The 144,179-nt window shown below is 47.8% G+C and overlaps 1 pseudogene; it reads left to right on the top strand.

The window, feature by feature from the left end:
- The first annotated feature begins 49,141 nt into the window (after positions 1-49,141).
- Positions 49,142-51,464, top strand: LOC146856256 (SPRY domain-containing SOCS box protein 1 pseudogene; annotated as a pseudogene).
- The last annotated feature ends 92,715 nt before the right edge of the window (positions 51,465-144,179 follow it).

Raw genomic sequence — 144,179 nt, 5'->3', positions numbered from 1 at the left:
AATAAAATACATATACCAAAAATACACATGAATGACTTGTAATACACTTCAGGGCCTACTGTATGCACAAACCTAACTCTGTTTTGCAGTCCTAACTAAAACCCATAAATTGTATTGACTCACACAAACTAACCTAAATAGAAACCTCTGACCCTACAATATACCGTAAAACTTAAATTCAAATATATCCTTACTTACGTTGGAGGAATCTCATCTAGGAAAACTGCCCAAAAAGAAGACAGACTAGAAAATACTGTAGACGGAAAAATAAAATGGCTGTAAAGTTGAAGTACAATAAGACTAAAGGCCTTATTACGAGTATGGCAGTCCACAGGACCGCTGTACTCACGGTGGCGGTCCAACCACCGCTACACTGGTTGTCTGCCCGCCATATTATAAGTGTGGTGGTCAGACCTCTACAAGACCGCCGGCTCCACCGAGATCACGGATCCCGCTGCGCCGGCAGTCTGGAAATTGCTAGGAATATGCTAGCAGTGCCGCCGAGCATATTCTGACTTTCATTTCCACCGCCCTTTTCATAGCAGTGAGCACGCCATGAAAAGAGTGGCAGACATGGAAGTATGGGGGAACTAACAGCATGCATCCCCAGGCCCACAAGTGGCAGGGGGCCCCAACAGGGCCCCTGTCACTTGTGGGCCTGTGGGTGTATGCAAGGGGGCGCATGTTGTGCCCCCCTGTAATTGCACCCCCCTGTCCCTGCATGGTATGGAATGCAAGCCACACCCTGCAGGAACTTGCTACAGGCACTGTCACTATGGCAGTCTGCGGTTAAGGCTCTCCTATGAGCCTAACAGCAAGCCGCCTTGATACGGCCACAGCGTCGCCAGCCCGACCGCCATGGATTACACTTGTAATCCAGCAGGCGGGCTCACTACGGGCTTGGCAAGCCGACTGGTGGACCGTCAAACTCGTAATGCGGCCCGAAGACTTTTCTCACAAGACCATTATTAAAGTTTATTATAATTAAAACATGTGTATAAAATGTAAGTTGCCACAATTACTAATAATTTGTAAAATAATTCTACAAATGGTATTTGAAAATGTATCAACAATAACTGATAAATAAAATACACAGTATTAACATATTAAAATATGCTTTGCATGAAAATATATTACAAATATGATAACATGTTTTAAAGTATCTATCTAATGTATATTAATAGTGCATGTATGATTACTACATTAATATTTTTTAAACCAAGGCAAAAAGTTTGAAAAGTATTAAATATAAAAAAAACATTATTAACCAAAGTGTGAAAATACTGGGCTCTAGAAAGGTTAGAATAACTATTTAAATTCCAAACTTGGTCACATTGGTGTAAGTGTTAGACTCTAAAAGCTTCAGAATTACTATTCTCATCCCATACTTGGTCACTTTGAGAAGTGTGGGACACTAAATGGATCACATTTATTATTCCTACTTCAAACTAAAGACCTCATTATGATAACAGTCAGACCTGCTTCCGCTGTCCTTTCGGAGGCAGTCGGACTGCCTCAGTCTCGCCAGAATCGGTGGCTCAACCCCCGGATTACGATGCATGCATCAGGTACTCTGACAGACCACTGATTCGGACAGTCTTCCTCCAACCGTGATCTGATTCCAAGCACCGAGGCCGGGAAAATTCCTCCCCGCTGTATTACGATGCAACCGATGTTACTGCAGCGGTTTGATCTACAGCGGTGCACATATCCCTGAACATGTTGCTGCAGAAAACGTGAATTGTACACACAGGACATATGTGGGGATATGTCTTGTGTTCGTGTACCCATTGCTAGAGTGTGGCGGAATGTGCACAGTCCAGTCAATGGGGATACATACCCCAGGAGGACTTACCTGGGTTCCCGCTCCTACATGGTCGTAGACATCAGGGTTTAGCTGCTAAGGTGTAGGGGGAACCTGGAGAAAGGCGTCCACAGCGTAGACTGTTGGGGAGAAGCAGAATTGGGTGAGTATGCACCCCTAAACCTTTGTTTCCGATGACTTGAGCCAGTCGGTCTGACCACCACAGTTGGGTGGATGGAAAGCCACACCGTAATCGACGGCGGTCGGAGATCCCTGCACTGCCCTATAGTTGCTGTGTCTCTTCAGCCTCCATCTCAGTGGTCGGAGAAAAGCTGTTTGTGTTGGCAGTTTGTCAGCGGTTGGTCGGAGTATACAATGCATGCATTGTAATCTGGCAGTCGGACCGACTGATTCCGACAAGACCGCCGTGGTCGGACCGACTTAATTCCGACAAGACGGCAGCGGACCCGCCACCTCCGAAAGGACTGCGGAAGTCCTTTGGGAAAACTCTAAAGGGTCAGGTTTATTATTGCTACTCCATACTTAAACACAATGTAAAAGTGTAAAACCCTCAACTGTCTTAAATATTATTTTTGATACAATTTAACTTATTACAAAAATGTACTTCATTTTAATATTAGTTTACATATAAATGACATTGAATATGTTTTCACAAATATGGTTAACAATTTCATTCAATTAATTACTTTAACTTATATAAATTAATAAATACACAATGTAAAATCTTTATAAAAAATACTACACATGGTACTCAGAAGAAGAAAACCTCACTTAATATAATTAAAATTGTTATAAATATTACATTTTACAAGCTAAAAAACATAATTAAACATACAATACCTAAAGATTAATAGAAACAAGTATTCATTAACTGAAACAATATTTAAAAAAATATGTATTTAAAAAAGATTAGTGACAAAATGTCAAATTATGCTACTAAATTAAATTATTAATAGCACATATTACAAATGTAATGATTTGGGTAAAATAATAAACATATACATAAAAATATAATATATTAATACATTGAAATCATTTACAAAATAACCTATTTAGTTTAGTAGTTTATAAGGTTCTTTCTTGTTCATTTTATGTGCTATTCCTCTGCAAAACAAACAACTCACCAAAAATCTGAATTAAAAAAACAATATAACAAGCTAAAATGGTAAACAGTTAAAATATAAAACATGGGATAAATACATTTAACTCAAAATATACTGTAACAAGTTAAATATAGACACGCAATGATTTTAAGGTTCATGATATTTGCATTGCAAAGTGATATTCATTCCGCAATATTAAAGCCAATGATATTCTGGACATCACAATATTTTTTCTTAATATTATTGACCAAAGATATTGTTGAGTCAATATTAAGGTGGACTACCATATCTCTATACGGTTATGATTATTAAAACGGATCTATAGATGGTGTTTTATTTGCATTGGCAGAAGACGCAAATCACTCGGCTCAATTGGAGCCGTACTATGAAGTATCAATTTTCCTTTACTTCTTTCTGTGACACATCTCAGCCCCTCTCAGTTATCCAATGGAAATGGTGTTTGCAAGTTATTTTTGAGTTATTGCATTTTAAGATAGTGTGTTATTTTAAATTTGGTAGTTGACCTGCTAAGGTAGCAGAGACCCTGGTTTCTGCCCCCCTAGCAGAGGTCTCCTTAATGTAATGAGAGGCCGAGATCTCGGTCCCTTAAATGCACCTGCCAATGTGCCATCCGGACTCTAGGTTTCAGTCCTTTTTATTGACATCGTAAGGAGAACAGAACAAAAGCAATAAGCCCCGCCTAAAGAATAGCATTTCCAACAAATGTTGGTTTTGATCACATAGACCGTCTCTGTTATCTCTTTCATACAATAAATATGGTCTTACCAACAGTCAAAAGCACAACACTCCCTCATGGGTAAAGAAAAGTGACAGAAACACCTCTAAGGGAGAACAAGGACACAAAGACAAAAAACGGAAGGATGGAAGATTTTCTGCTGAGTCTCACCCCCTTCTCTCTCTCTCCCAGTTTTTACCTTCATACTTTTTTTCTACAAAAGGTATCCAGGCTAAATGTGCATCTTTGCAAGAAAGCAAATGTTTCCCCCTACAAACGGCATCAACAAAAGGTTGACTGTACTAAGATGAGCATCTTCCCAACATTCAGAAAAACCTGTCATATATATATACCAAAGTGATATCATGGTGGCGTTATATAGACGATATTTTCGTCATTTGGAAGGGTACTGAACAGGAGGCGTTGGGATTTGTTAATGATATCAACGATAATGATTTGAATTTGGAATTTTCTGCTGATATTAGCTCCAATGTTGTCAACTTCCTAGATGTAACGATTAATTTCAAGGATGGTAAATTGGAAACCAGTCTTTTTCGTAAAAATACATCAGGAAATACTGTGTTACATGCAGAAAGCTTCCATCCACAACATACAATCAATAGTATTCCTTATGGGGAATTTCTGCGGATCCACAGAGCATGCAGTACCATAGCAGCGCGTGATGAACATCAGTTAAATGCCAAGAATAGGTTATTAGCGCGTGGGTATGATGAAAAAAGCTTAACAGAAGCCATGATAAAAGCTAACCTAAGGAATAGGAGTGACCTATTGATATCTAAAAACACATCAAATCAAGTAATCTTATCGCCTACCGAAACTATTTCAGACAATGAGGTTAATGAAAGTGAAATGAGACTCATTACTACCTACAGCAGACAGGCTAAAACTATTAAGAAAATTATTTGTAAAGAATGGCCCATAGTGTTAACGGATCCTACTTTAAAGGCAGTACTTCCTAAAACTCCCACTCTTACATACAGGCGAGCATTTTCTATGCGGGACGAACTAGTATCCAGTAGTCCAGAAATATCCACTAGTGGTACATGGCTAGCCCCAGTGAAAGGGTTTTTTAAATGCTCCTCCTGTAGAGCGTGTAAATTTGGCATAAACACTAACCAGTACACCACACCTTTCAGTGACAGTCCCAGATATCTCAAGGGACATTACACCTGTCGCACCGATCATGTGGTGTACGTATTACAATGCACATGCGAACTAAAATATGTGGGTAGTACAAAACTGCAAGCTTACAACAGAATTTTACAGCACCTTAGGGCCATAGTAAACTCGGATCCAACTTACCCGGTAGCGAGACATTTTAAAACTTGCCACAACAACAATTTGAGCTGTTTGAGCTATTTTATTATAGACTCGGTACCCAAAATGAAAAGAGGAGGTAACCGGGAAAAAGCTCTGAGGCAACTGGAATGCAAATATATAGTGGAGTTGGACACACGCATTCCAGGAGGTTTGAACAATGGGGAAGATTTACATCATTTTTTATAGTTACCTGTGATAGCAATAATGTGTGTATTTATCATTTTTTAACACTTATGATAATCAGGTCTCATTTCCACCTCGTCAGCACTTGGATACCTTTGTACATCTTTGAATATCCTCGCCTTATATGAGATTATAGAATACTGGTAAAGAAGTCTCATATTTTCCTTAGTTTTCTAATTTTTCTAATTTTTCTACATTTCATAGATTTATATATATTTATGGGTGTTTCAGTGATCCAGCTTCTTCTGTGTTTATATTTACATGCAATTTGATTGCTGTATTTAGCCTGTTTCAGTATTTGTGCCATCTAAGTCAGATACCCAGTTTGATATTTAGACGTTTTAGACATTAATAGGCTGTATATATATTATGTACATACATTTTAGAATTGTTTTTTATGTGATTTCCGGTCCATTGTTTTATGATGTCATATTGATCTCATTTTAATGTTTTGCAAGTTTTGCACATTACTTTGCAGATTTGCACATTTGGCTGTATTTGCACGGATATTAACAATGATTGCTATATTTGCACATAATTTTGCGGACTTTTGCACATCTTTTCTGTATTTGCACAGATAATGACATATGCATTTATTTTCTGCTATGTTTGCACATGATATGCGTCATTTGCACATAATGTATGTGGAGTGTTTCTCGTTTGATTCCCTTCCACCAATTATCATGGCTATATCCTAACGCAGTGCAGGCATTCTACCCGGATTGCGGCTATATGATTAACAGCAGCGTAATTTGTTTGACAATCCGGGTTTGAATCATGCCAATGGTTTATCTATTTTGGACTGGAAATAATCATCAAGTTATTGTATGCTTTAATTTTCAATTTATTTCTTTGAATTGATTGTGAAATCGTTATGTACAGCCATATATGAGTATTTTGTCTATGTCTACACGTAACTGGGGTCACGGCACCTTTAAATAGCCACGTTCAGTATATGCTAATCATGTGATCAAGACCGCTGTGTCGGTCGAAACGCGTCTGAACCTATCCTTTGTTTAAAATAAATCGAGCATGAAAATCTGAACCAGCATTTGAGTGTCCGTGTCTTTTGGGAGTACCGGCTGGTGCTTCGGAAGGAGGATTCGATATATATATATATATATATATATATCTATATATTCACTTAAAAAACCATAGGTTTCACACAGGTTATAGTTAGGTGGATATTTCACTTGTAAAAAACCAATGAAATTCCCCTGTTATAGTTAGTTCAGATAACTATAACTCGCGCGCCCGCAATCTACTGCTCATGACGTCACATATTACATCACTCATGACATGGTCAGTGGCATCACTCATGACATCACTGATGACATCATCCTTGTGATAGGTGGATATTTCACTCGTAAAAAACCGCCACTCTAACTATAACCTGTGTGAAACCTATGGTTTTTTAAGTGAATTTGTACGGTTTTTTAAATGTGCATCTCGCTGATTAAGATGGTGGTCCTTCCCAAATTGTTGTACCTTTTTACCAATATACCATACAGCCCAGGTGCATACTTCTTCCGCGCCCTCAACTCCCAGATGTCACGTCTGGTCTGGGGTGGGAAACAGGCCCGACTGGGGCTGCGGACCCTTATGTTGCCCTATTACCAAGGGGGGTTTGATGTACCTAACTTTCAACGATGGGTCACTTCGCTGCTTATTGGTTCCACCCCCCTCCCTTTATGGCACACCTGGCAGTTGAAGATGGATATACAAGGCCTGCGCAACCTTCTGGATATTTATACACGACAGCCCGAATAGAACTTCGTGACCCCTCCACGGTCGATTGCACTGTAAGTGCCTGGAAACGTTTGGCGGAACATATGGAATTGAAATTCCTATATTCTCCTCGCATGGCTCTGGCGCACGATCCCAGATTGAGTGTTACCCGGGAGGAGATCGGGCGTAAACTGCTTACTAGGCTCGCAATTCACACTTGGGGGGGGGATATATACCACCAGGGGAGTTTTCGCACGGCGACACACTTCTTTGGTGAAAGTACTCCTTCGGTAATGGATACCTTTCTTTACATCCGGCTTCGGCAAAATATCAAAGCGGTCACGCCTAACTTTCCGGATGAGCCGGATATCATGGTGCCTCTACATGCTCTGCTGCAAGAGGGCACTCCGACACATGTGGTCTCCATGTTATACAACCACGCGCAGGCGGCTCCATCCCCCCCCCCCTCTCCGAGCACGAACTGACTGGGACAATGATCTGGGGGAACCACTGTCGGATGCTCAGTGGGAAGAGAGTTGTTCTCATACTAATGCGGTGACAGGAAATGCCCGCCTTCGACTTGTTCACTTTAAATTTCTGCATCGCCTCTACTTTACCCCTGCCAAGTTGCACCGCTTCGGACTCCGGGACAATGATCGATGTCTAAGGTGCAGGAGGCCAGGAGCGGACTTCATGCACCTGGCATGGTCGTGCCAGGCCGTGGCCGGCTATTGGGAGGCGGTGTTTGCGGCTCTCTGAAATGATTGGAGTCAACATTGCACCCTGTCCTAAGATTTCCCTACTGGGCCACTCAAACCCCGCAGTTAAGACACAACGGAAATTTTTTGCGCAGGGACTTCTGCTGGCAAAGCGACACGTTGCGTGCAGGTGGGGCGAGCGCCTAAATTCAAAACTTGGCTGGATACGATGACAACTTGGCAGGAACAACTGCACAGCTATTCGGACCTCTTGCCCCACAAGTCACGTCCCAGGGACCTTTGGGGCCCCCTCACTGCGTATCTCCTGCGGGCACAGGTCCCGGATGCCTCTGCGATTGACGCGAATGATGACGCGGCAATGGATGGACAGTCCACCACGCTAGCACCTGCACCTATTCCACTAGCGACCGAAACTGGTTGATTCCCTCCCCTTCCATACTCCTTTTGCTTCCCATTCATAACATGCATACGTTCCGGGTGCATCCAGCAGGGCTACACACACCCAGTGGGTTTTTTACACCATTCACATGCGGCGCATGTGAGGAAGGCTGCGGTTTATCGTCCTCCTGGGTCCTGGGTGGGGAGGCGTCCACTCCACGACGGCACATACTGCACGGCACTACAGGGAAATAGCATCATGCCACGTTTTATGCATGGGTCATTGCCATATCCTCCCAGCTCATTGGATGTGACATGGCGCAGGGCCTCACTACTCCGGTTATTGACTGCACTCCATAGTGGGATGTATTGCCCTCACAGCCCTGCGCCGCACTACCTTGTACGCCTCATACTGTGTATGGAGGATATCTGCTGGGAGGGCATAGTTCATAATGCACTTTTTGGTTGGTTACTAAAGTTGAAAGAAACCTCAGGTATCTTATGCTTGTATTCATCTTGCTGACACGACTGCTTAATACTGCATACTTTAACAGCTTAAACTCCAATACTACGCGGCCGGCCCTTATGGGTTGTAGGCGACATGCTGTGTAACCCAGTTGATACCTTTCAGCCTGCACTTCTTGATTGTTGCACTGCATATTGTTGCTGCCGGCCTGTTCATTCAGGATGTAGGCGAACAGCTGTGTGATATTTCTTCATGATCAATAAAGGTTTTGAAAAAAAAAAAAAAAAAAAAGTATTGTTTATGTTTTTTAATGTGTGTTAAATTTTTAGTAGTTAATTTTATTTTAATAAATTGTGTTTTTTTAGTTCTGTAGCAGTTTGTGGGTTTATAGGGGAATAGGGTGGGAAGTAATCTAATTATAATAAAATAATGACTATATTTATTAATAATTTTTAAATTGTGATTTTATTTTTGGGGGTAAATTTTAGGTGCAGGACCGTCTCTGCGGAACCTTCCCTACAGGACATTATGGGCGCCATCGAGGGCATCAGGGAAACCATCGCGACGCAATATGAGGCCCTGGCCCGTAAGATCGACACTGTCGCGATCGACGTCACCCTGATTCGGGCCGACCTCTCTAAAACCAACGAGAGGGTCCAGGCCCTTGATACACGGACCTCCACCCTGGGTGCGGAGGTGTCGGATCTGAGGGCCGCGCTTGGGGACATTAGAGTGGTCAACGACCATATGGCCCGGCGGCTTGAGGACTTCGAGGGACGGGCCCGACGCAACAATATCCGCATCATTGGGGTACCGGAGTCCTCCGACAGCCGCCCGGTGGACCTCGTGGTCGAGGAACTTATCCTGCAACAGCTGTCCCCGGTTGGCCTAAGCAAATTCTTCGCTGTGGAGCGAGCCCATCGAGTTCCGGGCGGCCGGCCGCGGCCGGGGGCCCCCCCGAGGCCTATCGTGGCTAAACTGTTCCACTACAGGGACCGCGATGCTATTCTGCAGGCTTCACGGACCCGTGGCCCGGTCCGCTACGAGAACTCGACCGTCAACTTTTATCCGGACTTCACGCAACTGGTCCAGAAACAGCGGATGGGATTCCAAGGGGTGAAGCGCCGTCTCCGCGAGCTAGGCCTGAAGTATTCGATGATCTACCCGGCGAAACTTCGAGTGGAACATGGGGAGCGGACAGCCTTTTTTGACTCTCCTGTGGCCGCAAGTGACTGGCTGGACTCGCTGCCGGACGGGGGTGGCCGGCCCGGGCCCTCTGGGGGCACCGCAGGTGACGGGTCCCCTTAGACTGACCTTTGGTCCTTGCTTCTGCGGTTTTGCACTGTACAGTTGGGTCTTACTTCTTTTGCATACTGTGTCTTACCAGGACCCGTGAGGGGTGCGGGCGGGTTCGGGTCCCTTTCCTCCTCCGGGGTCTTTTTGTAGAATGGGGTTAGTGGGGCGACAGGCACACTGCAAGTTGGGGGGGGTCTTTGGCCCGCAGGGGTGCAGGGTGGGGGGCGTTGGACTTGGGGGGGGGTTGGGGGGGAAGAGGGGTTGTTTTGTTGTGTGTTTTTTGTTTACAGGGCGAGGTATTGATTTTTATCCGTATTTGGGAACAGTGCTGCGGGCTGGGGGCCTCTTGATCTATTGGAGGGGATGGGGGGAGACGGGTTGAGGCTTATGTCGTGGAACGTCAATGGGTTGGGGGACCGTATTAAGCGGGGTGTTGTACTGCAATATTTGCGTCGTTTGACTCCTGATGTGGTGTTTCTCCAGGAGACGCATTTGGTCGGCAATGTCTGCCATGCGATGAACAGGGGGGGATACCGCCTCGTAGCCCATTCTGGTTTCACAACTGGCTCCAGGGGGGTGGGCATTCTCCTGCGAACCTCCCTTCCGGTGGAGATCACGAGGATAGTCTCGGATGACAGAGGGCGCTATGTGTGTTTGATTGGGAGGTGGGAGGGACGGCCCCTTGCCCTGGTTTCAGTCTACGTCCCCCCGGGCCTCCAGAACTCCACCTTTACTGACTTGGGTCGAATGCTGCTTGACCTTCCGGACGGCCTCCTGCTCATGGGCGGGGACTTTAATTCTGTTGTTTCGGGTGAACTGGATCGTCACCCACCGAGGACCCTCCCCGCTGCCCAGTCATGGCTGGGTGGGATGTTGGAGACCTTCGGCTTGGTGGATAGTTGGAGGCTAATGCATCCGACCCAGTGTCAGTTCACCTTTCATTCGGGGGCGCATGGGAGTCTCTCCAGGTTAGACTACTTCCTTATGCCCGCGGCGCAGACTGGTCGGATTCGAGAGGTCAGACACCTGGCGCGTGGTATCTCCGACCATTCTCCGCTGTGGCTTCTCTTTGACACCGGGTCGCGGTCCGCAGGGCGGATAGCTCCCATTAACCCCTGGTACCTGCGGGACCCTGTGACTCGTGACAGCCTGGTTAAGGCCATGGACCAATACTTCAGTGAAAACGAGGGGTCGGTGTCGTCTGCGTTGTCCCTTTGGGAAGCCTTTAAAACTGTGATACGCGGACACGCCCTCGCCCAGATAGTGGTGGCCAAGAAGGTTAGGAGCGAGGCGGTGGTGCAGCTGGAGACTGACATCTCGGGGCTGGAGTCGGTCTTGGAGGCGAATGTTACTCCGGACGGGCTACATGCCCTTAGCCTGAAACAGTTCGAATATAGGTCCCTGGTCACTGACGCGGCCAAAACTATGTACAGGGAGCAGCAGGGCCGATTGTATGACGCGGGGGACAAGGCGGGAAAGTTGATTGCGTGGCTGGACAAAAAGGAGAGAGTGAATCGTGTGGTCCCCGAGTTGCGTGCTGCGGATGGTGTGTGTGTGACTGAGCCGGATGAGATTGTGGAATGCTTCGCTGACCACCTCCGGGCGGTGTACTCCCCGGTGACTGACAGGGACGAGGATGACTCTCGCCTCCTACTGAGAGATATTGCTTTGCCCGGCCTGTCCGTTGAGGACCGGGAGCGGCTGGACGCCCCCTTATCGTCGGATGAAATAGCGACCGCGATTCGTTCCCTTCGCTCGGGCAAGGCTATGGGTCCTAACGGTCTGCCCATTGAACTATACAAATTGCGTCCTGATAAGCTCGCGCCCTTCCTCAGCCGCATGTTCCGCGACTCTCTTGCGGCGGGTTCCCTTCCGGCCGACCAGCGTTTGGCCACTATAGTCGTTATCCCCAAGGAGGGCAAGCCGCGTGACCGCTGTACTTCTTACCGGCCTATTTCACTGCTCAATGCGGAGCCTAAAATCCTGGCGAAAGTCCTGGCCAATCGATTGTTGAGTGTCGTGTGCGACCTTATTCATCCGGACCAATGCGGCTTTATCCCGCACCGCAACACCGCTCTTAACTTGCGGCGTCTGCACGGTGCCCTTGCCAGGGCGGAGTTCCTCTCCGAACCGGCCGTGCTGGTTTCTTTGGATGCCACGATGGCATTTGACACTATTGAGTGGCCATTTCTCTGGGCCGTCTTGGATAAATTCGGCTTTGGAGAGGGATTTATTGGCTGGGTGAGGCTCCTTTACACGGGACCCATGGCTCAAGTTGTGGTGAATGGGCGGGTCTCTCGGCCCTTTGCCCTTGGCAGGGGCACGAGGCAGGGGTGCCCGTTGTCCCCGTTGCTTTTTGCTCTCGCCCTGGAGCCACTCGCTGCCTGGCTCCGTTGGGAGCCCTCGCTTAGAGGGATCCGGTGGGGCCCGGGCTTCGAAGATCGGGTCTCGCTTTATGCGGACGACATTCTCCTGTATCTCACCTCACCGCGGCAGTCACTCAATGTCCTCTTTGACGTTCTGACCTCCTTTGGGAACAATTCGGGTCTCACGATCAATTGGTCTAAATCCTGCGTTTATCCCATCTCTGGTGGTCTTCCTCTCCTGCCGCCTCGGCTCCCGATTCAAATATCTGAGCGGCTTTAAGTACCTGGGGATATACGTTTCGCTGGACCCGGTGGCTCGCTATGAGCAGAATCTCCTGCGTCCACTTCGGCGACTACGGGAGGACACGGCCCGGTGGTGCAGGCTGCCCCTGTCCCCGCTGGGTCGGGCCGCGCTGTTTAAAATGATGTCCCTTCCCAGGTTCCTCTATTCCCTCCAGAACTCCTTCGACGTTATCCCAGTGGCCTACTTTCGGGAGGTGGAGAGCCTGCAGAGGAGACTGGTGTGGAACGGGCGGGCGCGTATTGCTCTTGCCAAGCTCACTCTCCCCTGGTATGACGGGGGCATCGCGCTTCCTGACATTCGCAGGTACTATTGGGCCTCGCAGCTATCTGCCATTAACCACGCCACTTATGCGCCCGGCTTTAATCCGGCGTATGAGATGGACAAGTTCCTGCTTCCCGGCGGGAACTACAACAGGGCACTTTATTCCCGCCTGGCTGGCCGGACCCTTACGGGCCCTACTAAGATAGCTGTGCGGACCTGGAGGGCTGCCACTGCGGCCATGGGCTGGAGTGAGCGATTAACATGTGCTACTCCCTTGTTTGCCTCCGACCGCCTGGGCAGCTTGTGGACCACCAAGGGGTTTGACCAGTGGGACACGATTGGTATCAGCAAAGTGGGAGACCTGTGGCACAAGGGCGCGGTCAAGACTTTCGCGGTGCTCCAGGCCGAATATGAGCTGACCGACAGGGAGTTCTTCCGCTACGCCCAGGTTCGACACGCCCTGCTCTCGGTCTTCGGGGAGGGGACCAAGATCCCTGTTTCTTCGCCCCTCGAGGACCGCATACTTGACGGACATGTCCCTGATAGTACTATTTCTTTAATTTATAAAAAATTGATTAATCACCGGGCGGACCTCCTGGTGCGCCTTCGGGAGGCTTGGACTGGGGATGGGGTCGAACTGGACGACGAAGATTGGCAGTTTGCACTGTCGTCCCCCAAGGAGGCTGCCATTCCGGCTCGTCTCCGGTTGGTACAGCTCAAGATCCTCCACCGGGTGTATGTGACGGGTCCGCGCTTGGTCTCGATGGGATTTTCCGACGACGGGCTCTGTAAGCGAGGCTGTGGGCTCAGCGCCACCTTTCTTCATATCCTTTGGGAGTGCCGCGAGGTGGCGGACTACTGGCGCCGGGTCCACACGGTTATGGGACAGGTCACTGGGGTTGTGCTGCTGCCGGAGGTGCGTCGCTGTGTCCTGAATGTGTGGGAGCCCAATGACTACAGCGCGGCTCAGACTCGGTGGGCGGCCCTAGGGAACATGATTGCCAAGAGGGATATAGCGCAACTTTGGGGCGCTCAACGGCCGCCCACCGTGTCAGTATGGAAGGAGAATATGGACTGGTGTATGTTTAGGGAGAAGACAGTGTATGTGGCCCGTGGCAAGCCGGGGGCATGGGGTAGAATTTGGGGGCAATGGAACGCATATCGCGGAGGCATCTGTACGCCCCCCCTGGTAGACACTGATATCGCCATGTCCCCCTGACCCTTGATGGTTCCTGGCGCTTTTTGTAACAACTACATTTGGATGTTCATCTCCCTTGACCCCCTTCCCCCCCCCCCTCCGTCCCCGGCCTCCCGGTACTCCTCTCTTTAGCGGATTGCTCAATTGTCCTGACTGGAGTCTCCCGGGGGGAGCCTGACCCGCACTGGTTTCCCTCATAACTCGCCTTTTGTTTTTATTGTTTTTCCTTTTGTTTTTGTTATTGTTGGACTGACGCTTGCTGTTCTTCGAGAACTATCTTGAGCCACTGCGGGGCAGTGCCCTGGGAACTGATTGTTGCCTTGATATGTGTATATTTCCTTATGTACCTAGCGGCCGGCCCGGGTGGTTGTAGGCCCATACTTGTAACCGAATTATTGTTCAATAAAAACTTTTTCAAAAAAAAAAAAAAAAAAAAAATTTTAGGTGCAGGTTGTGGGGGTTAAGGGTAGGAAGTAATTTATTTTTCATTAATGAATAATTAGCTGTTAATTAATATTAGTTCATTAATTGACAGTTAATTATGGTAATTGTGTAATTAATTTTAGGTGTGGGTTGTGGGGCTTTTAGGGGTAAAGGGTGGGAAGTAATTATTTTTAATTAATTAATGATTAGTTGATAATTAATATCAATTAACTAATTGATAATTAGTGTAATTGTTTAATTACTTTTGAGTGTGGGTGTTGGGTTTATAGGGGTGAAGGGTGCGGAGTAAATTAATTTTACTTACTTTATAATTAGTTGTTAAATACTATTAGTTATTTAATTGAAAAAGTTTAATAATTGTGTAATTAATGTTTTTACTGTTTAATTTTAAGTGTGGGTTGTGAGGGTTATAGATGTAAAGGGTGGGAAGTTAATTAAGTTATGTGTTTTAATTTGTTTTTAAATTAATCATATTTGTTTAATTGATAATTAATTATGTTAAGTTTGCAAATTTTTGAAATTTTATTTTCGATGTGAGTTGTGTGGTGTTATAGGGTAGGAAGTAAATAGACTGAATGTATGTAATTAATGTTTTTGTTAATCATTTCTAAATAAAAATATGTATTTGTTTCAACATTATTATTTTCTTTTATTTAATATAATATTTGTAGGTATTTGTGATGTGTATTTAACATTATAATATGTTTTTATTTTTAACATATCGATATTTTTAATTTACTTTAAAAAAAAAAAGATTTCGTTTGTTGATATTATTTTGTTTGTTTTTAATTTTTTACTGACTGGAGTGAGAATAGTACATTTTACCCCTCCGCAATCAAACACTTTCTCTATTGATGAACTGACTAAAGGGGAAATAGTACATTTTATCCCTCCGCTATCCAGCACTTTCTCTATTGTTGCAGTTACTGGATTGGGAATAGTCATTTTTACCCCTCCTTTATCCAACACTTTCCCTACTGTTGCACTCATTGAAGTGGGAATAGTAATGTTTACCCCTCTGCTATCAAACACTTTCCCTAATGTTTCAATTACATTGCTTCACTTCTTTTGGAGGCATTTGAGACCAAATTAGCCTGAATAAACTGAAGTGAGGTAAGATTGGAGCTAGTTATTGTGTTCTTTAAGTGTTTAAGGCCTAATGCTAATAGCTATTTGCTATTTAGTATCACTCCCAGATATTTATACTTGTTAACTCTCTCCAGCGTCTGCTTAGCTAAAAACCAGCTGTGCACCCTTCTACACTGGTTTAAGTTCACGATCATGATATTAGATTTGTTCAAATTAATGGTCAGGCCATTTTCATCTGAATATAATTGAGTGGCATCTAATAGGTGTTGTAGTTCCACTGGTGTTCGACTTATGAGCACCAGGTTGTCTTTGTTTAATAACTTTGAAAGAACCATACCTCCCAGTTTTGGTACATGGGAGTTGCGTCTCGGCATTAGATCTGCCATAAATAGATTAAACAAAGTAGGGCTAAAACACAACCTTGCTTTAGTCCTTTGGAGGTGTGGACTTGTCTCAAGAGATGAGTGCCAGTTGCACCCAGGTCATTGTATGTAGTTGAATCAGTAATTTCAAGAGGAGCTGTAGAATCTTCCGTTTGTGCAGTTTGTGCCACAGCTTGCCTTTGTCTATATGGCCAAAGGCTGCTTTGTTATCTATAAAAGAAAAGAGTAGAGGTGGCTTTGTCCCCTTTGCGGCATCGTCAGTAAAGATAGGGCAAGAATCTTTGTGGACGTGCCTGTCAGCTTGCAGAAACAGGTCTGATTTAAAGGAATTGGGGCGTTGTCATTTGCCCATTGAATTGGTTCCTCTAGATCAACCCTTGCAAAGTATTTGGCATCATTATCGATAAGGGACACAAGTATATCATTTCTACGGTTGTTCTTATCACCATGGCTGTGAATGACCGAGACCCTCCAAGACTCCAGGATAGCCTCATCGTTTACAATAGACTTAACGACTGGAGCCAAGCTGACGGCCCAAAAGGCAGTATCTGCCTTGAATAGTGTGGGGTAATACCATTGGGGCCAGGCGCTCCCTCTTGCCTGCCCTTAGTTATCTGTGTCTGAATTAATTCCACAGTAACTATGAGTAGAAGTGCTTGAAGGCCAGAGCAGGGTTCGAGATTAGGGACACCTTTCTCCCTATCCCTGCTAGTGGTTGCCTAGGGTTACTATTTTTTTCTTTTTTATAAATCTTTTTATTAACTTTGCTTATGGTCTCGTACAGAATATCACCAAAATCACAAGGTATAAGAGGTACCACCCCTGCATGGATATACACAAATCAGCATAATGGGACAATACCACACTTACACTTGGCCCCTCTCCCCTCCATTCCTGGACGCCCGATATCTCCGCCACGGCCCCCATACCCTTTTCCATTTTCGCACACAGCCCCTGGACTTATAAATGGCTTCCTCTGCCCTCTGGCACCAATCCAGGTCCCTGCACCATTGATCCCACCGCGGGCGCACCTGCGCTCCCCAACAACTGGCAATATTACGCTTCGCCACACCAGCTGCCAATGCCTGCTATATCTCGTGGTACCTGGACCAGTCCGTGGGTCCTTTGATCATGAGAAGCCATTTGGGCTCCACTGGAACCGGGGAGCCCACTACCGTCGCCATTGTTCGCGCTACCTGCGTCCAAAAGGGTACTATGTTCGGGCATTCCCAGAGGATATGATAGAATGTCCCCTCCCCCTGACATCCCCGCACACATAACGGAGACAGGCTCCTGCCCCACGCAAAAAGATGGGTCCGCGGGTAGTACACCCGGTGCAGGATTTTTAGCTGTACGAGGCGGAACCTATTCCGAATGTCAACTTCGCGGGGGTTTTGGAGGGCGTTCTGCCAATCGTCATCTTCAAGGTTGCCGATATCCCCTTCCCATCTCTCCCGCAGGGACACCAAGGGGTCAGGTATATTGTTTATGAGTTTGCGGTAAATAGTGGATGTTGGCCTACTGAGGATGGGGTCGAGAAGAAGCCTGTCCTCCATGGGGGAATGTTCTGGAATGGAAGTGTCAGAGCGCACATGGGAACGCAAGGCATGCAGAAGGCGAAGGTAGTGAAAACGCTGGGAGTCATGCTCGTTGAAGATATTCAACGGATCTAGGGGCGTCTCTTTTCCACACGTCACCCAGGTATTCTATTCCAATTAACTTCCAGCCCCTAAAGTCCACAAGCCCATTAACTTCAGCCAAGTGAGCCCCCACCCACAGATGGGTCCTGCCTGTCAATTTGCCAGTCCACCCCTGTTGGAACTAACATCCGGGGGTAGCTTGGCTCGAGTGGGAAGGCCTATACCCGATAACATGTTGTGCTTGCATCACATTCATTTCAAGCTTCAGCGCACCACCACCAAGAATGACGTTACACCAAGAAGTTAGAAAAGGTGGAAAAGCTTTATCTTTCCTTATTTCTTGTTTCTTTTGTCTTTCAGATTGAATCAATCAATGTTTGCTTATAACTCATTAGGGTCATAACATTCCATTGTTTTTAGACTGACAGTATATCAGATTCACTAACGCCGTAAGTGAAGTCAGTAATCATAGCGTTACCCACAGCAATCACCTAGCACTTTGTCTAGAGTTCACAGATTAAGCGCTGCACATAACAATGGCTTCGACGCTTCAAATTAAGTCAACCAACATTATTCTGCACATAGCGTTGTCATTGCTGTAAATAAGGTCAATAAATATTATGCTGCACAGGGAATTGACACTGCTGTAAATAAAGTCAATAAATATTATGCTGCACAGGGCATTGACACTGCTGTGAATAAAGTCAATAAATATTATGCTGCACAGGGCATTGACACTGCTGTGAATAATGTCAATAAATCTTAGGTTGCACAGGGCGTTGACACTACATTTGCGGACTGAATGTGTCTTACTTCAGAGCCTGGCTGGGGGCTTCATACTCCACTCGGACCGAAACAAGGTTGGTTGGCTTGCCCCTAACTCCCACCAGACCCTTTTCTCTTCAGTACCTGCCCCGCAGACTCGATGACGGGTGTTTCCCCTGTCCCTTCCCCAGGAGAGGGGTGGCTATGGGCCTCACTCGGATCTCCCGCCCTCCCCTGGGGTTACCTTACTCTTCGGCCAGACATAGGCCCTTGCGTGAGCTCCTTGGCCTCCCGGCGATGTCCGGGCCGAGGGCCTTTCTCCCATGACAGTTCGGCAGGAGGGAGGGTTGAAGTGCCGAGGTCCGCTCCTCACTCGTCCTGGGTTCGCGCCCGCAGTCGCCTAAGCAACGCGACCTGCGAGAGCACAGCCCAATCAGCAACTCGGGCAGCGGCGGGGGCGGCGTCTCACAGCCCGCCCCCCCGTCACGTGATCTGAGTACCAGAACCTCAGGCCTAGCGCGGCCCACAGGAAACCTCGGCGGCGCGCTCTCCTCACAGAGGACTGCGTTTCAAACCACAAAGGCAGCGATGGGGCCCCAGTACTTCTTACAATCCCCTGATGACAGGAGGGTTGGTCCAGCGGACCCCAGGCCACAGCGGTAAGGGTCTCCTTATGGAATCTCCAGCAGGGGTGGCTCAAGTTAAGGGGGTGATCTACAGCTCAGGGGCAATCAACCCGAACAGCCAGTTTTTCCGGATCTGTGGCGCTGGTCACGTTTCTACCTAGTCCAGAACAGCTGTCAATTACCAGGTCTGGGATACTCCAGGGCTCCGACAGCAACAGGGTTATAGAGACTTTGGGCCAGTGATGGAACTTCCTATCCCTATTCCCTTTTGAAGTCCTGAATAGGCAAATAGCCCATAAAGTTGGCTGATTCCCCAAGGACAGAGGCTAGAGGCAGGGTCAGGTCACAAGGAAGGGGGCAGTGTCAACCGGGGGGTAAAAGCAGGCCCTAAGTACAGTCAATTCCCCCCTCTAGCGCACCCACCTCCCCACTCAGGTGCCTGGCTCCTGACTACCTCACCTCACACTTTCTACACAAAATGGCCGCCAACCCTCACCTCTATATATAGCCTGGGCCCTGACTAGCCAGAGTGACCCAGAAGGTTCTGGAACCCCTCATGACAGCCTATGGCCCAGGTTCTGAGGTGACAGTTTAGGCCACCATTTTGTAGAGGAGACCGCATCCACCCTCCATTTTGGAGAAGCACCTTGTGCCTCACCCTCAATTAGTGAGAATGGGCACCCAAGGCCTCTACGTCAACACCAAAAAGTGACTAGTAGACAGAAAAAATTGGAGGGTAAAGGGAAAAAAAAAATGAGGAGGGAACAGCCAAAGGACTGGCAGGTCTAACACGCGTCCCCCCCAGCTGAAAGTGGGGAAAGCTACCCAATCCCTTGGGAGTTCTCCTCACTAAGGCGGAAGTATCTAGAGAGACCGTCCGCATTGGCGTGGTCCACTCCTGGGCGATGTTCCACCCTAAAGTCCATTCCCTGTAGGGAGATGGACCACCTTAACAACTTAGGGTTCTCGCCCCTCATTTGCATCAGCCACCTGAGGGGCCAGTGGTCGGTCTAAACTAGGATGGCCAAACAGGTATGGCCGCAGCTTCTTCAGGGCCCACACCACCGCAAAAGCCTCCCTCTCAATCGCACTCCACCTCTGTTCCCAGGAAAGTAGTCTCCTAGATAGTCTAACTGGTCGCACACTGCTCCACCTACCAAGCGTGTTCCCCCAATGAATGTGGTCCCTGAGGTCAGCGTCGGCGGGTACGCCTATGCCCGAGTCATGAATGCAAGTATGAGTGGCGTGTGCCATCCCTGGACACGTGTTTCGAGGTAGTTGCCTCTCGTCAGCAGGGAGTAGGAAAAAGTGTGTGGGGTTGCTGTGTAAGCTGCTAAAATCGTTATCAGGTAAATACCTCTTGTAGCGCGCAGGTGCGTAACCAAGAGCCCGTCGACTCCACCGGCTCAAGGGAGCCTGAATATAAAGTTAAGGTTTGGCATTATTTTTTTACACTCGTGGCATAGGCGTACTCACCGCTGCCACTACATTATCCAGAGTCCTATGGGGCTATTTGCTAGTATGACGAGCAGTGTGCGACCTACTCCGTATTTATATTTAAAGCTCTTTCGAGCGACTTTGGGCTGACGAGCCTGGGTTCCGCACCTGCGCGCCGTGAGAGGTACTATACCTTTAATATTTTTGGCAGTCTACTTGGCACCCCACATACTTACCTGCTCCCTGCTGACGAGAGGCAATTACCTCGAAACACGTGTCCAGGGATGGCATTATTTTTTACACTTGTGGCATAGGCGTACTCACCGCTGCCACTACATTATCCAGAGTCCTATGGGGCTATTTGCTAGTATGACGAGCAGTGTGCGACCTACTCCGTAGTCTCCTGGATAGGAAAACCACAGGTTGGTCCAGACCCTCTTCATTGAGTTGCGACAGCACTGCCCCGATGCCATGCGCCGACGCATCCGTCTGGACTATGAATTCTTTGGAGAAGTCAGGGGCCCTGAGGACAGGTGCCGCACACATCGCTTGTTTCAAGGTGTCAAAGGCTTGCTGACACACTTCGGTCCAGACTACCCGTCGAGGGTGCTTTTTAGATGTCAGCTCAGTCAAGGGAGCCACGATAGTTCCATACCCTTTGACGAAGTGTCGGTAGTAACCAGTGAGGCCCAGAAGAGCTCGGACCCGGCCAGGATGGTTTCAATCTTGGCCTGGAGGGGTTGCACCTTGCCCCGACCCACCAAGTGACCGAGGTACACTACCGACCCCTGCCCGATCTGGCACTTGCTGGCCTTGATCGTCAGACCCGCCTGTTGCAAAGCCCGAAGGACAGCCTGAAGGGGACACAAATGGTCCTTCCAGTTGCTGCTGAAGACAGCGATGTCATTCAGGTAAGCAACTGAGAAAGCCTCCATCCCGGAGAGGACCTGGTTCACCAGCCGCTGAAAAGTGGCAGGGGCGTTCTTGAGCTCAAAGGGCATCACACAGAACTGGTAGTGACCCTCAGGTGTGGAGAAGGCTGACCTTTCCTTGGCTCCATCTGTCAGGGAGATCTGCCAGTACCCGGATGTAAGGTAAAAAGTACTCAGATATTGGGCAGCTCCCAACCGGTCAATGAGCTCATCCGCCCTCGGGATAGGATGAGCATCGGCTTTTGTCACAGAATTCAGTCCCCTGTAATCACACAGAACCGGAGTTCTGGTGTAGTGCCCGGTGGGGCAGCTTTAGGTACCAGTACCACCGGACTGGACCAGGGACTGCTTGAAGGTTCAATTACTCCCAACTCTAGCATCTTAGTAACTTCACCATGGATGCTAGCTTTCACTTTATCCGACAAGCGATAGGACTTGGACTTCACAGGTGGGCTGTCCCCTGTGTCCACATCATGGGTACACAGATGAGTCCTTCCCGGGACAAGTGAGAACAATGAAGCGTACTGCTCCAGAACCTGGCGGCAGCCTCTCCGCTATTCGGGAGTTAGAGATGGTGAGAGGATCACTCCCTCTAACGACCCATCCTTCTCTTGGGACGCAAACAGATCAGGAAGAGGTTCACTTTCCTCTTACCCATCAGTCACCATCATCAAAGTGACCTCGGGTCTCTCTTGGTGAGGCTTGAGGCGATTGACATGGAGCACCCGATGGGGCTGCCTGGGGGTCTTCAGATCCACCACATAGGTGACCTTACCCTTCTTCTCAATCACCTCAAAGGGGCCTGACCAGCGATCCTGGAGGGCGCTAAGCTCTCCAGGTTCCATAACCCACACCTTCTGGCCAGGCTCAAGCTCCACCGGGTGAACATTTCGGTCATACCATTCCTTCATGACCGTCTGGCTGGCTTCTAGGTTTTCAGAAGCTTGCTTCCACAACCTAGCCATTTGGCTCCGAAAGGCCAGCATGTAGCTCACTACATCCGGGGGAAGTTTTCGGGGAGTCTTTTCCCATCCATCCTTCACCAGGCTAAGGGGTCCACGAACAGGGTGTCCATAAAACAGCTCGAAGGGGCTGAAACCCACTCCCTTCTGTGGTACTTCCCTGTAGGAAAACAGTAAATAAGGAAGGAGGACGTCCCATTTCCTCCGCAGGCTCTCGGGCAGACTCCTGAACATACCCTTCAAGGTTTTGTTAAACCTCTCCACCAGGCCATTGCTCTGGGGGTGATAGGGGGTGGAGAACCGGTAAGTAACTCCACACTCCTTCCACATGGCCAGCATGTATGCCGACATGAAGTTAGTACCTCTGTCCGACACAACTTCCTTGGGGAATCCCATCCGGGTAAAAATTCCCATCAGGGCCCGTGCCACCGCAGGTGCAGTAATGGTCCTCAGAGGGATAGCCTCTGGGTACCGGGTGGCATGATTCACCAGAACCAGGATAAACCGGTGACCAGCAGACGTTGGTGGATCCAATGGCCCCACAATGTCGATGCCCACCCTTTCAAAGGGGGTGCCAACGACAGGCAGTGGTTCCAGGGGAGCCTTCAGCTTCACCCCGGTTTTCCCACTAGCTTGGCAGGTAGCACACGTCCTACAAAAAGTGTCGGACGTAATCCTCATCTGAGGCTAGTAGAAGTGAGGGACAAGCCGAGCAAAGGTCTTGTCTTGTCCCAAGTGTCCTGCCAAGGGTATCTCATGAGCCAATTCCAACAGGAAGGCTCGGTAACGCTGGGGAACCACCAAGGCTCGGGATGATCCATGCACCGGAGCCTTGGGTTCGCTATAGAGGAGACCATCTTCCCAATATATGTGGAAGTTCCCCGAATCATTACCCGCTGCCTGGGCTTCGGCCTCCCGCCGTAAGCCCTCAAGGGTGGGGCACTCCTTCTGGGCCCGACAAAACTCCTCCCTGGTAGGTCCTCCCTCCACTTGCCATTCTGCAGGGGTAGGTAAGCCCTCCAGGGAAGTCACATCCCCCACTGTGGACTCCGGGACCACCTGAATTGCCCCTTCCATCTTACGAGGTGCAGATGCCGGGGCAGGCTTCCCCTGTCCCCGTTTGCCCTTTTTGGCAGCTGGTTGGGCCTTTGTCCCAGGCTCCAACCTCTGTGAACTCCCTCTCTGGGCAGTCACGGACCGCGTGTTGGCACAAGTCCACCCGGGCGTCCCCAACATCTCCATATGAGCCTTGAACTCGACCTCCTTCCATGCCGTATGTTCAAGGTCATTTCCCAACAGACAGTCGACCGGCATGGCAGGGCTTACCGCAACTCGTAGAGGACCCACAACCCCTCCCAACTCAAAGGGAATCTGGGCCACCGGATAGTGACCCTCTCGGTTGTCAGCCATCACAACCGGGTGGACTACGTTGGGAACCACCTGCTCTGGGGACACCAGCTGACTCCTTACCATAGTCATGCTGGCTCCTGTGTCCCTCAGAGCCTCCACCCTCTGGGCATTGATGGTGACCCATTGCCTGTACTTAGTAGTATTCGAGGGCACATGGGTCTTAGGAACTATCTCACAATCTCCAAGGGACACTAATGTTAGCCCTGCCCACTCACCTCCCTTATCTAGGGGCAACTCCTCCCCGAGCACTACGCTCGCCACCCCAGGGGTCTTTCCTCCAATGGGAGGGTGTGGCCTCTTGGGACACTTGGCATCCCCCTTGTAATGCCCAATCTCGCCACACTCATAACAACGGACAACCCTAGGCTGCTGACCACGGTCAGGATAAGGGGGTTTGTGGGGGCCGAACTTAGGAGGGAATCCTATTCCTTTTCCTTGCGAACGCTTTTGGGGGCCTTTAGGGAACTCCTTCTTTTTGTCTCCCCCCTCTTTCTTCTGGGGGCGCCCTGGCCAGTCCCTTGGAAATTCCCCCCAGTCCCTTTTGAGGATACCCGGGTACTTGCCCAGATGTCTGCCTCCTCTGCAAGCTTCCTAGGATTAGTTAGCTTGCTGTCCACCAGGTGTTGTCGCAGCTCCGGAAAACCTCGAGGAGGTGCTCCCTTAAAATCAGGTTATACAACCCCTCGTAGTCTTTCACCTCGCTGCCCTGTACCCAGCCCTCCAAAGCCTTTTTAGCGTAGTCTAGGAAGTCCACCCAATTCTGGGTGGACAGCTTTTGACTACCCCGGAATCTCTGCCTGTATTTCTCAGGGGTCAGCCCAAACTTTCTAATCAAGGCGACCTTCATGGTGGGGTAATTGGTCTGCTCTCGTTGTTCCAGAGCTAAAAGGGCATCCCTCCCCACCGGAGGCATATACCTATATAGACCACCCCCCCACTGAGCTTCGGGGATCTCATGGGCTCGTAAGGAGACCTCATAGGCAGCCAACCACTTAGCAATGTCATCCCCGACACCGTAGCTGGCGACTACGTCCTTCGGTAAATAGGGTCTGTGCTCCCTGGTGATCTCTCCATGTACGCTGCCACCAACGGGACTGCTGGGGGTTCCAAACTGTAGGGCCTTGAGTTCCAATTCCTTCAAATGGAGCTCATGGAGGAACCTCCGCTCTTCCCTCTCTTTCGCCAAGCGGGCTAAATCCATTTTGAATTGCCTCTGCTCCCTCCTGTCAACTCGATCAACTGAAGACAGGCTTCCCCCCGAAGCGCTACTACCAGCTCTTGAAGGGGCACTAGGACCTACATCCATATGGCCGCTCTCAGGGGGGAAAAGTGATTCTGTCCCTTCCGTGGTGTCCGGCCCTGGCCTCTCCTCCTCCCGTTTTCCGCTAGGGTGGGCCATAACCCAGACTCTCAAACTAGTCTGGAGTTCTATTTTCTTCGCTCCCTGCTTGAAAAATACCCCCCTCTCCTGGCAGAATTCCTTTAACTGGGTGACAGTATACTCTTCCAGCCTACCCAGCTCAAACTCCATCCTGCCAGGGGGCCCTAACACTGCGGAGAAGAACTTTACGTTAGGAGAACCTTCCTTATCAAGGAAGTCACACCACAGGACAGAAACAATTTCGAAAAATTCCAATCAGGGAGACAACCTGGAGAAAACTCCAATAGAATCAAATATCAGGTGCAGAGTGCGTGGCGCACGCTGAACTGACAATGAATGGACGCAAGCACAAGCTCAGGATCCCACCGCTGAACACCAACTTGTTGGAACTAACATCCGGGGGTAGCTTGGCTCGAGTGGGAAGGCCTATACCTGATAACATGTTGTGCTTGCATCACATTCATTTCACGCTTCAGCGCACCACCACCAAGAATGACGCTACACCAAGAAGTTAGAAAAGGTGGAAAAGCTTTATCTTTCCTTATTTCTTGTTTCTTTTGTCTTTCAGATTGAATCAATCAATGTTTGCTTATAACTCATTAGGGTCATAACATTCCATTGTTTTTAGACTGACAGTATATCAGATTCACTAACGCCGTGAGTGAAGTCAGTAATCATAGCGTTACCCACAGCAATCACCTAGCACTTTGTATAGAGTTCACCGATTAAGCGCTGCACATAACAATGGCTTCGACGCTTCAAATTAAGTCAACCAACATTATTCTGCACATAGCGTTGTCATTGCTGTAAATAAGGTCAATAAATATTATGCTGCACAGGGCATTGACACTGCTTTAAATAAAGTCAATAAATATTATGCTGCACAGGGCATTGACACTGCTGTGAATAAAGTCAATAAATATTATGCTGCACAGGGCATTGACACTGCTGTGAATAAAGTCAATAAATATTATGCTGCACAGGGCATTGACAGTGCTGTGAATAAAGTCAATAAATCTTAGGCTGCACAGGGCGTTGACACTACATTTGCGGACTGAATGTGTCTTACTTCAGAGCCTGGCTGGGGGCTTCATACTCCACTCGGACCGAAACAAGGTTGGTTAGCTTGCCCCTAACTCCCACCAGGCCCTTTTCTCTTCAGTACCTGCCCCGCAGACTCGATGACGGGTGTTTCCCCTGTCCCTTCCCCAGGGGCGGGCGGCTATGGGCCTCACTCGGATCTCCCGCCCTCTCCTGGGGTTACCTTACTCTTCGGCCAGACATAGGCCCTTGCGTGAGCTCCTTGGCCTCCCGGCGATGTCCGGGCCGAGGGCCTTTCTCCCGTGACAGTTCGGCAGGAGGGAGGGTTGAAGTGCCGAGGTCCGCTCCTCACTCGTCCTGGGTTCGCGCCCGCAGTCGCCTAAGCAACGCGAGCTGCGAGAGCACAGCCCAGTCAGCAACTCGGGCAGCGGCGGCGTCTCACAGACCGCCCCCGCCCCCCCCCCCGTCACGTGATCTGAGTACCAGAACCTCAGGCCTAGCGCGGCCCACAGGAAACCTCAGCGGCGCGCTCTCCTCACAGAGGACCGCGTTTCAAACCACAAAGGCAGCGATGGGGCCCCAGTCCTTCTTACAAGCCCCTGATGACAGGAGGGTTGGTCCAGCGAACCCCAGGCCACAGCGGTAAGGGTCTCCTTATGGAATCTCCAGCAGGGGTGGCTCAAGTTAAGGGGGTGATCTACAGCTCAGGGGCAATCAACCCGAACAGCCAGTTTTCCCGGATCTGTGGCGCTGGTCACGTTTCTACCTAGTCCAGAACAGCTGTCAATTACCAGGTCTGGGATACTCCAGGGCTCCGACAGCAACAGGGTTATAGAGACTTTGGGCCAGTGATGGAACTTCCTATCCCTATTCCCTTTTGAAGTCCTGAATAGGCAAATAGCCCATAAAGTTGGCTTATTCCCCAAGGACAGAGGCTAGAGGCAGGGTCAGGTCACAAGGAAGGGGGCAGTGTCAACCGGGGGGTAAAAGCAGGCCCTAAGTACGGTCAATTCCCCCCTCTAGCGCACCCACCTCCCCACTCAGGTGCCTGGCTCCTGACTACCTCACCTCACACTTTCTACACAAAATGGCCGCCAACCCTCACCTCTATATATAGCCTGGGCCCTGACTAGCCAGAGTGACCCAGAAGGTTCTGGAACCCCTCATGACAGCCTATGGCCCAGGTTCTGAGGTGACAGTTTAGGCCACCATTTTGTAGAGGAGACCGCATCCACCCTCCATTTTGGAGAAGCACCTTGTGCCTCACCCTCAATTAGTGAGAATGGGCACCCAAGGCCTCTACGTCAACACCAAAAAGTGACTAGTAGACAGAATAAATTGGAGGGTAAAGGGAAAAAAAATGGAGGGAACAGCCAAAGGACTGGCAGGTCTAACACGCGTCCCCCCCAGCTGAAAGTGGGGAAAGCTACCCAATCCCTTGGGAGTTCTCCTCACTAAGGCGGAAGTACCTAGAGAGACCGTCAGCATTGGCGTGGTCCACTCCTGGGCGATGTTCCACCCTAAAGTCCATTCCCTGTAGGGAGATGGACCACCTTAACAAATTAGGGTTCTCGCCCCTCATTTGCATCAGCCACCTGAGGGGCCGGTGGTCGGTCTGAACTAGGATGTGCGAGCCAAACAGGTATGGCCGCAGCTTCTTCAGGGCCCACACCACCGCAAAAGCCTCCCTCTCAATCGCACTCCACCTCTGTTCCCGGGGAAGTAGTCTCCTGGATAGGAAAACCACAGGTTGGTCCAGACCCTCTTCATTGAGTTGCGACAGCACTGCCCCGATGCCATGCTCCGACGCATCCGTCTGGACGATGAATTCTTTGGAGAAGTCAGGGGCCCTGAGGACAGGTGCCGCACACATAGCTTGTTTCAAGGTGTCAAAGGCTTGCTGACACACCTCGGTCCAGACTACCCGTCGAGGGTGCTTTTTAGATGTCAGCTCAGTCAAGGGAGCCACGATAGTTCCATACCCTTTGACGAAGCGTCGGTAGTAACCAGTGAGGCCCAGAAGAGCTCGGACCTCCGTCTGAGTCTTAGGGGGCTCCCAGGCCAGGATGGTTTCAATCTTGGCCTGGAGGGGTTGCACCTTGCCCCGACCCACCAAGTGACCGAGGTACACTACCGACCCCTGCCCGATCTGGCACTTGCTGGCCTTGATCGTCAGACCTGCCTGTTGCAAAGCCCGAAGGACAGCCTGAAGGTGACACAAATGGTCCTCCCAGTTGCTGCTGAAGACAGCGATGTCATCCAGGTAAGCAACTGAGAAAGCCTCCATCCCGGAGAGGACCTGGTTCACCAGCCGCTGAAAAGTGGCAGGGGCGTTCTTGAGCCCAAAGGGCATCACACAGAACTGATAGTGACCCTCAGGTGTGGAGAAGGCTGACCTTTCCTTGGCTCCATCTGTCAGGGAGATCTGCCAGTACCCGGATGTAAGGTCAAAAGTACTCAGATATTGGGCAGCTCCCAACCAGTCAATGAGCTCATTCGCCCTCGGGATAGGATGAGCATCGGTTTTTGTCACAGAATTCAGTCCCCTGTAATCCACACAGAACCGGAGTTCTGGTGTAGTGCCCGGTGAGGCAGCTTTAGGTACCAGTACCACCGGACTGGACCAGGGATTGCTTGAAGGTTCAATTACTCCCAACTCTAGCATCTTAGTAACTTCACCACGGATGCTAGCTTTCACTTTATCCGACAAGCGATAGGACTTGGACTTCACAGGTGGGCTGCAGGGGCGGCTGGTGGATTTTGGAAGTGGTGGGCGTAATTTTTTGTACCCTAGTATAATGAGCGAGCGAGTTCGAAGTTGAAAAGGAGGGTGCTGGGGGGGGGGGGGGGGGGGGGGGTTCTGCTCCTGCAAGAAATTTTGAAAAAAATGTATTCAAATTGTGGCTTTTACGCCACATTTTTACTGCAAATGGTTTAAAAAAGGGATCCAAATATAGCATTTTAAAACCCAAGTGTGAAGAAAATATTAGACATATAAAAAATGTGCCCAATGCTTAGACTGATCTGCTTGCAAAATGACCCTCAAGCCAAGCACACCCAACCAACGAAAACAGGCCAGCATGAAAAGCGGAGGCTCTCTTATACTGCTTGATGCCATGTGTGCAGTGTGGCTACTGTAGGACGTTAGGGAAGGCAGGGTGAACAGACCAAAAGTCAGTGGCCAGATCAGTGCCTCGGATAAACTGGTAGGGATGAGATGGTGTCAGACATATGTCAGACCTGCGCCGCTGGCAGGGTCGGTATGGTGTCAGTCATATGTCAGATCAGTGCCTCTGACAGCCCGGGCAGGTTCAGCTCCTTTGTTTACTTCATACAGTCTGTCGGAGTTACTGAGGTTGCAGCCCTCACCTGCTCTCCCAACTCTTGTGTTGGAGGTGGTAGTTATTTTGAATAACCTGCCTGGTCCAAACATTGCTCTTCCCTATACTGACCCTTTAGAGGTTTTGAAACTGGCACTACCCTCATGAGCTAAGGTGGGTAGCCGCCCTTGTGACCCGTGGATGCATCTGGTAAACATGGGGGCGATGCGCTCTTTTCTCTGTACTGTTTTTCTGAATTCCTGGTACTGTAGTCAATGCGTTTTGGGTTATGTCACAATAGTGTGGGATAGGGTAAGCTGCGATGGGTCCGACAGGCCCAGCAGATATGGGTACTGCAAAGAAGGAACCTAAGATCGCCTTCAGGCCGCACATTATTGCAATGCATTTGTGCACATGGTGTGCACAGCAGTGTGCAAGCAAAGCTGTGTACCAGCCAAGGTCAAACTGTGAGCTTACTTGGCACATTCTTAAAATGTTTGAGGGATGGTGTCTTTTCATTTGTTTCGAGTTTTACCTCAAAATGAAATTACTTAAATATTAAAAGAGAATAACTGAAAACTCAATCTAGGGTTTGAAAGGAAATACTTTTAACACACAACATAATACAAATGTCTGTAAATGAACTCTGCAAATATATCAGAATTTGCAAAGCACAAATGAACCAAATTGTTTTGTAATCCTGAAGTTTGCTGTAAACAAATATTTTAATACTATCAATACAAATCCAAACCCCAGGTGATGCCATTTCCACACATGTTTGTTTTGCCAATGCTTGTTTTTCCAATAGACCACAGCAGACACACTAACATGCACTTGCCCTCCCTCCAAATCAGAAACCTTCAATGGCTTTTGTCGCAGGCCAAAATTACCTTAAAGATTCTCTAAGTCACCAATAAAAGGACCAGGACCCAGCTACCGCCTGAAAGAACTTAAAACAGTACCAATCACATCCACTCTGATTAAGCCACTATCCTACAGATCCACAGGAACACAAAGAAAAGCAAAGGAGATACGTGTTTTATGGAGGGTGGTCCACATCTCTGGCTCACCTTTCCTCATTAGATGAAGGGCTACAATGAAAATCCACATATCCCCATTACATCACCAGAGTTCTAGATATAGCATGTAAATCTGATCCCAAGTAAGAAGTCTATCACATGTTGTGAGCGAATAAAAGCAAGCATGCCCTTTTTGTGGGAGGGTTTTAAATAGCACAAACTAGACCCGAAGGTATCAGAGTGCTTTACCTGAACACCAGTTGCGTTACAGATGGACACATTCCTTTTTTTTTTCGTTAGGCAGGGGGAGAATAAGTGACTTACCCAGAATCACGGGATGTTGAGCGTCCCTGTCGAGATTCGAACCTGGTTCCCCAGCTTCAAGGTTGATTACTCTAGCTGTTAGGCCACACCCTCCCCCTGTCCTTCTAGCTTCTACCACACAACTTTTAATGATCAGGTCAACAAAACCAATTCCACATGCTCCCTCGGCCTCCCTCCTGTGGTCTATGCATGGCCCCCAATATCTCCCCAAATCTCTCTGTTCTCACTCCGTCTTTTTGCATTCCACAGCTCTCTTGTGATCTCTTACCATGTTCACTCTCTCATGCAGCCTGTCCCCCCTCCTGCTCTCCTCAGTGGCTGTTCTGCCGTATCTTCCACTTTCTCCTCCTCTTCTTTCTTCTCTTTCACCAATCTCGCGTCCTTTCTCCTCTTGTTATTATCCTGTTATCCCACCTCTCCCTTGCTCGCTCTGTTGCTCTCATGCCTGATCTTCTTTCGCCCCTGCTCCCTCTCCTGCGCTCTTGCTGTGCTGTTTCTGTATCCCTCTTTCTATCATGCACTCTCTGGCTCTTTAATCTCTCTCCTGATTTAGCCGCCTTCCTTCTTCTCTCTCCATATATTCCTTCCTGTCTATATTGTTTTCCGGTTTTCTTCTTTACTTGTCCGCTCTCCCCCTCGTGCACTCCCTCAATTGTTCTCTCTTTTTTCTCCTTCTATCGCGCTGTCCCCTCACTTCTCACCCCAATTGTACCCGTCTCTCTCCTGCGCTCTCTCTCCATTTCCTCCTCTCTTCCTATCTGTCAGGTGCTCTTTTATCGTCTTTTTTCCTCTCCCTCACGCTCTCTTGTTGTTTTTAATCTCCCTGCCCTGCAACTCTCCTTCTCTCTCAGTCACTTCCGCGGCCTCTCTGTTTCGCCTGCTCTCTGCAAAACTCTTGTGTTCTTTCATTACCACATTTATGTCTCTCCTGCTGGTCTCCCGTCTGTATACTCTTCCTCTCCCCTACCTCCTCCCTCTCTCCTGCAGTGCTGGGACCCTGGCAGCCCCTGCTTCCTCCCCGACCCCTCTGCCTTACCGCACGATGCTGGTCTGAGGGCGCCATTTCTCCTGGCCAAAAGAAGTCAAGGCCCAAGATGTTAAGGATTATCGAGACCTACAGCAAATATTCTCCATTAATTGAATATATGCCTATTTCATGCCTGTAGTGTTTTCTGCGCTCCGACTTACATAATGTAAACAAGCTCAATACGCAAATGTGAGGGGGGCTATGCAGCACAGACACACCACAAAAAAGAACCCAAGGACGCATGGCAGGAAAGGCCTCACAAATTAAACATTTCAAATTTCCTGACAGGAAAGGCCTCACACACACACACACACGTCTTAACTAAATTACCTTTATCTCGGGATCTGACAGCAGAGCTAGCACTCAAGAGCAGTTGGTGAATAAAAGCTTTGGAGAGGGCTCGGTCATTTTAAAACAGTCTCTCTCGATCAATATAATGTACTGTAAGTAAATAAATTACTGACGGAGCCGCAGTCTTGACAAACGAGCATGGGCCGGCCAGGAAGCAGCTTCCCGCCAGGAAGCAGCTTCCCGCTCTACTCCGGTTTTAAACGCGGTCTGCACTTGGGCAGACTGGGCCAGCTCCTCTCGCACAGCACTTCTTAAGTGTTACCTCTCGTGCCAGACAAGGCAATTTAACAGCCCGTCTCGCTGCCACGCGCAATCTGTTAATAGGCTGCCTTATTTCCCCCCGGAACTCCCGGAACAGTTCCTGCCTCACCGGCGTTTCCAATGCCCTCGTTAGAACTTCGTCCCTTCCATTTCTCGCAGGCTAACTGTTACTGTACGCAAAAATCCATGTTTGTCAAGTGCGGGCGTGATAGATGCAGAACGTGCAAAAGGAGGCATTTAATAAAACAGGCTATTTACTGTAAGGGCAGAAGAGAAACCAAGGATTTGAAGTGCTGCAAAAGTTAACGTGCTACCCAATTTGCCGCCTCCATGCGCTCACCTCATTGTTTAGAAAGACGTCACCCCATAATTACGGCGCCATTGCACTGGCTGATGCCTCGCTAGAGCTAGCTTCTGTTTTCTTGCTGTACGCGCTCGGATGCAGTTCTCCTAGAAAATAGTGACAAAAAAACCAGTCAGACTCGCTCGCTTTTGCTACTCACCAATTGAACGTTCTCGTGCCAGGTTCCTCCGCATGACTGGATGGCAGACAGCATGGCGTAAGCCTGGAAGGAACTGGAAAATACTGGATTTGAACTCCTCCCCCAGACACCAGCCCACCAATCATTTTAGTTACAAATGAACAACTATTGCTGGGGCTCGTGGAAGAAGGAGGCCACTGACACACCCCCTTCCTACATTGTTTAAGCTGACTGCCCGGCCCCCGGCCATTGAAATGAATGTAATCTTTCGACTCCTCCCTGGGCTACGTGAATAACGCCCAAACTAAAACATTATTCTGGCAGTGAGACAGTGACCAGGCCCACCAGTGTGCCATCACTGCCCTGCTTTCTGGCTGCAGGTCGAAGAAATCTTCACCCAGCCAAGATATGCACAGAGCCAAAGGCCATCCTCCCCCACCCCCTCAAACAAAAATCCAGATTTACATGTTAGTTCACCGAGCAGCCAGCACAATTAATTGCTAGCTGCTCGGTGTTCTATCTCGCATTTTGTTCTCTCCCCCAGGGTGGCAGGGCGACGCCCATCTCGCCCCTATACACCAGCCGCCCCTGGTGGGCTGTCCCCTGTGTCCACATCATGGGTACAAAGATGAGTCCTTCCCGGGATAAGTGAGAACAATGAAGCGTACTGCTCCAGAACCTGGCGGCAGCCTCTCCGCTGTTCGGGAGTTAGAGCTAGTGAGAGGACCACTCCCTCTACCGACCCATCCTTCTCTTGGGACGCAAACAGATCAGGAAGAGGTTCACTTTCCTCTTCCTCTGACCCATCAGTCACCATCATCAAAGTGACCTCGGGTCTCTCTTGGTGAGGCTTGAGGCGATTGACATGGAGCACCCGATGGGGCTGCCTGGGGGTCTTAAGATCCACCACATAGGTGACCTTACCCTTCTTCTCAATCACCTCAAAGGGGCCTGACCAGCGATCCTGGAGGGTGCTAAGCTCTCCAGGTTCCATAACCCACACCTTCTGGCCAGGCTCCAGCTCCACCCGGTGAGCATTTCGGTCATACCATTCCTTCATGACCGTCTGGCTGGATTCTAGGTTTTCAGAAGCTTGCTTCCACAACCTAGCCATTTGGCTCCGAAAGGCCAGCATGTAGCTCACTACATCTGGGGGAAGTTTTCGGGGAGTCTTTTCCTATCCATCCTTCACCAGGCTAAGGGGTCCACGAACAGGGTGTCCATACAACAGCTCGAAGGGGCTGAAACCCACTCCCTTCTGTGGTACTTCCCTGTAGGAAAACAGTAAACAAGGAAGGAGGACGTCCCATTTCCTCCGCAGGCTCTCGGGCAGACTCCTGATCATACCCTTCAAGGTTTTGTTAAACCTCTCCACCAGGCCATTGGTCTGGGGGTGATAGGGGGTGGAGAACCGGTAAGTAACTCCACACTCCTTCCACATGGCCCGCATGTATGCCGACATGAAGTTAGTACCTCTGTCCGACACAACTTCCTTGGGGAATCCCATCCAGGTAAAAATTCCCATCAGGGCCCGTGCCACCACAGGTGCAGTAATGGTCCTCAGAGGAATAGCCTCTGGGTACCGGGTGGCATGATCCACCAGAACCAGGATAAACCGGTGACCGGCAGACGTTGGTGGATCCAATGGCCCCACAATGTCGATGCCCACCCTTTCAAAGGGGGTGCCAACGACAGGCAGTTGTTCCAGGGGAGCCTTCAGCTTCACCCCGGTTTTCCCACTAGCTTGGCAGGTAGCACACGTCCTACAAAAAGTGTCGGACGTAATCCTCTTCTGAGGCCAGTAGAAGTGAGGGACAAGCCGAGCAAAGGTCTTTTCTTGTCCCAAGTGTCCTGCCAAGGGTATCTCATGAGCCAATTCCAACAGGAAGGCTCGGTAACGCTGGGGAACCACCAAGGCTCGGGATGATCCATACACCGGAGCCTTGGGTTCGCTATAGAGGAGACCATCTTCCCAATATATGTGGAAGTTCCCCGAATCGTTACCCGCTGCCTGGGCTTAGGCCTGCCGCCGTAAGCCCTCAAGGGTGGGGCACTCCTTCTGGGCCCGACAAAACTCCTCCCTGGTAGGTCCTCCCTCCGCTTGCCATTCTGCAGGGGTAGGTAAGCCCTCCAGGGAAGTCACATTCCCCTCTGTGGACTCCGGGACCACCTCAATTGCCCCATCCATCTTACGAGGTGCAGATGCCGGGGCAGGCTTCCCCTGTCCCCGTTTACCCTTTTTGGCAGCTGGTTGGGCCTTTGTCCCAGGCTCCAACCCCTGTGAACTCCCTCTCTGGGCAGTCACGGACCGCGTGTTGGCACAAGTCCACCCGGGCGTCCCCAACATCTCCATATGAGCCTTGAACTCGACCTCCTTCCATGCCGTATGTTCAAGGTCATTTCCCAACAGACAGTCGAACGGCATGGCAGGGCTTACCGCAACTTGTAGAGGACCCGCAACCCCTCCCCACTCTGGGCCACCGGATAGTGACCCTCTCGGGTGTCAGCCATCACAACCGGGTGGACTACGTTGGGAACCACCTGCTCTGGGGACACCAGCTGACTCCTTACCATAGTCATGCTGGCTCCTGTGTCACTCAGAGCCTCCACCCTCTGGGCATTGATGGTGACCCATTGCCTGTACTTAGTAGTATTCGAGGGCACATGGGTCTTCGGAACCATCTCACAATCCCCAAGGGACACTAATGTTAGCCCTGCCCACTCACCTCCCTTATCTAGGGGCAACTCCTCCCCGAGCACTACGCTCGCCACCCCAGGGGTCTTTTCTCCAAGGGAGGGTGTGGCCTCTTGGGACACTTTGCATCCCCCTTGTAATGCCCAATCTCGCCACACTCATAACAACGGACAACCCTAGGCTGCTGACCACGGTCAGGATAAGGGGGTTTGTGGGGGGTGACCTTAGGAGGGAATCCTATTCCTGTTCCTTGCAAACTCTTTTGGGGGCCTTTAGGGAACTCCTTTTTGTCTCCCCCCCTCTTTCTTCTGGGGGGCGCCCTGACCAGTCCCTTGGAAATTCCCCCCAGTCCCTTTTGAGGATACCCGGGTACTTGCCCAGATGTCCGCCTCCCCTGCAAGCTTCCTAGGATTAGTTAGCTTGCTGTCCACCAGGTGTTGTCGCAGCTCCGGAAAACTTTGAGGAGGTGCTCCCTTAAAATCAGGTTATACAACCCCTCGTAATCTTTCACCTCGCTGCCCTGTACCCAGCCCTCCAAAGCCTTGTTAGCGTAGTCTAGAAAGTCCACCCAATTCTGGGTGGACAGCTTTTGGCTACCCCGGAATCTCTGCCTGTATTTCTCAGGGATCAGCCCAAACTTTCTAATGACGGCGACCTTCATGGTGGGGTAATGGTGGGGTAATTGGTCTGCTCTCGTTGTTCCAGAGCTAAAAGGGCATCCCTCCCCACCGGAGGCATATACCTATATAGACCACCCCCCCACTGAGCTTCGGGGATCCCATGGGCTCGTAAGGAGACCTCATAGGCAGCCAACCACTTAGCAATGTCATCGCCGACACCGTAGCTGGCGACTACGTCCTTCGGTAAATAGGGTCTGTGCTCCCTGGTGATCTCTCTATGTACGCTGCCACCAACGGGACTGCTGGGGGTTCCAAACTGTAGGGCCTTGAGTTCCAATTCCTTCAAATGGAGCTCATGGAGGAACCTCCGCTCTTCCCTCTCTTTCTCCAAGCGGGCTAAATCAATTTTGAATTGCCTCTCCTCCCTCCTGTCAACTAAATCAACTGAAGACAGGCTTCCCCCCGAAGCGCTACTACCAGCTCTTGAAGGGGCACTAGGACCTACATCCATATGGCCGCTCTCAGGGGGGGAAGAGTGATTCTGTCCCTTCCGTGGTGTCCGGCCCTGGCCTCTTCTCCTCCCGTTTTCCGCTAGGGTGGGCCATAACCCAGGCTCTCAAACTAGTCTGGAGTTCTATTTTCTTCGCTCCCTGCTTGAAAAATACCCCCCTCTCCTGGCAGAATTCCTTTAACTGGGTGACAGTATACTCTTCCAGCCTACCCAGCTCAAACTCCATCCTGCCAGGGGGGCCCTAACACTGCGGAGAAGAACTTTACTTTAGGAGAACCTTCCTTATCAAGGAAGTCACACCACAGGACAGAAACAATTTCGAAAAATTCCAATCAGGGAGACAACCTGGAGAAAACTCCAATAGAATCAAATATCAGGTGCAGAGTGCGTGGCCCACGCTGAACTGACAATGAATGGACACAAGCACAAGCTCAGGATCCCACCGCTGAACACCAACTTGTTGGAACTAACATCCGGGGGTAGCTTGGCTCGAATGGGAAGGCCTATACCTGATAACATGTTGTGCTTGCATCACATTCATTGCACGCTTCAGCGCACCACCACCAAGAATGACGCTACACCATGAAGTTAGAAAAGGTGGAAAAGCTTTATCTTTCCTTATTTCTTGTTTCTTTTGTCTTTCAGATTGAATCAATCAATGTTTGCTTATAACTCATTAGGGTCATAACATTCCATTGTTTTTAGACTGACAGTATATCAGATTCACTAACGCCGTGAGTGAAGTCAGTAATCATAGCGTTACCCACAGCAATCACCTAGCACTTTGTATAGAGTGCACAGATTAAGTGCTGCACATAACAAGGGCTTTGACGCTTCAAATTAAGTCAACCAACATTATTCTGCACATAGCGTTGTCATTGCTGTAAATAAGGTCAATAAATATTATGCTGCACAGGGCATTGACACTGCTTTAAATAAAGTCAATAAATATTATGCTGCACAGGGCATGGACACTGCTGTGAATAAAGTCAATAAATATTATGCTGCACAGGGCATTGACACTGCTGTGAATAAAGTCAATAAATCTTAGGCTGCACAGGGCGTTGACACTACATTTGCGGACTGAATGTGTCTTACTTCTTAGCCTGGCTGGGGGCTTCATACTCCACTCCGACCGAAACAAGGTTTTTTAGCGTGCCCCCAACTCCCACCATACCCTTTTCTCTTCAGTACCTGCCCCGCAGACTCGATGACGGGTGTTTCCCCTGTCCCTTCCCCAGGGGAGGGGCGGCTATGGGCCTCACTCGGATCTCCCGCCCTCTCCTGGGGTTACCTTACTCTTCGGCTAGACATAGGCCCTTGTGTGAGCTCCTTGGCCTCCCGGCGATGTCCGGGCCGAGGGCCTTTCTCCCGTGACAGTTCGGCAGGAGGGAGGGTTGAAGTGCCGAGGTCCGCTCCTCACTCGTCCTGGGTTCGCGCCCGCAGTCGCCTAAGCAACGCGACCTGCGAGAGCACAGCCCAGTCAGCAACTTGGGCAGCGGCGGGGGCGGAGTCTCACAGCCCGCCCCCCCCCCGTCACGTGATCGGAGTACCAGAACCTCAGGCCTAGCGCGGCCCACAGGATACCTCGGCGGTGCGCTCGCCTCACAGAGGACCGCGTTTCAAACCACAAAGGCAGCGATGGGGCCCCAGTCCTTCTTACAAGCCCCTGATGACAGGAGGGTTGGTCCAGCGGACCCCAGGCCACAGCGGTAAGGGTCTCCTTATGGAATCTCCAGCAGGGGTGGCTCAAGGTAAGGGGGTGATCTACAGCTCAGGGGCAATCAACCCGAACAGCCAGTTTTCCCGGATCTGTGGCGCTGGTCACGTTTCTACCTAGTCCAGAACAGCTGTCAATTACCAGGTCTGGGATACTCCAGGGCTCCGACAGCAACAGGGTTATAGAGACTTTGGGCCAGTGATGGAACTTCCTATCCCTATTCCCTTTTGAAGTCCTGAATAGGCAAATAGCCCATAAAGTTGGCTTATTCCCCAAGGACAGAGGCTAGAGGCAGGGTCAGGCCACAAGGAAGGGGGCAGTGTCAACCGGGGGGGAAAAGCAGGCCCCAAGTACGGTCAATTCCCCCTCTAGCGCATCCACCTCCCCACTCAGGTGCCTGGCTCCTGACTACCTCACCTCACACTTTCTACACAAAATGGCCACCAACCCTCACCTCTATATATAGCCTGGGCCCTGACTAGCCAGAGTGACCCAGAAGGTTCTGGAACCCCTCATGACAGCCTATGGCCCAGGTTCTGAGGTGACAGTTTAGGCCACCATTTTGTAGAGGAGACCTCATCTACCCTCCATTTTGGAGAAGCACCTTGTGCCTCACCCTCAATTAGTGAGAATGGGCACCCAGGGCCTCTACGTCAATACCAAAAAGTGACTAGTAGACAGAAAATATTGGAGGGTAAAGGGAAAAAAACTGAGGAGGGAACAGCCAAAGGACTGGCAGGTCTAAGAACCCCAGAAATGTATTCGCTTCCAGCCAGCAGTGGAGGACCACCCCCGTGTGCGAGGGCAGATCCCCTCGCAACCGCAGTGAATAGAGGAGTGACTCTCAAACACCCCCCGGCATAGCATACCTGTCCACCCGATAGGCAGGTTCCAGACCCGGCGCATTGACCCAGTCATTGATTACTTGCAGTTGAGAAGCCCAGTAATACAACTGGACGTCTGGGATGGCCATCCCCCCGTCATACACCCCTCTCATGAGTTTTCGCAGCCCTATCCTTGGGGTTCCCCCCTCCCACAACAGCGCACGTACAGACTGCGATATGCGCTGAAACACCCCGCTCGGAACCTGGTACGGTGCATTCTGCAAAACGTATAGCAGCCACGGCAGAGCTAACATCTTGAACAGCGCAGCACGCCCAACCAGGGAAAGGGGCAAGGACCGCCAGTGGAACACATCAGTTGCCAGCCTCGCCAATTGGGGTTCAAGATTTTTGTTAAAGAACTCTGCCTTATCCCTGGTGACATACACCCCCAAGTATTTGAAGCTGCCCGTCACCAGCGATGCCGCGCAACCCCTCGGGATCCGTGGTGGCGGGCCCGAGAGGGGATAAATGAGGGATTTGGTCCAGTTTATCGTGAAGCCTGAGTAGCTCCCAAACAACTCGAAGAGGTGAAGCGCCTGCTCAATTGAATGATACGGTTGGGCCATATAGAGAACAATATCATCTACGTATAACGATATACGCTCTTCCCATAGGTCGTTGAGCGCCAGGCCCCAGAAGGACCTGTCCCGCCTGATCAAGTGTGCCAGGGGTTCAAGAGCCAGGGCAAAAATAAGCAGGGACAAGGGACAACCCTGCCTGGTTCCCCTGCACAGGGGGAATAGACGAGACATCGCTCCGTTTACCCTGACTCGTGCTAACAGCTGTTCATACAACAGTCGCACCCAACTACAGAAAACCGGGCTGAAACCCAGCCTCTGAAGAACCTTGAATAAATACGGCCACTCGATACTATCGAAGGCCATAGATGAGTCTAGTGCCATTAGGGCCGTTTGAGAATCCCCCACCGCCTCCGTCATATACAGAACCCCATATAGCCTTCGCAAATTGTGGCGAGTGCTCCTATGGGGCATGAATCCGGACTGGTCCACGTAGATCAGGTCCGGCAGGAACGATAGCAACCGTGTTGCCAGGGCTTTGACCAAGACCTTAGCCTCCACATTTAGCAGCGAAATGGGCCGGTAAGAGGAGCACAAGTCAGCCGGTTTCCCGGCCTTATGGATGACCACTATTGTGGCTCCTCGCTGGTCCGGCAGGAGGTTCCCCGCCCCCAGGCCTCGAGGAACATGTGTCGCATGTGGTCGACAATCACGTTGGCCTGACTCTTATATAATTCAACAGGGAGCCCTTTGCGACCCTGCGCTTTCCCTGCCTGGAGAGCGTTGAGGGCTTCACCTAGCTCCACCCCGGTAAGATAGATTTCCAAGCGGTCTGTTTGCTCCTGAGATAATGTGGGAAGCGCGAAGTCACTCAGGAACTCCTCACAATCCAGCTCAGTCCTTGTGCAAACTGGGGAGTAAACCCCTTCATAATAAGACGCAAAGGCCTCCGCAATGGCCACCCCCGTAGTCACCAAGGACCCGGACCCATCTCTCACTTCCGCCACCCAGGATCGCGCCTCATCTCTGCGTTCGAGCCCAGCAAGCAGTTTCATGCTCTTGTCCCCAGCATCATAAATCGGACGTTGTGTGGCAAGGGAGTAGGCACGGGCCTCACCCTCCGCCAGCGACCGAAGCTCTCTCTGTTTGAGAGCAAGAGTGTGGGCTAGGTCCGGCGAGGGAACCCCGCAGGCCCTTCGCTCTAGGTCTTCAATCTCCCATTCTAATTGCCGAATCTGCAGCGCTTCCTCCTTCTGGGCCCCAATCAGCGCTTGAGCCTGGCCCCTCAGGACCCTTTTATACGCCTCCCACAGAGTGAGCTGGGAAGTAACCAAGCCCTGATTCTCAGCAAAATAGTGTTGGGAACATTCCCGTAACTTACTTGTTAGGGAACCATCTTTGAGGCGCCACGGATCAATTCTAGGAAAGGCCGCCTTGCTAGTTACAGCCCCTCTCAGAACCACACCCACCGGGGAATGATCCAAAATTCCCCTGGCCTTAATGCAGGGTTCCGCAAAATCTCCCAGCCAGTCCTTCTGCCTAAAAATGTGATCTAGTCTGGAAAAGGAGCCATGTCTGGCTGAGTAGAATGTGTATTGCCTCTGGGAGGGGTAATGCGCACGCCATACATCACTAAGGCCCATAGCTGTAACAAAACCCTTAAGGCCCATTTCCCCTCTATTGCCCTGCCTCACCCCAGAGCGATCGTGTTCGGTATCCATGACCGCATTGGTGTCCCCACCTAGCACGAGCGTTCCCTGCGGGAGGCCCGCCAAATGCGAGCCCAGCTTCTTAAATGTCAAATCATGCAAGCCAGGTGGGATACAACATGAGCTAAGAGCTGCCACCGATGCCATACACCCAGAGTCCTCCGTCCAGGTGCCGGTGATGACCATAGGCAGGGTGTTGCGGACAAGGATCCCCACTCCCCTGGACCCTTATGTGAACCCTGAGTGAGCTACCATCCTGTATCCAAAACGGTCTAGGGCCCTGCACTTGTTCCCCCTAAGGTGCGTCTCCTGAAGGAGTACAACATCTGGGGAATGGCGCTTCACATGCTGCAGAACAAGCGTCCGTTTAATCTTATTGCCCAAACCATTAACGTTCCACGTCCAGATTCGTATCTGCGCTTGATCACCCATGTCCACACTGTGTCCCATGATACATCGGATCTTTCTGCCTCCCATGCCTGTCCTGATACCCCACCCAGACATTAGAATATGAGACACCATGAGCTAACAATGAACTACCCCAAAACCCGCACCCCCTCACCCCAAACCAGACCTCCCTCCCTGCCTCCCTACTAAGTGGGCCCCTAACCACCCACCCATTGAACTCGCAGAGTGCCTGTCGCCCCATCTGCCCAATATCAACCAAACTTGGAAATGTGAACGTGCAGTCCACAGAAAAAGTCATACTGAATTGCCGGATGGCACACCCCATTTTTGGGCCGTGCAAAGGACCCCACCGCACTCCCCCCGGCCCCTACCTCCCTCCCATCCCTGGACATAAAAAAAAAACCTCCCACCAACATAGGTAAAAACTTATAGACTTCAACCCTGCATCCTTAGCCGAATGACAACCCAATCGCTACAGATCAACCCACCCGATAACTAAGAAAATGGCCAGGTCCTGGCAGTATAGCACCCCCCTACCCTTCCCCAAACCCGCAGCCCTGGCGGCTCGGAGCCACTACAGTCACTTTATAGGAGTCTGCTCGCTTTCCCTGAGTTCCCGTGGTGGCGTGCGTTTAGCGCGAACCTCCTGACCACCGCGACCGGCGAGCCGCTTGACGCGGGCCACTCTGACGGCCCACTGTTCTCCAGCCTTCCATCCAGTCGCTTGCCTCCGCCGGAGAGTCAAAGAAGTATGCCTTCTCACCGTCCATGACTGAGCCTCGCCGGAAATAGCATCATATACTTCATGCCATGGTCATGTAGGGCTCTCTTGACCCCTTCAAAGGATCTCCGCAGCCGCTGGACGTGTAACGTGAAGTCCGGGAAAATCCGAATGGTGGCATTCTCCAGTTTCAGATCTCCGGACACACGCAATGCCTGCAGAATTGCATCCCGATCTCTATAGTTTAGGATGCGAGCAATAATAGTGCGTGGAGGCGCCCCTGTCTTGGGCCTCCCCCCAACGCACAATAAGCCCTTTCCACGGAAAAAAAAAAAATGAGCAGCGTTTCGGCTTAAGGTGGTTAAGGATCAGGTCGTCCACAAAGCAATCCACGGACGGGCCCTCCATTCCCTCTGGTACCCCCACGATGCGGAGGTTATTGCGTCGAGGCCGACCTTCCTGATCCTCCAGGCGAGCCACAATGTTCGTTTGATTTTTGGTGAGTGAGGCGACCTGCTCCTCCAGCCGCTTCATCTTATTCTGCAGGCCTCCAATCCCGCTCTCCGCCGCCGCCACTTTTTCGGACATCTTACGGAAATCTGCTCAGAGCAAATTGACTTCTTCCGTGACCGAGTCCAATTTGGGCTCCATAGTGCCGCGCATGTCCTTAATTGCCAGCATGATGTCTCGGACTGAGGGGTCAGGTCCATCATCTTCCGCGCCGCTGTGCTGACTCGCTCCATGCTGGCCCTCCTCTTTGCCCATTGCCACTGTATATTTATCAATGTGATTGGTTTGAGCCTGCGGCGTCAGCCTGTTGCGGCCCATAACTGGAACCCCACCAGAGCAAGTCAGATGGCACACCGGACACTCGGGCCGCCCGGGTTCTCCCTCCGCCCGGAGTCCGCGACCACCACTTGCCGGGGGACCAGTGCCCGGGTTGCACACGATAACTAGGGTAGGAGGAGACCTCTGAGCCCGCCACCGACCCGGAGATCAGGGAAGAACCAAGTCGCCCACAGCGCCGTCTAGGCTGGCCCCAGGCTCCACCTGCACCGTCAGTTGACAAAAGGGGCCCGACCGGCCCAGTCACCTCCAGAGTCCCCCGGTGCCCCAACAACCACTGCAAGCCAGACTCCACTCTCAGCACAGTCCGCCAGTGGAAGCACTGCTCAGCGCCCAGATCATCAGCGCGTTGGCAGGATGTACTAGAAGGGGCCGTAGGGAGACCCAGGGACGCCCAGTCAATAGTCCACAGCGCACTCTAATGTATGGCAGGGGCGCCCGTCGCAACGCCACTACTCCGTCTGGGTGCACCCTCCGGCGATGCGACGCGCCGAGCAAAACAACTCCAATATATGCTCCAGGCTGTGGACACACACCTCAGGCTGCACAGCCCCAGGAACCAAGGGCGAGGAGGCCACGGTTGGGCTGCCAGTCCGGACCCCCTCCCCAGCCGGTGCCAGTCTCCGCTCCCGCCTTGCTGCAGTCCTCGCCGGCCTCACTCCTGGACGCCTCCGCCTGGTTGACCCTGGCGCCGCTGCACACTTCTGGCCTCAACCACGCCGGCAAACCCTCGTCCCTCAGCCGGCCGCCACCATCAGGACCGCCGGTATCACAGCTCCAGGGGGCTCTCAGCAAGACGCCCCGAATCTCTCTGGCGCTGCAACGCTTACGGCAGATCACCTCGCATCCGCCCACGTACCGCTTACCGGGCACCACCACAGGTCACCATGTCTGCTGCCGGCTGCATGGCGGCGGGCGCCATTTTCTGTCTGTTGCCACCGCAGCCAAGGGGGGGCGCACGATCGCCCTGGCACTGCCCGCCTGCCACTGTCTGCCTCAGCCCTCGATGAGCGCCCACGCTCCCCCGCCACTGGAGTCACAAGCCGCAGTCGTGCTCCACGGCTGCCCAGCAGGAGCTGCGTTACCAGCAACCCCGCTCACTTCGACACAGCGGGTGCCATTTTCTCACCACCAGGCGCTTCGTACAGGATGCAGTACTTTCACCGCCAGGCGTTGGTGAGCCTCTCCAAGCAGCGCGGATTGCAGCCTGTCGGTCCTTGTAGTCTTAGCATGCAGGTAAGGAACCTTTGGTCACGGACAATGCCGTATTTGGGGTGTAATGCGGCGATCTGCCAACGCAGCTCTTTCAGTGTGCGGCCATCTTCCTTGGCTGCAGGCCACGCCCCTCCACCTAGGGTTACTATTGAAGTGGTCATTTAGGTGCTTTCACCGCACGTCCTCTGTTAGATGAGAACTTACTCCACTATGGGAATGGCGCAGATGGAAATTCACCCTTCGCCAAAAACTAGCGCTGTTGCTATTGTTGGCATTGTAGAGAAGCTTAGCACAACGCAATTCTTCGTCCTCCTTCTTTAGTGACCAGATTAGTCATTTTAGGACTGCCTTCTGTTGTCTCAGCTCCTCTTGTAAGATCATGTTTGCAGTGCAGTGGCGCAGGTTTCTTAAGGTTTTATTTATGGCTTTTTTCTAAAAGTCTTGATTTGTCTTTGCTGGGCTTCTGTGCCCTCACATCGCTGCCCTCTTCCTGAGGCAGCCTTCCATTTTTAACTAAGTTGCATGTACTTCACTCTTAGTTTTTGTAAAGCCCTCCCAAACTGACTCAGGGTCCTTGCCTACTTCTTCTTGCTCTTAAAGTAAGATTTTTGCTGATCATATAAGCTTATCAAGCGATCCAATTTCACATTTGATTATTTTATTATTCTGAGTCTACATTGAGCCATTGTCTGCTGCTTGATGAGCGGTTATCAGGCTTGAACTGAATGCTGTCTTGGAGGAGATGGTCACTGTTTTCTCTACCACCTCTTTTAAATGCAGTTATTGTTTGAAATAATGAAAGACTTTCAAAAGTGTAATCAATTGTTGTGCTGGCCGTGGCAGAGTGAATGGTTGCTGCCAAAGGGCGGCCTTCACAGAAACAGCCATTAGGAGCTCTGAGGCCATGGTGTTCACAATCCCATAGTAGTTTTTTTGGGGTTTTAGCTTGTTTCCCCCATAGATTTGTTGCCTGCGGAGGGATGTTCCAGTAAAGAGATTGATTTGCCAGGAACTCATCATTATCAAACCAGAGTAAGTGCATGTTAAAATCTCCCGTGATAATGAAGGCTGATGTAGTCTCCTCCTTCAACAGCCTTGTGACCTCACATATCAGCCAAGTTGACCCCTCCGTTTTATGCTTTGGGTACAGGTATACATTGTAGGAAGCTGGCTCTGTATATACAATACCAAAGTAAGGTATAGTAAACACAGAGTCCAGTGGAACCCCAAAGGGTAGGTAGAGGTCAAAATAGATAATACCTTACTTGTATTTGTGGTAGTGTGAGTGATCAGTAAGGCTTTATCATAGAGTAGTATTAAGCATTTATTGTACACACTCAGGCAAGAAAATAGGTCACACACTCAGAGACTGAACTCAGACCAATTTGTTTGTATACAAATATTATTTAGTTGTATTTTATTTTCCAGAACCAAGCCAGGTCTGGTGCAGGTAAGTAAAAGAAAACTTTGCAGATATAATGCAGTTGAATACAATTCAAATTCAATTGGATGAAATTGGTTTGTTTACAGGTAAGTCAACCGTCGAAATTACTTTACAGTTACTTTTGAGATTACTTTGTACATAACTTTTCAAATTACATTTTAAGTTACTTTTTCTACGTAGTGTGATATGCCTAGGGATCAAACTGGGACATTTCCTAGAGAAAAGGTAAGTAAGTTAGTTTTTGTAAATTTGCAGTTTCTCAAGGTTTCATACAAACGAACTCTACACTTAGCAGATTTTTCACAGAAAAGTCGTCAATGCATTACTATGGGAGAAAACAGTGTTATCGGTAACTATTTAGATTTTGGAGTTGGTAATCTGTGGTTAGAACCAGGCTTCCGCCAGGGTCAAAGATGCACTCTCAAAGCACCCTCAGTGGCACTAGGGCGGCTGGTTGCAGAGTGCTGAGGCCCAGTGTTCTCCAATGGGGATAGGGGGCCTCCGGTTGGTGGTTGCTCACAAGCAGGCCACGAGGTTGTGGGAGCAAAGCTCTTGGTGTTAGGCTCAGGGCAAAGGGGGATCTGATTAAGCACACAAGGTGCACCCACAGCAGCACAGGGGCGGTGGGTACATGGTGCTGTTTTGGCATTGGTGCCCTGTTGGTTTCAATGGGGATTCTCCGGTTGCAACTAACACTGCAGGCTCGGGGACGAAGATCTTATGGAGGCAACTACCAGTTGGAGAGGTAAGTTGGGATGCCTGGGGATGCCAGGACACTGTTGGTTGGCCCACCTAAGGCCATGGGACGTCAGATGCAGGGGTTACTTTTGGCGTTGGGTTTCTCTTTCCGGCTCCGGTCGTGGGGATCCTTCAAGAAGGGGCTGCAGTCGTCAGTTGGAGACTTTAGGCAGGTCAGGATCGCCGGGGAGACCTCCTCGTGGTGTTGGGCCACTCTAACTCGGGCCGCGGGCGTCAGGTGCAGAGCGGTGCAGACTCCTGGTTTGGCCGGAGCCAGAGCCTGTGCGTGAGCAAATCTGGTGCTCACAGGAGACAAAGTCTGGTTTGGGATGGCAAGGCAGGTCCTCCGTGTTCTTGGGAGCTGCTGGCTGCAGGACTCACCAGGATTTTGCTGTAGCAGGTCGAGGTTGGGACAGGCCAGTAGGGCTGGGGCCAAGTCAGTTGGTGTCCTCTTCTTCATCAGCATGGCTCTTCGGTCCTTCTTCTGGTTTCTTCTTGTCTGAGGCGGCAAGGTTCAGGGTCACCCCTAAATACTAAATTTAGGGGTGTTACAGGTAGGTACAGGACGGGACCAATGGGTCGTTCATTCCTTGGGGTAGGTACACCCCCAATTATGCCACCCTCCAGTGGGAGGGGGGGGAATAAGCCTCATTCTGGTAGGCTGGGTCCCCCATCTGCAAGATGGCTGGGACTGAGTTGTGCTTCACCTCGCCTCCCCCACCTGAGGGGTGGGGTTGGCAAAGGTGGGCACACCTCTTCTCCTAACCAGGTTTTCCCCGCCGATTCTCCCACCCATAGTAGGGGGTCAGAACCGGTGGGGGCTAGTTGCTAGGAGCAGCAAATGGCTGGGGTAGCTCATAAAGGCGGCAAGCCTTTGAAGCTTACCCTTCATGGACCCTGCCCTTCCTGGGGTAGGAGGCTTCGCACCTCGTCCCAGGATATGCTTTGTTTCAGGACCCAGAGAGAGGCAGGCTGTCGACACAGGGGTCCAGAAACATGTCTGGTGGAGGCAGCTGGTGAGCAGCCACTCAGCCAGGACACTAGAGTTAGGTTGTTTTTCGAGGGGCATCTCTAAGATGCCCTCTGAGTGCATTTTTTCATTAAATCCTATACTGGCATCAGTGTGGTTTTAATGTGCTGAGACGCTTGATACCATACTTCTTAGTTTTCAAGAAAGCCATTTTGGTGCTGTAGAGTTCGTAATGACAAACTCCCAGACCATGTACTCTTTATGGCAATACTACACTTACAATGTCTAAGACACTGTAGGCATACAGGGCTCATGCACCTGTAACCTCACCACTAATATAGTGCACACAGCTAGAGGGGTGACTTGCCCATGCCAGGGCAGTGGGTTGTAGGCATGGCACACAGGTATGTGTGCCATGTTGACTCTTCACTTTGTTCTGCACCAGATGCTGCAGCCTGCAATGGCAGTATGTGTGTGCATGGGTACATGGCCTCCAAGGGTGGCACAATAAGTGCTGCAGCCCTTAGAAGCCGTCCCTGGTCACAGTGCCCTTGGTACTTATGGTACCTTTTACAAGGGGCTTACATGTGGCTAGAGAGCTGCCAATTGGGTTTTGCAACAGTACAGTTTAGGGAAAGAACGTAGGCACTCTGTATCTGGTTGGCAGGAACCCGGGGCGCACTTAGTCAAAATACATCACCATTAGGCAAAAAAGGGGGGACAACCATGTAAAAAGGGGCCCTTTCCTACGTACATTCATTAGAACTATCACTATGTTTTTATCGTCTTGCTTGATTGTTGTTAGACTTGGCTTTTTCAGTGGGTTTACCCCCAGACTTTTTGCTTTTTGGCCCCCTGGTTTTGATCCTGCTTTTGTTGGTTTTAGGACTCTGGGCACTTTACCACTGCTAATCAGTACTAAAGTGCATATTCTCTCCAGGTAAATTGTGTTTATTGATTGATATTTCCATGTTTGGCTTATTTGATTTACCTTTAAGTCCTTAGTATAGTGCACTGTGTGTGCCCAGGACCTGTAAATCAAATGCTGCTGGTGAGCCTGCACTGGTTGTGCCACCCACACAAGCAGCCCTGAAAAGGATTCTCAGACCTGCCACTGCAGAGTCTGCATGCAGTTGGTAAATGCAATGTCGACCTGACAAGTGCACCCACTTGCCAGGCCCTAATCCTCCCTTTTCTTACAGATAAGTCAACCCTAAGGTAGGCCCAAGGTACCACTTTGGGCAGTGTGCTTAGTATGTTAAAGGCAGGACATGTACTGATAGTTAATTACATTGAGTGACAGTTACAGAGGGTCGCGCGCATCCCGTATGCGCACAACTCGAGTGAAGCGAGACCGGCGGCGTCAGAAGCTGCGACCGGAGTTAGGCTGAGCGGGGCCCGAACAGCCTGCCATGGAGCCCACCCGTGGCCGGCCCCATCGAAGCTGAAGAGGAGATAACTCTGGATTGTACACGTCTTCAACACAGCCCTGCAGAGTTGGATGTGGAACCTGCTGTTTGATTGGACTGCTGTACTGGAGGGGCAGGACTAATCAATCCTGTACACGCCCTTCGAGTTGAAATTAAAACTGAACATGGGCCAGAAGGTCACTGTGGGGATAAAAACTGGACATGCGGGACCCAGGCTACAGGCCGCTGAAGCCAGAGTTGCAAGGCCAGGACTACTGCACCCCTCCCCGTCTGGACCCTCTGCTGGACATGCCATGTGTCTCGCACCAAGTTCAACTTCAGCACTCCTGGAACAATGATAACCGTTCACTCAATGTCTTTGTGAAGGAGGACGACAAACTTATCTTCCACCGGCACACGGTGGCACAGAGTACAGATGCAATCCGTGGCAAGGTGGGCTACACAAGAGGCCTGCACGTCTGGGAGATCTCCTGGGTCATGAGGCAGCGGGGTACACATGCTGTTGGGGTGGCCACAGCAGATGCTCCTCTTCACTCTGTGGGATACACAACGCTGATAGGGAACAATGGGGAGTCCTGGGGCTGGGACCTGGGACGCAATAAACTCTACCATGATGGCAAGAATCAGCAAAGCAGAACATACCCTGCGTTCTTGGAGCCTGATGAGACTTTCATTGTTCCCGACACCTTCCTTGTTGTGCTCGACATGGATGAGAGCACATTCAGTTTCATTGTGGACGGGCAGTACATGGGTGTGGCCTTTCGTGGACTCAAGGGCAAGAAACTTTACCCTGTGGTCAGTGCAGTCTGGGGACACTGTGAAATCAGGATGCGCTACTTGAATGGGCTGGACCCGGAACCCCTGCCTCTGATGGACCTCTGTCGAAGGTCTGTGCGCCTTGCTCTGGGAAAAGACAGACTGAGCGAAATCCATAGCCTTCCACTGCCAGCCTCTCTCAAGGGCTATTTACTATACCAGTGACCATGGGATTAGCATGGCTCTGTGTGCTCACAATGTGGACTTATCTAGCTCTCACAGCCAGAGTTGTGCCCTCAACTCCTGTAACCGAGACTGCTGCTGAGGTCCTCGTACTGCCTGAGAAGTACATCCAACGGAAGGGCTCTAACTTTCTTCTGTCCAGCATGTTCCAAGTATTAGAAGGTTCTTTTGGTGGAAGTAATGTTTCTGCTCATAGTCCCAATTAAGCTTGTGCCACCCTTTTTTAAAGGCGAGTGGATCAAAAGAATGCAGAATATTGATGAAAAACATATGGTAATGACTTGCTTTCGTGGAGTACGGACGGCTGTAGGTACCGGGAACTGTAATGAGGGAGGTTTGTGATCTGATCATGGGAGCTCTGGCATCAACGCCACATACCACCATTTCTAACCTGGTCTTATGCAGATGCTTCAGTTGATTCAATGCTTCTAACCTGACAGCTTTTTCGTTCCTGAGCATAGTAATTTATTCAGAATGAAGGTCTTGTTTCTATGTTCTTTTTGGTTATGTCTTTTGCTCGTTTTATGTTGTCCCAAAACTAAACACTAAGCCTGGGGTGAGGACAGGCATTGCTGTTACCTTTCTCAACTTTGTGTTGCAGAACGTGAAAAGATAGGAGCTGCCGTGGCGGAGAGAATTTGCTCCTCACCTTCACAATTCAAGTGCAATAGTGACTTTAAATCCTATCGGGCTGCTTTTACCCAGAAAATCCACGACCCTGCAGGTGCAGTGTAGGCTAGATGTTTATGACCAGGGATGAAGTCATTGCTGCTTTGCTGATGAGAAGATACGATATAGTGATTCTTGCAGGATGTGAGTTTTTGATACCGCACTTTATATTGGTGAGATGCTGGAGTTAGTGCCTTCACCTGTGAGTAGGGCAGGCGAGATGGGGGAAGAAAGTTTAAACTATTAACCCATTTTTGCTGATCAAGAATTTGTGCTCGCCTCTTTAGGAATGCAGGTGAAGTGGCATTGACTCGTCTATATACTTTTCCTTGCCCAACACAGATGCGTATCCTCCATGCCAAAAGGAAATGGCATTGGCACATTCTCATCCTCCACATCCTTGCTGCACCGAGCTTTTTTTTGGGGGGGGGGCTGTTAATGAAGTACGGTGGCTGAATGCAACCATGCTCTGCAGCCTATTTCTGATACGACCTCAAGCTGTACTCTTGAAAGTGCCCCAGCCTTATAGGTGCACCATTCATTTAGAAGCCTGGCAGCGCTGGGATCTGTATCTCTGCTACATTGCGCTGATTGGTTTGGCCTTGCTGGACTGGGCTCCCTACCAGGTTCTCCCCTCTAATCTTACCCCGTTTTACATTGCACATTTTGTCTGGGACTTTGTCACAAAGGTACTATTGTTGGATGAGTTTATCAAATTGTTTAATATATGTTGAATTGTGAGTTTGTATGTTGTTGCCTGATTCTTGGTACCATTTTTTTAATATGAAGTATATTTTTTAACGCACAATGGTCCCAAGAAACCTGTTATTAGGACATTTTCCCTTCTCCGTTCACTTTTAGGAAGGTTTTATGCTTTGGGGTGTTGGAGGGGCCTTCCTGGTAGCATTGGATGCCTAAGGAGTTGTAACATGGCTATTGAAATTGCTGGACACTCTTGCCTTTTTAATGCAAGCGGTCTTCCGCCATTGCTAAAGTGGGCACAGGTTCTCCAAACTCTTGTCTTCTTCCAGAACTGTGTTTGTTGCTTGTACAGTTTTAAAATGTCTTTCTACCTTATTCCTGTAGATAATGTTAATTTACCTAATAAAGAAATTACAGTGTATTTTGTTTTTCACTATTGAAAGGCTATCTGTCCCATAGAATAGAATGGGAGTTTATTTTTAACATCTTATAAATAAACTTCCCATTGGGACAAGATAGAAAGAAGGAGTTTTGTATGCCTGAACTCAGAATATAAAAATGCATATTTTATTAAAGATCATTTTTATATTGTGTGTTTGAAAATACCACTTTTAGAAAGTGGGTATTTTCTTGCTTAGCCATCCAGTGTGCCTCTGCTAGTTTGTGGACAGACTGTTAGGCTTTGGAGTGAAAGGGGCTGGGGGTGCACATTATCTCACACAGCCACTGGGGGGTGGATGTGTGTCCTGCCTTTCTTGAATGATTCAGGGCTGGGCTAAATAGACCTGGGCTGCATTCAGAGTAGTGGGAGGAGTTTTTACTAGCACCTGAATAGACCTGGTCAACATTTAGAGTGGTGGGAGGAGATTTTCCTTGAACCCGAATAGGCCCTGTCTGCCTTGGACAATGCTGTCTCCACCTGCTGCCAGGAAGCTGCACCAGTGTGTCGTACTTTAGAATTTGGGACCGCGTAGGAGGCAGGGCCCTACCCCGGTCTATCCCGGTATTAGTGAACCGCGAATGGTTAATGCGGTATGTACAAATGCTTTGTGTAACGTTTTAGCTATGAATGCACTGTGTATACGCTATTATACAATCACTACGTGGGTTCCATTTTAGAGCGGTGGCCATCTTATGGTTGCCCTCACATAGGCTACATAGCATGGAGCAAATACGAGCCTTTTAGAGCACATGTGTTTTCCTTGGACTTCTCTGTGACCTGGGCAGCTTGGCTCCGCTGCCCCAGGTCAGTCCGGTCTCACGAGTTCCCCGTCCTCTGGCCACCTGTGATTAGCATCAGGGCTTGACACACCATAAAGCCTTTACATTAAACACGAGCCTCCAGCTAATCTCTTTCTCACCTGACTGTTCCTGCTTTATGGCTTGTTTTCCAAACAGGAGATGCTCATGTTTATTGGGGCCTATCGATATCTGATGTGGGATCTGAGCCTTGCTGGGTAAATAATTGCAGGCTGGCTTAACTGGAATGTGGGATGGTCATCATGACTCTGCCTTTTCGTTTGTAATATATACATGTAATGGCCATATCGTAAACCAAGGAATGTGTGCCTGAAGCAAGGATATTTTGTATTTAAGGAGAAGCCCGTTTCTGTGATTTTTAGCAGTCTCCTGAGAACATACACGCTGTTGTACTTCTAGGACGCCTGTAATTGGTCTGCAGCCAATAAACTGATCTCTGACTTCACCCAGAAGACTGTGTTTCTGTAGGTCTGAAACAGGAAGAACCCCGAAGTCATAGGGTGTGTTCCCCTGCACCGCTGGGCTTAAAATACCCAGTACTTCAGTTGGCGCCCAACTCGGCGCGATTTCAGCGGTACCGGTCCAAGCCAGAGGTTCGTGAGGAGCTTTGTGTGGAAATTCTGGAGGAAGGCCGCCACTTCATCGACCCCCGCATGTCGACGTGGTCCAAAAGTCTTTTCTGCGAGGTTCTCCACGTCCCGACGGCTACGAAGGACTGCTGCCCTGATTAATCGCCCTGTTTTGGACCCTTGACGATTTTTTGGTAGAGCGAAACAATCGAGAGAGTCTTTTGGTGACGCCATTGATCATCAATATTCAGTTAAGTATAAGTGGAGCGTCTCCCAGTTTGAATTTGGTATCCTTCGGGATCATTTTGATTTGGTGCTTGCAAGTCCCAAAGCCAGAGGACTCGTGTATTCACGAGACTATCGTATTCGATAATCCTTTGACGTTTGAAACTAGACTAGTGAGCGAAGATGCCTGGTTCTAGTGTATTTTGTAGATTGTTTTGTTTGGGTTGTGGAAGGGATTTCCAGTTAGAGGATTCATGTCCGGTTCCTCCAATAGGAACTCCAACTTATGAGCTTTATATAAAACATGGCGTGGGCCCCATTGCATATAATGAAGTATGGATCCGATACACCAGAAAGGACGGTGTTTTAAAATGGCCCCAAAATGGTAGTTTCGATACAGATATCTTAGATAATTTGGAAGTGAAATTGTTTAAAAAGAAAGCCCGGCCGGCGATGTTTGATTCTTTCCGCCTATGGCGAAAGGAAGCCATCCAGAAGGAAATTAAGCTAGCAAAAAAGAATAAGAAAGAAAGAGGTATGTCAGTGATGCAAGCAGCTGTGCAATTTAAAGATAATGAGGAGGAACAAATGAATGAGCCATTACATAGACAGCGCAAACTAGGGATTGATAAATGTTACCCTGTTTTGTCACCCCTTGTGCAAGATGAGACAAAAGAGAATGAGAAAGATTCCCTAATGTCCCATTTGCTAAGTTCGCCACCCCCATATGCGCAAAACGCCACCGCACCTCCACAGCTTGTAAATGTGCAGCCTCCAGTAAATATGCCGCAAGCCTTCCCACAGGTGCCAGCTCCTCCTCAGCTGGCTCCTATCCCTGCAGTGCAGCCCTCTCAAGGGCCGCCAGTTTTGTTACCTGCTACCCCAGCGCTTCCTGCGACTTTGCCTAGCACGCCAGCGGCTTCCCCTGGCGCTCCTTCTTACACTACCCAGGTACCTGTATCTGAATCTGTTTTTCTTCCCTCTGTCTATCCCCCCGTTGTCGCTTCAACTTCTCCTTCAGCACGACAACGACTAGCTAATGTAGTGACTACTTTAATGTCGCCTCTCTTTGGGTCATCTAGTGCGACCCCTGGTTTACAACGTAGGCAATTGTGCAGTCAGCTGCCTGATCCTGAAGAGAAAAAGACATTAGATCATATGGCGCGTAGGTGGATTATTTTTTCATCACTCTATGATGTGGAATCGGTTGTTGACGTTTTTTACCAATGGGATGCCCCGAAACAGAGGTATGTGTTCGAGAAAATGTGTGAAATCCTCGGTGAGGAATTGGATGATCATGGTAGAGATCCAAGCCCGCAGGAGTTGTGTCGAGTGAGATTCGATTTTGGAAAAGGTACGATTGTGGGCCCCGAAGTCAATAGAGCAGTTGCGATCTTATTAGCCTTGAGGAATGATGATTGTCAACAGTCGTTGTTTGAACCAGATTTCCCTGTGGGGAGAAAGGGAAAAGCGCGACAATACCCCATGAGAGAAGTCCATCCGGTATGGAAGGAAGCTGTTGCGGCTAATGCCGCTCAAGGTATTGCTGCTGCTCCAGCACATTTTCAGCGTGTTTGGGTACATGTTCCATGGAAGCGTTCTGAGGTGTTAGTGCTTAAACAGACATTGCCTGACCCCCGTAAAAACCCTACCGGTTATTATAAGGAGTTATCACAAACTGCAGAATCATGTGTAATGAATTTGGCTGACATAGATATGTTGTTTGGGAATGTTGTTCCACAGCCACAGCCCTTATGGGGATCCATTCGTAATGCAGATCATGTTGCGGAACTAGGGGACACATGGTCTAATATCATTGCCGCAGACACTAGACAAGTTGGTGGTGCAAAACCTGAGCCCCTCATAGCAGAGCTCCCTGGTAGAATTATTACATACATGAAGACCATAATGCCCCCGATGCGCGTAAATTGGGACAAACTATCTGCATGCAAGCAGAAGAAAGATGAGACAGTGTCCGATTTCTTCACCAGGTTTGAAGACATGTTTATCGACCACAGTGGTCAAGACATGAGCACTGAAGGTGGCCAACGGTTATTTGTTGATAAGTTTGTGCAGAATCTACTTCCTGAGCTATGTAAGAAATTAAAAGACTCAGAAAGTTCTTGGGCTGTTTCCTCTTCAGCGCAAATACTGGCTACTGCACTGTATTATGAGACTAGAGACAAAGATGAGAAGGATAGAACAGATAAGAAAACGAAAGAACTGAAGACAAAGGTCCTTTTGCAGCAGGCCTATCCACCACGTGGAGGACAGAATAATTATAGGCAAACACAAGGTGTCTATCACCAGCCCCAACAGTTTCAGAATAATCAGCAAATGAATGGGTATTATCAACCACGTATCCCTATAGGTCCCAATCAATGTTCATATTGCAAAGAGGAAGGTCATTTCAAGTATAGTTGTCTTAAATTAATGCAGCGTAACAGTAATGCGTATGGCGCAAGAGGTAGAGGTGGTCAGCAAGCTCCTAGAGGTAGGGGGCGTGGAAATGTTCCCAGAACGCGCGTCCTCTTCCACCTCAAAATACCATAAATAGCTTTGATCAGCAAGCCAACGCGACTGGTAATACAGCTCAGTACTACAATAATGATTATTATGCAGAAGATGACAATGTAGAAGATGATTACTAGGACAGCCGTAGACAGAGAGAGGGAGTTGTTTCAGTGCCAGTGGATCAGAGCGGACCTTATGTTAAGGTAACTACAGCAAATGTAACGGAGCCCTTTCTGCTAGACACTGGTGCTGCAAAGAGTTCAATTATGCATTCAAAACTCCCTGGCGCGCCTTTGTCTGGCGAAATGAATGTTTCAGTAGGTTTTTCTGGCGCCCCAGTTAGGAACCCGATTTCTAGTCCTATGTCTCTTTCTGTTGGACCTTGCGAGCTAAAAGCACCTCTCATCCTAACAGGTTGTGGTGAGAATTTGCTAGGATTAGATTTGCTAAAAAGATTGCATGCCACGCTGTGTTGTTCTCCCTCAGGAGTACAACTTACATCAGGTAAGAAAGTGATTTCCCCAATGTATTTGTCTAAAAATGCAATGCCACCTGAATTGTCATCCCTTCCGGATGTCCTTTGGGCTACTGGTCCCAATGATGTGGGTCTCTTGGAAATACCGCCATATGTGGTAACTTTAAAGGCCAATGTCGGATTGCCACGAATTCCCCAGTATAAGATCTCCAATGAAGGTCAGAAAGCGTTGTTAGAAATTGTCAGCGATTTGATTAAAAAGGGTGTGATTGAAGAGACAAGAGGCAACGTTTGCAATAGTCCTGTTTTACCTGTCTTAAAACGAACGGACCCTTCACAGCCACCTGTTTACAGATTTGTGATTGATCTTAGAGAGGTTAATAAGATTGTTGTGCCACAGTTTCCAGTTGTCCCTGATATAACTGCCTTGTTAACTATGATTCCAGCCTCCGCTGCATGGTTCTCAGTGATCGATTTAAAGAATGCTTTCTTTAGCATCCCAATTGCAGAGGAGAGCAGAGACATTTTTGGCTTCAGTTTAGGAGGTCGAAGCTTCCGCTTTAAACGCGCTCCTCAGGGCTACTGTGAAAGCCCATCAATATACAGCCAAGCTTTGAAAGCGCTATCCACATTCAGTACGTTGACGATTTGCTAATCACCGCGGATACTGAAAAGATTTGCAAAGAAGCTACATTGTCATTGTTGCGTCATTTGTCTGCCTTTCATCACAAAGTGTCTCTCTCAAAATTGCAATATTGTCGACAAGAAGTGACCTACTTAGGTCATCTCTTATCGAAAGAGGGAAGGAAACTGACCCCAGAAAGAATTCAAGCCATTGCACAGTTGAGTTTGCCTAGAACACAGAGAGAAGTGCGTGCTTTCTTGGGCATTACTTCATACTGTAGGATTCCTAATTTTTCCTTGTTGGCAAAACCTTTGTTAGCATTAACATGCAAAGACACACCGAATCCTATCCCATGGTCTGAAGAGTGTCAGAAAAGTTTTTGGGAATTGCGTAATGCATTATGTTCAGCTCCTGTGTTGGGTACCCCTGACTACAGCAAGCCTTTTACATTGTATGTTCACGAGAAAGATGGTTGCGCATTAATCAGTGTTAACACAGCCTTTTGGCGACAGACCGCGTCCATGCGCATATTTTTCATCAACCTTGGACCCTGTAGCGAGGGCATTGCCAAGTTGCCAAGTTGTCTGAGAGCCACAGCTGCCGCAGCTATGTCTATTCGACAATCTGCTGGACTAGTAATGGATAATACATTGATTGTTATGGTTCCACATGCTGTGGACACATTGTTAAACAGGACCAAGACACAACACTTAACTAGTGCGCGATTATCTGGTTATGAGCTGACACTGTTAGCAAATCATATACACATAAAGAGATGCAACACGTTGAATCCAGCTACACTATTACCAATTCCAGCAGACCTAGATGAGATTGAGCAACATGATTGTCTTTTCAGAACAGAAGAAGAGACGAAAGGGAGAGTAGATCTTAAAGATACTCCCCTGACTGAGTGTGATGGTACCTTATGGGTGGATGGTTCGTGTTTTAAGCTTCCGAATGGTGATACGACTGCTGCATATGCTATTACTACTTTTCACACGATTGTGGAAACTGCACATGTGCCACAAAATTCGGCTCAAGCAACAGAATTGATTGCCCTTACAAGAGCATGCGTGTTGTCTGAAGGAATGAAAGTGAACATATATACGGATAGCCAGTACGCCTTTGGCGTGGCCCACAGTTTTGGGCGATTATGGAAGGAACGTGGGTTCCTGACTTCGCATGGAGCTAAGATTCAGAATGGCAAGTTGGTGAATGATCTCCTTGAATCACTGACCCTACCGTTGCAAGTTGCGATTATGAAATGCAGTGCGCACAAGAAAATCACTGATGATGTTGGTCGTGGTAATGCGTTTGCTGATGAAGTCGCGAAAGAAACAGCAAAAGATGTAAAGACTCGAATGTATGTTGCAGGCCCTGCCAGATGGGTTGGTGATGTTGGAATGTGTGAAAACACAATAGAGAGTGTAAAGTCCCTTCAAGCTGAAGCCACAGAGAAAGAGTTGAGCAAGTGGAGAGAAAGTATGGGTAAGTTGGATGAGAATGGTTGTTGGATTGATTTGTCAGAACATAGGCGATGGTTGTTACCTGATGCATATGTGCTTCCAGTGGTTACTATGGCACATGGAATGGCACATATCAGTACGAAAGGAATCTGTAAGTTATTGGCTCCAGTATGGCAGAATGCTGGAATTCCTAAGTGTGCAGAGAATGTGGTCAAGAATTGTATGGTATGCTTGAAGTACAACCCTGGTAAGGGAACCCCAACTCCAGCTGGTCATTTTGCGCCTCCATCATATCCATTTGAAGTTTTGCAGCTAGATTTTATCCACATGGAAGGATGCAACCTGAAATATGTATTGGTGGTTGTTTGCGCTTTCTCAAAATGGATAGAGGACTATCCCCTAAAAGATAATACTGCTTTATCCACAGCCAAAGCCCTTGTGAAGGAATTTCTCCCCAGGTTTGGAATGCCAAGAATGGTGTGGAGTGATAATGGAAGTGAGTTTGTGGGTAAAGTGATGAAGAATGTGTGTGAGGGACTAGGTATAAAGCAAAAGTTCCATGCTGCAAATCACCATCAATCAGCTGGATTAGTAGAGCGCTACAACGGCACTCTAAAACTTAAATTGGCCAAAATCCAGGCGAGCACCGGTCTTAAATGGCCTGACGCTCTGCCTTTAGCACTCCTATCCACAAGAATGACCGTGCACTCACGAGTGGGACTTAGTCCTTATGAGGTTGTTTTTGGCCGCCCGGCCAATGTATGGGGTGTGCCAAGGCCTACGAAATTCAGTGAAATCGAGCATCCAGTACTGCTTGATTACTTGTATGATTTGACGGTTAAACTGCGTGTTTTACACCAACAGGTGCACGATACTCTCCCCCCAGCCTCTGAGGCTCCAGGATACCCCATTGACCCTGGCACGTGGGTCCTCATCAAAAACTTCCAGCGGAAAAGCAATGATGAGCCCCGCTGGATTGGCCCTCACCTCGTACTACTGTCTACAAGATCAGCTGTTCGAGTAAAGGGGAAGAAGAACTGGATCCACGGCGCCCACGTGAAGAGGATCCCTTTGCCTCTGCCGTATGACCAGTGGGTCCAGGAGGGTATCGCAGACTCTGAAACAGACACTGTACCTCGTTTTGTGCCGTTCAGTGATGCACGCATAAAAGGCACAACTTCAGCACAGGAAAGTGACGATATTTTGCAAGAAGCTGTGCCACCGTCAATTCGATTGGACACTACAGAGCCTGAACTCTTGTTTCAAGATCAGACAGTACCTGGCCGTCTCCACTACAATCTGAGACCAAGGCCTATGGACAAATAAATATTCTTTTCCTCTGTTTGATACCATAGCTCTCCCATCTGAAGGACTTTCTTGATTTTTGTTTTTCGAACCACCATCCGGGTTCAGCCGCAGGGTCGCGGTGCCAAGACTTTGGGGTACAGGCCGAAGACGTTAGGTCGACGGTTCTGGTTGGTCTAGGGCGTTCCCTGGACTGACAGGCGTACTCCTTAGCAGAAGATACTCACCCGCCGCGAGCGGCACGATTAGAGGATGGAGTTTTTCAAGATGAGAGACCCACTGAGGAAATTAACTTTAAAGCAAGAATATGTAAAATAATGAAAAGCAAACGTTTTGTGTTTTTATGCCTGTTTATACTATGTAGTATGGTAGTGTTTAATGTAGGATTTGTATTCTTCTCCTCTCAAGAGCCCATTACGCCCACTGTACAGCCTATACTCCTACTGTCCTCACTGTACTCCTACTGTCTCCTCACACTCTTTTCACCCTCTGCCGGAACACGAACAAGCTAGACGATCAGAGTTTGTAAACAACTCGTTTATTCAGCTCCTGCACCAGCACCAACTAGTCATGAATACAACCAATTGCTGGGTGTGTGGTTTAATGCCACATACCATTAATAAGGGTATTCCTTATCTAGTGCTGCCGTATAGTTACAATGGATCGTCATGGGCATTCCAGACCATGTTTCTCTTTGCACTAGATGCGTACTCCCCGCGACAACCGCGTTCCATCAGACCTAGCACCAATAACAAAGCTTTAATGAAAGGAGTTGCCGATATGAGCAGAGATATCGATGCATACTCATCTATTCCCAAAGAAGAGTTGAGAGCTTATGTAGGGTGGAACGCAACGGGGTATAGTATTAGTCTTGGTGAAAGACAGCGAAAAATCTCATCCCCAATCTGGGTCGTACCCCACATAGGTCGGTTCTGTTTGCAAGGTAATGGTCAGAATCCTAGAGCTCAACTGGGAAGAAGTGACTGTACTGAAACGTACACTTTCCCGTCAGTTTTCCCCTGCGTTTTTGGCTGCCAAGGGTACATATTTTATCTGCAATGACCGAGCATATACATGGTTGTCCCCTGATTTCTCGGGCACATGTTATATTGCAAATCTGCTACCGCCAACATTTACTGCCGCCTCTGACTATCACAAGACCAGAGTTGTGAGAGGCGTGATTAGTAAGGAGGATACTGCCGGTCAGGAAGCGGGAGATTTCTTTTTGGGTTTCCTGCCGTTTTGGGGACCTATGGTTAATAGTAGGAACCTGAGACAACTGACTCGTGTGGTTGAATCCACTGTTAATGTTACGGCTGGTGCCCTTGGTAATTTGACAGCTGAGCTCCAAGCGGATCGCCTCATGACTTTGCAGAACCGCATGGTTCTAGACGTCATACTTGCAGACCGCGGTGGGGTATGTAAGGTTATCCAATCTAGTTGTTGCATTTTCATACCAGACAACGCTCCAACAGTTTATCAAGCCATCTCCAAACTACATAAAATATCGGAGTCCATACACGTGGATAAAGGAGATTGGTCACTGGTGGGGTGGTTCTGGGAACTGATATCTGCCTGGGGTTGGAAAGTTCTGATGGTCATTGGAATGATCTTAGCCATCCTTTTCCTGTTCTGTCTGTGCATACAGTGTGCTCCTGCAATATGTGGCCTCTGTGCTACATTATGTGTAAGGAAACCTGTATCGAGGGACGAGCTAAGTAATAGGATGATGCTACAGCAACATCTCCATGACTTCGTGAATATTGACCTAGACTCGGATTGAAATGAGTATAGTTATTGCCTATGCAAGGGCAAAAGGAGGGTCTGTCGTACTTTAGAATTTGGGACCGCGTAGGAGGCAGGGCCCTACCCCTGTCTATCCCGGTATTAGTGAACCGCAAATGGTTAATGCGGTATGTACAAGTGCTTTGTGTAACGTTTTAGCTATGAATGCACTGTGTATACGCTATTATACATCACTACGTGGGTTCCATTTTAGAGCGGTGGCCGTCTTATGGTTGCCCTCACATAGGCTACATAGCATGGAGCAAATACGAGCCTTTTAGAGCACATGTGTTTTCCTTTGACTTCTGTGACCTGGGCAGCTTGGCTCCGCTGCCCCAGGTCAGTCCGGTCTCACGAGTTCCCCGTCCTCTGGCCACCTGTGATTAGCATCAGGGCTTGACACACCATAAAGCCTTTACATTAAACACGAGCCTCCAGCTAATCTCTTTCTCACCTGACTGTTCCTGCTTTATGGCTTGTTTTCCAAACAGGAGATGCTCATGTTTATTGGGGCCTATCGATATCTGATGTGGGATCTGAGCCTTGCTGGGTAAATAATTGCAGGCTGGCTTAACTGGAATGTCGGATGGTCATCATGACTCTGCCTTTTCGTTTGTAATATATACATGTAATGGCCATATCGTAAACCAAGGAATGTGTGCCTGAAGCAAGGATATTTTGTATTTAAGGAGAAGCCCGTTTCTGTGATTTTTAGCAGTCTCCTGAGAACATACACGCTGTTGTACTTCTAGGACGCCTGTAATTGGTCTGCAGCCAATAAACTGATCTCTGACTTCACCCAGAAGACTGTGTTTCTGTAGGTCTGAAACAGGAAGAACCTCGAAGTCATAGGGTGTGTTCCCCTGCACCGCTGGGCTTAAAATACCCAGTACTTCAAGTGAGGACAGAACTGGTTTTGGCTGGGCAAAGAGCTTCTCTGCCACCAGAGAACCAAGACATTCGTGCTATAAAATGTGGGGCCCAGAACTTTATATTACTGCTGAACTAAGGAACCTGCGAGGAAGAAGAGCTGGAAATACTGTCAGGAGGAATTGCCACTTTGCTGCGTGCTCTGCTGTGTTGGCCTACTGCTTGCTACTTCTGTCTTGGGCAGGGAAAAGGCTGGATTGTACTTTCATCATCCTGCTGTTAGATTTTTCTCCAAGGACTTGAAGAAGAGCTTGCCTCCTGTTGGAAGTCTCAGGGAGATAAAAGACTTCAGAGAACTCGCTGGAATCAAGGAACCTGTCAAGAAGGAGAGCTGGAAAAGCTGCCAGGAGGAGTAGTGCCCCTTTGCTGTATTGTTGCTTTGTTGGGTTGGCCTGCAGTTGCTGCTTCTGCCTTGGGCAGTGAAAGGACTGAACTGAACTTTCTTTACTTGTGCTGAGTCTCTCCAGGGGCTTGAAGTAGAGCTTGCCTTCTGTTCTGAAATCTCAGGGACTGCAAAGACTTCACCAACTTCTGGGTACTACGTCTGGAACCGTTGTTTCAGTTGCCACAGAAAAGGGAAAGGCAACCAACTCCATCGCTGGCTCTGTATCCTGAAGGCACCACAGAGGGCACCGCCGCATCTTGCACTGCAACCCTGGTCTCACCGACGACGACCTACGCGCCACCACCGAGCAGCTACTTGCTTGGTGGTCTGTGGGCACCGCACTCTGCACCATCTCACTTCACTTCGCCGCCCTGGTCTCACTGAGGCTGTCGCCTCGGTGAGACCAGGGACCGCATCGTGGCTGGGGGCACGACTCGTAAGTTTTACGACGCACCGCCTCGTACCACACCGCAGTCTGGGCCGACCGATGCCAGCTCTGCTAACCAGCCCTGTCACTTGCACCGTGACCTGCCAGCACCGCAATGAGCACCGCCTCACTTCGCATCGTAGCCCAGGTCTCATCAACGCCGCTCGAGGACCATCACAAGCTGCTGTCTGTACCACGCCTTGAGGGCACTGCACGCTGCACTGCTTCACTTCACATCGCAATCGCGACGGTTGCCATGACCAGCTCGCACCAACGTGTTGACTGCAATGCAAAAGGTACTGTTTACAAGCCTGCCGACACCCCTGACCAATGCGGTCAGATGGAACTGTTGGATGTAAATGTAAATGTAAATTTGATACTTGTATAGCGCACTACTCACCCACAAGGGTCTCAAGGCGCTTGTACGAATACCGCTGTGGAACCCATCCTGGCTTTCCCTGTGAGGCGTCCACTCCTGGGCACCCCCAAGGTGGAGGCCAGGCATCCTTAGCGTTGTGGAGGCCGTTGTGGAGATTAAGCAAGCTATTGCCCAAAGTTGCAGAGTGGGACTCCATGATTGGATTAGGCACCGAGGCGAGAAATATCAGGTCCGTGGAATTTTGAGCCCAAGACCCGCCGAGGCAGGGAATTGAACCCTGGTCCCGGGCTAGACCTCTGCATCAGGGTCTGCCGCTCTAATCATTGAGCCACACTTCTCCACCGGATTTGGTTGTTTTCAGTATCGTGGTAGCCCCGGATGGAGCTACCGACTCAGAATAACTGTTTGAGATATTTCTGCAATTTTAAAAGATATCTTGCACTGTTTAAGTTGTTAAGTACTGTATGTTTTTGTATCGTTGGTTTTGTATATATACAAAGATTGGATATTTTTCTAAACTGAAGTGGAGTCCTTTTGTGCCCACATGACAGCCTACTCCCCAGCTGAGCTTAAACAGCTTCACTCAGACAAGCCCATACCCCACCCCTCCACTTGCATTAAACATGGGATTGTGGTAACCAGAACATGTTTTCCTGAACTACTCTGCCCTATCCATAGTGCAGGGCTCCCCAGTCACAAGAGGGAAATGGAGCTCAGAGGCCATCTGTCCTTTATCTAAATACCCGCTCCATGGTAAAGCATCAACTAGACATATTTCTCCTACTTTGCGCAGCCTGACATTCTCCTGCTGACAGAAACTTGGCTCTCTCAGGATTCCGCACCTGACATCCTGGCAGCCCTACCCAAGGATTACTACATCCTTCAAGCCAACCGCCATCAGGGGAAAGTGGGCGGAGGAGTAGCCGCCATAATACACCATGATCGGAAATGTACTGCTTTAACGCCGCTAGATCTATCGTCAGTAGATAACCTGGTTGTTAAACTAGAATCCGATGCAGCCCACCTGATCTGTGTTTTGCTCTATAGGCCCCCTCATAGCATGCCTCAATTTCCACAATCCTTGGGCGAACAGGTAGCTCACTTAATAACCAATCATGCAAAAATCTTGCTGATCGGTGATTTCAACTACTGGACTAATGACACCTTAGGCGGCCCTCAATCTACTGAACTATCCAAGCTACTGAAGGGGTTAAATCTTGCTCAGCAGGTGTCCTCTGCCACGCACATCAAAGGGCACACACTTGACCAGGTTTGGACAACCAACCTTGTCCCGTCCGCCACGTCGGTCACACCCTGCACATGGTCGGATCACTATCTAATTGAATTTACCATCAATAACATTACTACGGCCAAAATCCCCACCTCTGAAGGGGAAACAACAAGGAACTGGAACAAAAGTGACAAAACTCTATTCCTCAATACACTGGCTAATTCAGTTCCACCCAATCAACCCTCTATCAATCATAGTGTTGGAAATTTAACAGCATGGCTATCAGCAGCTAGCAACAAACATGCACCCCTCAGGATCACACACCTTGCCCGACGTCATGAAGCTCAGAGATGGTTCTCCACAGACCTAAAAGCCCAAAAACTAGCTCTGCGGCAACTTGAAAGGAAGTGGAGACACAACTACCTATCTGAGGACAAAAGGACCTATTTAGACGCTATGAAAACCTATAAAAAAGCTATTCTGACCACAAAGCCGACTACTTTTCCTCTACAATCTTGACTGCAACAAATAGGTCAGAGGAGATTTTCTCAATTGTCATCAAGCCGTCCAATCCTGATAGAGTTACAATCAAACCCACTCTCTCTCGGGGGGGGGCGCTAGAGAGCCCACAGCGGAATGGCTGCCTCGTGAGACAGCTCCGCTGACCAGGCTCGACTAACGGCTAAAAAGGAGCGATGGCGGGCTCACATCTGCCTTCTGCCGCCAACCACTGACGTCGGAAGAACAGGGCTCAGAATGCACGGACCGGAGGAGGGCCGCCGACGAGAGATCGCTGAGGAAACGGCATAATTCTCCGAGCCGCGGAGGCGATGTCCGATGAATCCAAGATGGCGGCGCCCGGCGGCGTTTGGAGCGCGGACGAGTAGCGGTGAACGGCGGCTCCTGCGAGGTACTGGCCTGGCGAGCATGGATGTCCAGTGTGGAGCTCACGGGCGAATCAGAGACCTGTGGCAAGTGGCACAATGGCGCACAACGGACCCTGACACCGCTGCCTAACCCGCGCTGTGGTATGCAGGCGCGGCGGGGAACTGCGCGTACACGACCGGCGGCGATCACCCGGACGGGCCGGGAGACACTGAGGTGGACGGCCTACCCCAGACGAGGACCCGAGGTGTGCTGTCCGAGGGCTGGATTGCCTGTGGACGCATTCATCGCGTGTGACCACTGTGGGCGTTTTGGAAACCGGAGGCAGAGGATCGCGCTGTGCAAGCGGCACCCGTCCCACGATCCGCACATGGTCGACTGCGGGGGAGGCAACGTGGACAAGAGGAGCTGGGAGGTCGTGTGGATCACCCCTGTGGAGGCTGCCCTGCGTGTGCTAGCTGCGCCCGGCCCTCCTTACATAACATACGCCGCCCGAGAGGTACGTGGAAGCGGGCAGGCCGTGGTGGCTGCGGCGCACCTCTGACCTCGTAGGGTGCGCGCGGGTGGGCCAACGGCTGGCGCCGCCAGAGTTCCTCTGCTGGGCCGAATAGCAGCTGGGCTGGTGGCATCGGGGCCCCGGAGAATCGCTGAACCCGGGGTTGGTCGCTGTCATCGCTGCTGTTGCTGTTGCTGGGGGCGACCCCGCCTCCGGGGGATCTTCTCCGGGCCTGTGGGGCTCCTGGCCACTGACGACTGGTGTGGCCTCCTCGGACTGGTGGCTGCGGCGGGGGAGACCCCCGTGCGATATCACGATGGGGAAACCGGATAAAACACAGTCAAAGCTACCATTTGAAGGCAAAAAGCCCACGAAGGAGCAGTCGACGGCGCCGGCGCAGGGGATGCCCGTGGACGCGTCTGCGGGTATGGAGGGAGTGCTGCAGGCCATACAGCGTAGCTTGCAGGACATCAATGGCAAGCTTGACAATATCACACTGCGGGTGGACAACATGTCGGCCAAATTAGATGGCCACAGATTGCGCCTGGAGGAAGCAGAGTCACGCATATCGGCGGTGGAGGACGAAGCACATGGCACGCAGCAGCAGTGCACCGAGATGGAGAAGCTGTTGGAGGTCATCCGCAACAAGGCAGAGGATTTGGAAGCGCGCTCGCGGCGCAACAACATCCGCGTCGCGGGCATTCCAGAATCCACCAACACAGGGAAAATGGAGACCTATATCGAAGAGCTGATACGCGGCGTGTTCGGCACGGAGCATCTATCAGCTATATTTGTTGTGGAACGTGCACACAGGACCCTTGCCCCATGCCCGAAGCCGGGGGCGACCCCCCGGGTGGTCGTCGCCCGGATCCTGAACTACCACGATCGGGATACAATCCTGAGGCTGGCTCGAGAGAAACGGAACATCACGTACCAGGGCAACAATTTGGAGTTCTTCCCGGACTTCACGTTGGCAGTTCAAATGGCGCGCAAAGAATTCAACCCAGCAAAGAAGAGGCTCCAGGAGTTGAACGTTGATTATGCCATGCTCTATCCGGCAAGACTTCGCGTGACACAAGATGGCCGTCAGACGATCCTGCAGACGCCGAGGGCAGCTCAGGAATTCCTCAAGAAGCTCGGGGGCAAGAGGAGAGACCGACAACCAGTAGAGCAGAGACCGGAAGCTGACATGGATGCGAACCTGGGTTGAGATGCCTGGGGTGTCAGGTTGGCTCAGAACTGGTAAGAACTATGCACATTTTATAATGGGGGTCTGCTCCGCTAACTCCTGCTGGGTCTAGACGGCAGCCGGACCGGGTCGGGGTGCGCTGTGGCTGAGGCGACTGGCAGCGGAGTCGCGGGATGCGATTTGGACCCCCCGTACTGTGCCAATTAAACTAGAACTGACTACCTTTACACGAGCACAACGTGTACCGAGGGCGAACGATGGATTCACACATGTTGCCCGGCTCCCCGACTGTCTGCACTGCGGGTTTGTCTTGCCATGGGCTGCGGGGCTGGCCCCTGGGGGCTCTGTTGTCCTATCACCCCATTGTGTTGAGACGGTGCACTGGCTGGCCTTGGGGGTGTACGACAGGGCGGCTAACTCGTGACAATGTGCTTGTTGAGCTTACCAAAGTCCACGACATGTACAACGGACGGGCGAAGTGCTATATGTGATGCCTAGCATGTGTAATCAATTGCCTGGTCACTTCCATCGCAATGGATGTAGTGTTGGGCTCTCAGTGGATTCCCCGAAGCGGGTGCTCCCCACTCTAAGTTAAAAGATGTTGTTCTCTACGGGTAGGGTATGGCTTTGACATGGTTGGGTTGCTGAAGTGGGAGGGGGGCGGGTGTTTACATGTTGGGGGATATATTGCAGGTTATGGTGCACGAGAAGCATGGCTGAGCTCCGGTATTGCGACAGGTGGTATGTTGTCCTATATCGAGTTACTACTGTTTGCTATGGTGTGCGGTAATATCGGGGTGTTGTTCTACAATGTGTCCGATGGCTAGGAGGAAAGAACTTGATACACCCTTAAACTTGCTGACCTGGAATGTGAGAGGTCTAAACAACCCTAGAAAGATTAGGCAGCTATTTGCATATCTAGATAGGCACCACATCGACTTTGCTCTTTTACAGCAAACGCACCTTGCATCGCCCCCCCCCCCCCCCCAAGTCAAGTGGGTACACGGTGGGCAGAGGTCATAAAAAGCTCCTCCTACTCATCTTATTCCAGGGGAGATCTGATACTGATTAAAAAAAAGGGACAGAGTTCGAAGTGATAGACACTACTAAGGATGATGCAGGGAGGGTTGTCCTCATTACAGGGGTACTACGAGGGCAACACATAGCGTTACTGAACACATACGCCCCGAATGTGGACGACCCGGATTTTTACCACACGATATGGCGCACACTGGGCAATCTCCGACATTCCTGTGATATGGGGGGAGATTTTAATCTGGCGCTCAACGATCAGCTTGATAGGTCGGAGGGCTCAACGGAACCACACAAGAAGGCGCTGAGTAAGCTAAGGGATGTGTTGGTAGACAGACACTTAACAGACATTTGGAGGGACAGACACGCGGGGACCCGGGAAGCCACACATGTTTCAGCAGCGCATGGTAGTTGGTCTAGGCTAGACTACTGGGTGGGTTCGCCCGAGGCATTGTTATGGACGAGGTCCATTGCGCACCTACCACGAACGCTCTCGGACCATAACCTGGTACTGTTGTCCTTACAAATCCCACATTACACGCCGCCGCCTTATAGCTGGAGGTTTAATGCACGGGCCCTGCTAGATTCAGTTTATACAGACACTATACAGAAGGCCATCAAGGAATATTTCGACATCAACACCCCTACGGTGGATGACCCGGGGCTCCTGTGGGAGGCATTCAAGGCCACTATCCGAGGGGTGTGCCCGAGTACCACTGCGGGTATCCTCAAAGACATTAGACACCAATTAATCGACGTGAGGTTAAATTGCGCGAACTGGTGTCGGAATATGAGTGGACACACAACACGGGGATACTGGGAGACATCAGGGTAGTACTTTCGGAATATCAATCCTACGCTGAGGATGAGCTTAAATATATCACCAAACGCGCGACTGCAAGACAGTATGGTGAGGGCGGTAGACCTGGCGGGTGTTTGGCCGCTAGGATCTGCTCGGGATTCCGCCCCCACACTGTGCGGGAGGTGAGGGACCCCACAGGGTCGCTTAAACGCGACACGCAGGGCATACTAGGTGAATTTATGGCTACCTATGCGGCATTATACTCCTCACGCCCTACAGAGCCTCCAGAGGTGATTGAGGAGTACCTGGAAGACATTGCAATTGCATGGCTGTCGGATAGACAGCGGGAATATTTATCGCTCCCGATCACGGAGGAGGAGGTGACGGAGGTGATCAAATCCCTGCCGAATGGGAAGGCCCCGGGCCCCGATGGGTTCACGTGTGAATTCTACAAGGCATTTGTGGACCAACTGGCGCCACATCTTGTTGACATGTACGGAGATGCCCATGAGAAACAGCGGCTGCCACCTACGTTGTGCGAGGCCATGCTGATTGCATTATTGAAACCGAACAAAGACCCGGAGCAATGCGAGTCGTATCTACCGTTGTCCCTTATTAACGTGGACACTAAGATTCTGGCGAAGCTTCTTGCCAACCGATTAAAACCGCTGATGCCTAAATTGATTTTACCGGATCAATCTGGGTTTATTCCGTCCAGATCTACCACGCATAACAGCCGGACACTCTTCGCCCTATCACATTATCTGCTCCCTACCACAAAGGCGGCGGCGATATTTCTTGATGCTGCCAAAGCATTTGATTCCATTGAATGGCCCTATCTGTATACCATACTGCAATGTATGGGATTTCCCCCGCTCTTCCTGCAGGGGGTGGCGCTTCTGTATACAGAACCAACGGCGCGGATAAAGGTCAATAGATACGTTTCCGACCCGATCAAGATCTCGAGAGGCACGAGGCAAGGTTGCCCGCTGTCTCCGCTACTATTTGCGTTAGCACTGGAACCGCTTGCGTGCAAAATCAGACAAAAACACCATTACTCGGCGCTCCAGTTCCCACAGAGGCCGCTCCATATCTCGCTGTATGCCGACAATATGACGTTGTATGTGAGATCCGGAGTTGAACCTAAGCCCACTACTGCGAGAATATATAAAGTTCGGCCAGCATTCTGGTCTCACTATCAACTGGTCAAAATCGATGATCATACCATTGACAGACACCACGGATCCCTGTCCAGTGGATTTTCCGCTGGAATGGCAGTCGGACCCGGTGAGATATTTGAGGGTCTGGTATCACCGAGACCCAGAGGTGGTGATACGCACAAACTATGGGCGGGCGATTGAGACCTTAGAAGGTAAAATAGGGCGCTGGATCCAGCTGCCATTATCATTGGCAGATCGTATAGCCATTGTCAAAATGGTCGTTCTCCCCAAGCTATTGTACCTATTTAATAGCATTCCGATTAAGCCACCGGCGGAGGTGTTCCGTAGAATCTCAGCCATGGTCCTCCGCCTTATATGGGGGGGGGTAAGCAAGCTAGGATAGAAATGAGTTCCCTCATATTACCATATGCCCAGGGGGGATTTAGGGTCCCGGATTTTCTGCTCTACTATCTTTGCGCGCAAGCACAATATGCGCATTACTGGTATCACCCGGTCCCATTTCTGACACACACCGCTATCGAAGAAGGGGATGCACACCCGGTCCCCCTAAGTGCTATCATAACGCACAGGCGACCTCCATTGCATACTCGGGACATCAACACGATTGACACAACCAATAGAGCTTGGCACACCATGGGGGAGAAAGCACACAGGTTGCCCCTTTACGCGCCGGAACTACCGCTACAGCATCATCCTGAGCTCTCCGTTACTCAGGAAAAGGTCGGCATGGATCTGCTTCGACAGGTTGGCCTGACCACCATGGGGGACTTATACGAAGGTGGTACCTTTAGGACACACGAGGAACTGACATACATAAGCAACCAGACGCTACTGTTTACATTCACATATTACAGACTACAGAGGGCGCTGCAGAAACTGTACCCCACATACCCAGAGGAACCGCCCCCATTGAGTGCCTTACAATTGGTGATCGAAACACCAACTGCCGCTAAACTGGTGTCTAGGTTATACGCAGCGATGCAGACAGACATTGCCGACACGACACGCAAGGCGCTGGAACGTTGGAATGGTTGCCTGCTGAGTCCCCTCTCGGAGGAGGACTGGGGGGTGGCATGTGCGATTACTGGGATGCTGACACCGAACGGGAACCTGCGCATGCTGCATTACAAATACCTCCATCAGACATATTATACCCCAGCAAGACTTTATAAGTATGGATTGAGGGATGACGCTAAATGTCAACGCTGCGGGGTAGATCCGGCAGACTTCATACACTTGGCATGGCACTGTGGGGCGGTGGCGGAGTACTGGCAGAAGGTGGTACACATATTGGGTGACATGGTGGGCACGCACCTCGAATGCTCGGCTAATACATGCCTGCTGGGCCTATTGCCGGGAATAAGGGCTACCAAGCGCAAATTCTGTCTAATTGCACTACTAATTGCTAAGAGACGGGTGTCGTTGTGTTGGGGTGGCCGTATGGAGCCCAGGGTCAGGCAGTGGCTTCAGGACTTGACTTATTGCAGAGACACGCTGCAAACGTACGAGAAGGAGTTACCCACAGGGTCCAAACCCAGGGACTACTGGACATACCTGGTTCAATACTTACAAACACACCAGCCTGTGTAAACTCTCTCACTGCTAGGTAACCTCGGTCAGGATGACATAGGAGGGTAAAGATAATTATTGCATGCTGGATGAAGGATGTTGATGTGCCATGACCTGTATTTTGGTTTACATGTTACTACTGTACGTTTTGTTTACATGCTATTAAAATTCAATTAAAAAAAAAAAAAAACTCAAACCCTATGTAACTCCCTGAATACCTTCTTCATTGACAAGATCACAAAAATTAAGGCCAGCATTCCGGCATGCCTATACCCGAGGCTAGTCCCATTACACCTAAAAATCCTAGCACCTTCAGGCAATTCCCTACAATTAGCAACCAGACATTCTTGGATCTCTTATCCAAAGTAAAAACAGGTTCACCCAGAGACTGCTGCCCTCCCAGCATCTTAAAGGAAGTATTCACCATTCTCCCCGGTCCAGTTCGATCTCTTCTGAATGAGTCACTGTCCCAGGGCCTTGTCCCCGAAACCTACAAGGAGGAAATTGTTGTCCCCCTCCTGAAGAAATTAGGAGCTAACCCTCAAACTCTGACAAATTACAGTCCGATCTCTCAACTTCCATTCCTGGCCAAGGTCTTGGAGGCTTACGCAACTAGATGCCTCTCCATATTCTTGGAAGATTCTGAATACCTTGACCCTCATCAAGCAGGGTTGCACCCAGCACATTCCACAGAGGCCGTAATACTGACAGTATTGGACACTCTCCATAGTGAGGCCGATAGGGGCTCCCTGCAGGCCCTGGTACTGCTTGATCTCTCTGCGGATTTTGACACGGTTGACCATGATATACTCGTCGATCGTGTCAGATGCAGAGACTAGCGCTGGGTTGGAGCAGTTCCTTCTTAGAAAACCGCTCCCAGTTAGTTCTCATTGCTCAGTTCACAGCTCCCAAATTGAGGACTACATGTGGAGTCCCGCAGGGCTCCTCACTTTCCCCCCTCCTGTTCAACTTCTATCTCCTCCCACTGATTCGAGCCTTGAAAGAGGAATGTCTGCACTTTCAACTACGCTGATGACTTCCATCTAATATTACCCATCAGCAACTGCCCCGACTCGGTCCATGATTTTCAGTCCACCATGCTATTCATTAGTGGGTGGATGAATAGCAATCACCTGAAACTTAATCCAGACAAACTTGAGCTAGTCCTAACAGGGTGTACTCACAACCCTTGGGGCCCACACTTTTGGCCAAAGGAACTGGGCCAATTCTCCTCCCCATCTGCCTCAGCCAAAAACCTTGGGGTAACAATAAACCGTGACCACACCATGCAGTCCCAAATCGGGTCAGTGATATCTACCTGCTTCTTCCAGTTGAGGAAAATAAGATCAGAAGATTTCTCACCCAGGAAGCTTTGATCCAGGTGGTTCTTGCCATGGTTATGTCCCATGTTGACTACGCCAGTTCCCTATACTTTGACATCCCACTATACCCAACCAAACGTTTGCAACTGGTACAGAACCAAGCAGCGAGACTGATTTTTCAGCAACCTAGGCAACATCAGGTCACCCTGCTCCTGAGGAAGCTGCACTGGCTCCCTATCACACAGCGATGCGCCTTCAAGGTATGCGGTCTCATCTTTAAATCTCTGAATGGAAGGAGCCTTAAATTTGTGGATAGCCTTATTCAGAGGCACTTACCTATGCGCAACTTGCATTCGGCCCACAAGCACCTTCTGTCAACTCCCTCCTTTAAACTAAAGTGCCTGTGTTGTCCTAGGTTTGCCGTCCTAGCTCCAAGACTTTGGAACTCCCTCCCCTCTGAAACCCGATCCTGCACCGACCTCCTCAGCTTCAGGAGGCTCCTCAAGACCTGGCGGTTTAGACAAGCTTACTAGTAACCCCCTAGGGCTCCGGTACCTCTCAGAGTAGCACCATGAAACAAATCCGGTGTATGTGCGCTTTCCAAAATATTTTTAACATAACATTCTGTAGTGTTTTCACTGAATTACTGTTGGTTATGTGCAAATACTTTACACACTACCTCTGAGATAAGCCGGACTGCTCGTGCCAAGCTACCAAGGGGGTGAGCTGGGGTTATTTTTGGTGTGCAACTCCCTTACCCTGACTAGGAAGAAGGGGGCCTACTTGGACAATGGTGCAAACTATTGCCAACTAGAGCCACCCATTTCTAACAACTGTTACTCTGATAGCTTGTATGGAGTTAGCGGAGGGGCCCGAGCGGTGCAAGTCTTTAACCTTGCTAAACTCGAAACTGAAATATATATTGCCAGACCGCCTTGTAGATGCCCAAATCTTGAGCCTTTAGGAACAGGGAGATAATAAACTTTAAACCCCTGTAGATGGAGGGGCTGATCCAATGTTCTAGAATAAAATTTAACAAAAGCAAATGTGTTGAAAAATACATTTCACTCATAAAAGCAACATGCTCAGTTCACATTTTACCATACAAAAGATAGCAGAAAAACCACATACTGCTTCTTACCATATCTGCTACCGGTGTTGTCTTCAGGGAAAGAGAGCAGCCCAGGTTTTAGTATTTTACAAATGATCCGTTGTCCAATCAACTGTGCTTCAGGTATTTTTCAATTTTTAACAAGGAAACTACCTGTCCTCGGTGCACAAGTACACAGCAGCCTCAGTGCTCAAGTCCAGCAAAGCTAAACAAAAAGGGCGATTTCGCGTTGCAAGATGTTGCCCCTTATGCAGAGTTAGACAGGGAATATATTAACAAAACAGCGCCTCTGTAATAACCCACATGCTTTATGGTGTTCTGTTATTCGACTCACACACCTCTACAGTTCAGCAATAAATAGACAACAACCATTTTGAGGTATTACATGATATTCTTAAAGTGCCCTCGTTTCCTTTATCAGAATCCTATCTAAATGTGCAGAAGCCTGCATCAGTTTCCAATTATTCTTTATCTCTGTTCAACACCGCTTTGCTTGACTTCCTTCCTTGGCTATGCACGCCAAAAAAAAGAAAATGTGCAATCATGTCCTGGCACAAGATGCCATAAATTCCAAGGTATTTTCTTTAGTCATAGGTGGCTGTAAAGCCACATAAACTTCTGCATTATTGCTCCAGTTTCTAGTTTGGCCTTCCCAGATGCTAAAAAAAAATTCTGCACACACCAATAGCAATAGTTCTCATAAAAAGCCCTACATATTAAGCTGATTTTAGGTGATATATCTGAAACATAGTTATGCAGTCTTAGATCTTACATAATATTTTATCAGTAGAATTGTCATTAAAAATCTTCAGATGTTCTGCAACCATTTGCGGTTGTACTTTGTGTATGACTGTGAATCCACCAAAGTGAGACGTGCCCAATTCTAGGGTATTTACTATACTGCTGCACAACTTGGATTTGATTTTCATAAAAAGCTAGAGGTTTTCTTTTTAGGATTCCTTTCTTGCTTACACGGGAGGGAGTCCAAAATCAGATTCAAGTCCTACAATGATAAGTTTCTTAATAGCATCCTGCCAGTTAGAAAGATCATACAAATGACTCCTTGTCACGTTATGTGCCAAGAGAATATTTCAGAAGACGTATTTCAGCATGGTGCAGCAGCCGATATGTAATGTTTACAGTAATCAAGCTTTAATGGCCAGATGTAGGTGGCTAAATACCGTTCGGTAACTCCAAAATTCAGTAAATTTCAGCGTTACCGACCGGTATTTAGCCATTCCTAATGTAGCAAAGGAATCGGTAAATAAGGAATCGGTAAATACCGATTCCTTATTGCTCTTGCATTTAAGGAATCGGTAATACCGATTCCTTAAATGCAATGTAGGAAGCACATTAAAGAGTGCTTTTGGGCCTTAAGAAATCGGTAATTACCACCAACTTCAAGTTGGTGTTAATTACCGATTTCCTTTAAAAAAAAAAAAAAAGCACTTTTTTGCTTTTTTAAGGGGTGCAACAGGGTGTCCTTTGGACACCCTGGCACCCTTGAAATACCTCCCAGTATTACCTATTCGGTAATACCGAATCGCTGATACTGAATGTCTTCACATTAATTCCTATGGGCCTCCAAGCCCATAGGAATGAATGGGTAGGTATTCCTTATTACCGAATCTCAATTACCGATTCGGTAATGAGGAATATTAAGGATTTGGGGCCTCATGTAGGTAGCTAAATACCGGTCGGTAACGGCCGAAAATCGGTAAATATCCCGTTACCGACCGGTATTTAGCCAATTGAGATGTAGGAGGCCAAAAAGAAGGATTCGGTAAATATGAATCGGTAAATACCGATTCACATTTACCGAATCCTAAATTACCGATTCAAATTTACCGAATACTGATTTTCCGAATCGGTAAACATGAAGTGGTAAAACGAGAAAAGAGATGTAGGTAATTTCGGTATTTAAGAAATCCCTGAAATTCGGTATTTAAGAGTCGGAAATTAACACAGATTGAAAGCAGGTGGTAATCAGCAACAGTGCATATAAGCAATCCCAAAATGCAACAGCGTGGACACCATGGCGGCTCTCTATGTGATTGCAAGGCGCCTACGTCTACAGGCAGCAGGGCTGAGGATTTGGAGACGGGAGGAACGCATTTACAGACAGCGCATCACACTCTTTCAACAGACTGAGGCTGAGATACATGAAAGGTACAGGCTACACCCCCAAACCATCATGGACCTGATAAGGGACCTGCACCCACTCCTGGACCAGCCAACAACAAGGGCGCATGCCATACCACCACATGTGCAGGTTCTCTGTAGCCTACATCTACTTGCATCTGGCAGTTACCAGGTGGTGATAGCTGCGGTAGGCGGTGTATCCCAGAGTTGCCTGTCCCGTTTCTTCAGGAAGTTCCTGGATGCCATGATGCTGAGAATGCACCACTACATCAGCTTCCCAAACACACAGGCTGAACTGCAGAAAACCAAGACAGACTTTTACCAGATGGCACAGTTCCCGCATGTCATATGCTGTATTGATGGCACACACATTCCAATCTGCCCACCAGCAGGCACTGAGCACATCTACAGGAACAGAAAGTCCACCCACTCCATCAATGTGCAGGTAATCTGCGATGCAGGGAACATTATCACGGATATCGTAGCTAAGTTTCCTGGGAGCACCTACGACTCCTTCATCTTCCAGAACAGTGGGATCTACACATGACTGCTTGCCGGAGAATTTGGAGAAGAATACCTGCTAGGTAAATCACTGTGACGCTCCCTAATACTTATCGCAAATTATTGTGTATTGAGGCATGTGACTGATGGTTCTCTTACTCACCTAGGCGACAGTGCATATGCCGTGCGGTCATTCATCCTCACTCCCTACCTACACCCATCAACCCTGAGTGAGAGACGATATAATGTGGCACACAATCAACGCACAACGTGTTGGAGCGCACGTTTGGACTATTGAAAAGCAGGTTCCGCTGCCTCCACAAAAGCGGAGGCGCACGCCAGTACACACCCATCATCTGCTGCAAGATCATTGCCACTTGTGCAATGCTGCACAACCTTGCCACGAAGAGAGGTACAGAGGTGGAACTAACTGATTTTGAGGACAATGATGATGAGTCTGCACAGCCAGAGGCCAACGCAGCAGGAGTGGCAACAGCAACAGATGGGAGAGAGAGACGGGCAGAGATCACATGCAACTATTTCTGAGTAAGTAAGAGGACACAGCCAGTAGTTGGATGCCATGACGTAGTTTAATCATGCGGCACTACGCCACAACACAAAGGAAAACCTCTCCTCTCAGTATTGTGCAATCACTAGTTGTAAGTCAAGGGTTACTTCACCCAATTGTCTCATGCTATACTGTGCAGCATTAGTGTCTGCGCCCACGCACTACAGTGCGGGATGCCATTGATTGTGCGTCCTCACTAGCTGTGGGACCAGTGGCAGCCCCATGCCGCCTGCTGCTCCTCCGTGTGTCTGGGACAGGGGGGGTAATGCTGCTCCTGCTGGTGGTTTCTTCGCTGTCCACAGCATCCACAGCACCAGTTGTGGCAGACTGGCTTGTTAGTAGCACTTCAAGTGCACTGGTGACCCTCACCATCCCCCTTGAGACGTCATTGCTGCAGTGCGCAAGGCCCTCCTGCATTGCCACAGAGCGCCTGCAGAGCAGCGAAGTGGCAGTTGCCAGCCGGTTGACTGCCCTTGTGTGATGGTCTTTTCTCTGCCGTTCCCGGCGCCGTGCTGCTCTGTCCTCATCAAACTTTGTGCACAGCAGCATGACGGACTGGGACATGTCCCGCATGCCCGCAGCCATCTCACTCATTCCCTCAGCCATAGCGCTGATGCCCCTGTCAATATTTCCAAATGTATCTTTGAGGCCCCGCATTTGGCGCTGTACTGACATCATTGCCTTTGCTTGTAGGCGCTGTATCTTTACCATGGAGGCCTCCAGCCCTGAGAACACTCCATGGCTCTCACCCTGTGGTGGTGGACTTTGCACCCGAGCGCTGTGGCGACGTCTGGCACCTGTGTGTGCTCCCTCAGAGGCGGAGGGCACACTGGCATGGCTACCATCCAGGGGCACAGTGGATGGTTCTGGCCCCCTGCAGTCTTCAGATGAGGACTCCGAGACATGCAACCTGGAAGTAGCACGCCTCCTCACCTGAGCAATGCAGGCGGTGATGATGCCGGTGACTCCAGCAGGAGTGGCGATGCTGGCTGTGGTGGTGAGGCTGGCTGTGGTGGTGAGGCTGCGTGTGGTGCTGAGCTCTGCCCAGAACTTGTGGTGGCCTTCCCTGAGCTGTCCTTCCGGTGTGCCCTCTCTCGCGTCTCATGTGCAGACCTGCGCAATGTATCGTCTGTGGACAGAAATGCAACATCAGCTCACTGTACCTGAAGCCCTGCATTGCTAGCATCACAATACATTTCTGAAACACTCTCTCATTGTCCTCTGCCTGCTTTTCGCTAATGTGTGTAACATGCCTTGTTGTTCTGTGCTATTCTTCTCATGTTTGGGGTTTCCGAGACTACATCTCCCATAATGCATTGCTAGTATGCACGAACACCTGTACTGGAGTGGGATACTCATTGCCCAATTGGGGAGTTGGTATAGGGGTAGGGGGGGCCACATTGCTGTGCATGCGTCTTACCTTGTTTGGTGGCGGCTCTGGCAGAGCTGTCTGCATCCCCAATCCCCACGACACTCTCGGGCTCAATTGTTGACTCCACCAGCTCCTCAAGTTCTGTAAGGGCAGGTGCCCTGTTCCTTCCCCCTCCTGTCCGGCTGTCCTCTTTCTGCAGTTCCCCCATCTTCCTCTTCGTGACGATACGTAGGTCGTACCACCGCTTCTTCAGCACATCTATGTCCCGGGGGGTCACTCCTATTGCATTCACCTGCGCCTGGATTCCCAGCCAGATTTTCCTCTTCTCCGGCTCTACTCTGCACTACCAGCCTCTCCAGAGTCTGATGATTGTGTGCACCTGCCTGGGTGTGGCCACTTCCTGGTTGGGTGGGGTCGGCCTTGCACGGGATTGGCTGATTCATCAAGTGATGTAAATCTGAATTTCCGATTCGGTAAACTCCGATTCGGTATTTACCGATTCGGTAAATACCGCTTCATGATACCAGCCGGTATTGTGGATTCGGTATTCATTTACCGAATTTTACCGATTCGGTAATTTATACCGAATGTTTACCTACATACTATTTACCGATTCATAAATACCGATTCGGTAAAATTCGGTATTAATGAATCGGTAAATAGTATGTTACCTACATGAGGCCCTTGGTATTTTTTACCGAATCTTTACCTACATAGGAAATACCGATTTCTTAATACCGAATCGGTAAAATTCGGTATTAAGAACTCGGTATTTCTACATCTGGCCCTAAGATCGTAGAGACTAAAAAAGAAGTGATAAGATTAAATGGCATCTTAATGTGTTTTAAAGAATTGTGTGTCCTCTTAATTTCCTTCCTAGCAGAACTTATTATGGCTAGGTTTTTCTCTGATAAGCTCAAATACATACACTAGTTTTCCAAGTACCATGCTCTCAAGTTCATCAGATGAAGGGTGGTTCTTTCTGCTGAACTAAAATGTTTAAGTAAGCAATATACAGTTGTGGCAAAATCATTCTAGGCACCAATTTTGGAAAGATCAAAATGAGGGCTGTCAAGTGTAACCCAAATTTGTGGGGTCTCTCAAACTTAAGAACTGTCTAATGGGCCAGGTGAAATGGGGAATGCATATAGAAACCCCTTCACCAATCCAAGACACCCCCTCCCATTAATGTTTCCCAGTACCTGCAAACTCCAAGAATGATCAATGTTTTTCATGGCAAAATTATCCTCAGAAAGAGCTTAAGCTGAAGAATCTTTCTACCAGTTGTCCAAATATGGGATGTTGGTGAATGCCCAATTTATGGAGATGTGCCATGGCATGAAGATGTGCCACTACCACTGAAAGAACCTTTGTAAATAGTCTGAAAGTAGAGAGTGAGTCATTTGCATTTGTGTGGAACAAATGATCCATAGTAAGGCAGTCTCTAGAGGAGAGGGCTAACCCAGGTGCCAGGCTAGTGGCAAAGGGTATGCTACAGTGAGGTAGCCGAGTCAATTTGAGGGGTGCACTGTGCTGACCTGCTGAGGTAAGGAGGGAAAGGGAATGCCAGGGCCGCAGCCCATTTCCCCAAAGAAACTTGTAAAATCCTCCAATAAAAAATAAGAATCATAAGTGGGGAAGGAAGTACTTACCACAATAATATATACATACTTTGCTAAAGTGGTGATATATTGTTGGAGATGATGATTGGGAAGTGTTTGGTGCTGTGATGTCTAATTATAGTAACAGCTCTTTTTCTGATAGTAAACAATCTCTAGTTCTGGTACAAAATACAATAATATCATGCACAGTACCTGCCGTGAGGTAGGAGCTCCTTGGCTCTGCTGGCCTGATTGCTGGAAGTGGCTGTGCTTTCTTTAAGAGATATAGGACTCTGATCTACAAATTTGATGGCAATTTTCTTTGGAGTTTGAAAAGTGTCTCTATATACTGCCCCTACAAAGGAGCATATAAGTATGTAATGGGCAAATGAAGATGTGATGTTTGGTATTTTGTTCCCGGCGTAAACCACACTTCTCCAGGGGGGTCTGCATTTTTAGTCATAAGCATTGAACTGTTCCTCCCAAGGTGCAGGGTCCCTGAGCAAGTTTTACAAAATACATATTTTTATTTTATTTATTTAAGTTTTATATAGCGCTAGCTTGACCCGTAGGTATCAGAGCTCTTTACATACATACTGTAAAGAAAAACAGACGGAAATTGCATTACATAGTAGGCAGGCAGTAAGGAAGCAAAACCAGGGATAAAAAAAAATACAGCATGGAAGATAAGGTGGTTAACACAGTCCGGTCGCCAACTATCCTTGAATGTCAAGAGAGAGGAGTAAACTCGGATATTAAAGTCTAGGTTAGTTGACGTTGGTCAGCAAAGTATTTGTTAAGGAGATGGATTTTCAGGTCCCTTTTGAAACAGGAAAAGGAGGGGTTGCATCTGAGGACTCTAGGGAGAACAGTCCACATCCTGGGAGCGTGGCCAGAGAACGAACGGTATTATGTGGTTTTCTTTTTCAGTTTCGGAGGAATAAGAAGGAGTGAGTTGGAGCTTCTCAACGATCTGGATTGACCTGCTCTTACCAGTTTGTTGTTCAGGTAGTTAGGGGCCGGAGAGTGAAGGGTTTTGTGTGTGATGCAGGCCAGTTTGTAAATACACCTCCCTTCCATGGTAAGCCAGTTGAGGGAGTTGAGAGCTGATGTGATCAAATCTTTTTACTCCAGATACGAGTTGAGCGGCCATGTTCAACACTGCCCTTAGAGGGGCTAGGTGAGCTTTTGGAGTCCCTGTTAGGATGGCGTTCCCGTAGTCGATTTTAGAAGAGAACTAGGGATTGGACTACTGTCTTGAGGTCATCATGGGGAAGAAAAGGTTTCAATTTCTTGGTGTTTTAGAGAGAAAAGAGCACTTTTTGCAGAGTTTTTGTTGTGGGCCTCCAAAGATAAGTTATTGTCAAGGGTGATGCCTAGAGACTTAACTGAGTTGGATAGGACGATGGGGCAGTTTAGGGAGACCAGATTCTTGAGCCACTCTTGGATTGGACGATGGTTGCTTTTAGGAGAGAATAGGATTTGTTTTATCTGGATTGAGTTTTAAGTGGTTAGCGTTGAACTAAGTTTGGATCTCGGTTAGAGTGGCATTGAGGTGTTGGATGTTGCTGGGAGACTTGATTTTGAAATAGATTTGGGTGTCATCAGCGTAAAGGTGGTAATTCACTCCAGCTTTTTTCAAGATGATTGTGAGGGGCTCCATGAAAAGATTGAAGAGGGCTGGGGAGAGGATCGAGCCTTGCGGGACCCCAAGTGTGATATTTGTTGGCTTCGAGAGACAGGAGTTGATTTTAATTTGTTGCGAGCGGTGTTGAAGGAAAGAGGTGAACCATTTTAGTACTGTGCCATTGATGCCGGAACGCTTCGACATGGTCTCCAGAAGCGCTGGATGATTTACTGTGTCGAATGCCGCAGATAGGTCGATAAGGATGAGTAGGCAGGCATCACCTTCATCTAAAGCCTTGTGAATATCGTCAGAGACGTTGAACATAGCTGTTTCCGTGCTACAGCCTTTCATGAATCCTGATTGAAAGGCGTCGAGGAGGTTGAACTCAATGTGTTTGTTGAGTTGGTGGAGAACGCATTTCTCCAATGTTTTTGCAAGGAATGGGAGGTTGGAGATAGGTCTGAGATTGTCGAGATCATTAGGGTCGGCCCCTGGTTTTTTGAGAATGGGTGTGATTTGTCCAAGTTGAAGGGAGTCTGGGACACAGCCTGAGGTGAGAAAGGCGTTGATGATTTTTGTCCAGAAAGGGGAAATGGTGTGGTTAAGTTCTTTTATGATTGTGGATGAGATGGGGTCCATGGTGTGGGAGGAAGGTTTTAGGTTAGAAATTATACTGAAAACCTCATTTTCCGACATTAGCTCAAAGTCGGACCAATGTGCATTGTTTTTTAGCTGGAGGCAGACCTGATTGTCCTTGGTAAGGACTCTTTCTGAATGATCAGGGGTGGTTAGAGTGGGGCAGGTTAAGAGGGAAGGAGGGTTAGAGGTTTGAATGAAGGATTGATCAATTTGAGACTTTATTAGTGAAGAAGTGGCAATTTCTTCACAAGGCTCATTGGTGGCTTTGATTTCTTGAGAGGGAGTGTAGTTAGTTTGGCTTTTGACAATGTTGAAGAGTACTCTCGGTCTGTTTTTTGCCAGATCTAGTTGGCTACGGAAGAAAGACGCCTTTTCACTGAAAATGTGTTTTTTGTATGCTTGCCGAGCAGATCTAAGTTGCGCTAGGTGTAAGGTCGAGGGGTTTAGTCTCCAAGACCTTTCCGTTTGTCTGAGTTGACGCCTTTCCTCATTCAGATCCACGTTAAACCAGGGTTTAGATTTGGTTCGCCTCAATTGTTTGAGTTTGAGAGGAGCTACTTGGTCTAGAACCTCTGTCATTTTTGAGTTAAAGTGTGTAGTGAGGTCATCGGCCGCCGATGATGAGGGTTGGAGTTGAAGATTATATACATAATGCTTCTTTTGAAACAAAACATTCAACAACCTAAAGCAGGCTTTTTGGCAGATTTTAATTTTATTTTTAAAAGCCAACTTAAAAACAGAAGAAAAAAAAAATCACTATTTAAAGAAAAGTGATAAGAAATTTCTTCCACGTACTTCTTTTAAAGGAATCATTATGGAAATGAAGGGCTATGTAGCTAAAGAAATAAACCTAAAGTCCAACTAATAAGCTGAGAGTACCCTGACCTCTATTACCCCAGGGCTATCATATCAGGCATTTTTACTGCATGTAGGGGTATATTGTCAAGAACGGCGTTAAAATTATCGCCGCTTTAGAGGCAGGAGACTGTCGCTAAAGCAGTGATAATGGCCTTGATAATATGCCCTTGAGAATTCCAATAGAAGCCCAGGTTCACACCAGAACATGGGCTTCTATTGGAATTCGAGGGCACATCATCAAGCCCATTATCACCGCTTTAGCGGCAGTTTCCTGCTGCTAAAACAGCGATAATTGTAACGCCATTCTTGATAATATGCCTCGTAGTGTTTAAGTGAGAGACTTTCACAGCTCGGCTCAGAAACTTCCACTCTTCAAGATGTATTTTCAACACCTTCAACCTGGTTTCTTACAGCTCCTAGGAGGCTTTCCTATCACAGGGCTCCTGTTCCTGGAATTTGGTCTTGGGACTATCTTCATTTTTCCTCATTATGGCACAATCTAAGTGAGGACACAATTTTGTCCAGAGACCAATTTTTTTTAGTACATCAGATATCTTTAGGATTCTTTGCTTAACGAAATTAGAAAACAGTGGATTTTTTTGTCAGATGTCTTAATAAGTCTAGAGTTCAGGGGGCATATTATCTAATAATGGCGATAATGATCGCCAACCCCAAGTATCGGCATTTTTTATATCACATCCTTTACCGGATACTTTTCGCATTGTTATCAATGTATTTTCAACATGTTGGTAACATGCGATAGTGTCCGGGAAAGGACACGAAAACTCCCGCTAAGAGGTGATTTGTATTAATGCGATGCCTTGCCATGTGCTTGCAAACCCCCTTTTCCTGGCCCATTGAGCGATATCCGCCTTGCCCTCTGAAAAAGGCACACACACCAGTGAATACAGTACAGTATACAGTACAATGTACAAAGTACAGATTACAGTACAGTGAATGTTGGACACCGGCACCTTCTGGGACATGAACAGAAATAATTGCACTTTCCACATGCTAAGAGGCTAAGGGGCTAATAATGCAGCATGAGGATTAACTCTGGTGTCTGTGGCTCTTCAGAACGAGATCAGGGCTATTCTCCCTTATCTTCCGCCATGTAAGTCAGGTTTTTTTCAGGTGCTAAATTCCTGCGTGGATAGGGGCTTAGTGCAAGCTTTTTTATTGCGGGACATCTTTGGTAATAGTGCGAAGTGGGGTAAGCGGCTTTTTCTGTGTAATATTTGTAAGGCACGCCTACCTCGCATGTCATTAGTGATAAATGTCGCTGGCATGAAAGGCAATAGAAAAACCGGTTACTATCGCACAAAAACTAGGATCGGTTTGCGCGAGCTTGATAATAGTGCGATTTTTATAAAAAACGCATTAGCGGCACGAAAGTGCGGCTAACGCAGCGATAATGTGGTCATTTCTGCGATATTATTCAGGACTTGACAGAACAGCTTCAGGACTTTTGAATCCCTAAATGGTCTTAGCTTCCTTGCTTTTTTCCCTTTTCAGGATATTTTAAAATAGATGCCCATGTCTTGGTTAGTTTGATTTATATTCAAGTCATTTTAAACATTTTTTTCCTCGTTTGCATACTCTGTTTTTATTTTGCCAGATTTCATGTTGCCTTTTTTCGTTTTACCTTTGACTTTCTAAAGTTAATACCTGCTTTCATTGTAATAGTAGAAATTCTTACTTTTTCAATATTACCACACTTCACAATTGTATTTCTATTTACCTGATTTGACACTGCTGCGGCATCATTGATTTCATTCAATGATCTCAATATTTTTGAGGATTATTATTTACTATTCTACACTGTCATTTTTTAATTTTATATATTTTTCAAAACTGTTCTCCTTATTTAGGGTCTATGAGCTTTAGATGTAGAGAATCTGATTCGATGACCGCTTTGAATGATCGTAGTCAGGGCTTAATTTGAGTCGGTGGTTGCCGGTGGGGGCCATCAGCACTCTTTTTTGGGGAACGGTACTTATTGTCCCTGATCAGACATTTCATGAGAGCAAGAGAAGGAAACACAAACAAACAAAGGGGATTGAAGGAGAAAGAAGGGGAAACTGTCACAAAAGGAGGAACCTGCAAGAATGAGATAAAGGGGCAGGGAGTGTCTGATAGTGGACTAAAGAGACATGATATCGAATTATTATGACACAGACTTGCTATCTATTTACACCAACATTTAATTGCACCGGCCCAGGGCCACATTGATATATATGTTGATTCCAAAGCTATTGCTGATGCCATTGTATCAGAGTCATCATCTTGCACTTAGTTTGTTGGTGGTCTTACAATACCTTAGTCTGGTTTGTTTAGCTCTGCATTGCATTCCCAAGGGATTGTCCTTTGTCCCTCCTACTTGTATTGGTCATTTCTTGTTCTCCCTGGTTGACTGGCAGCAGGCTGTTTTTTTTATCTTTTGTAACCCTGCAGATTTATCTTTCAGATTACCTTATTGGTTCTGCTGATTTATATTTCATTCACGTCTTTTAGTGCTTCTAATATACAATGAAGAGTCCTATGCATAAGAACATCAAGAAGTGAAGATGCTGAAGAGCGACTTGTATTTTGTGATGTTGCTATGTGTGCCCTTAGTGGCTAAGTGTATGCCCAGATGTGGTCCCTTGCTCGCTGCACCACTGGATTCAAGCTAGGCTGGCTGATGAGGGTTGATACCCCGAACCCGGTCACAGGATGCTTGTTTCCAGTCCAGGGAGAACCTGGCCTGGCAGATCAGGCTGGACTGTTCCCATGGCATCTTGCTTTATACTCTCAAATAAAAGAAATTCAGCGCTCCCAAGCAGAAAAAAGCACCTGGAAAGGAGGCTACACACTCACAAAATGAAGCACATTAAAAGGCAATTTCAAAATAAAGAGTGGGTTTTTTATTAATGTAGCACTCTAACAGAAAGACTTTCCCAGATGTCGAATTAAATGGGTAAAACATGCAAATGTATATAGATATATATGTGTGTGCAAGTAAAAATAAAACACTCACAAGTAATCAAATGCGGGCGATAAAACACAAGCAGATAATAGTAAAACACAAAAATAATAATAATGAAATACTCACAAGTCAAATGCAAGGGAGCAAAACATAAGCAGATAAAAATAATGGACGTCCAATGCAAAAAACACGCACTGTGAAATGCCAGAAATAAACACTGGCGAATGAAAGACTCGAAAATATAAAGTGCATGTATACACAAAATGACAACATCAGAGGAATGAACCTTATAGTTTATATAAACAAAACAAGTAAAACAAATACATCACTGAATGATCTGTCAACATTCTGGCCAACTCGACTGAAGGAGGCCTTGACAGTCAGGCAGAAGTCACAATCGGGACCCTCAATGTTCCCTGCGGGAACACGTCTGTTTCACAGTGAGCTCCTGTCCAAGCACCAAGATTTCCCAGCTTCAATAGCGAGAGAGAATTTCAGAAATTCCCCCTCCCTTTATCTATTGCATAAACCAAAGCTTACCGTACTGGTCTGTTCCAAGGTCAAGATGAAAGCCGGCCGAACCTCTGTTTTGACTCTGAGACAGAGAAGTACATTCCTCTTGCACGCTTTCAAGCACACATCCCACATGTTCTGATCCAGCAAGGCCGTTTTGCTCCATGCTGAGAAGAAAGGAAAATTCTACTCGGAAGCTGCAAAAAGGCACGAAATGGAGTAACGCAAGAGCAAAAAATATATGTTGTACATTCAAAATGGAGTCACTTAAACACATGAACGGCCTGGGGCGTGGTCTGCACGCAGTCAAGATGGCCGCTCTCTTGTGAGCTCCTGCGTGCCCCAGTGAAGTCGCCCGGTTTTCCTGTGCTCGGAGTTCTTGTAAGCCGGCTCCTGCTCCGGAAATCGGAGGCGGAATGTAGCGAGGTTGCGGAGGAGGAGTGTCGGCGCTGTGGAGTGCCTTTATTACTACTTTTTGCTATATTTCGCATTCTCCTCAGCCGCGACGCTTAAAATGGCGGCGGCGCGAGGAACACAGATACGCTACTATCGACACTTCCCTGCTTCCCAAATACGGCGTTGAGGGTGGGTAAGGCACATCGCCTAGTAATACATGGAACGCTGGTTTCTATGGACACATCGCTTCATACTATATGGAACACATCTAATTGCAGGTTTGACCAATGGGCTCTGAATGCACAATGGGTTTGAGTAATTTACCCTTTATCGTTTGACTGCGCTAAACGCTGCCTCCCTAGAGGAAATCTCCATGCTACAAAAGGTTGTGTTTACCTGCAATGACTTTGCCTAACAACTTATGAACATTACTCTTCATTATATGGCATATTTTTTTTTTTCTTTTTTTTTTGACGCACTTCGTATTCAGTTGGAAAACACCCCGAGCGAGTACTGTGACTGAATGGCTTTAAACTCACAAAATACTGCTTGGAGGAAGAGTTGTTAAAGTCCCTTGTGTGGTGTGTGCGCGAAGTGGTGTGACGGGATGGCCGCTTCGCGATGAGCCCTGCTTGGTTGAACCTGCTCGTCGTGAGAAATTTTGCTTGAGCGGTGTAAGGTTAGTAGAGCGGATGGATTCCGAAGTTTCATCACAGTCACTCTGGTGCTGCTGGTGTAAGTGATTCCTTTGTTCTGCTTCTACTAATATCTTACTGCTTCCCTGAGGCACGTTTTAAGTGCTCCTCACTTCAACGTTACCCATTGCGGTGCTGTGTTGAAGCTTTTTCTCTTTTGCGCCATACTTATTTTTACCATTGTTGCTTCACTATCATCGCTGTTCTGCTTGCTGCCTCTGCTTGCCATCTTTTGTCATCACTTGCTACGACACCTTCAAGATGGATATCGCGCATTCAACTAAATCTCATGCAGGCACCTCCGGAGGTCGTAAAGATTCTAATGCCTCTTCTGTTAAGCGGACCAAAAAAGACCCACCCTCCCTAGATAAATCCCCGCTGCCTCTCACCCTTGAGGACATCATGGAGGAACTGCGTCTTATCCGTCCCTTTATGACTGACACTGTTACTACACTCCAGAGGCTGGATGACAAATGGTCTAGTCTAGACACAAGACTTTCTGACATAGAGCAGAAGATTGGCGACCACATCTTGAGCATCACTAGAGTTGACACACTCACTAAGGAAGTCAGTCAGCTTAAAAAGGTTACGGAGGATTTAGAAAATCGAAATAATCTTTGCATTTATGGTATTCCGTAAGATTCTGAAGGGTCGGACATGATTCCTTTCTTGAAAACTCAAGTGCTTCAAATTGTTGGTCTCCCGAAATCCTCAGACTTCAACATACAACGTGCCCATCGTTTGGGGCCAAGAAATACATCTTCTACTTCTAAACCTCGAGGAATCATTACCTATTTTCTTCTATATTCCGACCTCATGACGATTCTCCAAGCCGCTAAACAACATAAGCAAATGTTTTGGTCTGTACATAAAGTCTTTTTCACTCAGGATGTTTCCAAACTTACTGCTTCTCGTCGGAAGGAATTTTTGGACCTTCGTCCTGCATGGAGATCCATGAACGCACGCTACGGTCTAATCCATCCCTGTTTTTTTAAAGTGACTTATAAGGACAGAAAATACAGTTTTGAAGACCCTGCAGACCTGAAGAAATTCATCCACACTCACAAAGGAGAACTCATGGAATTGAGCAAACCCTAACTGTTTTGTCATTGTCTGAGCATTATGTCCTGTTCTAATCCTATTTTAAAACGTATTATTTTGCGTTTATGTTTCCGTTGTTCATTCCTTCTTTGTCTTGCAGGTCTTTCCCTTTCGGTGTTGTTGCCAAGGCCACCATTTATATCGCTTTGTTGTCTATAATGTGCGTTTCATCCCGCTGCTGTCTTCCCCCACTCGACGTCTGGTAAGTTCCTTCATTTGTTTGCCTTTCGTTATGTATTTCACTCCACAATGTGTCTTCTTTTTTTTTTTATAGTGGCCCGCTCTTTGTAGCCGTCTCCTCTTAGTTCGGTTGTCTTGCTCTTCGTTGCTCCCCCCCCCCCCACATTAATGTTTTTTGTTCAGTTGTCCTTCGTGGCTAAAGCCCCATGGCTTTTTGCCATCCTTTTGCTACTTTCTGGGGGACTCTGTTTCCCCCTATCTTCTTTTCTATTCTTTCCTCCTCCCTCTTCCTTTCCTTTTTTCTTCCTTTAGTTTTTCCTCCTTTTCCTCCATTTTGTCTCTACTTTTTTGGCAACATTTACAATATTCACTCTACCCCATATTTTCTTGTCTTTTATTGCTGCTTATGGTACTTCATTGTTCTCTTTCTCCACTCCTGTCACTATTTCTGTGGTGGACATACGGTTTAGCTTTCTCGCATGTGGTTTTTCTTTGTCATTTATATCGCTCCAATATTCCTTCTCCTTTTTTTTCTCTTTTTCCACTCGGTTTTAAATTCTCTATCTCCTTCTGCTTGTACTTACCTTTCTTCCAGGAATGAGCGGTCTTCGTGTTATTTCTTGGAATGTCAAAGGTATTCGAAATCCTGTTAAAAAACAGCGTGTTTTATCACATTTAGCAAGGTTGAAATGTCATGTTGCATTGTTACAAGAAACTCATCTTAATTCACAAGTTTTGTCTTACTTACGTAAGCAATGGGTTGGGGAGGCCTTTTGCTCTCCGGCAGTAAACAACAAAAATGGTGTAATTATTCTATTTCACAAATCATTGTCTGTTCAGCTACAGAACAAGTTTCATGATAATTGCCGTAGATGGTTGTTTTTAGATATTACCGTTAATGATACAAAACTTTCCTTTTGTAATGTTTATGGCCCTAATGGTGTAGATTTAACTTTTTGGAATTATTTTCCATGCTTCTTTCTTCTCCCGCGACTGATGATTTAGTTGTTGGTGGTGGTGGTGATTGCAATCAGCTTATGGACCCCTTTCTAGGTCGTAAATCGCTCACCAGATATATACCTAATAAGATGCAAAAGTCCTTTTTTAAAGCCATTTCTTCCAGAGGCCTTAAAAATTCATGGAGACTTTCCCATCCTGATACTTTAGAATTTTCTTTTTTCTCCCCAGTTCATGCATCACACTCCCGTATTGATTATATTTCTTCCTCAACACGCCCTTCAATTTATGACTAATTCAGAAATTGGCTCTATTTTAATATCCGACCACGCCCCTGTCATAATTGACATGGATTTTCCCTCACCTACTCACTCCTCTAGGTGCTTTAACAACTCGTTACTCCTAGATTCACAGTTTACTGAACAATTTAAGCTCTTTGCAGTAGATTTTTTCACAAATAATCTTCATTCTACTTCTCAGTTTCATTTTATTTGGGATGCTTCTAAGGCTAATGCCAGAGGATTTATTATTGACTTCATATCCCAAAAAGAAAAAAGCCTTATCAGTGTCTGCTAAAATTCTTAAACAAATTAAAGATCTAGAGCATCTTTACTTCACCAAAAATACCTCAGAAACACTTTCCTCCCTCATTAAAGCTAAAATGCAATATAACAAACACTCATGGGACTCTGCATGTAATAACCTTCTTAACTTTCATGCCAAAATGTATGGGGGGGTCGCAATAAAGCTGGCAAATCTCTTGCTAACTATCTCAAAATTAAAAAACAAAAATCCAAAACAACAACTATCATTGACTCGCATAGGAACCATCGATACACGGATGATAAAATACTTGACTGTTTTGTCCAATATTACTGGTCACTTTATACTCCAGAATCCGTCCCTTCTCAGGATCAAATTGACTCTTTTTTTCAGTCTCTCCCCAGGCCCCCGGACATTTCCACTGATCTTTCCTCTCTCGATGTCCCTCTCTTAGAAAATGAAATACTTAATGCTATTACTCTTCTTCCCAAGGATAAATCACCTGGCCCCGATGGATTTACGGTTCGTTTTTATTTGTACTTTAAGGACATCCTATTGACACATTTATTTTCTCTGTATACCTATTTTCTTGCTCAAGGGGAATCCAAAGGTTCCTTTACACAGGCAATGTTATGTTTGATCCCTTAAAAAGATAAAGATCCCTCCTGTTGTAAAAATTAGCGACCTATTTCTTTAATCAATACTGACTGTAAAATGTATGCTAAAATTCTGGCCTCTCGTATTAATAAAATCATTCATAACCTTACTAACATTTATCAATCTGGCTTTGTTAAAGGTAGGTCCATTACTGATAATTCGAGAACTTTCCTCAACATCATTCACCTTGCCTCAAAGATGGACTCCCCAGTTGCCGCTATTACACTGGACGCTGAGAAAGCATTTGACATAGTCTGCTGGGATTTCATGTTTGGTGCTCTAAGGTGGCATGGCTTTAGCCCCACTATTATTCGATATATTCAATTATTATACTCTGCTCCCTCTACTTCTATTTGAGTTAATGGTTCTCAATCTCATTATTTCTCTCTGCATAGAGGCACCAGACAGGGCTGTCCTCTTTCCCCTCTTCTTTTTATTCTTGCGTTAGAACCCTTTTTAGAAAAAAAAAATCGACGTTCTCCCTCATACACTGGCTTCATATTTAAGAACGTTGACATTAAGTTTACTGCTTATGCAGATGATATTTTACTTTATATTTCCAATCCGACCACCTCTCTACCTTCACTCTTTTCGTTGTTGCATGAATACTCTCTGGTTTCTGTCTATAAACTTAATATTGATAAGTCTGAGGTTTTACCTCTTAACAAATTTTGCCTTCCTTACATGTTTCAGGATTCTGGCTTTGAATGGAATTCTGGTAATATTAAATGCCTTGGTATACTCTATGCCAACACCATTAGAGAAACCATCAAGCTCAACCAAAAAGATATTGTTAAGAAGATTTCTTCCCTTATAGACAATTGGTCTCCTCTTTTCTTATCCTGGTGGGGAAGGCTTGCCACTACCAAAATGATGCTTCTTCCCATTGTAAATTTTTATCTCTCTATGCTTCCTGTCTCCCTTCCACTCTATTTTTTCAAAATAAATCGTATCTTTACCTCAGTCTTATGGAATAACCGCAAAGCTAGGATCTCCATTTCACGTCTCCAACATCCCAAAGATTCAGGCGGTGTTAATTTTCCCAACCTTGCTCGTTTTCATTCTGCCTTTACTTAGAAACAAATTTGGCCATTTTTATCTGATTCATCTGACCCCGCTCCAAAAGCCTGGAGTTCCATAGAACTTGCGCAACTTTCACCTTTCTCCTTCAACACGGCTACTCGCTTATCTCAGCCTCCGCAGCGCTTTCTTACCCCTATCTTTAAGCATTCCAGAGCACTTGCTCTTTCGGTGTTTCACTCATCTTTCACAGTTAGAGTTTCTTTCCTCAACTCCAATTTGGTATCATAAATCCATAAAGATAAACAATCAAGCACTTTTTTGGAAAGAATGGATTGATAAAGGTATTATCACCTTTAATCATCTACTAGCTAATGACTCCTTACAAGACTTCTCTGATATTCGCTCTTCCTTTCACCTTTCTAACACATACTCTTCTCAATATCCCTTACTTAAAAAATCCTTATCCTTTATTATCTCTCAAGTCGCCTCTGTCCCCTACCGACACAACCCCTTCCTCATCTCTACCAGATTTTTCTATTCCTCTCAAGGCTGCGGCTATCTATAAATTACTTTCCTGCCCCTCTGCTGAAAGGACCAAATCCAAAATTTAACTCTCCTGGGAAAAGGATCTAGCTCAAGAGTTTCCCCTTCAGGTTTGGAATTCTCTATGGTCTAGGATACATACTGTTTCCCGCTCCGCTAGCACCACACAGACTTTGTACAATTTTTATAATAGACTTTTTTTCACCCCATCAGACTTGCATAATTTCAAATTGTCCGATTCCAAAAAATGTTGGTCTTGCTCACATACCAATAGTGATTTTTTTCATATGTTTTTTCACCGCCCGTTGGTTAAATCTCTCTGGTCTCGCATTTGGTTAAAATTAAATGAAATATTAGCTACTAACCACTCCTTTGAGATTGCCCACATCTTTCTGGGTGGTGCCTCACCTATATGGAATGCTCATTGTAATGCACGCAAATTTATGGATTTATATATAGCTATTTCTTTACAGACAATTACTACAAATTGGAAAGACACTTCAAAGATCTTATATAACGCCTGGTGGAATTTACTGTGTCATCATCATAGGCTTGATCATGCTTTTGCTACCACTGTACCTCTTTTGATCAAAAAAGATTTGTTATGGTTGCCTCTAACCAATTTTCTTTCTCAAAATGCCCCTTGATCTTGTTTTTGTATCCCTTTTTTTACCTATAGTTGCTATTTAGTTTCAATCATATAAATATTTTTTTTGCTTATGTTATTTATAGGATACCTCACTCTGTATGTTGAACATCTCCCCCCCCCCCTCCCTACCTTTCTTTCCCTGGTTTTCCTTTTGCCTTCCCTTGCATATCAAACATAATATCCTCAAAAAAACAAAAAAGCTTTTTCCCTTAGTATATCCTCTAGTTATGTCTGGCATTCCTTAAACTTTGTAAGAATTCAATTGTTTTTATTATTTACTGCATTGCCTACTGATCCTATTTTGTACTAATGTTTTACTTGGTTTATTATACTCAATAAAGCTTTCTAAACTTAACAAAAAACACATGCAGTCAAATGTCACCACATGATCTCACAAGGTATACAAATGTATATAGCATTACAAATGGGGAGCAGGGTCAAGACTGATTTGCATATGGCTGGGTCCAAACTGGGGTGACGCGGCGAGCAGAACAACAATGGAGTAAACTCAGATCTGTGACTGGGGGCGAGTGTCTGAAAAGTTTCAATACTCCATCCATCATTATATTTTGTGATGTTGCTATAAGTGCCCTGTGTGGCTAATGGTATGCCCAGCCGTGGTCCCTTGCTTTCTGCACCACTGGATTCAAGGAAGCCTGGCTGATGAGGTGTGATACCCCCAAACTGGTCCCAGCATGCTTGTTTCCTGTCCAGGTAGGACCTGGCCTGGCAGTTCGGGCTGAACTCTTCTCATGGGGAGCAGAGTCAAGACTGATTTGCAAATGGCTGGATCCACACTGGGGTGATGTGGCGAGCAAAATAACAATGGATCAAACCCAGATATGTGACTGGGTGTCAGTGTTTGAAAAGTTTCAACAATGTCCATCATTTTATTTTGTGATGTAGACTTGTATTCATAGCAGATGTAGACCTATTTTGCTGTTGATACTTACACACTTCTATAGTATGAACAATAGTCAAAGAATTTCAAATCTTGTTGGCAACCTTGATGGTGATGGTTCTCACCCGAGATTATACACAGAGTTTGATTTTGCTGAACAATTGAAAATAATGCAATAACTTTCTGGTACGATTGGATTTAGATATGAAGATAATGCAGGCCTTCATTAATGGGTGCTACACTTGGGAGGTTATTTGAACAGTTTATTGCTTCTCTGAGGTAAATATCTACATATTCTGCTGTGTCTGCCATTAAGCCTTTGTATAGAACCTTTGTAAAGAACACATCCATTATTTGAGGCAATGCTGATTATGAAGTGGTCTATGAGTTAACATGGATTTTAAAATGCTTATTCACAAAATTCTGAATCGACTTTGCAAGCAGAGTGAAGGGTCTGTCCGCGTGCTCCGGGGCGAGGAACGCTCTGGCTATGGAATTCCCTGTTCCATCCAGGGAACACTGGGTGCCAGGGGGTTTGGGAGTAGGCAGTTGCTGCTGGGCTGCAGGGACTGATTGTTGTATAATAAAGGCTGGAAAGACATGTTGTCTTCCTTTCAGTGGTGACATGCTGAACGCTGGCCCCCCAGTCCTCCTTTTACCTAAGAGACTTCCTCCATGTAGTCCACGGGACCATGTATGCCAGTCTCTGCTACGAATACAGTCTGGAACCAGGAGTCCAGGGAGAAGGACGTCAGCATGATGAGCCAATCCAGGCGGGTTGCCTTGGGGTGCGGCGAGTCACACTGCTCTACCTTTCTCTGTGGAGCCACATAGTAATGCGGCACTAGGGGAATCCCTCATCACCTCATCGCCACCAGAAAGATGCGCTACGTGCCCACATCAGCGGCCATTTTGGGAAGCTCCAGACAGTGGGACACATCTCTGAGGCAACCAGTCAACAAAGTGTGCCCAACCAGTAAAGAAAAAGACACAAAATTCATGGAATACAGAACAAATCAAAACATTCACCCCCAGTCAAGAAATCTGGGTTAAATCCATCATTCTTTTGCTCACCATGCCACCCCAGTTTAGACCTGGCCATATTCAAATCAGTCTTGACCCTGTGCCTCATCGGAATAGTCCAGCCTGAACTGCCAAGCTATCCTGGCTGATACAAGGTCAGAGATTAGGTCTTCAGATTTTAAGAGGACATAGAACTGATAGAACAAATGTGTCATTGATAGGAACACGAAAAATAGATAGGGCAGCAAAAAAGAGGGGTTAGTTTGAAATGAACCACGGAAAAAAAGTCAGAAGGTGCGCATACAGGTGATGAGTCCTCCTTGTTAAAACAAATCTTTCTCCCTGTGAAAGGGAGATGACACTAAGTGTAGTAGCCTCTAGGTTCCTCTGATCTTTGTTTTGGGTGCTGTCAAGCTGTTAGAGGCTGATTAAAGGCGGCATAAAAAAGGGGTGACAAGGTGCTGGAAGATGCTTTGAAGCACCCTCTCTTATTCCATCATGCCTCCTTGCAGAAGTTAATTATGGGCTCCTGAGTAGAGGTGGGCAAGCCGCTAAAAGCTTGAGCCTGCAGCCTGGCTCTGGCTCAACTCAAGGTCCTGTTGGAATCCTGAAACCGTGACGAGCCAAGACAAGCTTTCATGTAGCTTCTGCCTGCCACTCCCGCTCTACCCACATGCACAAAAAGGTTGAAACAAAGCATTAACGTTTGTGATAAAAGGAGAGACGAAGAGATACCCATGTAATGGGTGATTTATACTAAGTTAAACCAGAAAACCTGCATTACTTACGGCTTTGCCACTTCACAAATTGTTTGTTCTTCTGCAAATATTTTATTTTACCAATCCTTTTTCTTCACTATCACATATGACATCACCTTCAAATTCCCGAGTTCAGAATACAAGCTCTACAAAAACCTATTGGGACTATAAACTTGCTCTATGTTCAAGAATGAAAAATTTCCTAGCTAACGTAACGGAAAGTTTAAATTCTATTAAGGACTAGGAGGAGAGGATTATGCCTTCTTTCTTCACTTTATTGGCATATAGCAGCATTAAGGTTTAACAAAAGACTACATTTCCCATGAACCATAGGGAAAAAGGTAGTCAAACAAAATAAATGAAAAAACCAATCCGAGACAGGGAACCAATGTCCAATCAGGGGACTCCAAGACCCATATAGTCCATTGTTAGTGTCCTCTCCTCCCGTTTGAGTGCAAAGACAGCCCAATCCTCCTCTTCAGGTGTCCTGCTTAGGAGCATCAGAACCTGCAACGAAAAGGACGTATTTCCGGAGGAAAAGAACTAGCAACCTGCAATTTAAGCAAGTCAAATGAGAACAGGAACAGTACTCATAATACCTCACAGATCGAACTGATGGAAACAAGTACTTACTGCAGTACGGGGAGGGTCCTCCTCCAGGAGCACAGGGCGGGATAATCCTTGCCTCCGAATCCTTAATAGAATTGAAACTTTGTTACGTTAGCTAGGAAATTTTTCATTCTATGTCAGGACTGGAGGCGAGGATTATGCTGGTTCAAAGCTTGCCCACAACCAAATGAGCCATATTAAGAATCGACTTTAAGTAAAACCTTTTGAAGGTGGAGTCCGAGGACCAATCAGCCGCATTGAGGATATCCTCTAAGCGGGCACTCAAGCCGAATGCTTTAGAAGCCATGGCTCCTCTTGCAGAGTGCGTTCCAAAGTGGCGGAGACTAATGCCTGCTTCTTGCATCACCCAACGAATCCATCTGGCAATGGTGGGTGAGGAAACCGCTTTAAAGGGTTTCCAAAGCGCGATAAGGAGTTGGCGTTCCCCCGGAGGGCGAAGCTCCTCCGTCATCTCTTCGTACGCCTTGAGGCAACTAACTACACAGAGTTTCGGAGAGTCAGGAAACTCCAAATAAGAAATGACCCTGGTGTGGCATTTTGTACGTCGAAGCAGAGTAAACGTCACTCCGTCCGGAGTCAACACCTGGACAGTGATATCAAGGGCTCGCACATCAGAGACACTCCTGCAAGGTACCAGACACAAAAGCATTGCTAGCTTAGCAGAAAGCTCCTTCCTGGAGAGGAACCTGTTAGGTTGCCAGGAGAGAAAACGGTTCAAAACCTGGTTAACGTCCCACAATGCAGAATACCGTGGCTCCAGAGGTAAAGAAAGCCGGATGCCACGCAAGAGTCTACAAACCATGGGATGTTCGCCCATGGGGGGAGCCATTAACCGGGACATGACCCAAGGAAATTGCCGACCTAAAGGTGTTGATAGAACGATAGGCCAATCCGTCAGACGCAAGTTACGCCAGGAAATTCACGACGTGAACCATGTCTGCGACCAAGGGATCGACACCCAGTCGCAAACACCAACGGGACCATCTGCCCCACGCTGACTTGTACCTCTTGACGGTACTGTCCGTCCAATCCTTGGAGATGAGGACATCAGCTAGGACACTAGCGGATGTGGAGACCCGTCCGGACTCGTGAGAAGTCTGAAACCAGGAGTGTAGGATTGGAAAAGTTCCAGAAGAACCGGAAACCACACTTGAGACCTCCAAAATGGAGTCATTATTACTAGTTCCGCCAACTGTCTGCAGACTTGAGCAGTCGACCGGGAGATCATCGCGAATGGAGGGAACGCATAGCCCTGCTCCATGCTCCAACCCTGGAGGAATGCGTCCGTGGCCACCGCCAAAGAATTGGGTCTCCAGCTGAAAAACCTCGGAAGTTGATGGTCCAGCCTGGATGCAAACAAGTCCACTGTGAATGGACCCCAGAGGTCGTGGAGAGATGCAAAAACCGGCTGGTTTACTTTCCAGAGACTGGAGTCTCAAAAATGGCGAGACTGGAAATCTGCTTCCACGTTGTCCGGACCCGGCAGGTACTCTGCTGTGACTGAAACTTGGCTGTCTAGACAATACTGCCAAAAACTCGCCACCAGGTCTAAGAGGGCTTTCGACCTGGTGCCCCCGAGATGTTTATGTAGCAGACTGCCGAGACGTTGTCCATTTTCAGGAGTACACACGACTGCACTGAATCTCTCATCCAGCACCGCACGGCGAAGGAACCCACCAGGAGCTCTATCAATCAAGCATTTATAGAGCGCGCTACTCACCCGTGGGGGTCTCAAGGCGCTGGACGGGAAGAAAGGGGGGGGGGGGGTGCTGCTACTAGACAGTTTATATGTAACTTCTGTTCTTTGGGAGATCACAACCCTCCCGTAGAGAGGTCTCCGCACTGTGCTCCCAGCCGAGACTGCTGGCATCGGATTCGATAACGAGATCTGGAGCCGACCCGAAGATCGCTCTGCCGTTCAAGGCCTCCATATGGGTCAACCACCAGTGGATCTCGCTCCTCGCTTCGTCGGATAAGACGACCTTGTGAGAGTACGGATACCCTTTCCGGGGAAAGTGTGTGTCTTGAGGCGCTGGAGGGCCAGGGAAGATGGCCTGAATCGAAGCCGACAGCAGTCCTACCACCCGGGCTAGCTGTCGAAGGGATACATGCTGTTTGGCCAGGACACGACGCAACTCGTGGCAAATTTTGGCAACCTTTCTGGCTAGCAGACAGAGTGGAAGCTGTGGAGTCGATGACAAACCCCAAGAAGGTAACAGACTGAGATGGCTGTAATAGTGACTCTCGTTGATCACAAAGCTGAGATCCTGGAGCAGAGTCACTGCCATCTGAAGATGTTCTGTCAGTTGACGGGGACAGGGGGCCATCAGGAGAAGGTCATCGAGATACACAATCAACGTTGACGCCCCGCGCTCTGGGGAATTCAACCACCAGTTTGAGCACTTTGGTGGAACACCAGGGTGCAGAAGAGAGCCCGAAAGGAAGAGTTGTGAACTTGTAAAACTGGTGGCACCAGGTAAACTGCAGGAAACGGCGGTGAGTTGGAAAGATCAGGATCACCAGATAGGCGTCCTTGAGGTCCAGACAGACCATCCAATCGAAAGGGCGGAGAACGTCCCGAAGGAGGTGAATCCCCTCCATTTTGAAATGGCGGTATACCAGCCAATCGTTGAATTCGCTCAGATTTATGACATGCCTCTTGCCACCGTCTGTCTAGTTGACCAAGAAGATGTTGCTGAGAAACCTCTGGGTGTGAGGGAAAGTAAGGGAGACAGCACCTTTGTGGAGGAGGGATGCCACTTCCTTGTCCACAAGGGCCGCATCATGTGTAGAAAAATGAACGGGACGTGTAGGGACATTTTGAACTGGGTTCCCTATGAACTCTATGTGAAAACCTCTCACTGTTTGAAGAACACACGCATCTTGTGTGACGGCCAGCCATGCCTGGTAACAGCCTGCCAAACGCCCCCCTATGCTTTGTGGGGAAGAAGGGAGAACAATCACCAGAGTTGGAGTTGGTCGCTCCTCCTCTGAAGCCTCTGCCTTTGCCACAGCGTCCTCTTGTGGGGGAGATATTCCCAAATTTGGACTGATCTTGGTACTGTCCTGAGCCTCTTTGATTGGTCTGATGGTTCTGGCGACCGGTCGAGCGGCCTCTGCCTCGACCGGCCCCTCGAAATACACGGGGAAAAACTCTTGATCATAGACTGGGCCATGTCTAGAGAAGTAAAAATATTCAGGAATTTGCCCAGCTCCTTTATGAAAGGTTTGCCGAATATGCCCCCTTGGGCAATGGCGCCCGCCTCCGAATCTGCCATGTCACCGAGCTTCGGGTCTATCTTTATTAGGAGGGACCGGCGGCGTTCGGTGGAGAGGGCAGTTGGCATTGCCCCAAATTATCACCAACACTCTGTGCCCAGCCGGACAGGGTTTCTGGGGAGATTATAGAGCCCGACGCCTTAGCCTCTTCGGCCATGTCAAGGATCTTAGTGATAGGGCCTAGGTCGTCCAGGAGCTTGACCTGGCACGCCCTCCAGGATCTGTCAATGCCCTTCGTGGGGTCTCTAATAAAGTTTTGCAGGAACGTTCACATCCGGGGATCAATTTCCGGGGTAAGGGCTACCTTCCCCTCAAGGGACTGGCGGGGACACTGCCCGGAGGCAGTTACGGACCTCCTTCTCTAGAGGACACCGGATATGCTCCGCAACATATGTCGCAACCTTTTCGGCCGGGACCCAGTCCGACGAGCGTGGGTGCACAATATCATTGGGGTCGAACATAGACACGGGGTGGGGAGGGTTCTGAGGAGCCTGCGAAGGATGGGACGGGAGCCAGGGCCTAGAGGACTGGGGTCGGAGTCAGGGTCTCCGAAAGGGCCCGGTAATACCGGCAGGAGGGCAGGGGCCGAAGTCAGGGGGTCCCCAGTGGGCACCGCAGGCTGGCTATCAATGAAAGCTCGCTTCAAACGCTCAAAAGCATCCACATCCACCCCAGCTTCACGGGGCGTTTAGACGGGGGAGAGCCAAGGGTGTCCTGGGCTGAGGTAGTCTGACCTTGTGAGGGTGCAACGGCTCTGCGCTCCAGGCGCTGGAATGCCTGTTCTATCTGGCGGGAAAGCCTGTCCTCTAAAGGAGAGATGGCTTGATCCACCGACATAGATATAGATATATAGCTATATCAACGGCCTCATAGAATGCATCCCCCCGGGGCATGTCAGCAAGAGGGTCTTCCTCCTCCTCTGGGTAATCCTCATAATACTCCATAGTGCTGGGAGTAAGGAGGAAGTTATATCAATATAAAACAATACAGATTAGTAAAGGTGGGAACACCAGGCCAGAACTGAAGGCCTCAAACAAAGCTGGGTGGCAGCTGAAAGATGGGTGGCAGTAACACCACAATTTTCACGTTGTTCTATCCCCAGGGGACAACTGCTGGTAGAAAAAATATATAGAGCAAATGAACACCAGGCCGAGAAGAGAGAATGCTGGTAAGGGATGCGTCCCCTGTGAGGCCTAATGGCCAATAAAAGACCTCAAAGAGGCGTCAACTTCAGCAATACGGACTTGTATTCCCCCTAATATCTGCTTGTAAGGGAACTGAGTGTTCATGCTTTTTCAAGAAACTGACAGGGTGCGAGCATTGCGGCCCGCTGCCGAGTACAGACTGTAATCTGTTTTCTCCTCAGACCAGCGGCTCCTGAAACGCGCGCTGCTGGAATGCCAGACAAATTTCAGCAGCGCGAAGCGCTTCCAACAGCCTCCCGCGCCACCCGGCAGCGAGAGGACCTCAGAGCCAAACACCAGCTGAGTGCTGAAGGTTGGAGGCCCCCGTAACTGTACATGAAACCCAGACACCCCATCCTAGGAAAACTATGGAGATTCACACAAATCCAAGGGTAACTACTGCTAGTTTGGGTGAGAACAGACAATGCGGTACCAAGCACACTAAGATTGGGGGGCTAACCATCGTAAATCCACCGTCGCATGGAAATAATGTTCCACATATCATTGCGGACGGTGCAGCTGAATTCCCACCTGCTAGATTAATAACATGGAACATAGCTGGGGTATCCAGGAATATGCAGGACGAGGGTTGGTGTTCTTATATTGAAAACTTTGACATCATTCTTCTCCAGGAGACCTGGGCTTTAGACATACCTCATAGACTGGGTTATAGAACCTTTAGTCGTGGCGCAGTGCCATCTGCGAGAGGAAGAGCATCTGGGGGTTTGGTGATTTGGATAAGGGTTACTGTGGAGGCAGAAATCACATTACTGCCGATTGATTCCCCTGATATAATGGGATTAAGAATGGTAACCACGGGGAAAGAAACAATATACTTAATAAATGTTTATAACAGACCGCATCCCCATAGTAAAGATTCACAGGTAATAGTCCTCCTTGATTCCTTTTTAAATACTTTAAGCCCAAGTAAGCAGGTAATTGTTGGAGGAGATTTTAACTGTCAATATGAGCCGATATTGGGCTATTGGGCTTGGATACTTTATTTGAAGAACAGGATACAGCTAATAATGTCCTTCCTTTAGAGTCCAACAATATGGTAAAAAATTCAAGAGCAGCTATGCAGATTTTACAACTCACAGTAAACCATGAATTAAGGGCGTGTAATGGCCGTTTTCAGTCTGATAGACCAGCGTCTCCAACTTTTGGTAGGGGAAATTATAGGTCTCATATAGACTTTTTAATGGCCTCCATGAGCCTATGGTATTTAATAATAGATTTCAAAATAGACCATAGAACAGAGAGCGACCACTTCCCCCTCCAATTATGGTTACATTCAGAACCTTTCGTACAAAAAATAAACATGATAGCCACGTTAAATAGTCCTGTAGGAGAACACCAGGTCTCCAATAATAGACGTGCCATTAAGTGGCCCTATATTCTGGCCAAGGATGAAACGATGACAAACATTTATAACTCCTTTGCTGACATATTGGAGGGAAGTCATATGCTTGCTCTAGGTACCCAGGATGTCCTTAACTTACATTATAAACTTGTAGATGCACTGACTCCCCATTTAAGCAAAATCTACAAAAAGGATTCGAGTCAGAAAGATAATCATCTAGCGACAATAAACCAATGGTACAATAAAGATTGTCGTAATGCTAAAATTGACCTGATTCAGGCTGTAAAAGTAAAGGACGTCCAAGGAATTAAAGATAGTAGATTAGCATATAAAAAGACATTGTCCCAAGCAAAAAAAGCCTGGGATGATGCTCTCTGGGATGACCTTCTAACTGCAGCCCACCAGAAAGAACAGGCCACATTTTGGAATCTAATCTCCAAAGGGAATAAAAAAGGCAGATCATCTAGGGATATATATCTTGATGAAGAAACCTGGTGCAATCACTTCTCTAAATTATATTGCAATATAAATAAGGAGATGGCCATGGATGACCATGAGATAAATAGATCATTTGATAAAAATACCCGTCTACATTTTAGTCTTGAAGAAACTGTTGAGGCACTACAGGCTATTAAAATGGGCAAAGCACCAGGCCCCGATAAAATCCCCGGTGACTTGCTAAAGCATGATGCAGGAATTTGGGGACCCTACATTAATTTTTTATGTAATTCTATAGTGGCCGGGACACCAATTCCCGAATCATGGAAAGGGGCTGAAATTGTTACAATTTTTAAGAAAGGGGATCGTTACGACCCAGCAAATTACCGCCCTATAAGTTTAATTGATCTCTTACAAAAAACTTTCGCCAGACATATTTTAAATAGACTTTTATCGTGGATAAAAGGGGAACAGATTTTAACAAATACCAAGCAGGATTTAGGTTAAAAACCAGCACAGTAGATCAAGTATTTAGATTTATGTGTATTTGCTGGAAATATATTAATATAAGAAAGGGAAGCTTGTACGTAGCATTCATCGATCTAAGGGCTGCTTTCGACCTTGTACCCCGCAAATTACTTTGGTCTACTCTCAAGGATTTGGCAGTCCCCAGTGAGCTACTCAAAGAAATAATTAGACTCCACACAGGAAACTATGCTAGAGTTAGATGGGGTAAGGGAGGAGAAATCTCAAAGGAGATCCCTGTGGATCGGGGCGTCCGCCAAGGGTGTGTGCTGGCGCCCACACTCTTCTCTCTATATGTTAACAATATACCTAATTATCTAAAAGATTGTAAACATGACTCCCCGAAATTAGCAGATGAGGTAGTCACCGCGTTGCTTTTTGCCGATGACACAATTCTCATCTCGCAAACCCCGCAAGGCTTACAAAACCTAGTAAACACTTTTAATAATTACTGCGTGGAAAAGGGATTAGAAATTAACTCATCCAAAACAAAGTACATGTCCATAAACCCTCAGAAATCCTTTAGAAAGAACTTGGCCTTAAATAACCAGAAGTTGGAATATGTCGAGAGTTTTAATTACCTGGGTATTATGCTGGATAGTATGCCCAATTGGAAAGGGCAATTGGAAAAAAGTAACTTAATTTTAAAACAAAATTCAATGCCCATCCTAAAGGTGCACGGCAGTAGCCAATCTAAATCAATCACGCCGGCACTTGAATTATTCAAAGCAAAGGCCCAATCGGCAGCACTTTATGGCGCTGAGGTCTGGGGTTACTCCTGCAACAACACTTTCAGGAAGGAGGAGAACACCTTCATACGCAGGTTACTTAAAATACCAGTAAGAACACCGATAACTCCAGTTTTTCTGGATATCAATCTTAAAAGAACTGATCAAGCCATACTTAGGCCATTACTCTATTGGATTAGACTATGGACAACCCCTGAGCTGAGCGACTATAAGAATGGACTGTTAGAAATAATCAGGATTGACGAATATAGAAGTATCCCCTGGTTAAAACATATCTCCCAGTGGTTCAAAAAGCTTGGGTTTTCCCATTTTTGGGAAAACCCTCAGAATATGTTACCAATCTCAAAAAATCTTTTGAAATCTGCTTTTTGGGCATACGTAATGAATGAAGCATCCACTAGTACTACACTGGGTATATTGTCACAGAAATTTTTATCTGTTAAGGATACTCCTATGTTTGAACAATTCATGGACGAGATAAGACCACCATTAGCTAAAACACTGTATCTACAATACAGGTATGGAGTTTTACAGATTGCTGCAAATACCAGTAGTTGGAGGGGCAATGAAGATGATAGTGGATTGTGTACCCTTTGCGTACAAAAAGCAAAAGAAAATGATGCTCATGTACTGTTTTTCTGCCCAGCTTATAAAAAGCCAAGAGTTCGATGGATTAAACCCCTGTGTATAAATTTGGGGTTTAGGTTTTTTAAAGAGGCAGAACGTACATTCAAAGCAAATACTTCACAATTAATAGTTTTTGGTCTAAGTAGATTCCTATTCAATGTATATCTCATAAGGAATAAGAAAGGATGCAAGCTATAATACTTAAAGGCTGGTTAGATAACGCTCCTGCTTGGTTTGACATTAGGAATTTTACTCTTCCCCCCTTTTTAAAATGTATTATAATAATCTTTTATATATTATCTGGCTTTCTTAACTAATTTATATGTTTTTAGCATAGCTGTGATAGAATTGAATGTGACTGACCTCCATTTATATTGCCTGGAAATTTTTGACTATGTATTATACATGTTTTTATTTATGTATGTTGCTTTTATGACAAAATAAGTCGAAATAAAGCTGAAATTGAATTGAATTGATTGAGTGCCATGTAGGAACGGGAAACCCGTTTCCGCGGTGATAACAGACAATGATAAGGCGCAATGTAAGGGCGAAACTGAAAACAAAACGGCGCGCAAATAACAACGGAATTATACCACAAATGTGATTACCACAAAGCGCTTGCGCGAACTGAACAAATCAGTACTGACACAGAAATCACGATGCAAGCAACACACAGCGCGCACGTGTTAAAATAGAATCACAGTAAAATACACAAGAATTAAGCACCAAAACAGTTAAGAAAACTGAAGAGCACTTATCTGGCTGCGCAGCAGCGAAGAAAGAGAAGGAGGACACTAACAATGGACTATATGGGTCTTGAAGTCCCCTGATTGGACATTGGTTCCCTGTCTCGGATTGGTTGTTTCATGTGTTTTGTTTGACTACCTTTTTCCCTATGGTTCATGGGAAATGTAGTCTTTTGTTAAACCTTAATGCTGCTATATGCCAATAAAGTGAAGAAAGAAGGCATAATCCTCACCTCCAGTCCTGAAATACAATCTGGCCTACATACATTGTTTATATGACAACTGTCTTTCCTCGTAGTTCACTAATGGAACTGTCACCAGCATGGGGGCGGAGAAGAATGATTCTAATTTGATGTTTAAAAACGATCACTTTTAATAATTACTTCTCAGTGCAATGTTATAATGTGATGTATTAATACCAAAACTTCCATGTGATAAATACACTTATTTGAATTTGGAAGAGCCTTTATCATATTTTACGTGATATGCGTTCTATAATTACATGGCAGACATTCAGTGCTCAGCCTGTGCAAGAACTTTAAAAGCCAAGCCAAACCCTTGCACAGAACTTGTTAGGCTTGCCTAACTCTACTGCTGAGTTGCTGAACATATTAATTGGAAGCTGCTCACCTCTCCTCCAATGCTTGCAGTGCAGCACAGTACATCTGATGCGGTGAGTGAAAGATTGGACACAAGCACCGGATCAGCGATCTTTCCTGGGGCGCAACTTCCTCAATAATGTTAGGTAGTCGCGGCTGACAATTGCCAGCGAGGGGTTGTGCGTGCCGGGGGGGGGGGGGAGGGGGGGGGGCGTGGTGTCGCACGGGGTGGGGGTAAATTTTATTATTAATTTTAAAAAAAACTTAAAAAGTACCTGTCTACCAGCTAGGTCGCGTGTTTTCTCGGCTCCGGCTCTCCTGCCTCTGGCAGGAACAGGAAGCAGGCAGCCTCCCTCCCCTCCCCTAAGCCAATCACAATGCTGCAATGGCAGTGTTGTGATTGGTGGGGACACCGCCCAGCCGGGGCTTACCGGGAGGCCATTTCCTCCATGTAGGTTGCATTGCAACCTGCATGGAGAAAGGGCAGAGTGTGCTTGACTGGTTTGGGCAGCACCAGAGGGCCGACCAAACAGACATTGCACCCTCAGGAGTGGGTACACCACTCCTCCCCTACCCAGTCCTGCTCAGAGCAGCCGCGTCCACCCGCCTGCCTTCAACCAAACCTTTCTGCTTTCTCGCAGTGCGAGAAGCAGAAATATAAAATGATAGTTATTCCCATTTTATGTTTCTGCTTCTCGCACTGCGGGGGTTGCTCCTCCGCCCTAGTGGAGGAGCCACCCCTGATGTTAGGGGGATGTGAGCCTGAGATTTCCGAACAAACAGCACGGTGTACCTAACATAAAAGGACAGTGGCCAGCTGGAAAAGAGCAGGGATAGGGGCAGGTGTATTTGTAAGTGTAGAGGCCCTAGTTTATAGTGAATTGGAAAATACATTTTTGGTATCAGTACGTTACGCACAGTGACATAAACCACAACAAAGGCTTCAGATTATTTCTTTGGAGAGTGCAGTATAGTCTTACAAAAAAAGATTCACCTCTATTTAAGGGCTTGACAGCACACTTCTGAAAAGATATCAACAGTTTTCGCTTGACAACTTAAATCCACTAAATTGATTATTTCTACTGATCTAGTACCATCCTATTTTTGGTACACTGAGAGTCAACATTTTGCATTCGACCAGCCTGTTGTCATCCTGCACCCATTTATATATGTATTGGTAGCATTTTGTGGTTTTCACACAAGAGGAGGAGTCTCCCTTTGCACTGATACATTTCTGCTAAACTTGAAAGAACTTCTAAGAAAAAGTAGTCCAATTTGCTAATGGTCTGAGGACTGATTGTGGCAGCACTTCTAAAAAGCAGTATGGAACTCATCACGTGTGTTAGTAAGATTGCTTTGGCTATGGCCCATAGCATTCTGGTAGAAGTAGTCTTTGCAGTTTCCATTTTTATTTAAACATTTTCATTTACAAATGAAATGGTGATTAATTCATTTCTATTCATTGAAAATATGAGAAAAGATCAGTTTTCACTAGCGTAATGCCCTGATATCTTAATACTTAACTTTTATTAAAGTACTTCAGATGGATTAAACTTGTTAGGTGGTGTGGAATAACTCAAACAGCTAAATACACAGCTACCACTTTCAGTGAGGGAGTAACCCTGTGATGCAGACTACTGGCCATGGAAGCTGCACAGATCATGATGACAAGAGATTACTAAGGTGAAAATTGAACTGTGCTTTTTGAGCATGAACTTCTCATCATGGGTGTACATATAGCTACAATTAAAATGGAAATATGCCTGCAAATACATTATATAAGGGGGACTACAACTGGGCTTCATGCCTAGGAATGTGTTTAAGCCACCAGCACTTTGCATTCTGGGACTTGAAATTCCAGATTTCCCACAATATTCAAAGGCTTTAGTTTAAGTTAACTTATGTATGATGGCTTATACATAGATGTGTGATAGGCTATACATGTGTGGGTATAACCTGTATGTACCATTGAAGCAGAAAATGCTTAGCCAGCTACATGGCTTTTAACGTGTTATGCACGTGATGGTGCCAGGAGCAAGTAGTGTCTAATGTGTGTTGTTGTATGCAGTGTGCAAGTATCGCTTGATCTGGGAGCATTTTTGAGGTGGCAAATGATTAGCTATCTATGTGGCCTAGAGCCATATTGTATGCAAGACCGTGCTGGTAGAAGTGTCTAATGTATACCTTGTTTGCCAGGTGATATGTGAGTACCTTGATCTGGATGGGCTGTTGAGGAATCAAATGCTCAGCGAGGAGTAGATTGGAGCTGTTTTTGCTTAGGATGATGCCAGGAGTTATGTCTAGAGCGAACTGCTGGTGTGAAAAAGGTGATCCTATCATTAAGATCTGCTAGATGTGGGGCTGACCTATGGTAGATAAGTAAAAGGCGAGGAAATGTAATCTTTATGGTCACAGATACAACACCAGTCATTTGGGTAGGCTCACACCATCAAGAGGTAAGCAAACATGAACTAAATAAACAACTTGACACTGCTTGGGATGTGATATCAACCTGCTAGACAGGCATATCCAAGAGCTCTGCCCTCCAGAAGTGCAAATGCTCTAATACTCCTAATCCATCCCATATCACAAGTGGTGGTAACAACCATCCAGGAAGTTTGTGAGGTACAAAAGTTAACATGTCCAGAGTCTAGAGATTTGGGTAACCAGCTGCAAAAGGTCACCCTTCTAGGAGAACTGATTGGAAACTCCCTTCCTTGATGATAGCCCTCTCAAACCTAGTATGATATCAGGAGCTCACTCGTCCAAGAGTATCATCAGCATCTCGCTAAACAATAGCATCCCAAACTAGACCACCAACCCCCACTGTCAATCACCATCAATACCAAGTGCACCAGGAGGGACAGCCATGAAATGGGCCTCAAGCAATACAGACAGGGTCTCTCAAAAGGCTAGCAGGTAATCTGTGTACCTGCTCACACGGCTCTTAACCTCTTTGTCTTTGGAGATGGTTACTTTTCTGATACTTATTTTCCGAGCTTACAGATATAGGAATTTTGCCACAGCTGCTTTTAGAGAAATTCGACTTTTCTGGAGGCACCCTACTGTCTTTAGAAAGCTGTGACTGAAAGTGCCAAGAAGTTACAGCTTGTTGCCAGAGCAGAACGACACGTTTCAAACAACCTTCTGGGAGTGCCCAGTACCTTTAAATGCATACCTCACTTTGCAGCTACTAGACTTCTTACGTTACTGAATAGATAAGTTTACTAGTGAACATAGTTGGTAAAGGCCGGATATGATGCTCCAAATCAATCATTTATGTCATATTACATCTCTCTTGGTGTCATTTTGGATCAGAATCATAAACCCCATCGTAACCAGCAAAAATTATAAAATGTTTTATAAGAACAGGACTATTAACTCCAGCACTATTGTCCGAATATGAAACCAGGATCAGCTAAACATGGGACGGTCCTCTCCCCAGTGACATGGCAGCATAATTTGGTACCCCATGCCCCCGTCTATTCAAACCAGGCCTGCGGGGAACCTGTACAAATGACAGATGCAAGGAGGGCAAGGGACCTCAGCTGGTGGCACTGATATAAATGTGTCTTTGTTATTACACTAATTATATCAATATAAACAACATAGTACAAATTAACTTTTGCCACTTAATTGTTTATTACTACCTAGCTTGACCAATTTCATGAAACCTGTAATGTTATGATTTTAGAAACCTTGGAAGAAAGAAAAATTGAGCAGAAACCTGCAAGGATGCCAATTTAACGCCTTACTTGCTACAGACAGCTGTTTACAGTGGATACATAAGTCAGTGAGCTATTTTACCAAGATTATGACGTGTGGCTCATAGATAATTGGTCACAGATACCCATAAGGATATCTTTAGGATATATGCAAGAAAACTATTAACCCACTGACATGCCTGTCTTAGAATTCAAATCGGTGACCAAATGTTAAATGGGGTGCACTGGAACAGGCTCACTAACCCTAAAAGCTTTTATGAGGATTCAGACATGGGATCTGAGATTACACAGCAATCTGTGGCCACAGAAACAAATTGTTTAAATTACAGAGAAGCGGGATCACCCCTTAATTGCAGCATTTCATAGTGTGACTGTGGCTTGAATTGCTACAGACAAAACTGACCATCCAAATGCCAACTTCTGGATGCAATAACAACTGTCTCTAGGTGGGAATAGGGTCCAGGGTATTGGGCTGATAATATCTGAGCCATGATACCACTATCATGCAGTGTGATCACAGGTAGGTGATGCCGCTGCATAGCTTAAGGGGGAAAGCCAGTTGGTGGGGTAGTTTGGGGTTCTCGATAAGGAAGGATTGTATCTCGACTTGAGAAGTCACCAAGGAAGCCTCATTTGCAACTGTACACTGATTTTCAGAACAGTGTTTTAAAGGCACCAGTCAGTGCAGCGGTCAGATACTGAGCCCTTGTGTTGAGGAGATATTCATCAGTCATCAAGATGGCGTGTAACACACTTAAAAGGGAAAATGCGTGCTCAAGTTGTGTCAATATTTGTCATGAGATTTGCACTGCCTATATACAGGCTCACTGGTTTGTCAAACGGTGCTAAATATCACGTTTTAAAATTTGGCTTTGTCAGCTTAACAATTCAAGTCAATTCTATTTTGAAGCCATGTTCAGTGCATTTCATGGCAACCTAAATATCTTTTTTTGTAATTTAATCACATTTCATCAGCCTCTTGGAACAACAGGCACTACTTGCAATGGACCGCTCTGCCGGAACACGAGCCTAGGCTAGCGCACTGAAGTGTCTGAGGTACTGCACTATGCATAGAAGCAGAGGGTCTTCATAACATTCCTGCCTGCCTTGTAGAACTGGCCTATTCTCCACATCCACTGTTACAACTGTGGTTGGGAGAAGACAGTCTGTGTAGCAGCTGGAATAATCAATCTAAATAAAATCATGGCTTCCCACAGCAGTGTTTACCCAAAGCCCTGTCTCCAGCAGCACCAACGTTAAAATCCAGGCTCTGCTCTGACTTCTGCCTGGGAGGCCTCATGTCTGATCACTGGGATCTTACTGGCAATGCAGTGTCCCATTATAAAATCTGCATGTTACATTACAAACCTGTCTAACACTCAGCACCCCTGCATTGACAGGACAGTAACAACTGGACCCAACTGTGACCCAACTCTGAAATATAATTAGGGGGTGTTTCACCCCATACAGCAACCCCTGAAGATATGCCCCTGGAGCCTTTGTTGGGTTATGTGCGGTTGCATCAAAAGGAGAAACCAAAAATAGATCTGGTTTGATTTGGCTTTCCAATCCATGTGAAGTTTATTCTAGCATTGAGCATACTGCGGCAAAAACAGATCCTCATTCGGACTGTATTTCCGGTCTCTACATGAGGCATAAAACTAAACACTACAAAATGTGCTGCATTTCATGCAACAACATCATCATTGACCGTGCGGGCTGTTCTCTCACGTGGCTGCACAAGAAGGTGAGGAACAACCATCCTCAGGTATGCACCCTTCACTTAAAATCGCAAAATTGAAAAGGCATCTGGAAGAGGGCGATGAAACTGTAGCCGGGCAAAAAAAAAAATGTCCTCCACATCACCGGAAGTGCCTGATAAGGTCACAAAAAAATCATACATGCTAAGCAAAGTGTCCTTGTGGTCCATCTTGCTCTACAAGGGAAAACAAAGTTTATGTCCTCGACACCTTCAACATCAGTTCTGATGACGGTGTTCAGCTGAACAGTCTATGACAAAGGCATCTTTGGCACTGTTGCTGTCAACACCTGTCATGAACATGGCGCTGATAACAAATACCCTTAACAACCGCATATATGCCTCTATCTGTAACAGTTTCGCCATTGAGAAGGACCGAGACGATGACATTGTTGTTGATGCGACCATTGCCCAGCAATCGCTTTGATACTGAGAGGTAACTGTTGAATGGGGTTCTATATTGTTCCGCTACCAGTCTGACAGTTTCAGGTGAAATGCTAGGAGGAGGATGAGGAGGAGGATTCTTCTGATCGAGGTGGAGATCAGGAGAAGTAACATGGTCACTACTATGGAGGCTAGGAAGAAGAAGTGATAATCTCCATTATGACCAATCTTATGATAAATGTTCCAAAAAGCTACAGTACCAGGTCCTAAGCTAAGGGTCCCGATAAATCTGATCAGCAAGCTACGGGAAACAGCCTTTCCAACGAATCCTTAACAACGAGGGACCTCAACCACGACTCCTTAACAACGACCTAGACCTGAATCACGAGATCTTTAACCACTAATGCATTACAATGACCTGTTTGAACCACGATTTATTTGGTAAGTTATATTAAAATATATAGATATATGTTAACTTAACTTACGACGGGTGCCTGCAGGGGACAGGTGTTGAGCTTCCCCACGGATCAACAGTACAGCAGCATTTACTGGATTTAACGCATAGTTTTGCTGAACTTCAGCCGTGAGTACTGTATGAAATTCAGTGCGATTTAAAAACTATCCACATGCATTGGAGTCTTCTTGGATCTATGCTGTTTTCCTTAACTGTATGCGTATGACCATGTGTGCTTATACATGCGTCTACTGAGGTGAGCATTACCTTCTCTGTGGCACGTTGAGTTTCCCTGAAACCTGCGGAGCAGTGAATTTAGCACTGCTTCAAGACGCACAGCAGTATAGGGTATTACTGCCTCATTGCTCGCAGCCCTGGAACTGATCTGAAGCAGAGTGGTTTCCTGGGTGTCACAAGATCACACAGAGTAACGAAGATACAGAGAGAAGTCATTTTGTGTTGTGGGGCATGCGCAGTGAGTGGAGCAACAGAAACATGGATAAATTTTATTCTATGGCAGGACCGGAGGCTCAGATTATGCTTTCTCAATTTCTTTACTACTCAACAGCAGCCAATGAGAAAAAAGTAAACATTACCAAAAACTACATTTTCCATGAGGCTTTGAGGCTTTGAACCACGTCTCCTTAATCAACCAACAACAACAGAGGTTAACATAAAAAATAATGAGGCACCATCTTGGCTTCTTTCTTTGCTACTCTGCAGTCATGATAAGTGCCTCATTATGTTGTGCTTACTCTGTCTGTGATATTGGGTATTGTGTTTTATTAACCTACTGTTTTTTGTTGATACAACCTTTGTGATTACATTTGCTTGGTGCTGTATATCCTATTGCTGTTGCGCGGCATCCCCTATCGCATTTTGCAGTTCTTCATCTCAGTCCATGTTGCGCTGTTATCCGATTTTGTTATTTACCCCTTATTGTGAACTTTTTATCGCCCAGTTTAAGTTAATGCTGTGTTTTTTTCTTTGCGATTTCGTTCGCGTACTCGTGTGCTGCCTGGGGTTGCCCCCTCCTCCCTCAAGGCCGGTACTGGTCCTTCAGTAATCAGGCAGTTTTTCTTCTGGCAGCGCTTGGGAGAATATTAACCCCTTCATCCCCACTTTCACTGGGGAATAATTTTTGGCAACCCTTGGCCGACTAGGCAGATAGGGTTTATACCCTCTGTTAGTCCTATCGGCAAGGGGCTAATTCTGGTACCTGTGTGGCCCCCACTGCCCCAGTTTTGCTCCTGACCGACGCCCGATCTCTTGAGAGATTTTGGGTAGTAAAATCAAGCTTCTCTCTGGGGATTTTTTTTATACATATATAATCCTATATACTACAATATGTCGGACTGCGGGTCTATGAGGAGGTGGCTGCGTTTGATCCCCCTGAGGACGAAGAGTGCTATTATGAGGACTCTATGGAAGCTATAATTGATAAGAGATTAGACGCTAAGCTGGATAAAGTCCTCTCCTCCACCTTACTGCCTATTTTCCAACCTCTGGAACAACTAGTTGGTAATAACCCTGCTCCTTCTGGTACCCCAACACCCGCCCCACTCCCTTCCCCCAAACCAGCTGGGCTTCCTTGACCTCACGTTCAAGTTTATTAAAAACTGTGCAGTTCCAAAGAACAGGCCCAGGGTCACATTCCTTCCCTTGGTTCTCCTACCCCTACACTCTCTATCGCTGATCCCACTACTGACACGGACACTGATTCATCCCAAGAATCCCGACCCCGCAAACGTGCCAAGAAGCGCAAACATTCCTCTCTGCCCGTCCAACCTTCCCCCTTCTCTTTTGACCCCTCAGACATTGTACATTCCCCACTCCTCAGACTGGGCTCCCGCCCCGGCAGTGGCGGAATATATGCAAACCCACTTGCGCAGGAGCTTTGATAAAGAAGTTAGAGCCCGCCTTAAATCTGAATGCCCCTGCCCTGATCTGGCTCACAAGGTGGCTGTTACCCGGGATATGGATTCATCCATGACCACTTTTTTGAAGAAGTATAAGAAGGACCCGAAAAAAAACATAGATCGCGCCCTTAGGGCATGCCAGGATAAGTTGTTGGATGTTGCAGTTCCCCTGGCAAAAATCCTTGAGTTGGCCCTCCAAGCGCAAGAGACTGGAGCTGCAATTCATCCGGAGGTCCTGGCAGGGTGGCCCCAGAAGGCGATTTGCCTCCTTGGCAACGCCAATTGCACTCTCTCGTCTGAGAGGCGGAAGTCTGTACTTTTGCGAATTGACCCGCAACTTGTGGAGTTGGCCTCAGCCGAACCAGACCCTCTGGCTGAGGGTCAGCTTTTTGGGGAACGCTTTGTCAAGGACATCGCGAAATTCGTTAGCACCTTTGCCTCTCTAGACAAGTCACAGTCTTCGCTCAAGAGGGTCTTTCACCCGGTCTCTGGAAGGGCCGGTCGTGGCAGGGGACGCTCGGCCGGCTACTACACCAATCCAAGTCCCCAGCGAGGCATCACCCCACGACACAGGGGGTATACCCAGGAGCCAGAACAAGGGGGCTTCTACCCCTTCAGGTCCAGAGGCTTCTGTGGCAGATTCAACAGGGGCTTCAACAGGGGTTACAAGAACTTTGACACCCAGTCAGCAGGTAGGTCCATCAATCTTTCCAATGACACCCCCCCTGGGGGGCAGACAGTTACATTTTGTGATAAATTGGACACAACTAACCACGGATGTGTGGATTCCCCACACGGTTCAAGGTTACCAGATAGAATTAATAGACTCCAATAATAATCCCTAGCGGTGAGGGCTTCTAACTGGTGTGCACAGGACAGGATTATTGCTATATCAATTCAATGTTATTAATCCAATCAATCACGCTCAACCTTCTGTAGCCCACCGCTGCAGGAGCGCCTCCATTGAAAAATGCCACAATGGAGGGAGCGCCGTATTCAGTAATCAGTATTTGCAAATTTGTTCCCAACTGATTCAGTCAAAGAGACAGATTTCCTTGAATCCACAGATCCACAATTTATTGCACGTCACTTTAGGATAGTGTTTCCACAAATATTATGACAGTTCATCAATATTGATTGACAAGCTTGTAGCAGTTCATCAACAGAAGTTCCTAATAAATTCAGCCAATGCGTTTCGTCCAACGTAGGATGTCCTCAGGGAAAAAAAAACCACACACCGTTCATATTTCCCATACCACATAATTAAAATCATCTTGATTGATGACACAATTTCCTAAGCATTACATTTTTCACATGATCATCAACATCCCCAATATATCATTATCATCAGCATTAACAATGTCCCTCTATAAGGAAGCCTGTCTATATAACAATCTCAACAAAAGTCAATCATATAAAGTAAATTGCAAACAATTCTTAGAAACAACTAAACACTGAGAGAAAAACCTATTCATCCTATATGTAGATAAACTTGACCCTCCAAAACATAATCTCATGGTTATTAAATCCTAACCGTACATTGACCAGTTCATTCATGTCACCTAATGGTCTTTCCTGACATTGATAATTCACTTATTATTTAGCTCAACCTGAGACATTATTACGTGCCAGAATTCTATCTCTATCCTAAAATCCTCTTTATAGTATTAGGACAGAAAATTAAACGCCTACCTATAGTTCCGTGTTCTTTCTGTGTAACTTCTACCTATCATGCAAAAGGTTCTGATTTTTTTTTCTTCCTGAAGATAAAAGGAGATACATAAAATAGGATAGTTACATCTGCCCCAATCCTCTTATCTCTTGCTATCCGTTCCTAATCTGATAACCTCATTGCCCATTAAACGTACCTTCTAAAATGTCATGTGCACCGTATTTCATTAGGTCATCCGTGCCTGCTAAATTCCCAATCAGCAGTTCTACACGAAAATAAAATTGAACCTATCACACTAAAGTCCACTAAAGTCTTCATCATACAAAAATTTCGATGTTGAACCCACCCACCATATTTATTATGAGCTCACCTTACATATATCCACATCCAAATTCAACAACAATTTCCCTGTAAACAGCTATTACAGTGGTCTTGTAAAAGCATCTTACCTATTTGCAGTCCAATCCCTACAATTGAAACAACAATAGAAAAACCTATTACTCAAAGGTTCAAGATGCAAGCCCACGATTATATAAAGCCTCCAATCCATGCCAAAACCTGCTCACCTTCAATTAAAGCCCCATTCAGCTAAGACACCCTCATTCCTCGCAGCCGGCCCGATAAATCCCGCTGTCAGAGCACTTCCCGCGTCCATCTCCTTAAAGGTCTAATCAGAACCAATCATGAGCGAGTCCCTTTAGCTCATTTATTAGCATAAAACTAGTACTGTTTCCACTGTGGTCCTCGTCACCTTTCAACCAATGAAAGCCCTTCTTTATATATTTCCTGTGCCCGAAAACCAGCCTATCAGAATCCTGCTTTTGCTCAAACCACCGTGACCAATGCCAACCCTTCTTTTCATATTTCCGTTCCCAGGAAGTCAGCGCATAGCGTTCGGGTGCACTCGGTTAATACACAAAACATAATTTCGTCAGTGCACGCTACCCTTGTGCGCACCCAAGAACCAATAACATCCATCCTGTTATAAAAAGGTTGTTGCGGCCACACCGCATCCCGTCCTAGAGCCAATTATGCTCGAGTACTCTTCAAATCTTCCTGCCTACAAGTTACCTGTTTCCTCTCTGGTCCGCCTTACAGTTTGCTCCAATCAAAATCTTCCTATTCATTCTGGCTTACGTCCGCCTAAATTTCTCAACAAAATTGACGTACCCACACTGTAGTGTGTCACTGCATAACTCTCGTTGTTACTAAATAGTGTAACCATAATTCAAAAAAATATAATTTTGAATTATGAGATCAAAAATAGGGGCATTTAATAATGTAACAAGCACCTGATGGCTTTTGTTACACTATTTAGTAACAACGAGAGTTATGCAGTGACACACTACAGTGTGGGTACGTCAATTTTGTTGAGAAATTTAGGAGAACGTAAGCCAGATTGAAGATAACCGAGTGCACCCAAACGCTATGCGCTGACTTCCTGGGACCCGAAATATGAAAAGAAGGGTTGGCAATGATCATGGTGGTTTGCGCAAAAGCAGGATTCTGGTGTTCGGGCATAGGAAATATATCAAGAAGGGCTTTCATTGGTTGAAAGGTGAGGGGGACCACAGTGGAAACAGTACTGGTTGGGGGCGCTAGAGGGCGTCAGGCAAGATGGACGCTCGTTAGAGTAGCTCTGCCGGCCGACCATCCGCCCAATATCCTGCAGCCCTGTAGACAATTGGCGCCTAAACACCAACAACATTGTGCTGGAGATCGGTGGGCAGCTTTTCATGGGCGGCACTGCCATCTGCGACCTCTGCCGCTCATGAGAGAGGCCCGATCGTATTCCGGGCCTGCACGGCTGCATGGTGGCCTCGGGCCGATCCTGACTGCGTGACTGCGGTGAGTGCTGCGCCGCTCTGCCTGGCTCTGGAGGGTGGTGTGGGGGGCTCCGGTGACTCGGCCCGGGTTGAAGGATTGTGCGGGCGGGGTGGGGGTACCAAGCGCCTTGATACGGCCTCCCTGGCAGGCTTGCTGAGGTGTGTGCCCTCCCCTAGCTCCCGTCCCGGGCGGTGGTCTGCCCGAGGGTGGCGGGCTACCGGTGCCTCTACCGTTGCCGTCTCGCAATTGCGGGCTTGGCTGGTGCGCGCTGCTGCAGGCATTGGTGGGGTGTGGGTCGTGGCCCTGGGCCGTCGCGGGGGTGTATGTTGGGGGCCCTGCCCTCGCTAGACTCTGATTCCAGCTTGAGGCCCCTCTCTGCCTGGCGATATCAGTACGCCAGCTGCACCACGCTCTGCGACACACGCCTGATCACGGGACTGCATTTACGTTGAAGGCCGCCAGCACTGGGTGGTCCCAGCAGCCGTCTGACCCACGGCCCCCATGTCGAGTCAGCCACGCCGCAGCCTGCCGACTCTGATAGCGCCCACATGAATTACCCAGCGCCACCACTCCTCTCTTCATGCTGCTTGGCACCTTGGGCCTGGGAAGGAGGCTGCTCACCCTGCCTCCACTTGTAGCTGTCGTCCGCCGTGACTTATGTGCAGGTGCTCCGCCTTCCTCACACCTACCCATCGCCTCAAAGGTCAAGCCTGATCTCCATGAATAAGCTACTGTTGTGACCCATTCACCGCTTTCACTTTGGACCTTGGTCTCGACTCTCCAACCGACTGCGTCAGCGTGAGTCAGCGCGAGTTGCCTTGAAGCACGACCTGTGGTTTGCGACAGGGTGAGTGAGTGACATTGTAGGCCGTCTGCTGTCACACCGAGCATACAGCGCTGTCTGACAATAACTGCCCTCCTACAGATGCGGCTTCTTCTAGTCTGCAACCTGCTTCACCGCCATTTTGACTGTACTGGATTTGTGGGGTATACATTGCCACGTCTCTGTGTAGTGCCTTCTCTTTTGGACCTTCTCTGCCAGCATCTGGGCTTCGGGTCGCAGTATCTGAGACGCCCGTGGCATAATCGTCTTCTTCCTGCCCAACTGCACCCCACTGCTGCCTCACTGCCATGGGGAAATCCGACCGCAGTCAATCGCGCCTCACCTTTGAGGCACGCAGGTCCACGAAAACTACCCAACAGGCTGCCTCGGACTCTGAACTCAACACACCTGGGGACCATCTGTCCAATATCGACAAGACGCTCCTCGCAGTCCAGGCCAGCCTTCAGACCATCGATGGGAAGATAGACAATTTGAACTTGCGCATGGATCATATGACACAGAAACTAGATAAACACACAATGCGTCTTGGAGAGGCTGAGACACGTATATCTGATGCGGAGGATGGTCTGCGGCAGGTCATTGACAAGGCATTGTCTATGGAGAGGGTCTTGGCCGTAATACAAGCCCGCAACGAGGATTTGGAAGCCAGATCGCGCCACAACAATGTGCGCATCACGGGGCTTCCAGAGTACACCAATACTGGCCGCCTTGAAACTTATGTAGAAAAGCTCCTCCGGGACATCTTTGGTGAGGAACATCTGTCCCAGGTGCTAATTGTGGAACGGGCTCACCGGTCCCTTGCTGCTCGATCCCCCCCGGGCGCGGTGCCACGCCCCATCATAGCTCGCCTGCTCAACTATCGCGACTGCGACTCCATCCTTCGTATGGCCAGGGAGAAGGGCACTATAACGCACAAGGGCAGCACTCTTGCGTTCTACCCTGACTTCACTGCTGCAATGCAAGAGGCCAGGCGTGAGTTCCAACCTGCGAAGAAACTCCTCTGAGCGGCAAAGATTCCTTACGCCATGCTCTACCCGGCACGCCTGCGGGTCATGGATAACTGTAAGCCACGAATCTTCATCTCTCCAAGATCCGCCATGGAATATGCGAAGACTCTAGCCAGGCGCAGTGGAGCTCCTTCCCCTGAAGTAGAGGATGGTGGCAGCGCCTCCCGGCGACCTCTTGACTGACAAAGATGCATACGGATCACGTGAGTTGGGTGGCCGCTCTCCACCCCCAATGCGTCTTGCTTTCATCCGAGACTCTATCCTAGCTAACTGCACTAGCACTTGGTGTTGTGGAACGGGACAGCCATTTGGGGTTTTGGGCTGTGGTGCATGTCGCTTCTTGTATTAATAAATGATGCTAGCACTCTCTGTGAACTAATCGATCATATTTCTAATATACCACACATTCTTGACAGGCTGACAGCCATGTCTTGCTCGGCCACCTCCCATTCCAAAGGGAGGGATTACGTGCTCCAGCGCTCCCACATGGGTGTTCCCCACTATTGTTCATTACGTTGGTACTCCGTTATGGGGTTATCTGGGGGAGATTGGGATGGCTTTGGCATGTTGGGGTTGCTGAAGTGGGTGGGGGTGGCAGAGGGGGGGAAATGTTGAAAGGTTTGGTTATGTGTCTATGTATTTCATCACATTTGATTGCAGTTTGACTGTGCTCTTCCACACTGTGACAGTATTGTGTTCACAATATTGCTTGTTTCTGATATCCACGCTACTGACTCTGTAATTACTTGTCTCACTTGGAATGTCTGGGGGCTCAATTCACCTAAGAAGATACGCCAGGTATTGGCATATTTAGATCGACACGATGTCACTATCGCTCTATTACAGGAAACACAACTGACCCCCCAAACAGATGGCCGAGCTGGGTCCAAATGGGCGGACTACAGACTGACCTCCTATTCCTCTTATTCTCGAGGTGTGCTCACATTGATCAAAAGGACTGTCCCATTCATCATGCTTAAAACCCATACTGATGATACTGGGCGTTTCGCTTTAGTGCAGGGAACACTAGCAGGCCAAATAATCACAATTGTTAATACCTACGGTCCGAACATAGATGATCCCTCTATTTTCGAGAATATCATTTCTACATTAAGAGCCTGGACTGAAGCTGTAATCCTATGGGGGGAGAGTTTAACACGCATCTGGTCCCCAACAAGGATAAATACAGTGGTAGAGGAGGGCAATGCCCTAAAATAGCCCGGGTCATTACTGAAGGAATGGATGAGTTGAGACTGCTTGATGTATGGCGCCACAGGAATTGGGACAGGCCGGAGGGCACACATGTCTCCACAGCACATGGCAGCTGGTCTCGACTCGACTACTGGCTGTTGAGCGAGTCAGCAGGGGGTTGGGTGTCCCGGGCAGAGGGGCTACCCCGCACACTGTCCGATCATAACCCAGTCTGCATCACCTTACAATTCCCACACGCTGTCCATCGCGCATTCACCTGACAGCTCCGTACGGAAGCCTTGCTAGATCCTCTCTATGTCACGACTGTTCGAGACGCCATCACGCAATATTTTTCCCATAACAAGAGCTCGGTTGATAGCGCAACTATACTATGGGAGGCCTTTAAAGCGACTATTCAAGGCACCTGCATAAACATGGCTGCTGGCCTTCTAACAGACATACAGGGACAACTCGCTATACTAGAGTCGAAACTACATGATCTCGAACGTGACTACGAATCCTCGCCATGCGCTCGGACATTAGCGTCAATCAGGGAGCTCACACTAGAATACACTGACCTAGCAGAACGCGAGATCAAATATATTGCACGACGGCATGTTGCCTGAGCATTTGGGGAGGGAGGGCGGCCAGGTCGTCACCTGGCAAACAAGATTAGGGGTTGACTGCAGCGCCATGATATCACCAAGATCACTGACGACGCTGGTTGTGACCACTACACTGCCTCTGAGATTCTAGCACAATTTCGTGTGACATATGACGAACTATACTCTTCCCGAGGGGGGGCTGATGATGATGCGTTAGATGCGTACCTTGCAGACATTGCCATTGCCTGGCTGTCGGATGGCCAATGTGAGTTTCTGAGCCGGCCGATCACAGAGGAAGAGGTGCGCGCAGCAATTAAATCCCTCCCAAATCAGAAGACCCCCGGTCCCGACGGGTTCCCTTGTGAATTTTATAAAGAATTTGCAGAGGAAATCACCACATACTTGCTGGAGATGTATGCGGAAGTGTATGACTCTGGCAAATTACCACCTACTCTGCGGGAAGCCTTAATCATTACCCTGCTCAAAAAAGACAAGCCACCGCACAGATGCGCCTCGTATAGACCGCTGTCGCTAATCAACACCGACGTCAAGATACTGGCCAAAATCTTGGCCATCCGGCTGCAGCCATTCATGCAGAGACTGGTCTGCCAGATCAATCTGGCTTTATTCCAACTAGATCCACCTCGCACAACTTGCACACCCTTTTTGCCATGTTCCACCTCCTGGACCCGGGAAGGCAAGTGGCAGCTGTGATGTTGGATGCCGCAAAGGCCTTAGACTCTATAGAACCGAGCTACCTTTTTAACATCCTGCACCGCATTGTCTTCCCTCTCATATATATCCAATGGATACGGCTACTATACACGGAACCGTCAGCCCATATCAGAGTGGGAGGTAACGCATCCGACCCCATAGACATCACCAGAGGAACGCGGCAGGGCTGCCCCCTCTCGCCCCTTCTCTTTGAGCTTAAACTGGAGCCTCTCGCCTGCATTGTTAAGCAGCGACACCGTGCCTCGGCCCTGCGGTTTGTGCATCGTCCTGTCGGCCTCTCACTTTATGCAGACGACATGCTGCTTTTCATACGTGAGCCGCACACCCATATGGCTCCAATACTCCATGAATATGTTTGTTTTCGGCTATTCTCTGGCCTTCTCATAAACTGGTCCAAATCGGTGGTGGTCCCGCTGACACAATGCACCCTCCCGCAAGATCTAGACTTTCCGCTGGAATGGGCGTCAGACCCTCTAAAATACCTTGGGGTGTAGGTACATAGAGACCCCGACACTGTTATACGCAGCAACTACGGCCCGGCATATGCAAAATTGGAGCGACAAGTAGACAAATGGGTGACACTACCGCTCTCACTAGCCGACCGCATCGCTTTAATCAAAATGGTGGCACTGCCCCAATTTTTGTATTTATTTAGCAACATACCGATCCCCCTCACAAATTGTTTTTAAGACGGTGTGATCCCTACTCCTTGAACTTATTTTGGGAGGTAAGCAGGCCTGAGTGAGTTGGGACACACTTACACTAGATTATAAACAGGGTGTATTCTGTGTACCAGATTTGTACTTATATTACTTATGCGCTCACGCACAATACATACATTATTGGATTGGCGCACATGAGTTAATCCCACACGTAGCGGTGGAAGATGGAGACGCCCACCCTATTCCACTGAGCTCCATGTTAACACACGACAGAAGGCAAACTCCACGTTCTGAGATCAACACAGTGGACGCCACGATAGGGGCCTGGCAGGCTCTGGGTCGCTTGGCCCACAAGTTGCCGCTATACTCCCTCTTATTGCCATTAGCATATCACTCCAACCTGTCAGTGACGCACAACGCAGGGGCTATGCGTATACTGCAACAAGTTGGACTAGTTAAGATGCAAGATCTCTTTCACGATGGGGTCTTCCTGACGGATGCTGATTTAAATTTCATAACGAATAAGACCCCCTTATTAGTATTTCAGTTCCATAGACCTAAAAAGGCGATGCAAGTTCATTACCACGCCTTCCCTGCAGAGCCTTTGACGCTGCAAACCCTACACACCCTACTGGCCAGTCCCACATGACATAAACTTCTCACAAAACTGTATCGCTCTGTGAGGGAGGAGATAAAGACACCACACTATAGTAGCTTAGATAAATGGAACGAACACTTGTATCCGCCGATCACGACTAGGGACTGTGAGCATTGCTGCCAATTAACAGGGGCCTCACATCCAACGGCAATCTTCGAATAATACACTTCAAATATATTCACTAAGTGTACTATACCGCACACAAGCTGTTCAATATGGGCTCCATATGGGCAGATACGGATGCGTGTAAGAGGTGTAGCGCAGCTGGTGCTGACTTTTGGCATCTTTCCTGGGAATGCCGCGAGGTGGCATTATTTTGGGAGGGTGTGACTTGTACATTATCCAAAATCACTGGCTCTAACATACAATTCTCACCGCATGCGTGCCTACTAGGCCTTGTGCCCTCCGTAAGGGAGGCAACTGGTAAACTAGTACAGATTGCTCTGCTTATGGCTAAGAGGTGTGTGGCGATGCTGTGGGAAATTGCAGCTTGTCCAACGACGACCCAATGGCTCCGGGAGCTGGCGACTTGCCGCGATAATCTAGTACTTTATGCGGAAGAACTGCCCACTACCTCTAAGCCGCTTGATAGTTGGGAACCATTACTCCAATTTTTCAGGTCGGCTGAGCAAACTGAGCCCCCACAGAATCCAGACGATTGAGTATGTGCTCGTTGTATTATTACAACTGTTATCTCATTACTTTGTGTGAAGCGCTATTATACTGTATCCGAGTGACACTGCTGAGTTAGCCACTGTTTGGTTCGCAAAATATGCAATTTGTAATATATATTGCTAAAGGATTGTATATGGTATATGTTTATTAAAACCCAATTTAAAAAAAAAGTACTGGTTTTATGCTAATGAATGAGCTAAAGGGACTCGCTCATGATTGGTTGTGATTAGACTTTTAAAGAGATGCGCAAAAGCAGGATCCCGATAGGCTGGTTTGCGGGCACAGGAAATATATCAAGAAGGGCTTTCATTGGTTGAAAGGTGAGGAGGACCACAGTGGAAACAGTACTGGTTTTATGCTAATGAATAAGCTAAAGGGACTCGCTCATGATTGGTTGTGATTAGATTTTTAAGGAGATGGACGCGGGAAGTGCTCTGACAGCGGGATTTATTGGGCCGGCTGCGAGGAATGAGGTCGTCTTAGATGAATGGGGCTTTAATTGAAGGTGAGCAGGTTTTGGCATGGATTGGAGGCTTTATATAATCTTGGACTTGCGTCTTGGACCTTTGAGTAATAGGTTTTTCTATTGTTTCAATTGAAGGGATTGGACTGCAAATAAGTAAGATGCTTTTACAAGACCACTGTAATAGCTGTTTACAGGGAAATTGTTGTTGAATTTGGATGCGGATATATGGAAGGTGAACTCATAATAAATATGGTGGTTGGGTTCAATGTCGAAATATTTGTATGATGAAGACTTTAGTGGACTTTGGTGTAATAGGTTTACATTTATTTTCGTGCAGAACTGCTGATTGGGAATTTAGCAGGCACGGATGACGTAATGAAATACAGTACACATGACACTTTGGAAACCATTATTTTAGAAGGTACATTTAATGGGCAATGAGGTTATCAGATTAGGAACGGATGGCAAGAGATAAGAGGATTGGGGCAGATGTAGTAATCATATTTTATGTATCTCCTTTTATCTTCAGAAAAATCAAAATAAAAATCAGAACCTTTTGCGTGATAGGTAGAAGTTACACAGAAAGAACACGGAACTATAGGTAGGTGTTTTACTTTTCTGTCCTAATACTGTAAAGAGGATTTTAGGATAGAGATAGAATTCTGGCATGTAATAATGTCTCAGGTTGAGCTAAATAATAAGTGAATGATCAATGTCAGGAAAGACAATTAGGTGACATGAATGAACTGGTCAATGTACGGTTAGGATTTAATAACCATGAGATTATGTTTTGGAGGGTCAAGTTTTTCTACATATAGGATGAATATGGTTTTCCCCCAGTGTTTAGTTGTTTCTAAGAATTGTTTGCAATTTGCTTTATATGATCGACTATTGTTGAGATTGTTATACAGGCAAGCTTCCTTATAGAGGGACATTGTTAAATGCTGATGACAATGATATATTAGGGATGTTGATGATAATGTGAAGAATTTAATGCTTAGGAAATTGTCATCAATCTAGATGATGTGGCATGGGAAATATGAAGTTCTATTTTTTCCAGCCCGATGACTGAATACGGCGCTCCCTTCATTGTAGAATTAAAAGACTTCCCTTGCCAGGTCACCCCTCCTATTCCTCTCCTTTTTTCCCCATCAAGAGCAAGCTTTTATCGACTCCGAGCTTCAGGAACTTTTGGCCAAGCAAGCTATTGCTGTAGGACCCTTCATTCCCGGCGGGTTTTGCAGCAACGTTTTCCTGGCGCAAAAGAAAGGAGGAGGACAGAGATTAGTTTTGAATCTCAGGGAGTTTAACCCTTTTGTAGTATACAGACACTTCAAGATGGAGGGCATCCATCTATTGAGAGAGCTTCTTTTGGAAAAGGACTGGATGGTCCGTTTGGACCTAAAAGTTGCTTACCTCACGGTTCCCATTTGCCCTTATCAGAAATGTCTCCAATTCTCCTGGAAAGGGCAATGGTATCGGTATCTGTCCTTCCCTTTTGGCCTGTCCTCAGCCCCTTGGGTGTTTACCAAACTGTTCAAGCCGGTGGTCAATTGTCTGCGGGAGACGGGAGTTCGCATGATCGTCTATCTCGACGACATGTTAATTCTGGCACAGGATCGGAACCTCCTACTCACACATTTAACTCCTTGTTACAGGAGTTAGGGTTTGTGATAAACCTCAAGAAGTCAATGACCATCCTGAGCCAAAAGATGGACTTTCTGGGTTTTCAGATAGAATCAGTCACTGCTTAGTTACTCCTGCCCATGACCAAAATCAAATCAATAGAGCGATCCGCCCCACCTTGTCGAAGCAGATGATTTCATTGAGAGTCCTAGTTCGGATTGTGGGACTTCAGGCCTCATCTATTCAAGTCATCTTCCCAGGTCCCCTTCATTACAGGGCCTTGCAGCGACTCAAGATTTATTATCTTCAATAAAGGTATTTGTACGACCACCTGATTCCCCTGTCTCCAGAAGCTCGAGAAGAGCTTTTTTGGTGGTTAGAACATATGGAAGCATGGAATGGCAAGGCCATTTTCGTCGTGTCTCCGGATGTCATCATAGAGTCCGATGCCAGCCGGTGGGGCTGGGGTGCAAGATGTGGAGACTTTGCCACTGGCGGACGATGGTCCGCCGACGAGTTAAAGTTGCACATCAATTGTCTGGAGCTGTTAGCAGGCTCCTTTGACATAAAGTCAATCTCCTCTTTGAAGAGCAATTGTTGCATCCTTCTGAGGATGGACAATGTTTCAGCGGTGTGATACATCAATAGCCTAGGAGGGACGAAATCCCGACTGTTGGCCAACATTGCGAGGGACTTTTGGCATTTTTGCCTGGATCAGAAGATCAGTGTGATAGCAGAGTATCTGCCGGGTAAGCTCAATCAGGTAGCGGATTGGAATCCCAGGTTCCTGAGGGACTACAGTGATTGGAAACTCCATCCTTCGTTTTTTGCAGAGATCATGACTATGCAAGGTCCTTGCAAGATAGACCTCTTTGCCTCTAGCCTAAATGCTCCTCTCCCACGCTTCTTCAGCTGTAGATCGGATTTGATGGCGATGGGAACGGATGCGTTCCTTCAGCATTGGGGGTCTCAGAGGAACTATGCTTTTCCCAGGCCCAGGTTCATCGACGGGTGACGTCAGTAGTGTTGGTCACACCATTGTGGAAGACTCAGTCGTGGTTTCCGACACTGTTGAACAAGTTACTTACCTTCGGTAACGCTTTTTCTGGTGCATACAGTCTCTGCCTGTGGATTCCTGACCTTGTGAATATCCCCTGCGCCAGCATTCCACTGAACTTTTTTCCCCAGCACTCCACGTCGACGTGGGCGACGTCATAATGCATCGGCTCCGCTCGCGACTCCGTATGACGTCACCGGAGCCATAAGAGGCCCACGTCGGCGTGATGACGTCAGTTCCACCCATTTTTTCCGTGCCTCCGAGGCGAACAGGTGGACCAACGACAGACTCAAAGTATACACAGTATACCATAAACAACCACATATACATAGCATACAAAGAAAAGGAATGCTAAATAAACAAGCATTTCCTACAAATGTACAAGAAAGTATAAAAACATTTCAACAAGACCTCTTTCATGGTATACAAAGGTGGACAATGGGGAGGCGGGTGGGCCAGTGAGGAATCCACAGGCAGATACTGTATCCACCAGAAAAAGCGTTACCGAAGGTAAGTAACTTGTTCTTCTGATGGATACATCTGCCAGTGGATTCCTCACCTTGTGAATAGATTCCCACAGCAGTCCCCACTCCCGGAGGAGGGTGTCCCCCTTCCTATACCAGAAAGTCTTGCAACACAGAGCGCGCGAAGTGTCCCCCCCTCCTCATCTCGGAGTCCAAGCAATAATGCTTCGCGAAAGTATGAAGGGAGGCCCAAGTCGCGGCTTTACAAATATCTGCCACAGGAACTCCCCTGGCCAAGCAGATGTAGATGATTTTGCACTAATCGAATGAGCTCTAATACCCTCAGGAGGAGTCTTACCAGCCAGGGCGTAGCAGATCTTGATGGCAAGGATAATCCATCTCGATAAAGTGCGCTTGTGCACCGCTCTTCCCTTCGAATGACCAACATAGCCAATGAAGAGTTGATCATCTAGACGAAAGTCTTTAGTCCTGTCCAGATAAAAACTCACAACCCTCTTTGGATCCAGGCGATGGAGTCTTTCCTCCTCTTTGGAGGGATGAGGAGGTGGATAAAAAACAGGGAGAGTAATAGACTGCCCCAAATGAAACGGAGTAACAACTTTTGGCAGGAAAGCAGCCCTGGTCCTGAGAACCATCCTTTCAGCATGTAATGTAAGAAAAAGAGGTTTGGAACTTAGAGCTTGAAGCTCACTCACCCTCCTTGCCGAGGTTATGGCTACAAGAAAGACCGTCTTAAAGGACAACAGCCTCAAAGGACAACTATGAAGAGGCTCAAACGGAGACCCCATCAGAAAAGTTAAAACAAGATTAAGGTCCCACTTTGGCATTACAAATGGAGTGGGAGGAAACATGTTTGTAAGGCCCTTGATAAACCTCAGAACAACCAGAGATTTAAATAGTGACGGTTGATCTGGAAGGCATAGAAAAGCCGATAAGGCCGAAAGATAGCCCTTGACCGTGGCCACAGCACAGCCCTGCTGAGCCAAGGAAAGAGCAAACTGGAGCACATTAGAAAGATGGGCTTTTAAAGGGTCAATGGATCTCTCCCCACACCATTTAACAAATTCCGACCACCTGTAGGAGTAAATGGACTTGGTGGAGTGTCGGCTGGCTGATAAAATAACATCCACCACATCAGGCGGGAGAGAGAAAGAACTCAGGTTGCCCTGTTCAATATCCAGGCATGAAGGTGTAAGCTCTGGAGGTGGGGGTGTAGAACCTGCCCCTCCGACTGCGAGAGGAGGTCTGCCCTCAGAGGGAGAGGGAGCGGAGGGCACGAGGAGAGGTGGAGAAGATCTGTGTACCACACCCTTCTTGGCCAATCCGGGGCGATCAATATGACTTGGGCCCGGTCTTGGCAAATCTTCCTCAGAACCCGAGGAATCAAGGGTATGGGAGGAAACGCGTAAAGGAGTCGTGAGCCCCAACTCAACTGAAACGCGTCCCCCAACGCTCCCTGCATCGGATACTGGAGACTGCAGAATGATGGGCAGTGAGCATTCTCGTGAGTGGCGAACAGGTCCACCCGAGTTGTCCCCCACGTCCGAAAGAAGTGACGAACCACCTCCGGATGGAGCCTCCACTCGTGATCGGCAGAGAACTGCCGACTGAGACTGTCCGCACGTACGTTCAACACACCGGCCAGATGATTTGCCATCAGACAAATCTGATGGTCCTGAGCCCAGGACCATAGACGCAGGGCCTCTCTGCATAGACAAAGAGACCCCACTCCTCCCTGCTTGTTGACATACCACATCGCGGTAGTGTTGTCCGTCAGGACTTGAACAGACTGACCGCGAAGGGAAGGGAGGAAGGCCTTGAGCGCTAAACGAATTCCAGAAGGTTGATGTGAAGCAACCTTTCCTCTGGAGACCAAAGACCCTTGATCTCCAGATCCCCCAGATGAACACCCCACCCTAGGGAGGAGGCATCCGTTATCACTGTGGCCACTGACGGAGTCAGATGGAAGGGCTTTCCTTGCGACAGATTGCCCTCCACACTCCACCAAGATAGATCCGCTGCAGCTTCTCTGGAGACCCTGATCGACTCCCTGAGATTCCTGTTGTGCTGATACCACTGCTTGCGGAGGCACCACTGGAGCGCCCTCATGTGCCAGCGTGCATGGTTGACCAACAGAATGCAGGAAGCGAACAGACCGAGCAGGCGAAGGACCTTCAGAACTGGAACAACCGCTCCATTGTGGAATAAAGAGACCATCTCCTGAATGTCGAGAATTCTTTGTGGAGGAGGAAATGCTCGACACACAGTAGTGTCCAATACCGCCCCTATGAACAGGTTGCGTTGAGAGGGCACCAGGTGAGATTTGGGCACATTGATCGAAAAACCCAAGTCGAATAAGAGCTGAGATGTTACCTGCAGATGACGCTGCACCATCTCTGGGGACTCTGCCTACAGAAGCCAGTCGTCCAGGTAGGGGAAAACCGGAATCCCCGACCTCCTGAGATGAGCAGCCACCACTGCCATCACCTTTGTGAAGACTCGAGGTGCGGTAGTAAGACCAAACGGGAGGACCGCAAACTGGTAGTGTTGCGACCCAACCGTAAAACGGAGATACTTCCTGTGCGACTTCAGGATTGGGACATCAAAGTATGCATCCTGCAAGTCGAGCGACACCATCCAGTCTCCTTGCTGCAACGCTTGAAGAACCTGCGCAAGGGTCAGCATCTTGAATTTCTCCTGTTTCAGGTAAAAGTTCAAGATTCTGAGGTCCAGTATCTGCCGTCCTTTTTGGGAATTAGGAAATACCGGGAGTAGCATATCTGACCCCTTTCCTACTCCGGAACCACCTCTATTGCACCCTTCTGAAGCAAAGCTAGAACCTCTTTCTGCAGGAGAAGCAGATGGTCCTCTGAGCAGTAACCTTGGCAAGGAAGGTAAGGGGGAGGAAACTCCCGAAAGGGAAGGGCGTACCCAGTCTCTACGAGGTTCAAAACCCAAAGGTCTGTCGTAACAGATTTCCAACCCCGTAGAAAGTAGGACACCCGACCCCCACAGGTCTTACATGATCCGGGATGGGGGATCTAGGGCTGCTTCCCTGAAGCCTCATTGGGAGCAGAGGAGGAGGAAGAAGAAGAGGGGTTGCGTCCAGAACCTCTCCGACCCCTTTGTCTCCCTCTATAGGACCTATAGAGGGATTCTGCTGTTGCTGCTGCTGCTGTTGCTGCTGAGGCTGTTGGAAGGAGCGAAAGGATGATCTTCCGAAACCCCTAAACTTTTTAAAAGCAGATCCCTTAGCAGGTGCTTGCAGACCCAAAGACTTAGCCGTTAACCTGCTGTCTTTAAATCTTTGTAGGGCAGAGTCTGCCTTTTCTCCAAATAACTTCTGCCCATTAAACGGCAAATCCACTAATGTGGCCTGAACATCCGCGGAGAATCCAGATGAACGGAGCCACGCCTGACTTCTTGTGGCTATGGATGAGCCCATTATCCTCGCCACCGTATCTGCTGTATCAAGCCCTGATTGGATCACCTGTCTGGCAGCGGCCTGAGTGTCTGCAACTACCTCCAAGAAGGACGCCTTATCACCCTCAGGCAGCTTAGGGGCTAAAGACTTCATTGAGTCCATTAAGGCATGCACGTAATGACCCAGCAAGCACGTGGCATTGGAAGATTTTAGTGCCAAACTTCCTGAAGAGAAAGTCTTTTTAGCTGCCTGGTCGACCTTTTTGGACTCCCTATCTGCAGGAGACTGAGGGAAAGCCCCCGAAGCGTGCTTTGAGCAGGATGCCTGTACAACTAGGCTCTCTGGAGACGGGTGTGTAGATAGAAAATCCGGATCCCCAGGCGCCACCCTGTATCTTCTCGCCACCTGTCTGGAAACCGCCCGAGAAGAAAGTGGTTTTCTCCATACCTCCAAAACAGGCTCCAAGATGGCCTTATTAAAAGGCATTAAAGGCTCTGAAGTCGACGTAGGAGAGTGCAGCACCTCCGTCAGCAAGTTAGACTTATACTCTGCAGAGGGTAACTGTAAATCTAACAGTTCTGTGGCCTTTTTAATAACCACATGGTAGGGTGCCAATTCTTGTGGTGGAGAGGATCTTGATGAAGTGTGCTCCCACTCTGGGGTCGTATCCAGGCCACTAGCCTCTTGTATCCCCTCAAATTCATCAGAGGATGTGTCCACTTCACCTTCCTCTACCTCTGCTCTATACCTTCCTTCTTCAAATACCCTTTGGGCCTCCCTTCTTGATAGAATCCGGGGAGCCGGCGTCGTCGAGGTCGTACGTGGCGTCGGTGGAGCCAGAGGTATTGGAGTCGGCGGGACCATAGACGGAGTCGGCGGCGCCGGACGCGGCGCCGATGGAGTCGGCAACGGCGTCGAGGAAGGCTCTGAAGCAGGATGATCCAGCCGAAGCCGTGACGGATCCCCAGACGGCGCCGGAAACTGCCACGAAGGCGCCATCGGCAGAAAGGGCATAAAGGGGGCCTGAGCGTAATGCTGCGGCACCCCTAGCGTATACGCCATGGGACCCACAGGACCAGTTGGTGCCCTGGATGGGAAGGCCGCCCTATTAAAGATACCATACATGGCATTCAAGAAATGTGTAGAATCAGTACCTGGAGCCGGGAACTGAGGATAAGGTACTGAACCTGTATCCCTCTGCGGAGTACCTGGCAGCGGCGCCGCAGTGTCCTCTACTGGAACCGTAGAATCTTCAGGCAGCGGAGTAGGCTCTTCCCTTTGTTCCTGTTCACCATCAGAAACAGGCGACTCCACTGGAACCGGAGACGACGCCGGTGACGGCGCCGGTGACTGCGCCAGGGACTGCGCCGGTGGTCGTGCTGGAGCCCGCTTCGGCGAAGGAGATTCTCCTGGAGACTTAGAAGGAGAAGGTGACAAGTCCTTACTTCGACGTCGTCGGGGCGAAGTCAACCTCGACTTCCTGCTCTTCGAAGACCAGCGTCGTGAAGAATGTTTCCATTTTTTGGGATGTTTCTTCGACTTCGACGACCTCGAAGTCGACGACTCCGGCCTCGACTTCTCCTTCTTTCTCCCTCTCTTCTCCTTACCGATCTTTGCCATAAACAGATTAGCCTTCCTTTCCTTCAATGCCTTCGGATTCATCCTCCTACAGCATGCACAATCTTCAACATCGTGGTCCGACGAAAGGCACCACAAGCAGTCCTCATGTGGGTCCGTCATCGACATATGGCCGCCACATTCCCTACAGGGCTTAAAGCCCGACTTCCTCGTCGAAGACATTACAGATTTTACAACAGTAACACCTTACAACTACAAAGTAGCAGGAGAGTACTGGAAAAACCGTTGGGCGTCGACGGCGCAGAAAAAAGGGAACTGACGTCATCACGCCGACGTGGGTCTCTTATGGCTCCGGTGACGTCATACCGAGTCGCGAGCGGAGCCGATGCATTATGACGTCGCCCACGTCGACGTGGAGTGCTGGGGAAAAAAGTTCCGTGGAATGCTGGCGCAGGGGATATTCACAAGGTGAGGAATCCACTGGCAGATGTATCCATCAGAAGGAGTTATCAGTGGACTTACCTTTTCAGCTACCTGTGTTTCCAATGCTTCTCCAGGACCCAGTGGGATCCCCTCATCCTCTGGTCCTGCAGAACCAGGGATCCCTCATGGTTTGGACGCTCTCAAGAGACACAAACGAATTGAGGCCCTTTCATCGGCGGCCGCCGAGTTTATACATCAGGTTTGGGCTCCATCCACCCACAAGCGATATTCGGTTTCATGGAAGCGATGGATGGGTTGGTGCCTTCAACGACAGGTGGATCCCGTGGGATCAGATGTGAAGGAAGTATTAAACTTTTTATCTGAATGTTCTGAATCAGGTATTGCATACCGGTCTGTTAATAATTTCAGGTCCGCTCTCTCGGCTGGACATAATCACATCGATGGTAAGCCGATGGGGATGCATCCCCTTGTGTGTAAGTTGCTGAAGGGCATCAGAGTGGCTTGTTCACCTCGTCCCAGATACACTACGTTATGGAATGTTTCTAAAGTTTTGTCTCTATTAGAATCTTGGCCAGATAACCAAGACTTATCGTTAAAATAATTATCTGCTAAACTTACTATGTTATTGTGTTTAATCTCCTGTAAGAGAGTTTCTGATATGCACGCTTTGGATTTGGCAGGAAGGATGTTCTCTCCACAGGGTGTGTCTTTCATCATATCTGGGAGGACTAAGACCATGTCACGTTTGGTTGAGTATCCTGCCTTTCCTCACAATGACAAATTATGCATATTAGCTCATAGAACTGATCCCTTGGGTCAATTGCTTTTAGCAATCCAAAAGCCTCCCTGTCCAGTTTCAGCAGCCACCCTGGCTCGTTGGGTCTGGTGGGTTATGTCTGAAGTAGGGATTGACATTTATGTTTATGGTGCGCATTCCACCAGAGGCGCTATGGCCTCTAAGAACAAGTTACTTACCTTCGGTACCGTTTTTTCTAGTGTATACTCTATCTGCCTGTGGATTCCTCACCTTTCGAATACCCCCTGTGCCAGCATTCCACGGGAAAATTATTTCCCAGCTCTCCCATGTCGACGAGGACGTCACAATGGACCGGCTCCGCTCGCAGCACCATATGCCATCATCGGAGCCACAAAAGGACCTCGTCGGCGTGCTGACGTCAGTTCCTCCCATTTTTTCCGTGCCACCGAGGCAAACGGGCAGACCAACACATTTTCAAATGCACACATAGCATACCAAATATATATGTATATAAATTCACAAGAGCATAATAAATAAAAGTATAAAGAATAAGAATTTCTCATTATTAAAGTATAAACATGATTAAGACATATCAAAATAAAATATTTATGGGTAGAAACAGGTGGACAACGGGGAAGCGGGTGGGTCTGTGAGGAATCCACAGGCAGATATAGTATCCACCAGAAAAACGTTACTGAAGGTAAGTAACTTGTTCTTCTGATGGATACTTCTGCCTGTGGATTCCTCACCTTTCGAATAGATTCCCAAAGCTGTACCCCACCCGGAGGAGGGTGTCCACCTGACCGACCAAAAAATCCTACAAAACAGAGCGAGCAAAATGGCCATCTCTCCTAACCTCAGAGTCCAAACAGTAATGCTTTGCAAAAGTTTTGGAGGGAGGCCCAAGTTGCTGCTTTACAGATATCAAGAACAGGACTACCTCTAGCCAAAGCAGAAGAAGTAGACTTAGCTCTGGTGTAATGAGCTCTTCTACCTTCAGGCTGTTCCTTCTTGGCCAGAGTGTAGCAAATCTTGATGCACAAGATAATCCACCTGGAAGGCGTCCGCTTGTGCACTGCCTTGCCTTTCATTTTCCCAACATAGCCCACAAAGAGCTGATCGTCCAGCCTCAGATCTCTAGTCCGATCCAAATAAACGCTGACAGCCCTTTTTGGGTCCAACCGATGCAGTCTCTCTTCCTCCTTGGAAGGGTGAAGGGGAGGATAAAAGGTGGGTAAAGTTATGGATTGTCCCATATGAAAAGGAGTAACCACCTTGGGAAGGAAAGCAGCCCTGGTCCTTAAAACCAACTTATCCGCATGAATGGTCAGAAAAGGAGGTTTCGAACTAAGAGCTTGAAGCTCACTTACCCTCCTAGCCGAGGTAATGGCAATCAAGAAAACAGTTTTAAAAGAAAGATGCCTCAACGGGCAAGTATGAAGAGTCTCAAACGGAGAACCCATTAAAAAAGTGAGTACGAGATTCAAATCCCACTGAGGCATAATGTAAAGGTGTGGGAGGAAACTTATTTGTAAGGCCCTTAATGAACCTCATGACAATGGGGGACTTAAATAAAGATGGCTGGTCCGGCAAAGATAAAAAGGCCGACAAAGCAGATAAATAGCCCTTAACAGTGGCTACAGCACAACCTTGTTCTGCTAAAGAAAGAGAAAACAGAGTTAGTGGAGTGTCGCCTAGATGATAAAATAACATCCACTATATCTGGCGGGAGAGAGAAGGAACTCAGGTTGCCCCGATCAATCTCCAGGCATGAAGGTGCAGGCTCTGGAGGTGGGGGTGTGGAACCTGTCCCTGCGACTGCGAGAGGAGGTCTGCCCTGAGAGGGAGACTGAGCGGAGGGTGCAATTAGAGGTGAAGAAGATCTGTGTACCACACCCTTCTTGGCCAATCCGGGGCGATCAATATAACTTGGGCCCGGTCTTGGCAAATCTTCCTCAGAACCCGAGGAATCAAGGGTATGGGAGGAAACGCGTAAAGAAGTTGTGAGCTCCAATCTATCTGAAATACATCCCCCAAAGCTCCCTGCAACGGATACTGGATACTGCAGAATAACGGGCAGTGCGTGTTCTCGCGAGTGGGAAACGGGTCCAACCGAGAGGATCCCCACATCTGAAAGATGCGATGGACCACCTCCGGATGAAGCCGCCACTCGTGATCGGCCGAGTAACGCCGACTGACTGTCCACATGAACATTCAGCACACCGGCCAGATGATTTGCAAACGCACAAATCTGTTGGCCCTGAGCCCAGGGCCAGAACCACAGAGCCTCCAGAGCCTCTCGACAGAGGCGATACGATCCTAAACCTCCCTGTTTGTTGATGTACCACATTGCGGTAGCATTGTCCGTCTGGACCTGAACCGACTGACCGCGAAGGGAAGGGAGATAAGCCTTCAATGCCAAACGTATCGCCCGTAATTCCAGAAGGTTGATGTGAAGCAACCTTTCCTCTGGAGACCAAAGGCCTTTGACCTACAGATTCTGATGCTCTCCCCAAGATCACCGTTGTGCTGATACCACTGCCTGCGGAGGCAACACTGGAGTGCCCTCATGTGCCAGCGTGGATGGTTGACCAACAGAATGCAGTAAGCGAACAGACCGAGCAGGTGAAGAACCTTCAGGACTGGAACAACCGCTCCATCGTGAAACAAAGGAATCATTTCCTGTATGTCGAGAATCCTCTGCGGAGGTGGGTATGCTCGGCACACAGAAGTGTCCAGTATTGCCCCTATGAACAAGCTGCGCTGAGAAGACACCAGGTGAGATTTGGGTACATTTATTGAAAAACCCAATTTGAACAACAGATGATTTGTCACTTGCAAGTGGCGCGAAACCAACTCTGGAGACTCCGCTTTCAACAGCCAGTCGTCCAGGTAGGGGAAAACAGGAACCCCTGACCTTCTGAGATGAGCCGCTACCACCGCCATCACCTTTGTAAAGACTCGAGGCGCGGAAGTAAGACCGAACGGAAGAACCGCAAACTGGTAAAGTTGCGATCCCACCATGAACCGGAGATACTTCCGATGCGACTTCAGGATGGGAAGATGAAAATACGCATCCTGCAGATCGATGGACACCATCCAGTCTTCCTGTTGAAGCGCAAGGAGAACCTGAGCCAAGGTCAACATTTTGAACTTTTCCTGTCTGAGGTAAAGGTTCAAAATCCTGAGGTCCAAGATCGGTCTCAAGCGACCATCTTTTATGGGGATCAGGAAATATCCCTGACCCCTTTCCTGCTCCGGAATCACCTCTATCGCACCTTTTTGGAGTAAAGTGAGAACCTCCTGCTGCAAAAGCAACAAGTGATCTTCTGAACAACCACCCTGGCGAGGAGGGTAAGGAGGAGGAAACTCCAAAAATGGGAGGGCGTACCCATTCTCTACAAGATTCAAGACCCAACGATCTGATGTGATCAGTCTCCTATCTTGCAGAAAGAGAGACACCCGACCTCCAACTGGACCAACATGTTCGTCTAAGATGGGGAATCTAGAACTGCTTTCCTGATGTACCAACGGTGTCAGGAGGGAAATTAGAGTAAGAGGCTTGCTGACGATTTCCACCCCTGAGGCCTCTCTTATTCTTCCCTCTGTATGATTTTTACAAGGGATTTTGCTGTTGATGGCTCTGCTGAAATTGTTGGCGGCCATGGAATGAAGCAGATCTTCCAAAGCCCCGATATCTCTTGTATCCATAACCTCTAGACTGAAGCTGGAGGCCTAAAGATCTTGCGTTGGCTCTACTATCTTTGAAACGTTCCGAGGCTGAGTCCGCCTTAGAACCAAAGAGCCTTGACCCATCAAAGGGCAAATCCAACAAAGTCGCCTGTACATCAGCCGAAAACACTGAAGACTTGAGCCATGCCTGTCTCCTTGTAGCCACAGAAGACCCCATAACACGAGCCACAGAGTCAGCAGTGTCCATGCCTGACTGACTCACTTGATGTGCTGCGGCCTGTGAATCCGAAAGGACTTCCAAGAAGTTGGCACGATCCTCCTCAGGCAACTTAGGAGCAAGTTGAACAACAGAGTCCATCAACGCATTTGTATATCGTCCAAGAAGACAAGTCGCGTTTGTTGACTTTAGAGCCATACTCGCAGATGAAAATACTTTCTTCGCAGCTTGCTCTGTTTTTTTTTAGTCCCTGTCACCCAAAATGGTAGGGAAAGCACCAGAAGACTGTTTTGAGCAAGAAGCTTGGACAACTAGACTCTCCGGTGTCTGATGTGATGACAAAAAAGCCGGATCATCAGGGGCAGGCTTGTATCTTCTCGAAATAGAACAAGATACAGCCGGCGGAGCAGACAAAGGCTTCTGCCACACCTCCAAAATTGGATCTGTTAAAGCCTCTGTGAAAGGAAGTAGGGGCTCAGAGGTAGATGAAGAAGTATTCAAACCTTCCGTCAGTATGTTAGACTTAAACTCAGCAGAGGGAAGTTTAAGGCCCAATAAATCAGTTTCCTTCTTAATTACAACATGATAAGGTGCAACGTCCTGCCCAACACAACCACTTGCAGATGGTAAGTCATACTCAGGAGAAGTATCTAGGCCACTAGCTTCCTGAAGGCCGGAGAAGACACCAGCGGCGTCGATGGAGGAGCCTCAACATCGAACCTCGACGTCGATCGAATCCGAGGTGGAGCAGACTCAGCAGCTGAAGGAGTCCGGGGAATGCCAAGCCAGAGTCGACGGCATAAATGGCATGAAAGGTGCCTGGGGATAGAACTGAGGCCCACCCAGGTTGAAAGCCAGAGGACCACGGGGCCTGAAGGCGCACCGGATGGAGTGAAGGCTCTTGCAAATAAACCAAACATCGCATTGAGAAAATGCGAAGAGTCAGCCCCAGGAGCAGGAAAAGGAGTATATGAATCCGTACCTTCCTGTAGGGGAGTCACCTGAGGTTGCACTGGAGCCTGCGGAGCCAGGAACGGTGCCCGCACAGGTGAAGCCACACAGCCTGGAGAGGACCCTCCCAGCGCCGGTGATGTCGCTGGAGCCGGTGATTCTTCATGAAGCGAAGAAGCCTCTGAAATCTGTGTCGCCGGAGATGGTACTGGCGTCGCCCGAGGAGAAGGAGTAGGAGAGATAAAGTCCCTTCTCCGACCTCAAACTCGACCTCAAAACTCTGGCCTTCAAAGAACGATGTCGAGAGGGATGTCTTCTCTTGGATTTCTTGTGTCTCTTCGACCTCGAAGTGTGAGAAGATGAAGACTTTGACCTCTTCCTACCTCTCTTCTCCTTCTTGGCTTTCGCCATAAACAATTTGGCTTCACGTTCTTTGATAGCCTTAGGATTAATTTTCCTGCAGCTCCTGCATTCCTCGACGTCGTGGTCCGAGGATAAACACCACAGGCAGTCATCATGCGGATCCGTTATAGACATGTGTCCGCCACACTCCCTGCAGGGTTTGAATCCAGTTTTCCTAGAAGTAGCCATTCTGACAAACTACGAAATACAAAGTTTTCCACAATGAAAATGGAGAGCCCTGAAAAAAAACGTTGAGTGTCGACGGCGCGGAAAAAAGGGAACAGACGTCAGCACGCCGACGAGGTCCTTTTGTGGCTCCGATTACGTCGTACGGTGCCTCGAGCGGAGCCGGTCCATTGTGACGTCCTCGTCGACGTGGGAGAGCTAGGAAAGAATTTTCCCGCGGAATGCTGGCGCAGGGGGTATTTGAAAGGTGAGGAATCCACAGGCAGAAGTATCCATCAGAAAGCTTATATTTTGGGGTCTTGTTTAGAAGACCTTTTGAAAGCTGCAGATTGGTCTTCGGATTCAATGTTTAAAGTGTTTTATTATAAACCTATTACGCATGTTTCTTTTGTTGTTGTTGGTGAGCTTTGAACCAGCATAATCTGAGCCTCCGGTCCTGCCATAGAATACAAAATTTTCCAGCTATCGCAACAAGAATTTTAGATTCTATTAAGGACACGGAGGCGAGTATTATCCCACCCGTTGGGACAGGTAAGATGTCAAGTTGCAGGTTACTATGTAATGTTGCTTTTTCCCACCCTGAGATATCAAACCTTTTGGGTTCCCTATTTTCAAACTTGTTTCTGTTTCAGGATCTGACTCCTAACAGAATTACTGCTACGATGATCTATGGTATGGATCTCCTCATCGTTGGAGGATTGCTGTCGTATCCAAGGATGTTGGGACGTGCTCTCCGTTGAGAGTTGGATCTGATGTTATTGCTCTCCGTTGAGAGCCAGGACTGTTTGTCTCTTGATCCGGAGCCTATATTCACAGTTCGAGCATGCGCAGTGATGCACACACCCTCTTTTAACAATCCAGTTTTCCTTCAGCAGAGTATCAGCGTATTTTAATTCAGCGATTTCCTGGAAGATGCCTAAGTCAGCGTGGTGACGTGCACACCATCATCATTAAGTGTTTACTTTACATGTAAATGTGTAATTTTTGTTGTAACGTTCGTCGTGGTTAACTACTTAGTGGTTTAGGTCTGGTCATGGTTTAGCCTGTGTGATTCAGGTATGCGTGATATAGGAGGTAGTTGTTTAATCATAGAACCGCAAGCTACATTAGATGATGCTTAACTGATAATTTTACTCCTTCTGAGCCTGTGACGCCTCTATTATTGCAACCTCAGGCTCCTCTAGTTTAGTCCGGGTTGGCCCCTAAACGGTCTTCTGTCTCTCAACCACCAGTCCAGTCTCCAAAGCCTCTGGGGTAAACTATTCCAGTGCCACCGTTGCCACTTGCATCAGAATTAAACTCAACCGATTAGGACCAGGAAGAACTAAAGTCAGACTATTAGAACACACTCAAGGCATTTCAGATGGGGAGGAAGACCAACTTGCAGCTGCTGAAATGACAGCACCCATATGGACTCACCATCTATTGACATTGCCTGGTTCCATTCACTAATGGAGAGGGCCTCAACAGAATTTCATCTGCCAGATACAGTAACAGAAACATGACTTCAAGGAGGCTCGCATGAAGTGATTCTAAGCTATCTATATCCTGGATTTTATATGGAAGGAAGATGCTAAAAACATACAAGCTACAGCCTCCATTTCAGGCAAGGTCCTTTGTTTGATTAAAAAATACCATGGCACCAAGTGCCAATTTTTTTATATTGCATGCCGCACAGTGTAATTTTCACAACATCTTGCACTCCTCTCCCCAACAAGGATGGATGTAAGATGACAGTTGTCAGAAAGGAATGTCTACCCTGGTGGATACCGCCATCAAATCAGCAAATGCTCTAGCAATTATTGGATGGCATGATAGACTGATGTTGGCAGACATAGCCACCTTTCTTCATCTACCATCTGACAACAGGACGCCATCTTAAAAGAGGGGGGGTAAATGTCAGACAATGATCAACAGGTTAATAGACACCACTTCCACTGTTTTTTTGCCAAAGAGCAGAGCAGTGGTTCAAAGGCACAAAGGTTGGTTGTGTTCCACATCCTTTAGCTCCAAAGTACAGCATTGCATTTTAGAGGTGTCCTTTGATGGAAGAACACCTTTTCAGATGGGTGAGGCCTTACAGTCCATGAAATCTGCCCATGATACAGCCCAGTTCCTTGTATTACTAAATTACAGCTGACAAGTTCACCCTCGGGTGCAAGGGGAAGATGAATAGCATCACCTAGATGTGGTTGCCAATCATAAAGATTTGAACAACAGCAACCACAGCAGATGCCTCATGTTAGTTAGTCTTATTATCCAATCGCAATGCTCAGATTCCTCTTCTTCCTACACCAAGCACCAGCCCAGCAATAAATACATATTTCCCTGTTTAGACGACTGGCAGTCAAGGACAAGTGAATCCATATGGTCAGGCTATCCTGAGCACAGCTGTAAAAGGCCTTTTGGTCACAAGAAATGATTACAGGCCTTCACCTCTCAGATTCAAGGATTAAAGAGTTTAAGTACGCACTGCCTGGGTTAAGTGTCCCCATGCGTTCCACTAGTTCCTCACTGCAGGTTGCACGTGTTAAGAGCAAATTTAGATCACACTTGGAATGACTTCAGCATTGTAATGGTGGAAGCCAAATTGCAGCTTTGTTACGGATCTGCATTTTTAACTGCAACTCATCAGGTATGTAATGATGACTGATGTGCCTCTAGATGGATGAGGTGTTCACCTGCAGGACCTGAAGGCCAGAAGGCATTACTCAGAAGAAGAAAAACAATTCCATATGAACATTCTCAAACTTTGATTTGTGAGGAGAGGCCTGCAGCCTTTTCTTGCTTTGTAATTGTAAGGACAGACAACACAATGACTGTTTTAGATAAACAAAGAGTCACCAAGTCCCCTGGACTTTCTGAAGAGCTGCAATACCTTTGGAACTGGATGATCAGTCATGGCATATCACTGTCAGCTGAACACTTGCTGGGAGTGAGCAATTCAATGGCAAGACAACAAGTGTCAGTAATGAATGTGAACTCAACAAAGATCTTGGGTAGATGATCTTTAATCAGTGGGAAGACTAGCGCAGGGTCTCTTAGCAACATCGGAGAAAAGCAATTGCCCGTTCTTTAAAAGTAGACAGGGGCATCCAGGATCTAGGGAGGAGGCTTTTAGGCCACCAACAAAAATAAGACTCCATCCTGCAGGCAAATTCTTGGAGCTAAAACATGGTTTCACTAGTACTGATTCACAGATCTCTTCCATCAGTCTGAAGCCTTTTTCACACCACTAGGCAGTTACAAAGACCTTCTATCCAGAAAGCGGTGCCTAATTCTTCACTCCAGTTCATGGTAACTCAATATATTGGTGTGTTCATGAATAGTTGGAATTTACCCAACTAAACATCCCCCTAGATTGCTGGACTACTTTACTTCAAGTGCAAATACTCGCCTTCAACAATGAAAACATACTAGGCAAAGTGGAAGAGATTCTGCATCTAGTGTCTTTCCAGCAGTTTCATTCAGTAACCTCAGAACCACATATGGTTCTCCAATAGCCTTTACGAGTTGGCCCTTGCAGGTTTCATACATGCTTCCATTACTGTCCACCGAGCAGCTGTACTAAGTTTGCAACATTATTCATATTCCATCAAACAGCTTTTTTAAGTGGCTCAAGTAGTCTTTCACTATCTCTTTTGTTAAGGTGAGCCTCTTC

The sequence above is a fragment of the Triturus cristatus genome, chromosome 4_1 (genome assembly GCF_964204655.1).
Source record: "Triturus cristatus chromosome 4_1, aTriCri1.1, whole genome shotgun sequence".
Lineage (NCBI taxonomy): Eukaryota > Metazoa > Chordata > Amphibia > Caudata > Salamandridae > Triturus > Triturus cristatus.
The sequence above is the reverse complement of the archived record's forward strand: the minus strand, read 5'-3'. Positions and strand labels throughout refer to the sequence as shown.